This window comes from Pseudopipra pipra, chromosome 7 (genome assembly GCF_036250125.1).
Source record: "Pseudopipra pipra isolate bDixPip1 chromosome 7, bDixPip1.hap1, whole genome shotgun sequence".
Taxonomy (NCBI): domain Eukaryota; kingdom Metazoa; phylum Chordata; class Aves; order Passeriformes; family Pipridae; genus Pseudopipra; species Pseudopipra pipra.
Window position 1 is genome coordinate 3,415,051 of NC_087555.1, and position 135,575 is coordinate 3,550,625.

The 135,575-nt window shown below is 51.9% G+C and overlaps 4 protein-coding genes and 1 long non-coding RNA gene across 7 annotated transcripts in view; 2 read left to right on the forward strand and 3 right to left on the reverse strand.

Moving 5' to 3' along the window:
- Positions 1 to 30,807: 30,807 nt before the first annotated feature.
- On the reverse strand, positions 30,808 to 37,736 carry LOC135416919 (uncharacterized). Its single transcript, XR_010431812.1, has 2 exons — positions 34,194 to 37,736; positions 30,808 to 31,977 (listed from the first exon to the last, which is right to left on the reverse strand). It is a non-coding gene; the product is annotated as an uncharacterized LOC135416919 (long non-coding RNA).
- Positions 37,737 to 42,784: 5,048 nt separating this feature from the next.
- NDUFA10 (NADH:ubiquinone oxidoreductase subunit A10) lies at positions 42,785 to 71,477 on the reverse strand. Its single transcript, XM_064660255.1, has 10 exons — positions 71,361 to 71,477; positions 70,322 to 70,490; positions 69,629 to 69,844; positions 68,931 to 69,017; positions 66,371 to 66,492; positions 65,131 to 65,210; positions 61,948 to 62,002; positions 57,736 to 57,821; positions 52,635 to 52,743; positions 42,785 to 43,197 (listed from the first exon to the last, which is right to left on the reverse strand). The coding sequence occupies exons 1-10, from the start codon at positions 71,433 to 71,435 to the stop codon at positions 43,129 to 43,131; spliced, it is 1,068 nt and encodes a 355-aa protein (XP_064516325.1). The 5' UTR covers positions 71,436 to 71,477; the 3' UTR covers positions 42,785 to 43,128.
- A 2,779-nt stretch (positions 71,478 to 74,256) lies between these two features.
- LOC135416921 (uncharacterized) lies at positions 74,257 to 97,492 on the forward strand. The gene is made up of 10 exons (XM_064660256.1): positions 74,257 to 74,416; positions 77,407 to 77,594; positions 86,710 to 86,828; positions 90,002 to 90,091; positions 91,664 to 91,763; positions 91,875 to 92,017; positions 92,169 to 92,359; positions 92,727 to 92,836; positions 93,136 to 93,277; positions 93,833 to 97,492. The coding sequence occupies exons 1-10, from the start codon at positions 74,376 to 74,378 to the stop codon at positions 95,643 to 95,645; spliced, it is 2,937 nt and encodes a 978-aa protein (XP_064516326.1). The 5' UTR covers positions 74,257 to 74,375; the 3' UTR covers positions 95,646 to 97,492.
- A 1,292-nt stretch (positions 97,493 to 98,784) lies between these two features.
- On the forward strand, positions 98,785 to 121,155 carry LOC135416928 (aryl hydrocarbon receptor-like). 3 transcript variants are annotated; one of them, XM_064660274.1, is made up of 11 exons: positions 98,785 to 99,073; positions 99,161 to 99,348; positions 111,281 to 111,387; positions 114,440 to 114,529; positions 115,371 to 115,500; positions 115,768 to 115,898; positions 116,536 to 116,738; positions 116,837 to 116,946; positions 117,760 to 117,901; positions 118,301 to 119,888; positions 120,892 to 121,155. In XM_064660274.1, exons 1-11 carry the CDS (start codon positions 99,033 to 99,035, stop codon positions 121,045 to 121,047), a joined length of 2,886 nt encoding a protein of 961 aa, XP_064516344.1. In that variant the 5' UTR covers positions 98,785 to 99,032; the 3' UTR covers positions 121,048 to 121,155. The 3 variants fall into 3 exon arrangements, with proteins under 3 accessions (XP_064516344.1, XP_064516342.1, XP_064516343.1); XM_064660272.1 differs by having other exon boundaries at positions 98,979 to 99,073; positions 115,371 to 115,494; XM_064660273.1 differs by having other exon boundaries at positions 98,979 to 99,073; positions 115,371 to 115,476.
- An 11,167-nt stretch (positions 121,156 to 132,322) lies between these two features.
- LOC135416929 (uncharacterized) overlaps positions 132,323 to 135,575 on the reverse strand; it is a 7,119-nt gene continuing 3,866 nt past the window's right edge. Inside the window, exons 7-15 of the mRNA XM_064660275.1 lie at positions 135,483 to 135,575; positions 135,089 to 135,203; positions 134,781 to 134,918; positions 134,278 to 134,454; positions 133,991 to 134,146; positions 133,731 to 133,832; positions 133,238 to 133,340; positions 132,915 to 132,971; positions 132,323 to 132,616 (exon numbers count right to left, since the gene is read on the reverse strand). The exon at positions 135,483 to 135,575 is cut by the window's right edge and continues 45 nt beyond it. Of these exons, the coding sequence (XP_064516345.1) occupies positions 132,411 to 132,616; positions 132,915 to 132,971; positions 133,238 to 133,340; positions 133,731 to 133,832; positions 133,991 to 134,146; positions 134,278 to 134,454; positions 134,781 to 134,918; positions 135,089 to 135,203; positions 135,483 to 135,575 (1,147 nt within the window). The 3' untranslated portion in view covers positions 132,323 to 132,410. The remainder of the gene's footprint in view (positions 132,617 to 132,914; positions 132,972 to 133,237; positions 133,341 to 133,730; positions 133,833 to 133,990; positions 134,147 to 134,277; positions 134,455 to 134,780; positions 134,919 to 135,088; positions 135,204 to 135,482) is intronic.

Here is a 135,575-nt window from a genome sequence, read left to right on the forward strand (position 1 = left end):
GAGGGCAGGGTTAGATGGGATATTGGGAAGGAATTGTTGGCTGTGAGGGTGGGGAGGCCCTGGCACAGGTTGTCCAGACAAGCTATGGCTGCTCCTGGATTCCTGGAAGCGTCCAAGGCCAGGTTGGATGGGGCTTGGAGCACCCTGGGCTAGTGGAAAGTGTCCCTGCCCATGGGAGTGGCACCAGGTGATCCTGAACGTCCCTTCCAACCCAAACCATTCTATCATTTCACGGTTCCATTATTCTGTTCTATGAAACCAAAAACCCCCATGTTGTGCATTTTTGGGATTATCTGCAGTGTTTTGCAGCAGTGCCAGCACTTCCCTGACCACAGTGTGTGCTCTGTCTCAGTCTCCTGCTACTCTTGTTTCATAGGTTCTTCCCACTGGGATATTTGGAGTTTTCTCAGTATGTCTCAAAGCAGGATGAACTGGGCACATTTAGGTACCTGCACAGAAAAGGGGGCTTGGGGTACAATAGACAAATTCGCCTGTCCAAGGACCAGAGGACTCATATGTTCAGAAACCAGTAAATAACTGACTGCAGGTTGAAAAGGCATTGAAGACAATGTCACTTGGCCTAAAACTTGAGTAAAACAATCCCTTCTCTCTGCACACCTGAGCACCAGACCTTGCTAAATGCATGAACCCACCTGCAGTGGGGCCAAGGGGGTGAATTCCAGCAAGCAGTGGGGGTCATTGTATATCCCACTGTGGGAGAGGGACACTCACAGGGGACACAGGGACACTGCCTGTCCCTTGGCTCATGGCAAGGGAACACCTCTCCCCTCCATCTGCTGTGTCTCTGGGTTTTCTAAATACACTGGTACGGCACAAGTGATGCCACAACCCACCCTGTGACCCAAAGCTGGACAAGATGGAAAGACTTAGTGGGTCACTAAGCTGGGAAGTGCCCAGAGCGTGTTGCTGTGCAGTAAACATCACTCTTGCCACACAGACTCACCCAGCTGGGGTTGCAGGCACATCCAGCTTGACGGGAACCTGGCTGGAGGGAGCTGGAGCTGGGAAGAGCAGGAGAGCATCGGCACGGGCTTGGCAGGGGGGGAAGGGATCTCGCTCAAGGACTTCAGGTTTTGTTTGCTTCATCCCTCTTCATCCTGACCCAGTTCCTGGCCAATCCCAACTTGCCATGAGCTCATTGCAGAGAGGATATAAACACTGGATGTTTCTCTGACTCCCTCCACCACCTGTGATGTCCTGCTACAATTCCTGCTCAGCATCTTTCCGCAGCCTCCCCGCGTCTCTGGAAGCAGAGCACACTTGTCCTCCTCTATCTCATCTCAGGTCTGGCCCACTTTTCACATGCCCTGCATCTGCAGGGCTTTTCCCCTGCAGTGCCCAGAATTCCGAGGAATGGTGTTTCTGCAGCTGTATCAGCAGCACAGCAGCACCTCCTTGTCACTGACAAGGGCAGTAAATCCGCGGCACTTAAAGCGCACAAATAAATCCAGACCTTTGCAATGTGTGAAGGGAGAGGCTTTGATGGGGAATATTCTCCCAGACTAGTCAAATGGAAAAAGGCATGGATGAGATTTAACCTAAATGCCCTGGTGTGATGGCAGGGGGCCCCGCTCCTCCGGCTGAGCTGGACTGAGAGGATGAAGGAGGGGATGCTGCTGGGGCTGGTGCTTTTAGAGCAGGGCAGGGAGTTAAGTGCACAGAGCCTGTTACTGCTAATGGTGTTTGTGTTTAGAGCTCCCCAGGCATTGCTTTCGAAGCTGCTGTGCCCAGGCTGTTAACCCAGGCTCACCTGCTGTTTGGCTTTTGGGACTCGGAAGCAGAACCTCCCCGTGTGTGGATGTGCAGGGCACGGTGGGAAGCACTTGCTGCAAGTGCTGCCATTTGTCTCCCCTGCTCCTGCCTGTCAGCTGCTCCAGAGGAGGCTGTGCAACAGCATCTCAGGATGGCTGAGCAAGCAGGAATGGTCCAAGCTGCTCTCCTCACCCAAATCTCACTGATGCCATGGGAAAGCCCTTTTTACAAGGGCCTACAGTGACAGGACAAGGGGGAATGGCTTCCCACTGCCAGAGGGGTTAGGTGGGATATTGGGAAGGAATTCTTTAGTGGGAGGGTGGGGAGGCCCTGGCACAGGTTGCCCAGAGAAGCTGTGGCTGCCCCTGGATCCCTGGAAGTGTCCAAGGCCAGGTTGGACGGGGCTTGGAGCAACCTGGGCTAGTGGAAGGTGTCCCTGCCCATGGCAGGGGGTGGAATGAGGTGATCTTTGTGGTCCCTTCCAACCCAAACCAGTCTGTGATTCTGTGATTCTATGATTATGTGAAAGGGAATGTGTGGTGGTGCTGAAAGGCCTGATGGGTGAAAATGAGAGCCCTGAGAGGGACTTCAGCTCAATCTCCAACCCTTCATCCCTGCTGCAGTGACCCCCTCCATCAGCCCACCCAAACAGCAGCTCACAGCCAGGTCCCTGTGGGAACTGGGGACACTCAGCACCCCCCAGGGCAGCAGCAGAAGTATCATGGACAAAGCTTCAGGTCCTTCAGTGTCCCACCTTATCAGTGGCCAGTGCACCAGTGAGCCACGCCTTCATGCTGGAAGTAGGTGGAATTCCTTATCCTGACTTCTGTGAAAGAGAAAAGCCCTGTTCCTCTGCTGCTGGGCACTCCAGCATCCTCCCCTGGGACCTCCTTCTCCTGGTGCCTGTCTCAAAAGGGAGGAATTGAAGATGATAGCTTCCATGAGGGCATCCTTCCCTGCCCAGGAGGGTTTCCATCACGCAGTAAGGCCAGACCACATGCAGATGGAACAGCAACCTGCCTGCACACACTCACCCACAGGGTGCTCACGGTCGGACGGGGGCTTTCTCAAGGAAAGAGGGCTCCTGACAGCATTGTCCCAGCCTCAACCTCCTGACAGCAACCACAGGAATGCAACAACAGCCCTGCACGAGCCCACACACACTGATAAAGCACTTGGCTGACACGTGGACTGTGTGGCAGTCATGCTCTGGAAGTCAAACATGAGAGAGATCATGAAAAGTACTCAAGATTTACAGGGTTGAGCAGAATAAACACAGTAAGCTGCTTAATTTTGATGTGCATCTGGACAGATTCACCCCAAAGGCTTAGCTGGGACCCCTGGAAGAAACTCTGCTGGCAGCAAACTCCCAGCCCCCAAAAATACGAGACACAGCCCAGAATAGCAAGGGCACCAGCACATCCAGGCCATGCCTCCAAACAGGAGGTGAGACAGCTTATCCCAGAAACCTGCATCCCAGGGTGTCCCCCCATCACAAATTCTCACCCTGCTCCCGATTTCATGCCACCAAGCTGGCTCAGGTTTGTGCCCAGTCCTTGCAGACACCCCTGATCTCACATGCCCACCTCTGGCAGGATAAAACTGAGAAAAATCCCAGCAGGACACGTGTTCCATTAGGAATCTATGGAAAACCCATGTTACAAGCCAAAGGATAACTTGGGTACATCCAACCTGCTGGAACTTGTGTGACTTGTGACTCCACTGCTGTCGCAAATCATAGAACCACAGAATGGTTTGGGTTGGAAGGCTTCTCAAAGCCCATCCAGTGCCACCCTCTGCCATGGGCAGGGACACCTTCCACTAGCCCAGGTTGCTCCAAGCCCCTTCCAACCTGGCCTTGGACACTTCCAGGGATCCAGGGGCAGCCACAGCTTCTCTGGGCAACCTGTGCCAGGGCCTCCCCACCCTCACAGCGATTTTTCCAGCCTGTTCTTGAACAAAACCTGATATAACCAGCCCAAATTTTGCCTCAGGATTTATTTCTTTGCTCCAAGTTCAGCTGGGTCTATATCCAGGAGCCAGGAATTAAGTAGCATAGCTATTCCAAAGTAAATTGCTCTACAATTGCTTTTCCATAGCAAGATCATTGTTTTCTTAGGGCAAACCACTTTTATCCTTGAGGAAAGTGTCAGCAGGACGAATAGCCAGGGAAAACCTGGCTGTGCTGCTATTCTGGAGTTATTATCAGGTAAAAGAGGCCAGTGAGCTTCCCCTCTACAGTGTTTGTGGCCAAGCTGGCAAAAAGGAACGATCCACTCTTTAACTTTCCCTCAGCTCAGCTGAGGATGTCAGAGCTGGGCTTCCCTATAAACACCCTCAGTTTGGGACAGGGGTGTGGGGACAACACTGTCTCCAAACCAAAAGGGCACAAGAAAACATGGAGCTGCTCCAGCCAGGGAGAAATGTCTGTAATTAATGTAGTGGGAAAATTACACGTTTCTACAGCCCCCCCAAACACAGCACCAGACATCCATTTCCTGCAGGGCTGTGGACGTTTGCCAGCCCACAAAATAAATCACAAAACCACAAAGCCAACAAGGAGGAAAAGAAAGGGGAATTATCACATAGGATGCAGCAGCTTTTTGTACCAGGAAAATCACCACTGTCTCCACCAGACGTCTATTGTTTATCAGTAATATTCCCTAATGCTCCCACCACTGGGGTCTCAAACAGAACAATGGAGGTCTCCTTGGATTTTGCAAGCTCCAAGAGCACAACCAAGGGGTATCTTGGGAGATGTACTGACCTGCCCCGGGGGCATTCGTGGGACCAACCCAAAAAAACCCACAGCAAACCTGATATTTAATAGACTTTGGCATGGGTAAAAAAATGGAATAAACCCAAAGTTCCCTACTTTCCTCCAGGAAGAGGGTGTCTGGAGTGCAGGGATGGAGCACTCAATGGTCTGGCAGCACCTCTGGAGGGACCGTGTCCAGTGATGCTGGAGATTAAAAATAAGAGAACAAACAGTTTCAGTGAGGACTCGCAGTCCTGCTCCCACACATTTTCCCTCCCCTCACCTTTCCCTGTTTAATGGCACGAGCTCCCACTTCACAGCCCATGGAGTCAATGAGAGCCTCTCCGCTGACTTCCAGCTGCCAGCACCGGGATTGTGACACCGCTTTTATGACTTCCCCCGTGGCTCATGAAGCTGGGCTTTATCAGCAACAGGAGACTGGAGGAGAAGGTCCATTAGTGGGTTTCAGAAGGGCAGTTCCTGTTTTCTTCTTTGCCCAGGGCTGTGTTAAATGAATTAGGGGTGTGCTCCATACTTCCCAGAATATCCTTTGGCTGCAGCAACCCCGGCAAATGCATGAGCACTCCCAAGGGGTTTTTTCCTTTTCCATGTGCCATGGGGTGAGAGCTGCTGGACAGATTCCTGGTGGAAACCACGCTGGGGCACCTTGGCACTCTGGCTAGAGGGGTCTCTGTGCCAGGACCTGGTACCTGATCTGAGGGGTCCTTCAGAGCACAGAGCGAGCCACGGGCTGACCAGTGTCCTCAGAGCTGGACCTGCTTTTGTGCAAGATCCACAGGAGGATCCCCAAAATGCTTCACTGAAGCAAACTGAGTTGAAGTGCTTAAAGGGACACCCAAACTCATCCTCTGCTGCTCACACAGAAGCTTCTCCACACCACAGGTACACTGAAGTGTGATCTCTTGGGTTGGAAGGAACCCTAAAGCTCATCCAGTGCCACCCCTTCCACTAGACCAGGTTGCTCCAAGGCCCGTCCGACCTGGAGGCTTTGACTGAGGTTGGTTTATCTCACAGAACACCCTTATTTTGCTGCCTTTCCACCAAACCTCCATCAGAACCAGAGGTCCCATGACCTGGAATAGCCATGTTTAAATTCGTTCCCTATCCCAGGACTGCTGACCCCAAATCCTCACACCTCTTGCTCTTACCCTGCAGCGGGCAAACACAGCTGGCACTTAGAAACGTAAGGAAAAGAGCAAAATGCTTCCCCACACCTCAGGCACTTCAGCTTTTCCTTTGTTTCCTTGGCCTGATTAAAAAAAAAAAAAGAGAGAAATTGTATTTATTGACACACGCTCAACAGTGTTCACTTGTTTAGGAGAAAAACATGTTTCTCTCTCTCACTGATTATTGGCTGTTATTCCAGAGGCAGAGAGAACAGCAGCCCTTAAATGCCTGCCCGTTCCTCAGCGATTTGTGCTTTTGTGTTTTGAACGACGTTCCCAATTCTGATAAAGGTATTAGTGTATTTCTCAGGCTGAATAACAAATTATTAAATGCAAAGCCCTCTATTTATGCACTTCTGTCCTGAGAACTTCAGTGCAAAACACTCAAGACATCCAAATTCTCAAGGTCCCCACAGCAGCTCCCTCTGCTCTGCACAGACCAAGTCCCCAGATGACTTGGCTGCGTTTATGGGGGACACATTTCAGGGATCAGGGCAGGGATAGATGTCTCCTGGACGTTTGCACAGCACTTTGCTCAAAGCAGTGGCTCCAGGCAATATCCTCTGAGCTGGGTCCATGGCAAGCTCCCTCTTGAGCTCATTATGACTAAGTGGCACACAGGAACCGATAAGCACACTCAGGATAAACACATCTGGAAGCTACAAAGAAATGCTTATTAGCATGCTTTTTTTAGGGTAAAAATGGAGCAAAGCTGAAATACAGAGAGCACGGTTTAGAGTTTTCACCTGGGGAGGGGGAGGGAGGGAAAGCTGTCCCCAAACCAGAGCCGCTTTGACTTTTTTCAAACAGCACATTAATCCCTTTTTATCTGTGTTTCCATTTGCTTTTAACCAAAGGAATCACAGAACCATTAAGGTTGGAAAAGACCTCCGAGACCATCAAGTCCAACTGTTGGCCCAACACCGCTGTGTTCACCACCAAACCGAGTCCCCAGCGTCACACCCGCACACCTTTAGAACACTTCCAGGCACGGGGACTCCACCACAGCCATGGGCAGGCCATTCCAGGGCCTGACCACCCTTTCAGTGGAGAAATTTTCCCAATATTCCATCTAAACCTTCTCTGGTGCAACTGGAGGCCATTCCCTCTCCTCCTGTCTCTTGTTCCCTGGGAGCAGAGCCCGACCTCTCCCCCGGCTCCCCCCTCCTGTCAGGGGGTTGCAGAGCCAGAAGGTTCCCCCCTGAGCCTCCTTTTCTCCAGGCTGAGCCCCCCCAGCTCCCTCAGCCCCTCCTTGTACTCCAAACCCTTCCCCGGACACACATCCCAGGTGGGCCACGGGCAGAGGAGCTGCACTGCCTCAGGGTAGTGCTTTTCCCCTTCACTTCTACAAACAGGCAGAAAAAAAAACCTACAAAAAATTGATTTAGTCTAATCCTAAAAGGAAAGTTCCTATTCCTGAGCTGGATTTCAAAAACAAAGTCTTGGTTTGACCCAAAATGTTTAATTTGATCTAAAAGCTTTTGCTTTGCGTTTCTTGGATACCTCAAGGAAATTTAATAATAAAACAATAGTTTCACTTCTGTATTATTGTTTAGGTTTTTTGTGGGGTTTTTTGTTTGTTTCTTCATTTGTTTGTTTCTTCATTTGTTTGTTTTACAACCTCCTGTAGTTTGTTTCCTTTTTTTTTGTTTGTTTGGGTTTTTTTTAAGTATCAGGCAGGTCACAAGCCCTGGGCACAGCTAACATAAGCCACAGGGCATTGTCTCATGTGTCTCTAATTTAGGGAATTATTAATTAATAATATCTAATAAAATAATTATTATAATAAATAATAGTAATAACGAGATGAGCTTTAAGGTCTCTTCCAACCCAAACCCTTCCTGGGATTCTGCGACTCTAAACACAAAGGTTGTTTGTAATGGTTTGGACTTAACAAAGTCATTTGCTGGTGTCCTTTCGGGATGGGTGAAGGAAGGGTTGGCAGAAGCCACTTAGAAATCAGGGGACTGAACAGCTCATTAAAAAATAAAAACCAAAGCACTCTCATGTCTGGGTTTCAGGCAGGTGACAACAATAAGCAGCAACAAATGAACATCAGTCTGTGCTCAAAGAAAATGCCTCATCTTGGCCATGTGCCCACAAGGATGCATTAGTTCATGCTGTCAAGACTGCTGTATTTAAAAATAAAATATAAAAATTAAATATTCTCTCAGACAAATGGAAAGAGAGGGTGATGCCTGGGAGCCAAGTGTCCCAGCCTGAACCACTTGATGAGTGAGGGTCATATCCCACGTCTAGCTCTTCCCCTGCACCATGAGATGCCTGGGCTGGGGTTCCTACCAGGCCCCTGGCACCTCCCATTTGACAGCACCAGCAATTCTAACACAGCAGGAACTCTCTGGGAGACCCGGACTGTGCAGCCACAACACTCCCAAAACAGAGGGTAGAGACAAGACTGTTTTTTGGGGAGAAGTCTGTGCATTAGTGGCTGTATTTCACCTCCCTGCATTTTGCTTTCAAGCCCTTCCAGCATCCCAGACATCAGCTCATCACTTTCCCACCATTACCTGTCCATCTTTATTACTAAGAAATAGCTGTGTGACTACATCTGCCTGTAGCTCCAGCTGACAGGAGGGCTTTATTGTGCTTGAGTTTAAAAACACTTTACAAGGGCTCACAGCCTGTCATTCATCCATTTCCTACAGTCACAGAATCACTGAAGTTGGAAAAGACCTCCAAGATCATCGAGTCCAACCTTCGACTGAAAAGGTGTTTAATTCCTTGTATGCTGCTGAGAACTGAAATTTCCCTTCATTTGAGACTTCTCTAATCATCCTAATAAAACAAAAAATACACATCTATCCTCCTTAGCAGCCTGGTCACGTATTTTTCCAGGCCTCCTGGTTCCTGCCTCTACTCAGTGACAGTGACTCAACACGAAAGCTTCAGCACGTTCCAAGAGCAGCCTTTGGTCACTGGAATTTTTAGCCTCCGTCTGACACATGCCTTTTGGGGGCAGAGGATTTAGCTTGTTGTGTCTGAGACCATTGCCCTAAATACTTCCTACTCCTCTCCATTTTCCCAGACATTATATGATCCCGGAGGGCATTTCACATTCCCTCCAACTTCACTGCAGCAGAGCCTAAAATTTGCGTTGCCTCTTCCAGAGCCTAATGAAGCCTCATGAGAACAACAGCTTTTTGTGTGCTGTTACTCTCTCTATCTGAAGGATACTCCTGAACTTTAGCCTGGCTTTTGCTTCTGGCTCCTCTCCTAGGACTTTGATCCAAGAAACCCTCTCGACATGTTCCACTTGCTCAGCTGGGGAATTCAGCACTGCGGTATCTTGCATTGCAGATTATTTTTAGGGATGATCAAATCGAGACAAGATAAAAATAAGGAAGGAGCTGGATCTTTGCTGGAGCTGACTGCAAAATGCTGTGACTTACCAGCACTTGGCCTCATAGCCAGAGTGGAATTCCCGATCCAAGAGCACACCTTCCTGTAGCAGCAGGTGAACTGGTCAAGGACCACCAACAGACCCCAGGGGCTCAGTTGTGCTGCTTAGGGGCAACACAGTTAGAGGACAAAAAGGAGAGATCACCAGAGATAAACACAGACATCTGCATGCCAAAGTACCCAAATCAAACCCAAACTGCATTTCAAAGTCAAGGGAACATCATCCGTGGCTGTGAAGGACACCCTGAGCAACAAGGGCCAGCAAGGCTGGGGATGTGGTGCCGAATTCCACTGAAGCCCTTTAATAAACGCCTATCAGATCTTTCATAAACTCAGCTGGGCTGTGTAACCACAGCCCTCATCATGTGGCTCTTTATTGGAAAGAAAAGAAGAGCAGAAACCAGTGAGACACCTCTCTGTGTCATATGCCAAGACTCCAGAAAACTGTCTGGGGGGAAATTCCAGAGCACGGTGAGGTAGAAATGTGAAGGACAAAAACTGAGATTTTTTTCGCTCATGTGAAGAAACAGACTTTGCTGGTCAGTCTTGCCTGGGGAAAGAAAGTAAAAAAAACCACCTCTGAGGGATGACTAGTCTAAACTAGTCACTTGAAGGTATTTATTTTTAAGCAGGGAATTTTTCCTCTTTTTTTTTTTTTTTTTTATTTGGTCAGGTTGACTATTGCCAACAGTATTTTAGCATCTGCTGTGCCTGCTGACCTACCACATTTACCCTACTTACACTAATTCGACTTTAATTAAGTTTACTAGGTGTTCATCCAACATCAAAAGTAAGTCAAAGGCTTTGCAGAGCATTGGTGAAGGTCTCAGCATGACTGGGCAGTTTTGCTTTAAGTAATTTTATTTATACATTTATAAAAAAGAGGGTTTTTTTTTAAGGGGAGGTCACTTCTGACCTACTCCTTGTGACCCTTCCTAGCACCTGGTCTGCAGTTCCCTTTAGAACCAGCAATAGAAGAACAGGCACTTCCTTTAGGAAAATTGTTCAGCCTTTGATCCTGGGAAAGCCACTGATTTTAGAGCAATTGCTCTAAAACTGCTTGAGCAAAACTCCTTTTTTTTCTTTTTTTTTTTTTTCCTGTTTTTTTTTTTTGGTTTTGTTTTTTAAACCGAGCACAAACTCTAAAAAGAAGGCTTTTGGAAAAGAATATTTTGGCAACAAAGCTTTCAGTTTAGTGCTTGGCAAGCTTTGAAGGTTTTGCTTTGAAAACTCAAAATTTGTTCAGAGCTTTGGGGTTTTGATATTTTTTTGGCCTTTTTAAATGAAAGTGCATGTTGGCACTGGGAATAGGGGGGTTCTGACACACAGAGAATAGCTCAGCACTGGTAATTTGTAAGTTAAAAGACACATAAATCTGAGTCCAAGCCCAAATTCCTGGGAGGACCACGCATAGATGCATGGACTGATTTCCCTCTAAATGACGTCCCAAGTAGCTTTGGAGGGTGTTGGAATCATGGAATGGTTTGGATTGGGAAGGACCTTAAAGTCCATCTCATTCCACCCCCTGCCATGGGCAGGGACACCTTCCACTAGCCCAAGTTGCTCCAAGCCCTGTCCAACCTGACCTTGGACACTCCCAGGGATCCAGGGGCAGCCACAGCTTCTCTGGGCAGCCTGTTAAGGGTGTTGGAGACCTCCAAAAGCAACACCTCCTTGGTTTCCTCTTCCCTGAAAGGCCCCTTGCCTGGCAACTGATCCTTGGTGTCCTCTTTCCCCTTCCCCAAGCCACACTGCTGGTCCCAGCACACACTTCTCCCAAAACAACTCCCTGGGACGCCACTGCCTTTGCAGCAGGGATGAATGATCAGGGCCTCTTTTGGCTGCTGGATGATTCGACAGAGAGAGGCTCCAACCTTACCGTAAAAACACTGCTTTGTAAACAAAGCAGAGATGAGATTAATCACAGAACAGGAACACGGAAGTCATTGTTCCAAACACTAATCACCTGTTTATCGTATTTTATTTTCGGGCTACCAGAAGAAAAATGCTCATGGTGAGTCTTCTGTGCACAAACACGGGTTCCTCATGAGACATTCCGTGTGTCAGTTAAGGCAAGCAATGGAAACCCTCTCTGCAGGAATGAAATGGGTGCATAAGCCATAAAGGCCTGGGAAAACAGATGCCCCTTGCACACATCTTGGAGTTAATCCTCCCGTTATTCCTTGGCCTGCAATGCATAGAACAGGATAACAGTCTCCTCGGGCCTTTAAAAACAAATCCAGATAGCCGGGATTTGTCACGGAGACGAGATAAATTTGCTGTCAGAACCGAGAACCTCAGATTTCATCACACGGAAACATCCAGCCCAGAAGCATCAGCTCCTCACACGCATCCCAGCAGGGTAGGACCCGAGTCACAGAGGTCTGGTTTTAGCCCTGGATGAGCCCCAGGCAGGAGGAACAACCAAGCAGAGCAAACCAGAGCTGTACCAAGTTCATCAGCAAGTGTGGCAGATGCACCCCGGTGTGTTTCCTTCCCCGGGGACCCAGCAGGGTGTCCAAGCCACACATCCTTACGGAGCAGGGGGAGAAATTTGGTCTCCTCCTTACACGAGGTAAGTGCTCCCCCTTGATGTTCTGCTCGCACTGACACCGATTCGCAGCCTTTCGTGGAATTTGGGCTATAAATACATTTGCCAGATTCCAAAATAGCCTCGCGGGGTTACACTCCAAACAGAGCTGCTCCCTGATGTTTCCTGCATCTATTTTAGCGGCTCTGCAAAACCTGCAGCAACCCTCGTTTTCTGGGATCCTCTCTTCCAGTGACTAACGGGGAGTGGAATGGCTTTGGTTCCAAACCCACTTGCTCCGTGGCACGGGGAAAAAGCCGAGAGGTAACAAGAGAAACAGAGCATTTGGCAAATGTGTGTTGAACTTCACACAACAAACCCATTAGTTCAGGCGGCCCCATCTCTATGGCAACCAAACAGCACAAAAACAAGGCATTAACACCTAAATTTATTAGTGTGCAAGTGCTCAGCTTGTATCATTCCAGGGGTATATTCCCCTCCCCAGCTCGTTTGGGTTCACAACAAGACAATTCGATTCTAGTTCAAATGCCAACATAAACATCAGCACACAATTTACAGACAGCAGAGCTGAACCTTTCGCATTTTTAATCACAGTTTGCAAAACAAATAACAAAACCAAACAAAAAAAGAGGCTGCGTGTAGGGAGTTAGCCAATTTCCATTTTATTTTGTGAAATTGTTCAGGATTTGCAAGTCACGGGTTGGGGGGGGAGAGATGCTATCCACCCTACCCTAACAGCTCTATGAAGATCTTCACCAGGAGGAGGAGTTGGGAATATATACTGCTTCTCCCCAGATAATTTCCAAGTGTCTTGCCTTTATTTTAAATGGATATTACAAGCCCTAGGAAAATGTGTAACATAATCTGCTGCAGGTCATGTCCCAGGCACTGGGGGAAGCATGGTGATAGTTGGGTATGATGTTCACTCCAGAAATAAGCAAGGGAGTGGGGATAAAGATGCCGGGAAACCTATTTATCTGGGAAGATGCTTTAAGTGGGAAGCACCTTCCCAGGCAGTGAGCAAATTCCAGTGGCCTCAAGAGCACAGACAGTACTGGGACAGCTTGCAGAAGACAACAGTGTCAGATCTCTCTTTACAAGTCAAAGTGAGGCAGGGAAACAAAGGATGTGTCTCAGCCCAAGGCACACCTGAAGCTGTGCTGGGGCTGACAACACATCTAACTAAGTGTTCACTGAACTTCTCTTTTCATCTTTGCTTCAGAATTTAGAATTACTTTCACTAGGAATAAGGATCTGGCTTTCTTGGAGTGGATAATCTTAAAGAACCTAATCCTGGTCACAGTCAGAGAGAGGAAATCTTTGCCCAGAGAAGCTGTGGCTGCCTCATCCCTGGAAGTGTCCAAGGTCAGGTTGGACGGGGCTTAGAGCAACCTGGGAAGGTGTCCCTGCCCATGGCCAGGGGTTGGAATGAGATGGACTTTAAGGTCCTTTCCAACCCATTCCCCCTTACATCATGGACAGTTGTTTCCAGCTGAAAGGGACCTTGTCTTGGGGCTAATAATCACCACAGATTCAGATCTAATCATTAAGCATTCTGTGTCTTTGCACAATGACAGCAAAGAAAATCCAGGCTGAACACTCAGGAAAAATCTTTAGTGGGAAAAGCAATATTGCCCTGGGAGATGAGGCCTTAAAAAAAAGCATCGATCTCCTCCAGCACCCCTCAGGTGGAGGCAGTAGAGCAGTTCTGAGCTGGCACCAGGGACACCAAGCACTGTGCAGAAGGTCTAATGGCAAATTGCCTGTCATCCAATTCCAGCGATGTGATCAGAAGCCGTTTAAGAGAAGGGCTGTGATATATTCACCACACCCCCATTAGCAGCAGCACAATCCATTACCAGCATCCCTCCGTCCCCAGGCAGCGCCTCCTCCTCAAAGCACACTGCCAAGATTTAAGCTGACCAGGGCCCTGCTTTCCAAGCCCTTCAGGCAGGTTACAAGAAAGCAAATTAACAGGTTGAAACCCTGACAATTTGCTTCTGAAACAAGGTCGCTGAGGATCCCACAAGTCCCTGACTGGCTGGTTTGCTATGGGCTGAAAGGCATTTCAAGAACATTAGCACCGGTGCCAAAAATAGCTGGGCTTTGTCCCTGCGGCAAAACAGCGGCAGGAGAGGGGGGAGGAGATCTAATGTCGGTGTGTGAACGGGCAGGGTGATGGGGGGAGTGGAGACGTTTGAGGTCGTGGGTTTTGGGGTGCCTCCATGGCTGGGAAGAGCAAACGACAGAGCTTAAAACCTCCGGTCAGCCAGAACTGACTCTGACACGCCCTCAGCTGAAGGTTAATGGTTGGACTCATGATCTTAGAGGTCTTTTCCAACCTTAGTGATTCCATGATTACCTCTGACAATGGATCTGAGCACACAGCAGCAAAGCCAGCTCGAAACAAACCTTCAGCATGTCCAGTCCCCTGTGGAAGACACAACTCCACCAAAACAAAACGCTGGGTGACATCATGCCCACTTACAAATGTTTTTCCTCTACTGGAAATTTTTTTTTCCAATTTCCAGTCTCTCCTTAGAGTTTTTTTCAAAAGGAAAAACTTTTGGTTTTCACAGCAGTGAAATAACTGCTGTTAAACAAAATTTATCAATTATAACAAAGCTTTATGACACACTCAGCTTCCGAGTGACCTGGAATAAGGTATCTCAGAACCTTCTTTCACCGCTTTCGGCATTTTATTTTTATTTCCTTTCTAAATTAGACATCTGGAAACCTCCATGCTGAGTTCTAGGGCTTTTCCACCTCAGAGTCCTCTGGGCTGACAAATTCCTGGAGTGAGATGAGGTCCTGGTCCATGAGAACACAGAGCAGCTCTGACTGCTCCTTTCAAACACAGCAACACATCTGGGGACAAAGGCAAATGGCTTTAAGCTGAAGCAGGCAAGGTTTAGATTAGATAAGAGAAAGAAATCCTTCCCTGGGAGGGTGGGGAGGCCCTGGCACAGGTTGCCCAGAGCAGCTGTGGCTGCCCCATCCCTGGAAGTGTCCAAGGCCAGGTTGGACAGGGCTTGGAGCAACCTGGGCTAGTGGAAGGTGTCCCTGCCCATGGCAGGGGGTGGAAGGAGATGAGCTTTAAGGTCCCTTCCAACCCAATCCACTTGGGATTCTGAATCCTAAAATTCACTTCACCATATCACTGCCCTAATGGGGAAACACATACTGGGACAGAGGCACATCCTGGGTACCAGCTCCCCTCATTAATCCCCTCACCCCACACAGGCATGCACAGGGATGCAGATTGTGCAACAGCTTTGAAAACCCCTCCAGGCCCTCTGGAGACGGTGCCATGATGAATCCATTAGCTGTGTTAGGAACAAATGAGTGAACAAAAGCCAAGTTTGTGTCTGTGGGGAAGGCAGAGCAGCGAGACACGTAAGAGCAGAGAGGTGGAGCAGAGTCACCGGCGGGTGCCCCGTGATGCTCATCAGTCCCGGAGGAGCTACACCCCACCAAGAGCTGCCCAAATCCAGACCTGGAGGCTGCCTGAGAGTGTTTATCTCAGTCCTGCTCCCATGCATGCGTGTTCCCAGCAGGAGAGGATGTAAACTGGCTCAGCCATCCCTGCCCAGCCCTCCATCCTCCGCCACGTGCCAAAACTCTTCTGCTCACGCTAGGTCACATTTCTTGGCGGAGAGCTCCTCTCCTTCTCTCCTCTCCCTTCCCCCATGCTCCTGGTGAAATATGAAAACAGCCTGCCACCTGCCATTTGCCTGGCCTGCTTCTCCCTGTCTGCCAAAAATTAGCAACATGCCCCAAAATATAATTGGAAACACTGCACCGCACTGCAGGGGTCCCGTTGCTGTTGCATAGAAGAGGCTTGACAAAAAGCCAATTTAATTTCTAGATTCCCCGGGCTGTGTGGAGCTGCTAAGTGAGGAGGAAAAAAAAAAAAGTCCCTTTTATCAGGCCAATTCCTATTAGTAGATTCAGATCTTTTAACGAGCCGTGCCATAGGAATCAGTGAGCTGTCACTGCCAGCAGATTTAGGGCAGCGTTTCTTGGAATTAGAGTTGTGTGGGAGGTCAAGAGTTAGGAGCTGGCATTCCCAAACTTCAGAGCTGGAAGCTGGGGTGTGCAGAGCGGAGCTGGAGGTGGCAGAGGGTTTAGGGGGGCTGACATCAAGCGCAGGAAGCAAACTGCCCAATTCCCCCTCCTGCCCGGCAGATCTCGCACAAGTCCCCTTGTGCGAGAGGAGGATCCTTGCAGGAGGGATTTGGAGATGCCTCCCACATGTCCCGTGCCCAGGACTGCTCTGACAGCAGAGCAGATTGACCACCGAGGCTCCACAGACCCTGGGCCAGCCCTGCAGAGCCAGCAGTTATCTCCTTTTTGCAGAAAAAGGGCAGAACTGGCAATCAAGAGAATATAGGGCACCTCATTCCCACCACTCTCTGGCAGAGATCTTGGCCAGCAGATTTCTGAAACTGAAAAGCAACATTTCACCCCAAAAGAGCTGTTTATGTTGTCAGGGTTGACTTGCCAGGCTTAGGAAAGAGCTGTACCAGATTGGTTTATTATTGTCTTCCTTCCCCCTAGTACTCAGGGTCTGCTCCTTTGTTACAGGGTGTCTGCATCCAGGGATGGGCTAAAAAACAGTTCCCTTGGGGAGCCCTGTGCACACAGGCACAGGGAACTGGCCAATCTCCCAGCCCTGATGGATATTAGGAGGAAATCCTTCCCTGTGAGGATGAGGAGGCTCTGGTACAGGTTGCCCAGAGAAGCTGTGGCTGCCCCTGGATCCCTGGAAGTGTCCAAGGCCAGGTTGGACGGGGCTCGGAGCACTCTGGGCTAGTGGGAGGTGTCCCTGCCTGTAGCAGGGGGTGGAAGGAGATGAGCTTTAAGGTTCCTTCCAATCCAAACCATTCTGGGATTCTATGAAATAAATTGCCAGGCTGGAGTTGGAGCCCTACTTATTTCATGTTTTCCCTGGAATTCTGCTCTCCCCTTGCCCTTACATCCAAGTTGTACAGCACACTTAGGGTGTTATGGTCCAAAGAGGGAGAAGAGTGTTCAAACCTGAATCACAGCACTGCTACGTAACTCCCCAAATCCTCCCTGGCCAGGTTCCTCGGAGAAGATGGATAGGGATGCTCAGGTCAGGCATCCTGGGGACGCTCAAGTGTAACTAAAGGCCTAAACAGGACACTGGGAAAATGGCATGTCTCTGGAGACAGGCCAGGAGAGTCTCATTTCATAGAACTGTAGAATATGCTGAGTTGGAAGGACCCCCAAGGATCCACAAGTCCAACTCCTGGCCCTGCACAGGACACCTCAACAATCCCAGCACCAGACTTAGAGCTGGGACTCAGCTACCTAAATCCCATTATGGATCTGATGTGTGGAACAGCCTTAATTTCAGTCTCAGAAGGGAAGGGCAAGAGGGAGCCCTGAGGAAACTCCAGATTCCTTCTCATCAGACTGATTACTGAATAGACTTTAACAGATCAGGGAATTAAGCATTTGGTCGTCTAACTAAACTACTTTGAAATTCTTCAAAATTAGATTTTTTTTTCTATAGTGAGCATGCTATGAAATAATAGGAAGATGACCCCACATTTCCAAAAAATAAAACAAAAAAAGCCATTCCAAAATCCACAGCTGCTCCCCATTTTCAATAAGCTGTTTAAAACAAAATAAACCAATACGTTTTGCTCCAAGAAATGTGCATTAGGCACTGGCAGCTTTCTTCCCTCGTTCCTCCATCCCCAAGTATTTAATCTGGAAGGAGGGGGAAACCTTGAAGTGATACATGTGTGAAAAGCCCTGAGAACAATAGCTGCTCTCCAGTTGACTCCAGGGCTGTTATTAAACTCGAGATTCCAGAGCACAGCTTGAGCAGCTCTGTATTCACCAGCACCAGGCTCTGATAACGCCACCAAGTCAGATTTCCACCTACAAATCCCTGGAAGTTCCCAGCCTAAAGAGCAACGTGCCACAGGTTGGCATGAGCAGGCTCAGCGGGGTGGCATTGTGGAAACCTCCCCTGCCAGAGCGACATCCCAAGGGGCTAATCCTCAGTCTAGAAGGGGCAGGATCTTACCTGAAGCCAAACGTCACCGCTGTGTTTTAAAGTGAGCTTTTCCCAGCACAAGGTGCAGTGGGAATGTCACACAACCCCTGCTCAAGCCCTCGACTTGTGGGGATGGAAAAGGCTGGGGCAAAAAAGCAGGAATCCACAGGCCCTTCATAAATCAACCCCCCAAACCCATTTGCACCGTGGAAGTGGAGAGGCAGCACCCATCTCTGCTCCCTGTCAGCAAGGACAGGACCCCAGGTAAGGGCTGGAGCTGTGTCAGGAGAGGATCTCAGGAAAAGGTTCTTCCCCCAGAGGGTGGTTGGCACTGACCAGGCTCCCCAGGGCAGTGGGCACAGCTCCAAGGCTGCCAGAGCTCCAGGAGGGTTTGGACAACGCTCTCAGGGACAGGGTGGGATTGTTGGGGTGTCCTGGGCAGGGCCAGGAGCTGGACTCAATCCTTGTGGATCATCCCTTCCAACTCAGGAGATTCTGTGATTCCATGAAAAGCAGCAGCTCATCACTGTCAATACATCTGCACGGTTTATGTTTATTTTCAATATCCCAAACCACCTCCCACTTCCTCCAGGCCTGTCATGACTATTCACTGCCCATCTTTACTTGGGAGGTGCTGCCTCAGTGGACAGGGATGGAAAACCAGTCAATTATGGAGCAAACCACACAGGAGGCTGAGGAACTGGGGTGGGAAGGAGGGGCTGGAGCAGAGAAATGCTGCAGAAACCAGACCGTGGTGCTCTGGAATTAGCAGCACTATCCCTGGATGTGTCAAACAGGGCAGAGGAAGTTGAATGTTGCTGTTTGCAACCAGCTCACAGCTCTGAAAATGGGGAGAAGAACTCAAGGGTATGTCCTGCACTGAGGGTCCCTTTTTCTAGGCTTTGGAAAATGAAGCTTCTCTTGACAGCCAGGACTGCAAGTGTGCAGCTGTTTCCTCTAGTCCCCTGGACACCAAGCTGGGAAATAAGGCCATGACAATTTTCTCTGTGTTTAAAGAGAAGCCTCTGAAGCACTGTCTTCAAATCAAGCCTTCATCAGGAGACACAGTCAGGAAGAAGGAGCAGCCCAGTCCGCTTTCCAACAGAGCCTAACCCCGGGCAAAACCCAGAGATGATGAAAGAACTGAGGTAGGACTAAACTACTCTGTTCAAAATCAGATCTTCAGGCGTGAAGGACTCAGAAAAGCAGGTGAAGGAAGGTTTTAAAGGCTGCAGGTAGCTGGAGACACTTCTACCCCCAGCACGTTGCACCTCTGTGGCAAAATTAATCTCCTTTCCACAGAGGACACATAAAGGAGTCGCTTCACTGGCATTCCCAGGAGACTTTAACTGAGTTATGCATCAAACACCTTTCAACTGCCATTGGATCTGAGTCCCTGATTCCCACAGACCTTTTACAAACTCCCAGCCTTGTATTAATGACAGGGAGCTCAGCAGTAGGATCTCTCCATCCACCTGAACTCCAAGATTTCCCTGAGGGCAGCAACGAAGCAAAATTGCTCTGAGTCACCTCTTCTTGAATGTGATGCTCCCAAAATGTTTTGGGTTGGGAAGAACCTTAAGGCTCATCTCATTCCACCCTCTGCCATGGGCAGGGGCAACTTCCATGAGCCCAGGTTGCTCCAGGCCCCGTCCATTCTGGTCTTGGACACTTCCAGGGATGGGGCAGCACTTCCAGGGATGGGACAAGGGCTAGGAGAGCACAGGAGATTTCCCAGAAAGTTTCAGATGTGAGGAAGCATCCAGGTGTACCACTGGGCACAGTGATGCCAAGGCAGCTACCCAGGGAAGTTTTCACCCTCACTGTTCTGCATTTTCAGTGTTAATCTCGTGGTCCTGGTGCTGCCTTCCCTGTCAAATCCAGAGACTCAGGCTTGGCAGCTGCAGCTCATCTGCTGTTTGTCACAGGCAAGTGGAAGCATTTTAAATTTATAGTGAGAACAAAAGGACCCATCAGCATTCCTGCACAATGACAGAGGGGAGGTCTCCCCTCCTCCCTCCCCACGGGCTCTCCCAGAGCTGTTTGCAAACAGCCTGTTGACAACACTTTGGAGCAAGAGAGAGGGTACTGTGAGTCAATTAAAAATGTATTAAGAGAGAGTGAGCAGGAGGGACTGACCTTCTGAATCCAGCTGTTTCACCCTTCCTGGGGGACAAGTCAACTGAGACCAGAAACAAACAATCCAAACAAACGTGAGGTGCTTCAAAAAACTCCCTGTCCTTGCTGTGCTCCAGCCCCCAAGCCCATCACGGACTCACACATGATACACTGCACTGCTAAACACACCCAGGAAAACAAGACCAGCTCAGAAAAGCTCGTTGCAGCCTGTGTTCATAGTAAAAGGCTCACCAGAGAGCTGAACTGACTGAAGCCAAGGTGTGAATAATCAAAATCAGCTACCAGGACCAGGTTGTAATTCACCTCAGAGCTCTGATGGAGCCCAAACATGAAAATCTTTCGATATTTGCTGCTCAGGTTTGGATCAAAAAAATCTAAAGCGGCAAATGCAACACCTGTAGAGCTTCAGGAGAAGTCCTGGGTGCTACAAGGAGTTCAGTGCTCTCAGGCACATGGTGGGTATCTTGGGGGTGTCCTGTGCAGGGCCAGGAGTTGGACTCAATGACCCTTGTGGGTCCCTTCCAGCTCGGGGTATTCTGTTCTTTGATTTTATTCTCTATTTCTCTGAGCACACAGTTAAACAGCAGAACGCATTGCCACAGGACTTCCTGGGAGTCAGGAATCTGAGAGGGCTCAAAAAGAATCAGGCCTCATTGAAGACAAGAGATTTAACAATGCCTACTAAACACTGGGATCTGATGGAAACTTCCAGGTCTGGACATCCCCTGAAATCCTGATGCTGTAAGAAGCTGAGCTGGAAGCTCAGGGGTGCAGCAGTCTGAGGGATGTCTCTGCTCCTACTGTATAGGCCACCTTTCCTAGGGTATCACAGAGCCATGGAACCATGGAATCTCCTGCACTGGAGGGGATGAGCCACAAGGATCATCGAGTCCAACTCCTGTCCCTGCACAGGACCACACCCAGCAATCCCCCCCTGTGCCTGAGAGCGTTGTGCAAATGCTCCTTGAGCTCTGGCAGCCTTGGGGCTGTGACCAATACATTTATATTTATATTATTTACTAACAGTGGTATATTTATCAACAACCTGGAAAGGTAATGTCAGTCTCCCTGCTGAGAGAGAGGGAGACTGAGCAGGGATGGAGTTTGGTCTCAGCTGAAAAGGCCAAAGTTGATTCTTTGCTGCTTTACAGAAGCAGCAGCTCAAAGCTGTGGAATTCCTGTCCAGACTCCACCAGAGCTGGGAAGAGCTGCAGGGGGCAGGGGCAGCAGGATAGAGAGAGAGGCTGTGCCTGCCCCATCCCTGCAAGTGTCCCAGGCCAGGTTAGATGGGGCTTGGAGCAACCTGGCCTAGTGGAAGGTGTCCCTGCCCGTGGCAGGGGGTGGAACTGGATGGGCTTCAAGATCCCTTCCAACCCAAACCATTCTGCAATTCTCTGATTTAGGTTGGTTTTGGTTCAGTCTGGGCAAGATTTGCATGCAATCCTACTCCTGTTCCCACTGCTCTCCCTACTCCAGCTGAGCTCTAACCTCTGGAGAGGACTCTGTGCCTTCCCTGATGTGCAGCACCTGGAACAGCAAAGTCCTAAGCAGTAGAACCTTCAGCTGGAAGTCAGTCACACCTATTCAAGAGACCCTAGAGCAGGTTGATGCCTCTACTGGTGGAGCAGATGATGTGAAGAGGCTCAGAGATGACTTTAGGTCCCACAAGGAGCTCCAAGTGCCTGTGCCCCATCACCCTAACCCTGCTCAATGGCAAAAATCCCAGGAGCTCTCCCTGCAACGGGAGCAACGATCTTTTCATCCGGCATCCGGGAAAGCTTGCTTCGCAGGAGGCCCTGCCAGGCTTTCTGCAGCATTTCCTCCAGCCAGGCCTGTCCTCTTGCCTTCCCCACCAAGGAACACTTTGTTCCAAGACAGCTGATGACCCACTTGCCCATAAAACGGCATCAGGTTATTTGTCCTCTTCTCTTCCACCGCTCAGCTGCTCCCAGCCCGCCGAGCTTGTCGGGGCCAATTTCGTTGGCTTTCCCATGGAGGCAGTTTTCCCTCTCTGCATGTGTTTTCTGTTCTGAGCACAGCACAGCTTCAACAGGTTTTTGATGCTGTTGTTGTTGTTGTTTCTGACCAGAGCTGCTGTTATGAAATGCATCCTCACGGCCCTGCCAAGGCCCCGGCAACGGAGAACCAGCTCCGTTTGACGCAGGAGCAAATTGAGACCATTTGGTACTTGGGGGCACTGGACATCTTATTCAATCTGCAAGGGAGCTGGGAAAAGAAATGAGTTTCTCTCCCCCCCTCCTTTCAATACACTCATTTATTCCTGCAGAAACAGACTGTTTCTCTCCCAGTCTTCCCTTTTCCCTAATTTTATCCATATGCCGTCCAAGATGGACATGGAAAAATCACTTGCCCGTTGCTCTCAGCAGATGCCTGCCACAGTTGGGTCAATAAATGAGCCTTAGGGACACAAGCTGTCCCTTGCGCCCTTTTGCCAGGGGCGAAGCTCCTCGGATGGCAGCGGACCCAGAGCAGCCCAGGGCCAACCCTGCGGGCCAGCACAGGGCAGAGACCGGCAGCTGGTGACGGAGCCAAACTGCACGGGGGAGCACCCCCTCTTCCAACACACCAGGGGGGTTGAGGCCTAGGGGAGGAAGGAGGCTGCAGATCCCCTACCAAGCAAGACCTTCTCCCCCACGGAGAAGGGGCCCACGTCCAGGTCCCAGCTGTCGTGTGAGGTCTGGGCGGGCGTTTCTCTCCCCACTCCGCTCCCCGACGGAGCAGCTCATTTCTCAGGGAATGGTGCCAGCGGGGCGAGGTGGTGGGAGAGCTGGACACAGCTGTGCTGCCAGCACCCCTCAGACGGTGCAGGCAGGGCACACCACGGGCCAGCCCAACAGCAGCTTGGCTGGACTGTGGCTGCACAGGACCAGCCACTCCTGCATCCAGCACGTGCCCAGGCAGATCCCTCACTCGGGGCCACATTTCCATCCTGAAAGAGATTAAAGGGATGTTCTGGGTGGAGAACAGTGCCAGTTAAATCACAATGGGAGAGAGACAACCACACGAGCCACCCCACAAGGTGGCTGCAGAAGGTGGCAGGTCAAGCAACACATCTTCCTTCTTATCCCTAGCACCAGAGAGGAGAGCAAAGCCTCCTCTCCATGCCCTGCCATTTAGGACATTCCAGGGAGTTGGCTGCCCCAAGAGAGATGCTGTTCCCTGTTGGATTCCCTCACAGCCTCGACTACAATGGCTTTGTCCAGCCTTCAGCATTACGCTGCTCTGAGCTGCTCCTCGAGACTTGGACACCAGGGACTGGCCCTGAGGAGCCTTTGCACCCCACCAAGAGTTTTATTAATGGGGACACCCTGTTTTACCACACACAGTCCTGCCAATCCCAAGAAAAGAAAATCCATCCATTCTGGGGACTTTGGTGGCAGCACTTTTGCACCACTTGGCCTTGCCTAGAGAAGACCCCAGTGTAAAGGCTGGGCTGTAAATCATTTTCACACATGTTAATGTGTCTGGTTTGGCCAGGGAAGAAGGGCAAAGAGGGAATTACATGAATATTGTCTTTAAACATTGCATAATGGCTTCCCATTGCCAGAGGGCAGGGTTAGATAGGATACTGGGAAGAAATTCTTCCCTGGGAGGGTGAGGAGGCCCTGGCACAGGTTGCCCAGAGAAGCTGTGGCTGCCCCTGGATCCCTGGAAGTGTTCAAGGCCATATTGGAGCAACCTGGGCTAGTGGAAGGTGTCCCTGCCCACGGCAGGGTGGGAGGAATGAGACAGTCTTAAAGGTCCCCTTCAACCCAAAGAATCCTGTGGTTCTATCTTTCTATGATAACTCCAGGAAACCTCCCTATGAGCTCCAGGAAACCTCCCTTTTCAGGCAGGGTCTGGATCTGCCTGTTCTTGCCACCTGCCACAGATGAAAGCAGCTCTCCCTGAAATAACTTCTTAAAGGACGTCTACCAGTGCAGCTGCCCTGCTGTCCCACAGCCAGGAACCCAGTTTCAGTGGAGAGCTCATTTAGGAGGAGGCAGAGTTAAGTGACAAAGACATCAGGCTTATCAAGGTCCAGCTTGGGATAGTGGGAGGAAACGCAGCAGCCAGAGCACATGCCAATATTGTTAATGCCTTTTTGGTCTGTATCTTAGACAGGGTTTATTTTGGCAGCTGCAAAGTGTGTTAAAAAAACACGTCCTTGTTGTATAGATTGCATGGACTGTTGGAGAGAGCCAGAGCTACTGGAGCAGGGATGCTCTGACAGCAGAACCCAGTCCTCACCTGGCAGAAATCCACCTGGCTCCAGCAAATCCAAGGGCACCACATCGATTTACACCAACTGAGCAACTGCATCCACTTGTTTGTTTGGTTTTCTGACATCTCCTTTGGGCTCCTCCTGCTGAGTTACGGGAATGGTGGGGTTTAGATGCCACAGTGCTACGTGATTGTCACCCAACCATGTCCTGCAGCAGTTCAGCAACATGTGACGGGCTCTCCCAGGGCCAAACCTCCCTGCTAGCACCAGTATGGCTTTCTCAGCTCTGATACCCCCAAAATTCTGAAGGGATCAGGCAGTTCAAACAGTTCCAGGAGCAAAAACTTGGAAGTGAGAGGTCTGTTTGCCAACAACCATCCAAGCAATTTTTCCCCTCTCTCCTGGCACTTCTTCCGTAAAAAACATTGTTTTACAGGGCTAAAACTAGAACCAAGTGGGTCTGTTTTCTGATTCATGGCCAAAGGATGTCAGGGACTTCTTGATTAATCAAAGAGAATGGGAGAGATGAGTTGATAATGCAATCTCAAGCACGCATCCATCTCTTGCATGTCAGAGAGGGATTGCTCCAGTCCATGAGCCATCCGTGGTGGTGTCCTAGAGACATTCTCCTCAGCAGGGTTGTGCTTTCTGGAGAGGTCAAGGTGCTGGCCACCATGTGGATGGAAAGCACGTGCTCTGGCCCTCACTGATCTGCTGGAAATCTCTGTTCTTAGCTACTTTGATCCAGGAGGTAACCAGCTTATTTCCTGCTGAGCCAACCGAAGGGATGAGTGTCGTGGTAGCCCAGATAAGGTTTGGGTTGGAAGGGACCTTAAAGATCATCTTGCTTTGACCCCTGCCAATGGGCAGGGATACCTTCCACTAGGCCAGGTTGCTACAGCCTGGCTTTGGACACTTCCAGGGACAGACAGGCACCTTTGTGGGCCCATGGGAAAGTGATTCCAGGAGGCTTTGCTCCATGTGAGCTGGGGATACCACAGCTTGCGTGACTGGGGGGGGGGGGGGGAGCTGCCATTGCCATGCTGTGGTTCCTCAGTCCTAGTGCAGCTGGGAATCTCTGGTTGAAAAAGCCCTCTAAGACCATCGAGTCCACCATTCCCTCAGCACTGCCAAGCCCGTCACTAAAACCTGCTCCCAAGTGCCGCATCCTCACATCATTTGAATGCCTCCAGGGATGGGGACTCCACCACTGCCCTGGGCAGCCCCTGCCCTTTTGGTGAAGAATTTTTCCCTAATATCCAATTTAAACCCCCCTGGCACAGCTGGAGGCCGTTCCCTCTCCTCCTGTCACTTGTTCCCTGGGAGCAGAGCCCGACCCCCCCCCCGCCTCTCCCCCTCCTGTCAGGGGGTTGCAGAGCCAGAAGGTCCCCCCTGAGCCTCCTTTTCTCCAGGCTGAGCCCCCCCAGCTCCCTCAGCCGCTCCTCGTCAGTCCTGTGCATCTCGGGCTTTCTTATTCCAGCAGCACAAAAGCCGAAATCGCACCCATCGTGTCGCTATTGGTCGCTCGATCTTCGCTCCCCCCACTCTTCCTCCTGCCGCCCCCATTTCGTTCCACATTTTTCGCATTTCTGGGGATTGTTTTTCCCCTCCCGGTGCTTCCTGGAGCTCGCCCAACAGAAATAAACGCAGCCTGACCATCGCTGGTGGGGCGAGGGGCAGGAGGTCACACTCTCGGTAAATTTAGCCTCTCACTGACAGATTTATCCTCCTTAATCAGAACCAAGTGGAGTTTGCGAGGTTTGTTTTTGTGGACTGAACTTCCACAAAGTCAGCGCGCACACACCTCCCCCGCCCTCCCCAATTACATAAATGCCTTTAGTTAAGAGCTAATTTCCTGGAGTGTGTGCCAGAGCTCTCTCCAAGCGAACAAAGCAAAGACCGACAGCGTGAAAAAAAAAAAAACAAAAAACAAAAAACAAAACCAAACCACAAAACAAAACCAGTGAAAGGAAGATTATCCTAATAAAAGGTGAGGAACGAGGTGGCAAGGGAGCTTTTCCCCATTTCTCCTCCTTCATTTGCACTTGTAAGATAAATGAAGGGATGGGGAGCACCTTTCCAGCCTGAAAGGCCGAGGTCTGTAACAGCATCGGGAGCTCGCTGTGAGGGGAGTGTTGGTAAACTGGCTCTGTCTGAACTCGTCTGGATTCCACCAGACCTTGTCGCCATCCAGCATGATCCAGAAAGGCCCTTTCAGAATCCCAGAATCCTTAAGGTTGGAAAAGACCTCTAAGATCATCAAGTCCAACCATCAGCCCAGCACCACCACCACAGTGCCCAGGTGCCACATCCACACACCTTTGGAATGCTTCCAGGGATGGCGACCCCACCACTGCCCTGGGCAGCCTGTGCCAGTGCCTGACAGACCTTTCTGTGGCAAGCACAGCCTCAGGATCTCACCACAGCTGGCCAGGAGTTGTCTAACACAGGTACTGAGCCTTCTTGGGCGCTGTGATTTGTCTTTCCTCCTTTCCTCCTGTCACAGAGAAATAAGGTTTTGGTCAGAAACTAAAAGGCAGGAGAGCCTGGCAGGTTCATCAGCTTCTCTGCTCCTGTCCTTTCCTCATCCAACACTGGCACTGCCAAGGCATTCTATCCTGCCACAGCTTGGATCAGCACAGGGGGCTGATCCAGGTTTGGCTTCACAGTCCTCTCCTGGGAACAATTTGGAGGCTGTGTGGTAGGAGAGACTTTGTGGACATCTCCCTTCGTGGGGCTCCTCCTCTACATCTGCCCACAGTCTTGCTTTAACATTTCCCTTTCGTTTTCCTTCCCACCACGCTATTAATTAAGAACATTCCTAACATGTGCCAGCCTGGAATGTGTCGTAATGACCATTTTTTTCTTCTGTTTCAGTTTTAACAATTGTTTTTATTGAGCTCCTAAAATGCAACCAAGCCCATAAAGAACAGATTGTAAGAGGAAAAGTTGAGTTCAGACTCTGGTTAGGTTTGATAAACTTCCATTAGGTCTCAGGGCAGGGGGACCTCCAAACTGGCTTTAGATGGGACCCAAATACCTATGAAGGAGCTGGAGGCCTCTGCATCATAGCCGGGGCAGGAGGAGCCCCTCCACAGCTTGTCCTGGGAAAGCTTGAGGCTGAGGACACTCGGGGTATCCCCACAACTCCCCCCCCAGCCCATCTGAGGATCTCTGCTTAACAGAAATACCTAGGAAACAACCCTTGGAAAACACAAACCTGGCACGAGTGGATCTGGGACGGGAACTCTGCCTGGATTTTTGAACACCCTGATGGTGTCAGCAGGCAGAGATGAGCCCTGGGCAGCACTCACAGCCCCAGCTGTCTGCTCCTCCAGCCCAGGAGAACCTCCCAGTGCACTGGGGCCACGCACAAATTTAGGTGGGGTTGGCTTTCCATCATAATACCATCAACATTTTTTCCCCGTTGCTGCAATAAGGATGAATCTTTCTGTGTCCTTGTAGTTAGGCCAGCCCAGAGGCATTGCCTAAGCACCAGAGAGCTCAGCTGGGCAGAAAGGAGAGAAATTCCCTCTGCTAAGAGAAACTGCAGGAGAGGGAGGCAGCAACGCAGAGGGGAGAGGTGCACTGACATATTTGGTGGATTAGCACGGGTTGAGATGGAGTCCCAGCCCTGTGACATCATTAATCCAGATTAGGCATCTCCCTGTGTGAAACTCCCAAGGAGCCACCCCAGTTTTCAGCTCTGTAGCAGGGTTTTTTCCCCCCTTGCCCTGTTTGGGTGAGAAATAACTGCCTGTATTCAGGACAGAGCAGCTTCTGCTGCATTTCAAAGCTCAGCCTACAGCTGCCTGGATGCCCTCGGGTGCTGGGGATGGGAGCTTCTCTCTTTGCCCCTCAAACAGAAGTGGTTACCTGGGGGTGATGCAGCTGCCAGGCTCTGCCAGACCCAACTCCAGCTGGGAGGGGGAACTGCTCCTTCCACAGCAGTGGAGCTGCAGCGCTGCAAACATCAGCCCAGATGTGCTGCCAGAGCTCACTTCAGCCCTCGTTCCCCACTTCCCCCATCGCCCAGGGGCCGTACTGGACCAAGCGCTTCTCCCCTGCCTGGAGACAGGTCCCACTTCCCAGAGGATGAGCTGGGAAGGGAAATTTCGGTGTGGTTTTCTTCGCTTCAGATGAAACTTCCCCTCGTTTCGCCTGGAAAGCGAGCACACGTGGGGCTATTTTTACCCAGGTTTATTTTTAGCCCGTCTTTCCTCCGTCGCCTCTCACGTGGCTGCGCGGGAGGGGCGGCCGCGGCTGGAAGGGCACGTCCTGCCCCTGCAGCTGGGCAGGGCTGGGGCAAACACACTGCTGGGAATGACAGCACAGCACCCTTCCATCATTCCCTGCTCCCAGCACTGCTCCCAGCCCACAGCTGTTGTTCCCAACCCACCCTGCTGCCCACGGCACCCCCCCTGCCAGAGACACCCCCACCCAAACACGCTCCCATCCCACCCTGAGGGACCCTCAGTGCTGTCCCTCCCCGTGCTGGACCCACGGTTTGGCCACAGGAAGGCAAAAGGCCCCTCTGGGGCAGAGCCTTCTCTGCCTGGCCCTGCCTTCAAGCCAAGCAGCTGGGAGAGGGGATTGGGACGATCAGGAGCTGCTTTGGCCGGGGCTGTGAACACCCCTGGGCAGGGAGGACGCTGCCCAGCGGATGCTGTGGCCCCGGGGATGTTTTTGGTTGGGCTGAGCTATGGGCAAAGGTCTGGGCTTCACTCCTTAGGGGAAATGCAAACATAGCCTTGAGCCTTGGTGTGTTTTCCCAAAGGGGAATCGCTGCTTCCCACCAGCATGACTAACCTCCTCCATGGCTGTGTGGTCCAGCCAGCAGCAGCTGCTCTGGAAGCGGCGCTGGGACTGTGGGTGAGGAGGGGGAAGGGGAGGCAGAGGAGGTTGGACCTCGCTCAAGACACTCTCATGTCCCAGAGCTGCCTCTCACCCTGCCATCAGCTCCCAGAGCATCTTCCCAAGGCTGCTGCTGATTTCCATAAGGGAAAATGCAGCCTCTCCATCCCAGTCCATCCTGGATAATAGCGTGTCACGGTGCCCACGGTGCCACTCTGCCCCCCGTGCCAGCCTGCAGCATGCACTGGCAGGTCCCCCATTACCATGGCAATGCTGTCAAGGTTCAGATACTTTCCTCCATCCCAGTTTATCCTGCTGTTTTATTTCCCCCACCACTCCATACTTCAGGGAGGGCTGGGATGCAGCTCGGCTGTCAGGGCCCCGCTCACATTGCATGAAGTCCTTGCTGGGGAATAACAGCATTAGATCTCTTGTCACCACAGAGGCAAAGCTGGAATCAGTGAGCAGATACTGAAAAAGCCTCTGCTGTCTCTTCTCATTAGACTTAATCACAGGGAAAAACCCAAAAGGCCTGAAATATTTTTGTTAAGTGACAGGGATTTTTTTTGTTGGCCATTATTTTAAAAGAAAAGCTCCCCATGCAGAGGGCACAGCTGTGGGTACATCTCCTTGTCACGGCGGGGCTCCCCTTATAACCCAACTCCCCAGGGGGCACCAGGGCAGACCCAGCATCACCCTTCCATGGGTGGCCCTGCCCTGGGAGTCCAGCCCACACCAAAATCCAGCACCAGGCACCTGGGCAAGCAGGAAGCCCCCCAGGAACATCTCCCTGGTTCCTTTTCAGCCAGGTGCTATTTCATGGAATCACAGAATCACTAAGGTTGGAAAAGCTCTCTCAGCTCATTGAGCCCAACTCCTAACCCAGCACTGCCAAGGCCACCACAACCCACGTCCCCAGGTGCCACATCCACGTGGCTTTTGGGCACTTCAGGGATGGTGACTCCACCACTGCCCTGAGCAGACTGATCCAACCCCTGACTGTCCTTTTGGTGAAGAAATTTTCCCCAATATCCAATCTAACCCCCCCCCCCGGTGCAACTTGAGGCTGTTCCTTCCCTCTGGTCCTGTCCCTTGTTCCCTGGGAGCAGAGCCCGACCCCCTCTGGCTTCCCCCTCCTGTCAGGGAGTTGTAGACAGTGAGAAGGTCCCCCCTGAACCTCCTTTTTCCTGGTGGCCTCCATCCAGCTTCTCCATAGCAACATCTAGACATTCAATATAGATGTGTCCCAAAACCGCCTTTGCTAAATGCCGCCTCTCTCTACCACAGAGAAGCATTTTCAGGGAAAATCCCAGCTTGATCCCAGGCTGGGTAGTTCGTGTTCATGCAATGACAGCAGCTCACCTTTAGCTGGTATTCCCAGGCTCTTTCCTACACTGCCATTGCCCCAATCCTTCTGCACCCAAGTCCTTTTAGCCTGTGGTGGGATAGGACGGGGATGAGAGACCTAAAGGGGCTCCAAGAGAGCTGGAGAAGGACTTTGGACATGGGCATGGAGTGCCAGGACAAGAGGGAATGGCTTCCCACTGCCAGAGGGCAGAGTTAGATAAGACATTGGGAAGAAATTAATCCCTGTATTAAACAGAGCTTTCAGTCACTTGGAATCCCTTACCCGAGTTCTGAACGCCATGGAATCGGGGAGCTGGGTGGGTGGGTCGCTGTCCTGCCCCCGGGCAAGCCCTGCTTGGGGTTTTTCTCCTTGCCATCCTTGATTTACAAGAGTGGTGCTTTGGCTGAGGATGCTGATGAGCTGATGTTGGGACACGGTTCCAGGAAAGGCAAATCCATTAATCAAAGTGCTCCCAGTTCGAGGCAGGTGAAGCACCAATAAATATCGAACAGAGCGAGTGAATCAGACTCCAAAGTAGTTTAATAAATAAATGGCTATTAAAAAAATATATATCTGCAGATGCTCATGCCAACCCTTCTGGAGTCCCAGTCCAGGTCTGAATCACAGCTAAGAGTGCCCAGCTCCGTCCTCCCAGGCTGACATCCCGGAGGATAAAGGTCCAAGGCACACTGCAGGCTGCACAGACGTGGGTCAATGGGAAGGGAAGTGCTGTCTGGCAAAGAAACGAGCTGCTAATTTATTGAAATGCTTTGGAAAATAATTGCATTTGGAAGCCTTCAGCTGTCCTGGGTTTGTGCCTTTGTGCAGGACTGGAACTTCAAGAGATGGGACATAAAAGGGAGTGGAAAAGCAAAGAGATCTTTGAAGCTGGGGCAGGAGAGCACGCAATCAAACGGAGCCAAACTCCCAGCTCCCACCCCACGCAGGCAAAGCTTTGCAGCTCCCATGGACGAGCAAATTGGGAACAAATCAGCCTGTTTGTTTTCATGGGGGTGAGAAATACCTCCTAACCTGGCAGCAATTCCTGTTCCTTCAGACAGCTCGCTCACAGCAAGCAGGATGCGGGGATAGGACCCTGGGAGGGAAGAGTGACCACTCCACCCGCTGTCTTGGCATGTGGGGTGGGTCACACACAAGGTCCTGCCCCACGGATCTCTCTGATTTCAGGGCTTCCCAGTTGTCACCAACATCCTCCCCAGTGGGTGCCTGCTGTCCTCCATCTACAGTGGGAATAGGGGGCTGGTCGGGGAGGGCTGTGGAGGTGCTGCAGTGAACTCCAACAGAGATCTGGTCTCTGAAGTGCTTTGGTCAGACCTGTTTTGGCAGGATCCTTGTGGATCTGGAGGATCCTTGTGGCACAAGCTATGGAGGAACAGGTTGCTTTTAGCTTTCCTCTGCAGCAGTGATAAGGAAGATATGATAACTGCTGTGATTCCAACACAAAAGTGTTAGGGAGCTGTAAGATCAGGCAAACAAAACAAAGCCCCAAAGATCAAAAGAGTTGCAGTTTTACCTGGCTGTTTCCAAGTCATTTGCTTCTGATGCTGATGAGTGAGTTTTGCCAGGTTTGGGTCCTGGAGTGCCGAGGAGAGGAGAGCAGAGGCAGTGAAGGTGTCCACAGCATCATCCTCTCCCACCTGAGTCTCCCTGCCAACATCTGCTCCTGCCTGCAGAAGGTGCAACCTGGTCTAGTGGAAGGTGTCCCTGCCCACGGCAGGGATTGGAATGACATGGATTTTAAGGTCCCTCCCAACCCAAACCATTCTGGGATTCTCTGAAGGTGCAGGAGGCTGTGAGCATGGTCCCAGCCTCCTGGAGAGGAGTAGGCTCCAGAGCCCAGCCAGTGTGACATGGACCTCTAGTGACTCAGGGGACACTCCCCATTCCCTACATCTGGGGGTGACACACATGGAGATGGAAAATGTCCTTGTGTCCTTGCTGTCCTTGTGCAGCAATTCCCAGGTGAGTTGTGGGGTTGCTGGTGGTGAGCTGGGTGGCACTGCCAGGCTCTGGATGGGGACGGAGGTCCTCATCCCATGCCATGGCTTGTCCCCCAGCCAACATAGAAGGGTTTGGGTTGGAAGGGACCTTAAAGCTCATCCAGTCCCACCCCCTGCCATGGGCAGAGACACCATCCACTATCCCAGGTTGCTCCAAGCCCTGTCCAACCTGGCCTTGGACACTCCCAGGGCTGGGGAACAGATAGAGCAGGATGAAAAGCAAAGGGGAGAGAGCAGTCCCGGAAAGGGCCGAGGAGGGAATGAACACAATTCCAGCCTCAGCATCCCCAGCCCCCGCTCTGCCAGGGGTTCCCAGGCGCTCCCACAGCGCTTGCACTGAGGAGAGGGCAGAGGACAGATGGGGTCACTGCTCCAGCAGCACAAAGAGGGGTTCAGAGCTCTTCCCACTAAAGCTGCCTGGATTCCCTCCCCCCTCCCAGTGGGTCCACTCAGTGCCACCATCCCCATCTTCCTCTTGGGCCATCCTCTGGATGAAGGTCGTTGCACAAAGCCACAGTAATTGCCCTGCCTTGGAGGGCTCTTCTGAAAATCAGCACATTCAGGAAAAGCATCTTTGAGGTGCCCAGTGGATGGGGCCATCCCGGTCCCGGGGACAGAGCTCGTATTCAGGCTCTGCAAACAACGGGGCATTCAGCAGGAATGAAGGGACAGTAAATTCAGAAGTGAGGAGGGGGGAAAAAAAAGCATCTTTTCACACAATTTGCCTCGAGGAACTCAATGTCATATGATGGGGCCAAGGGACTTGTGGGATCAAACAACTGCTGAGCCGACCTTGGATATTGGATTATCCAGAGCAAAAAATAAACTCCATTAGAAACGGGAAAGCTCAATGGGTGAGCCACATGCGAGCCCCAGAATCCACTCGGGCTGTTTTGTCCATCGAGGACCACGTTGGAGAAGACTTCCCGAGGAGAGACCACCTTTTCTGGGAACAGGTTCTAGGAAGCAGCCTGGATGAGGGCTCCAGGACTTCCTGCAGCTTTCCCTGAGAATCCTGGCACCAGCTGAGGAGTCAGTAAGAATCCTTTGCTAGCCACAGTGGCAACTAGCACTCTCACCGCAAGGATGGCTATCAGGATTCTCTCCTTCCAGCCACTCCTGGAAGATTTTCCTTGTACCCATTCATGTTGTTACTGGGAAGATCTTGGCTCCTCATTTCTGCACCTGCCCTGCAAGGAGCTGCAGCCATCATTCAAACCATGGAATCATGAAAGGGTTTGGGTTGGAAGGGACCTTAAATCCCATCCAATTCCACCCCCTGCCATGGGCAGGGACACCTCCCACTATCCCAGGTTTCTCCAAGCCCCGTCCAACTTGGCCTTGAACCCTTCCAGGGTTGGAGTCTACAATCTCTCTGTGCAACCAGATGCTGGGATCAGGTGTGAGGGCACCTGCAGCTCAGCCCACAACCCAACCTCTTTGGATGGCACGAGCAGGAGTGGCTCGAGGCCCAGGCCTGGCTCAGTCCTTCCCTGATGCAATAAATGGACCTACAGCAGTAGTGGGCTTGATTATCAAAACCAGGAGGAGGTGGGAAAACATGAAGATAGGAATACACAGTCAGTCAGGATGAAACTAGGGCTCTCCTTCCCAGTCTTGTTTTATATCAAAGGCTTGATCTTTTGCTTGAGGGGCAATGTCGAGATTTTTTTAATAGAAGTACAGTTGGCAAGAGGGATGGAGACTTGTGCTGAGAACTTGGAATAAAACATGTTTCCCTTTTAAACTGCAGAGGGAGAAGGCAGGGAAAGGTTTAGAGCAGAGGAAGAGCTGGTGCAGTAAAATATTACCTCCAAAACCAAATATGCCAATAAAAGCCACCAAACACCTTCAATTACTGAAGTTTCCTTATTAGTACTCACAGTATGTTAATTCTTCCCTTGGGTACCAGCGATGCCGACTTGAGAGCACAGCCTGGAGAGGATTGGGGATGCTGGTGGAGCTTTCCTTGCTGGATTGAGCCATTCCAGCACATTCCCAGGCTGAGGCTTTTCAAGCTGCACCACCGTGCGCTGCAGAGCTGGGGAAGAGAGGGGAGGTCAGACAACCCCAGCTCTGCACCTCTGCAAGTTGGGCTTCTCCTTTTAAGCTGGTGAGACAAATGTTTTGAGAAGACACATTAAAGCCATGGCTGCTTTCTCCAGGGAACTATCAGGCTGATTGTATTTGGCCAGAGCACGGTCCCAGGGTCAGGCTGTCAGCTTCCATTAAGGTTTAGATGTGCATCACTGAATGGAAAGCACTTGGATCCACTGCTGCTCCTTGGATTGCTTTGTGATGAATCCCATCATTAACTCACTCCACTTGGCCTAGTGAAGGTGATAAGGCTGGGGCTGCAGCACTCCCAGCGGGATCCAAACCACATGGCTTTCCTGGGAAGGGCAGCTCCATCAGGGCACTGCCCAGTCTCTCTGTTCCCTTGTCCCACTGGGATGCACCTGCCCCAGATTTTGACCCAGGTGGATGGGTTTGGGTAATTAAGGGTAATTAAAGCTAAGCCACGTGTCACTGCTTCACATCTCCTGCCCGAGGCACCAGGCTGTGCTCCAGCACTGCTCCACCAGCACGGCAGGAAACAGAGGTGGAAGCTTCCCTCTCTTTTTTTAAGTCTCTTGCCCATGGATCAGGCTTCTTGTGACCCCTCCTATGCCACGCCCAGGAGTGGGGTTGGAACCCCACTGCAGCTGGTGGAACAGGGCTGCTGGGGCCCAGGCTGGGACTGAGCCATCACAGGCAGGAGCAGGGTGGCACGGTGGAATCCGGGCTGCTGGCTTTCTCCCTGGGAATTTGGGTAGAAGGTCTGCTTGCCTCTCTAACACATCCAGATCAGGGATTTTCATCCCCCAACATCATCCACAGAAACAGAGCAGCTCTTCAAACTCCTCTGACCATCCCCTTGGTAGGCACATGAAGAGGGGCAGAGAGGTCCAGACCAGCCACAGTTCCCTCCTCCTCTCCCAAGCACATCCAAGGGGACAGCCAGCCCTTCCCCAGGACATGGGAGAATGCTGAGACCTCTCCTCGGAGACCAGGAAGAATCAGTTCCCCCAGAGATGGGCAAGGGACCCACATGGCAAACATGTGGGACCTGTGCCACAGCTCCCCAGCCCCCAGTTGCCCTGGAGGTCTCCAAAGGGAAGAGCACATCCCTGGATAACACTGCAGAGCTGGGAAGATTGCTCTCCACCTCTTCAGAGCACATGTTGTCTCTGCAGTTCCTCTGGATGCTGAGCTTAATCCGCTCAGACCAGTTCCAAGTGTGCCTGCCTTGCATCCCATCGGCAACGAGGGCTGAGCAGGAACACTTCCCATCTTCCTTTGGTTTTATGATCTCATGAATTTATCAAGGGTAATTAAGCTGCCCCTGGTTGAGGCATCCCAGACAAGCTGCTGCAGTCCTGCTCTTCCAGAGCAGCTTCTCCAGGATGAGGAGGGCTTGGCACCACCAGCCCAGGCAGCCCCTGTGCCTGGAAATCCCGCAGCGCCATCGGGCGTGTGGCAGGAGCCTGGGCCACATTCCCAGGCCTGGGCTGCATGGGACCAGCTCCACGGCTCATGCTGGAGAGAGAAGATGCAAAGTAAATGCAAACAAGTGCTAAGTGTATTCTCCAAGTATTTAGGGAGCTGAAGCAGGAGGGGTCCTGCTGGGAAACGCAGAGCTGTGTTTTGCGCCACTCAAGGGCGTCAGTGGCTCCCGAAAATGATGGGATCCCCAGGTCTTTGCTGAACCAGCTGGCTTCTAACATGCAGCTCAGCTGAATTTTCTCTCCAACAAGCTGGATGAAGTTTCAGGCCCTGCATTAAGTTGCACACAGCATTTTGGAAGCCCTGGGAATGGTCACATGTACCCAAAGCCTTTGAGGCCCCACATGGGGCACACCCGCCTCTGGCTGCAGCAATCCCGGGGGTGCCCCAGGATATCTCCCAGCAGAAAAGACAAGCAGGGTGGAGCTGAAGGCTCTCCTGAGACACTGTGGTAGTTTCCCACCTCTGGGGCTCTCCCTTGCAGGGGTTAATTCCAGCCCCAACACACAACCTCTGCCTTTGTTTGGGCACACCCGGCCTGGGGCTGGTTTGGGCCACACCATTGCATCCCAAACCACACACGGAGCTGCAGCCACAGACAGCAGGAGCAGCCCCCCCGCTCCCTCCCAGACACCAGGGCTGGTAACGCAGTTCAAAGTTCTCCTCGGTACAAAAACGGGCTTTGAGGGTAATTTGTTGCAGCTTGAAAGCAGCTGAAGTTAATTACAGAGCAATGAAATATCACACTTTAATATTACTTCATTCCCCTCGGCTGGGCTGCCATTAACGCTGCTCTGTTCCGAAGTCTGGACCCGAGTGCTTTCCAGTCTCCAGATAACATCCCAGTTACACATGGGAGAGGCAGGTCATGGGATGCACGACCCACTGGAGCCCAGGAGAAGGGGGGACGGAGCACAGGGCTGCCCGTGGGGGCACCCAGCACGCACAGTGGGGACTGGGAGGAGTGTCCAGTGCTCCCCTAATCCCTGCCGGGGGACCCACGGAGCCTCCAGCCCTGTGCTTTCACCTCAACTCCTGTTTGAAATTCAGGCATCTCCTCTCCACCAGCGCACAGGGCACTCCCACAGGTGATGCTGAGGTCCATGAGCAATCCTGCTGTCTGGCCCAGTGGTCATCCTGGAAAGTCCCCTGGCTGAAGGCCAGCACTCGGCCAGGTGAGCTCTTTACTCACACATTTCTTGAGCAAGAGCTTGAGGCCAAGGGCATTGCAGGTGTCTCCTCTGTAGGCCTGGGAAAGTCTGCTGAGAGGATGGAGAGCAGGAGCCTGAGATGGTCTGTAAGGCAGGGAGAGGAACAGGAGCTGCCCAGAGAAGATGCTCAGTGCCCCTCTTGCCCCGATGCCACCTGGGTGCTTTCTCTGCCTTGGAAACAACACGGAATAAGGCAAACAGGGAACACCAGCGTGGACACAGAGGCCAAAGCACTTGCAAAGAGAACCTGCGTGGCCCAGGGATGGCCACAGCCACCATGTGCTACAGGGCACCTCAGAGCCCTCAGAGCCAGGGGCATGGGAATCCCAGGGTCCGAAATAGAGTTAAAAGCACAGATTTGAGAGCCTTTTCCACATACCCAGGAGCCTTGGCCACCGAAGCCTTCTTTCCCCACGGGGCCTGAAGCCGTTTCTGGCTGCCGTCATCCCGCGGGGCTGCTCCGAGGCACAGGCTGCATTGCCACCTAATGGGATGTGCCGGGAAAGCCCCGAGCGTCCTGCTGGAACCCAGCACGCCGGAGGCTCTGCGGGAGGTGCAGATGCTTTCGCGCAGCTCCCCTGCACCGGCAGAGATGATCTGGTCGGGATGACCCCGGCGCTGTAACACAAACCAGCACCAATCCAAGCGGGAGCTGTGCCAGGGAACAGCAGCGCCAGGGAACAGCAGCGCCAGGGAACAGCAGCGCCAGGGAACAGCAGCGCCAGGGAACAGCAGCGCCAGGGAACAGCAGCGCCAGGGAACAGCAGCGCCAGGGAACAGCAGCGCCAGGGAACAGCAGCGCCAGGGAACAGCAGCGCCAGGGAACAGCAGCGCCAGGGAACAGCAGCGCCAGGGAACAGCAGCGCCAGGGAACAGCAGCGCCAGGGAACAGCAGCGCCAGGGAACAGCAGCGCCAGGGAACAGCAGCGCCAGGCAGCCGCTCGTGCCCCGGCGCTGTCCCAGCCCGCTCCTGCCTGGGCACACGGGGAACGAGGTTTATTGGCTCTCAGGGGCGTTTTCCCTCCACTGCCCCCGCGGCTCGTAAAGGATCCTGCCAGCAGAGCAGGGGGAGCACTGAGCTCTCCAGGAAGCGGATGTGTGGTCCAGTTAAACACACCTCCTGGCCAAAAGGCTGCATGCAGACAGACACCCAGGGAAAACCAGATCCACGGGGACTCCAGAAACGGATGTGGTTGGGAGGAAGGGGGACGGTTGTGCCACGAAAGCACAGGACCAGCTGGCCAGAGACGGATGCACTGTGCCACAGCCACAGAACTGGACACAGCCTTCCACCCCCCTGCTCTCCATCACCACCTGGAGAGCGACACGGCACCCACCTTCCATGGTCCATCCTGGGGAACTGCTGGAAGCAGCAAGGGTCCCATCTCTTGAATAAATGTGCTGGACAAAGTCACAAATGCCCTGCCAGAAAGGCCTGCTCGTACCCCTGGTCCTGCCTGGATCACCAGCTTACAACCCAGCACAACCCAGACTGTGACCAGGAGCAGCAAGAGTAGCAGCTTTGATGTCTCACTCTAGTTGAGCCCCTCACCTCTCTGCAGGGTTCTCTTTGCTCAGAACAAACACCCCCATGGAGAAGCCAAGAGGGGATCTGAGACCTCTCAGATTCCACACTGGCTTTGGTTTCCCTTCCTTACTGAAGGTACAGCCCCTGCCCACGTCAGCCTGGCTTCCAGGACTGCCTCAGCTGGCCACTGAGGACAACAGGAGCCTGATTTTTACCCATATCCAAAGACAAAAGCAGAAGATTTCATCAGGTTCCTTCCTGCTTCAGCATTGGGTCTCTCCTGTAAGCAGAGAAACCAGAACTCAAAAAGAAGCAAATGGAGCCTCTGTCCCATTGCCAAGTCCCACCCCAATTTGTGACACCCTCACCTCTTTACGGGATGACATCAACCAACCTTGTCTCCCAAAACACCCAGAGAAGATGGGTTCCCACCTTCTGCCAGAGCCATGTGAGCAGCGAGAGGACAACGCCTGCTGAAGGGAAGGACCAGGAACCCAGAAAACCGAAACCATTGCTCTGCCACAACTCTTAGCCCCCAGCAGGGAGACACGCTCTCCTGTTTGGAACGCCAGCAAGTCCTCACCCAGCCAGATCCACCAGCAACCCTTCCCTGGCCACACACTCACGTTTCTCCACCTCACACCTCAGTGCGGAGACACGGGTGAGGGCTGGGAACACCCATCTGGAGGCACAGCAGCCCATGGGCCTTTATCCCCGTGCAGCACCACTGTCTGGGATTGTGTCTGCAGGCCATGCTCCCCGATCCGGGAGCAGGTGGAGGAATGAGGTGTGGTGTCTGCCTCTCCCGGAGAGAACCGCAGCGGCCGCTGCGTGTTCCAATCGCGGCTGTCTTTGAAGAGACTCAGCACGGAGCTAATTGAGACAAGGCTTTCTCAGGATTTAAGTACCGTTTGTAGCTGTAGTTTTTGTTTGGAAGGGTGGAGAACACAGCAGGAGCAGTCCCATCAGATAGCAGGAGCAAGGCTGGGCTCCAGCACCTGCCGAGGAATTACCCGGCACCGGGAGGCACCGCGCTCGTTTTGATCTCGCTGTGAACAAGTATTTGGCAAAAAAAAAAAAAAAAGAAAAAAAAAAGACTTAAAGCTGGGAACAGGAGCAGAACCTGCAAGTTCCATGGCATCCTGCCACCTGTGATGCTCAGGAATTACAGCTAAGCAGGGCAATGGGAAGCAATGCTGTCAGATGGGCTCAGTGTTGACCAGCGTGGATGGGAGCTCCCAGGGCCACACACTCCCATGGAGCTTTGCCCAGGATAATGGAATCATGGGGTGGTTTGAGTTGGGAGGGACCTTTAAAGTTCATCTAGTCCAACCCGCCCTGCCACGGGCAGGGATATCTTCCGCTATCCCAGGTTGCTCCAAGCCCTGTCCAGCCTGGCCTTGGACACTCCCAGCCACAGCTTCTCTGGGCAACCTGTGCCAGGGCCTCCCCACCCTCATGATGCCATCTCCTGTCATTTCCACAAATGCAAGTCAACAGAAAGCCATACCACGGAGGAGAGTCCATCCTTTTCCTTGATCTTTGGACCTTCTTTTCCCCCAAGACATCCCTGAATGCAGATGGCTTTTGAGGTTCTCCATAAATGCTCAGCTCACACTAAACCTGCACAGGCACATTTTTTGGGGAGCAGCCCATCAGGTGCCATCCCAGCTACTCTCTGCTCGAGTTGCTTCCACTCACTACTGCACAAATGATTCATTTTGCCCAGTCTTTTGCAAACAGCACTGGAAGCCAGCTGGAATTTGTTGTGCACCTAAATTGAGCTTGTTCAGCAAGCTCTTCCACAGAAGGGATTCATTCCAACCTCTGCCTGTGGTGGGGGCACAGCACAACTGAAGCAGCACAGATAATATCCTAACCTCACTGCCATTATGGTGCTGCCCCATCCCTGGAAGTGTCCAAGGCCAGGCTGGACGGGGCTTGGAGCAACCTGAGCTGGTGGAAGGTGTCCCTGCCCATGGCAAGGGGTGGAACAAGATGGGCTTTAAAGTCCCTCCCAACCCAACCCATTCTGGGATTCCATGATTAAAACATCAAAGTTTCACCTTGAAGGAGGAAAGGGAAGAAGAAATGGGATCTCGTAACTGCAGCCCTGGGCCAGATGTCACTGCTGAGGAGCACAGGGTGGGCAGGGACAGGCCAGGGGCCACCTACAGGTATGTTCAGTGGAGAGGCTGCCACTGGCACACCCTGGATGGTCCCAGCTGTGCCCTGGCTGAGGAGGAAGCTGTTAATGGCCATATTGGGAGAGCACAGACATGCTCCAGTCAACCACAGCAAAGGCCAGACAGGGTGGTGGTGATGAGACCAAAGCTGAAAGGCCATAAGCTGAGTTGTTTGAGCGGGACAGGTACTGGCACGAAATCATGGGTTCCTGAGGCTGAGGGGCTTCACCTCCTCATCTGAGGTTGCAGCACAGCAAGCCTTTGTTTTGGTGGCAGCACCATCCTCACCCACCTCCTGTTTCCTTCCTCCCCTCCTGTGCCACCAAAAAGTGAGCCCAAGGGGCAGTTTGTTGCTGAACTATTGGACCGACCAACTGCAGCCACTGGGAAAGCTGCTGATTCTGCCCATAAATGTGCCCTTTCCCAAGGAATCTGCCTTGGCAAAGCAGGCAGAACCGAGCATGGGACATGGCAGGCAAACTTCCCCACACATTAACACTGGCAGTGGGAATTTGGGATAAGAGGACAGACTGCAGATGGTATCACACGTGCACCTACGCGGACACACGGAGAGGACTTGAGCCGTGCTATCTTTTCCAATCTAAGTAAGAACTGGAAAGGGATTCATCCAACTGGCACAGCACAGCCTCCAAAACCCAAAATCTTTACAGCTGTTTTGCTAAGAGATGTTTTTTTGACTTGTTGGAGTGGGAAGGAGGGAAGAGAAAAACACAGCTAGCACTCCTTCCTACAGCAAGGGGAGAGAAAGTTATTTCCTTCACAGATTCAGGGCGTAAACAGTTTTACTTTTAAAGCAGAGTTAAAACCTGAATAAAATACAAAAAAAAAAAAAGCATGCTCAAGAAGCATTCTGTCATACCACACTGCTTGCCATACAAGCCAACACTGCTTTTCCTGACTGGAATTAAAAGTCTTTTACATCCAAAGCTCAACTCAGCTCTCAGGGTGCTGCTGGAACAGGCAGGGAAGGCTCTGGAATCTGCTCTGCACCCCACTGGGGTGAACACAACAGCTTCCCCTCACAGCACCAAACACCTTTCCAGGAGATCTGACATCAGACTGAACACACAATGCCAAGTGGATTCCAACACCTGGAGAAAGCAGTAATGCCGAGAAGGAGGACACCTGGACAAACAGAGCTGGATGACTCCAGAGGGATCCTAAAACCACAGCAGGTGTTCCTTTCATCTCCACACTCCTCAGTGCTGGGAGATGGAGCTCTGGGCTCGTGATCACACCGTGAAGGAGAAGAGAACAGCAGTACAGGCTGGCAGTCCTCAGGGATTAGGGTACCCCTTCCTGGAGGAGGACATGGGATAAGCCATAAAACATGGAAACAAACAGCTACAGGATCAGCAAAAAGAGCCACATTTCTATCCCTCTGCTCATTCATCTCAGTATCTAAAACCAGGCCCCCAAGGCTCTTGTTAAAGGACTCTCTTCATACTGGTTTTGATATGGGAAGGGGCATGAGCATGACTTGGCTGCTTAATTCCAAGGCACTGCCCTAAATTCTGGGATGCCTGGAATTTATTCCTGGGTGACTGAAGCAGTTAGCCCCTTGCTGGAAAGCAGTTAGCCCCTTGCAAAATTAACTGCAGCCTAAATGTGGAGAGCGTTGCTTGAACCAGTGCCAAGGTGCCTCATTTCTGTGACTAACTAACACCAAATGAATCATTTCTCTGAAGAAAACCCCTCCAACTTGGACTTTCAGGGACTTGCAAAAATAATAATTACATTTGTCTTTTATACCCAACAAACATTTTGCTCTACAATGGAATCAAAGGGGAGAAGCTGAATACAACCACTGGCAATTATTTTGAATTTTTTTTTTTATACTTTTAAGCACAGACATTTTGCTGTGTAAATTGAGCTCACTTCTCTCCATCTCTCAGTGAGCTTTGCTGGGGTCCAGCAAGTGCCTTTCAGCAGATGTTGTTCCTAATGAACCCAATAAAACACATGCATGACAGAGCAAGAAATTAACTTTACAAGAGCCAGGAGGATACAGGTTTAATTTCTCTTGATTCAGCAGAACAACAATAATCCTGTATAATAATGTGCCACAGTCCTGAGGAAGAGAAAGCTCAGCTCTGATCTTAAGCCTGCCCCAGATCACTTTGCTATCCAACATCCGAAGTCCTGAGTTCATCAGGGAGAAAAACAAACCAGGATAAAGTGGTTTTCCTTCTCGGAGACGATTCCCTTCAGCTGGACGGGGATTTAAGCGGCGTTGTCTTCGTGCTGGTGTGGAGCAGGTGCCCTGAGCTCGGCTCCTCTTCACTCGAGTCCCGTGGCCCCTCGTGGCCGGGGCTCCCCAGGGGTCTCACTTCAGCCAGATCCACTTGTCCCCCACGTCGGCGTTGTAGCCCTGCCTGTACTTGCGCCCGGGGAGCTGCGGGAGGCACAAAGCTCAGTCAGACACACAAAGTGCTGAAGTGCCTCCAGGCACCTGCACAACACCAGAGGTGTTTTCACATCATAACGTTTATAGGAAACTCAACCCCGAGCTATGCAGCTGAAGGGGGGACCCACGAAACCCACTATGCCATAATATATATATATAAATAAATTAGGCCAGTAATCTCTACAGCATATCCCACCTGGTTTCATCCAACTCCTCCCCAGCTGGAGAGATGACTCCTCTCACTGTATCATGTAGCAGAGGAATTGAATCAGTCAGTAGAACCTCACTCCAAAATAGGCACACACATTATTAAATACATGAAATACTTCATGCATGAGATACCGAGTTAATTACGATGTTAAATTAAACCATTCTAATGGAATTGCAGATTTAGGCTTCAAGAGCTGAACTTAACTTCATTAAAGCAAAAGCAGTATCTGCCTGTCTTCATAAGCCAAGCCAGAAACCATTATTTGGTGGAAAAACCCCAAAGTTTCTTGAACCCTCTACCCAAATTTCAGTGGTACCCTGAGACCTAAGCAACAACCAGGTGTGGAAGCAGCTTCCTTTGGTAAGTACTGACCACAACCTGGAACGCCAGAGATGGTTAGATCTCAGCTCCAAAAGCAGAATCCATCTCCAGAATCTGCATTCCTACCTCCAGGAATGAAGAAGAGACAGAACACAATGCTCATCTTTGACCTCCAATACTGGACTCAAGAAGCAAACCACCATAAAAAAAAGCAAATTAGTTTTGTGGGAAAGTCTGTAGCAAGCAAAGATGCTGTAATAAAACTCTTCCTTTAAAAATAAGCTATCTGCTGGCAGCCTTTGCAAAAATTAAGCACAGATCATCTGGTCTGTCTCCACACAAACACTGGTTTCACTCAGGACCCCTGAGCTATCCCAATGGTTTTTCCTTTCCAAAAAAACCTGTAAGAGTATCCAGTTGCAGAGAGCTGCCCCTGCAGAGAGAAGCAAGACCCAGTCTCGATAAAAATCTATACTCAGGCCACAAAAAACAGCTATTTAATCAAAGATGAAGCCTGTTGTTTTGAGGAAGTGGAGGGCTGTGGGTTTTTTTACTTGAAGGTCAAAAAATAAGACACTTCTTTGCCTAAAAATCAAGCTAACAGGAGACTTGACCTCCTTCCCGAGACATTCCCCACCCTGCCTTGTTGCAAGCATTTGTGATCAGCTTTTCTGAGGTTTTTCAATTAAATGTCTTGTCTAAATATCAGCAGAAACCACACAGTCCTGTTGACAGTTCCCCCTGCAGAGCAGAGAGGAGATGGGAGATGAAAATACCTGATTACTGTCTCTGCCCCACGGATCTCCAGCGGTGAGCCAGGGAGGACACCAGACCTGCTGTGGCCAGCCTGTGACACAAACACAGCTCTCCCTGCTCCTCTCCAGGCAGCACATAATTGGCCCTTTGATACTTGAAGAGATTCCCAGATAACTAGATTATTAAAGCAACAGGAGATCTCTGGGAAAAGACAGGAGTTTACAGTTTTGTTTCTGGGTAAATCTGCCCTCTGTAAAAAAGCTACAACATCAATCCCAACAGAACTCAAATTCATTGTCCAAAACAAATTCCCCGTGTGCCTTTGCTTAAACACATGCCAGACATCAAAGCAAATGTTATAATAAGTATTCATCCATAACTCCATCCTTCCCAGTGGGCCTTGGCAAAGGCAGGGGAGTTTGGAGACACGTTACAGCCAACCTGTCAAGATAGCCAAAAAAAGGGAAGAAGGCAGAGTAAACAAATCCCACATTACCTAGGAAGCAGGATGATGTGAGCTGATGTTCTGTGCACAAGTGACACAGATGACTTCCCAAAAATGGGCTCTTCGAATCCCACGTTTCACAGCTGGGATTGCAGTAAAGAAAGCTGCAGACCCAGGAACAAGGCAGGTTTTTGCAGACCACTGCAAAGAGGAGGGGTAAGAGCACCAGGGAAGATCTGGGGATGCCAGGCAAGTGGTAGGATGTGCCTCTTCTGGTGAAGCTGGTGCTCCAAACTGCACCCAGTTGAAATTCCCAGGCTTGGCCAGCACGAGGGCAGGGATGGAACAGGCAGCCAGCCCTGAGGCTGCTGGGTTTGCAGCCAGACTGCCCAGCCCAGAGGAGAGATGATGGAAAAGAGAGAGGAAAAAGCTCTATGGAACTTGCCAGGAGCTGAGAGAACAGAAAGGGATTGAATATTCACCTTCTCTTCCAGTACAAATCCCCTGGAAGCATCCCAGGCCAGGTTGGATGGGGCCTGGGGCAACCTGGGCTAGTGGAAGGTGTCCCTGCCCATGGCAGGGGGGGAACGAGATGAGCTTTAAGGTCCCTCCCAACCCCACCCATTCCATGATTCTGTGATAACAGAGACCCCCCCAGACAATCCCAAGAGCTCCCCCACATCCCTGCAGCAGGAGATAAGGCTGAGCTCCCACCAGGTCACTGCCAAGGAACAGATTTTCCTACTCCATGGGAATTAGTAAGACAGAGACTGAAGCCTTGGCCTGCTGCATTACACTGAGCAGAACCCAAGAGCTGGCAGCAAGGATTGTCTGAAGAAGGATGTGATAAAATCCACCACCCAGAGCATGAAACCCATGACATGAGCTGGACCCAAAGGCAGGGCCAAGCTCGAAGGCATTGAGCTGCTCAGCTTTAAAGAGCATTAGGAAAAGAGATGAAAACAAGACCCTCTCATCAGTTAAATTAAGAACCTGCCACAGAAGTGTCTGTCAAAACTATAAACATGATGAAAAGCCCTGTAAAGTGGTAGAGGCTGTGGAGTAGCAACAAACAGCTTCAGCCAGCTGTTTGTTATCTGGCTCCTCCGGATAATTCCACCCCAGACATGTGCAGGTAGAGCTCTGGAGAGTTTTAACAACCTGAAAAGGTTGTTTAGAGCCTGTCTTGTTTTCCAGTGTTTCAGGACCAAAAAGAATTACGGATTTTGCCTTCTATTCCTGTGTTGCTTTGTGCTAATGGCTGGTCTGCAGCTCCAAGAGATCTATAAATAGCCTGTTTTGAGCAGCACTGATCAAAGAGCACTTAAAAGCAGAGTCATTACTCTGCAAGCTCAGGCTCATTCATCAATATCCAAACCTCATCCTTCAATGGCTGTTTATAACAACCACAATAATAGCCCCTTCCATCACTGCTGTTAGCAGATGACTGCTTTTTCCAGTAGAAATCCTGACTTCCAGAGGTTTGTCAGTGTTGTTGGCACACAGCTAAAATCTGAGAGAACCCAGGAAATGGAGCTTCATATATTGGCTGGATTCTGGAAGGGTTTCGCTCCCCATTGCTTTCCACAAGTACCCAAAAGGAAGTTGTAGCCAGGTGGAGTCTCTTCTCCCCAGTGACAAGAGGAAATGGGCTCAAGTTGTGCCAGGAGAGGTTTAGGTTGGATATTAGGAAGAATTTCTTCACTGAAAGGGTTGTCCAGCCCTGGCACAGCTGCCCAGGGCAGTGGTGGAGTCCCCAGCCCTGGAGGGATTTAGAAGTCCTGTAGCTGTGGCACTTGAGGACAGGGGTCAGTGGTGGCCTTGGCAGTGCTGGGTTTACAGCTGGACTCGATCTTCAGGGTCTTCTCCAGCCTCAATGATTCCGTGTCTCAGAGCAACAGCTAAAGGAGGGGAGGGGGTGTAAAACCCCCCAAACACACATTCAAGGTGTGCAGCAGTTGGTTTCCAAAGGCCTGGCACACAGAGACGTGTGTTCCAGCCTCACTCCTGCCATTCTTTACTCAAACAAAACCCCTGATGCTGTTAACATTCCCTGCAGCCCAAGAAACAAGGGTACTCAAAAGCTTTACTGAATTGAGGTTAAAACAATTCCAGCGTGCTGAACTTGTTCCATGAATGTTGTCCCGCCCTTCATTCACTCATTAAAAAAGACAGACAATGGAAATCCTTTGGAAAGAGAAGTGTCCATAAGGAGCACCAGTTATCCACTACAGAGTGCAAATCTACTGCAGGAAAAAGCCAAGTAACAGTATCCAAGTCACACCAGCACAGTTAAACATCTCAAACTGACATTATTTCACAGTTTAAGATCCATGGAGATGTTACCCCTCTACTAAATTATATTTCAATTAATTTTAATTTAATAGAGGTCTACCCCTGGGATCACATTCATCCATGGGTATGGGATTAAGAGGGGTCTGGGAAAGGGAGGATGTGCTCCCACATAAAGTGTTTCCATTCACAGGGCTCAGGGACAGACTATGAAGTTGAAATGGATTATTTTAATGCCAGTGAGATTTGATTGTCCTTTTGATTTACACAAGTACCTAGTGCCTGGGACAGCAGAGCCCACCTCCTAAAATAAAACAGACACAACCACCCAGACCAAGATTTGAGACAGTCCCAAGGTCTCTCAGGTTCCTTGCCTCCCGTATCTGGGATAGATATCCCTGCCAACTGCCCAGGATATTTTTCATGGGAAGCAGGGTGGAGAGCTACAAGTTTCTAAAGCAGAAGAGGGGCTGCTCTCACACTCTTTCCATATGTACAGGACTGGTGACAGCAGAGGAGAAGTGGGAAGGTGGGAAGAGAAATAGATCCCATGCCTATTCCCACCTTTTTCCAGGTACCCTTCATGAACAACTCTGTCATTCCCAGGTCTTAGTTACTCCTCAGGTTCTTCTGACCTTACTGATACCTAGCCAGGCAACATCTTGCTACTTTAGAAAGGGCTAAACATATTTTTGCAGAAATAAAACAGGAAAAAAAACCCCTTAAATTAAGCCTTTCCTAATTTATTGTGTGTCTGTTCTCATTCCTTCCTGGATTCAAGAGCAGACAGGGCTGGGAATTACAGCTGTCAAACACCTCCTTTAAAAGAAGAATTAGGAAAGGAGATCTTGATCCTAAAAAAAACAAAAAATTCATCAAGTCAAGCAAAAAAATGGCAGGAGAAAACAGAAGGTTGTATCAAAGACAGCAGCTATGGCAACAATCACAAACATGGAGAACAAAGATATCCTAAGCTCCCTGCTCCTGCAAAGGCAAGAGTTGTTCCTGTTGTTGATCCAGACTCCAGCTTCCAGAAGGCTCAAGTATTTCTTCTGTGGCTCTTTTGGGAGATTTGTATAAGCAGGAGACTCTGCACTCTCCGAGGAGATGGGAGAGCTGAAGGACTTCCTAACACCCCCTTCTGCCAGCTGCCACCTTCAGCCCCTGCAACCACAGCTGCCAAAAACAGTCAGAGCTGCACTTCACAGGCCACTTGGGCCACCTCAAACCTGGAGAAAATCTTCCCTTAATGTTTGGGCTACTTATGACCCTCACATTGCAAACACATACTCTTATACCCTTATTTTTGGGTTGTGAGACAGAGCTGACTCATGTTGCAGGCTCACCTTCCCATCACTCAAAAGCTAAATAACTAGAGGCATGGCAGGCATTGCACACAAGGGTTTCCCCTCCTAAGGCTGCATTCCTTAGGAAAAAAGAGGAATTTTTTATTCCTTGGGAAAGAGGGTGGGACTCTCCTCCCCTCTGACCTGTTGCCTCTTCTCCACCTGCTGCTGTGCAAGGCTGCGGGGGACTGCCAGCCTCACACTGCCAGGCCCTGGGGCAGAAGGGAAGAGGATGAGGAGCAGGATATAAAGCTGAAGCTTGACAAGGCAGCTGAGCTGGTGCAGCTGCCATGGAAGGAGCCCGAATGCACCTCAGAGCAGCAGCCAGGTCTGTGAGCAGCTCGAGCTTTCCTTGCCTCGTGGTCAGCACCTCTGTATTCCAAAAGCAGCCTGCCACTAGGGAAAAAGGTGTGGGGAAAACAAAATGAGAGCCTTCTCTTACCTTTCTGTGGCATAGGACAAGGGAAAATGGCTTCACAGTGACAGAGGGCACGGATAGATGGGATACTGGGGAGAAATCCCTCCCTGTGAGGGTGGGGAGGCCCTGGCACAGGTTGCCCAGAGAAGCTGTGGCTGCCCCATCCCTGGAAGTGTCCAAGGCCAGGTTGGACAGGGCTTGGAGCAATCTGGGATGGTGGGAGGTGCCCCTCTCCATGGCAGGGGGTGGAAAGAGATGGGCTTCGAGGTCCCTTCCAACCCAAATCATCCTGGGATTCTGTGACTCCACGAATTATTCCAGCAAACAGCTGCGCTTTTATGTGCACAGAAAAGCACATGCACGTCAAAGAAACAGTCTCTCCCCACCCCAGGAGATGCAGCAGGGCTTGCCAACAGCATTCAGAGTGTGAAGTACATCAGCACATTATTTAAGTACACTGATTCCATTAAACACAACCATTTGTTTTCATCTTCCCTGCAAACACATCTGCCTAAGTGCTCCAGCTTCGCAGGGCGCACACGGAGTTTGGAGCATTATCCGTGGGGATTGTGTGCAGTTGGAAGAAAGAAGAGAGATACAGCAGTTGTTAAGGGGAAAAAAAAAAAGGGCAGTCAAGTCTTTACTAGTCTGACAGTTCCTAAAATAATGTTCCTTCACCGAAGAATGAACATGCTTATCTCTGATCTACAGATCCTGACTAAAAGGTTACTTTTTCCTTGCCAGAAAAGCATCCTTAGAAGTTTGTGAATGCCTGAAGAGAATGGCTGGACCCTGCCAGGTGACTTTATGGTACGAGAAGGCTGCAGAAAACCACCTCCTCACACATGAAAAGAACCTTAGAGAACAAATTTAGAAGATATACATAAAATAAAAACGAGTTTCTAGTACTCAGAGCTGTATGTGGCCACCTCGTTATTTCGTGGAAAAGCACACATACTAAAATCTTGAACTCTGAAGAGGGTTTCCTCCTCCTCCTCCTCCTCCTCCTTCTTGGTTGCTTCTAATGAATATTTTGAACAAAATCCAGCTTCTGCCTGGGATTTGTAAATCCCTGAAAACCACCATTATTAGGCAGCATGAGTTGTGTGCATGCAACTCTGAAAGGCACAGCAGTTCCCTGCCTATTGGCACCATCGAGGATTTATGAGTAGTTACAGGGGAAAAGAAAAAAATCCCCTACGCAAATCATTGTATTTAGGTGGTAAACATCATTACACCAACTCTGAAAGCACACACTTCCCACAAGGAAAAGTTCGAGTTCTGTAATTATCCCATAATTAAGCCTTTACTTACAAGTCACGTGAGCCTAAAAACCTTTATCTTCAAATGCCAAAGTGGCAGCACAGTTTTACCAGCCCTGCAAGGACATAGGCAAGGCAAGGGCTTACAGTTCCCTCTCTGCAGACCCAAAAAACATCCCAAATTTGGATGTCTAGAAGCTCCTCTGCTCTCTCTGCCTGTGCAGCTGGTCTCTTGCTGTGTCACCTCTGCACAGTGGCCTTGTCTGAGAGAAAAAATTCAGACCTTCATTTGCTAAATGAAGTTAGAAGGAAAAAAAACCAGATCTTCCAAGTTTCAACACAAAGAATTTAATCCTTAGAACATAAAACAGCAGGTGGGGCTGGCTTTGTGTTTCCCCTTCCAGTAGCTTGTGGAAAACAGGAAAACTCAGCATCTTTTGCATTGTGCACCATCCCTACAGACCCCCCCCCATTCCTCAAAGATAACAAGTGTCTAAGCATTCAGAAGAGAGAAAAAGAGTATTACTATTGCCTAAATTTAACAGAACACCTCCTGAAATGTGCAACTCCTCCTTATTCCAAAAGACATTATCACTTTCCACAGCACTTTCCTGAATCAGGGCCTACAATCGTGCCTGCAGAAGGGAGATTATATTTTGGCAATGTTTTTTTTTGCTCAGCTTCAGCTGTCAACTAACTGGCAAGGAGCAGAGCCATGCAAGAGCACAGCTTTCCTTCCCAGGTACCCACATTCCTTCTCCTAAGCATCCCTTTGCTACATCTGCAAGGCAAGTCCCAATTTTCCCTGGCAGCCAGCTATTTGATGAGCCAGGACATTCTCAGTTCCTTGCCAGCACAAAGAGGGATGTGCTGTCGTGCAGCCAGAGGAAAAAAAAGGCTTTCAGAAGTATTACCCCTGGTTCTCAGCACACAGCACCGAGGTCACACCTTGCTGTGTGTCAGGCAGCCTCAGTAATTCCCAGCTCCACTGCAAAGGGACATCTCAGCCCCAAAAAACCCTTCTCATCTTGGGGAAGAAAGGCACAGTCAGTGCAGATGGATATTGTGTGCCACAGTCAAGTCATGCAGCAGATCCTTCTCAAATCTGTGCTGCACGGCCACAGGCATCTCTTGGAGTGAAGGACTCCAAAAATCTTTGGGCTGAGATTGAAGCTTTGGGTTTAAAAATGTGATAGCACAGAGGATGAAATTCTGAGAGCAATTCCTCTGCTGGACCAGGGAGTTTTCAAGCCCATTAGACAACCTCAGCTGCTTTCTGCTGCTTTAACCTTTAGCTTTAGCCCCTTTTACAAGCTGGAAAGGTCACATCTCAAATGAGGCAGAACAGTGTGAGCCCAGAGCCTCTGCACTACGCAGTTAGCTGAGGAGGAACAGATTATGTGGAATATTTTGCCTACTGTGGAAGAAAACACTGATAGTTCAGAGTTTCCAAACAAGTCCGTAAATCTGTACCTTACATTTTCATTTCAGTAAGAGACTGTATATACTAACAAGAAAAGAAAAATAACTGTGTTTTGATTATGCAAATCATGGTTTCTAACAATTTATATTGTATATTCCTCCCTTTGTCTTCAGCAATTGCTTAGAAAATAAAAAGATGCAGTGGCAGAGACTCCAACCCAACTGGAAAATAGATTAGAAGCTTGGCCAATCACTATTAATTACCATCAGTTCCACAACTTCCCTAACGAGCATTTTCAATACCTGGACCTTGGGAAAGCCCCATGTGGTGGGAGAGGACCCCATACCAGGTAAATCACAACCAGCACCAGGGCAAAGTCCTCAGTGGGTTCGAATCCGTTGTCTCCAGAACCAGCAAGGCAAGAGCTAATTAAAGCCTTGTGTGGGAGCCTGCAGGAGGTGTAGGAGAGTGTGGGGCCACAACAGGCTCTGGATCCGTGCCCACATGCAGAAACACACTATTTAAAGCAACAACAGTTTGGAGCAGCGATGCAACATTCGTTCCTCCTCAAGAAAAACACCCCCTCCCTCAGCATTTTATAAGAAGTCACCACAGGTTTCCAATTTTCTTGTTTGACTCAACGGATTATTTCAGATTTCAGAGGTCAGAGACTAATCAGGGCAGGAGAAACAAAAACAAATGAAAACCACTTATCCTTTGCTTCACATCTAAAGACCAAAAAAAAAAAAAAAACCAGAATCAGCTTAGGAAACAAACCATTTGCTTCGTTACTCCCCTCGTAGGGAAGCCAGACTTCAAAGAGGTGGGGATTTGGGCAAAATCCAGAAGTTGCTCTTAGAAACGTGCATCCCTGTGCAGGCTGTGCCCAGGCCAGCGAGGAGCACCCTGAGGGGTGTCCCCTGGCTGTCACACCCCCTCAGCAGCACTCACCGCTCGATACTCGTAATAGATCCTGTCGAACTCGGTGCCTCCAATGGTGACCTCTGGAATGAAGTGAGGGATGGTCACAGTATCCAGCACTAAACTTTTGTCCTGGACACTGAGGGGGGAAAAAACAAGGAAAAGGAACAGCAGCAGTTAGTTCACATCCTGCCCCCAACAAGAGCAGCATCAATTCCCAGTTTGTCCAAATACTGCTGCCCAGAGAAGCCGTGGCTGCCCCATCCTGGAAGTGTCCAAGGTCTGGACAGGCCTTGGAGCAACCTGGGAGAGTTGGAAGGTGTCCCTGGTGGAACCTGGTGAGCTTCAAGGTCCCTCCCACCTCAAACCATTCTGGAATTCTATGATTAAAAGAATTACTTTTCTGTTAAATAGCACTTTCAAAGGTTTTGGCTATTTTCCAGTTATGACAAACATTTATCCTTTTCCTCACACATATATTGTGTCTTTCCCCTCATCCTTGCCTCCAATTTGCTCCTGTTCCAACTTCTCCCTGCTTCTCCATTCCCTCCTCCAAGTTTTTCCTTCATCATTCCTGAGAGCCTTTTCCATGAGGCACTTCTGGCTTTTTTGCTTTATATAAGTAAGGTAAATACAGTGTTTTTATTGAATCCCCCACACATTATCTTGCTAAATTCCCATCCTAAATGGATCAGTACTGAGGCAACGACAGGGTTGGAAGCAGGCAGTGCCTCTAGCATCCTGCCTGGGAAGAACCAGGGAAAATTGGCTGCAGCAGCTGCAATGACAGATATCAGGATCCACCAAAAATCCACACTGCACAGCACCAGCACTTTCAGATATCCGGAATTTAAAATGCCTGAGAAACTGCTAGAAAGGCTCCTGCTGCCTGTGGTGTCACACACAGGCCGACAGTGCCACCTGGATGTGTTTGGGGAAAACACATCCATCTCCAAACAACACTGACCAAATCCTAAATTCAACACGAAAAACTCTGCAAATTGTGTTGTTTCCAACGAGTTGCATGTCTTTACAAATACTGTCATGCACATCAAGCACATCCCCTGAAGCAAAGCAAAGTTCATCATCTTTAAGAAATTAATTTTTTCCCCTGAATCACAAATTTTGGGACCTTACCTCCCAGCACTGAAGAGTTTCAACAAATAAACTAGTTTGCTAACACATCCTGACATTCACGCCGCAAATTATCCTCCTGCAGACAAACTGGTAAGGAAATACAATAATCCAGTAAAAGCTGAGATGGGAGAAGGTGAGGATAAATGACCAGGTTCAACACTTAAGATGCTTCCTGCAAACTGTGACATTATTTATCCTCACCTACATTAAATGTGTATTTCACGTGCTGGAAGCCACAAAACCGAGCCCAGGTACTTATGAAGCAAAACTTCACACACAGAAACCACGTCTAGTAGTCTGCAGTGTGCAGTTCATCCATTCTTTCCTGAATCTCAGCCAAGTGGCAACTTGTGGAGGACAATTCCCAGGCGCAGTTTATTTTAGTTAACGGCCAAGATGGCAAACCTACTGCTCTTCAGACTTTGCTCTCACTGTACAAGAAAAGAATGCAAAGCTAACGATGGCTTCTCCAGGCTCTGCTCTGCACCTCCAGAAAAAGCTTGGAATCCTGACTAAAAGCATGCCCAAAGACACCTGCCACAACAATGTCCAACCACAAAACCACAGGCGCTTGCCAGGACTAATTCCCTGCTCAGCAGTAAGCATTTAAAGGCACCTTTTATGTTTCCTTAGTTTTCTCTCCCTCCCTCAGGAAAAAAATCATCATTATTTACTCTTTTCTGAGTCTTTACCACACTTTCTTGAAGCAGCTCTCATTATGCAGCACCTTTACCTGTAAGACTGTGTCAACGTTTCAAAGGTAACAGAGCATGGAAGTGTGGTCCCAATAATTTAAGAACATTAGATTTTAACTCACATAACCCTGTTATCCAGGGTTCTTCCCACAGGAATCACACCTGAAAGCATTCTACAGCCATGGGTGGCTCATCTCTTCTCCAAAAGCACCTATAACACACCTAATTCACACTCTGTCCAGCAGCAGCAGGTGTTGAGGAATCAGAACTGACACATTCCTGCTTCCCTCACAGACAGCTTCCAGCAGGATACACTAATTTTGCAGGGAGCCTGCAGTGGTGACACACAAGTAACTGAGGTTTCATTTTCCATCAATGTATAAAACACAGTCCCACAGCAAACATTAGAAAGCCTGATGAACCTTGCCAAGGGTGCAAGGTGGGGTAAGGGAAGGAGATTGCTTAGAAAAAAATAAACCAATCAACCCTACAAAAAACCCTGAGTTTGCATAGGCTGGGCTGTGATTTCTCAACACCTGATGCTGGCATAGTCACAAAAACCTCAAGTGACCTCCCTTCCAAGCTAAAAGCACTCACTGGCCTAAGAGGCAGCAACACAGCACCATACCAAGTTCAATTCTGTGTTTATACATGAAAGTTAGTTTTCCTCCATCTGCCAAAGGGGCTCAGTTTCCCTCATTTGTCCAAGCAGAAGAGGAATGCCATGGCCAAGGTGAGCCATGGCCAAGGTGAGCAACACTCACCATCAACACCGAGAGCAAAAGAAAAAAAAAGCTTCCCAAGAAAAGCAGGTCTGCAAGAAAAAGGGGACAAGGTGCAACAACAGCTCTGCAAACCAAGAAAAGCTACTGCAAAGAGGAAATTACAGACAAGTGTTTCAACCGAAGCAAGAAGCCAGGTTGGATGGGGCTTGGAGCAACCTGGTCTAGTGGAAGGTGTCCTTGAATTTCTAGGGAAATGAGAATGAAGGGTCTCTCCCTCACTCCCAAGTTCTCTGCTCTACCTCTCCCAGGTTCTACTTTACCAAATTCTGAAGGAGCTGCAGGGATACAACAGATTTAGCTGTGGACTTGTCTGATGCGACAAGTCACAAGCAGTAAATTCCCTCCACAAGCTGGTAAAGCAACACAGGCTACACCACACAGCCTACAGCTCTTCACCCCAAAACATGAAGTCTTCTGCAGTGTGTGTGGACAGACTGATTGTACTGGGAAGGGCACAGATAAAGTGCCTGAGATGGTGCAGTGACAGCAGAGGAACTTCTTGAGACATTTAAAAAGCCAGAATGGTTCGTGTTGGACTTCGAAAGATGTGAAGAGCATCCTGAGATCCATCCAGCTTCCTGACACAAATATAACCATTTTTACCTTTTCCCAAGAGATCCCACAGTCACGCTGGAGCAAGGGAGAGCACTCAAGGGCAAGGCAGGGAGATAAAAGGGATCATTATGCAACTGATTTCACATGGGTTCGGCTCACCGGTCTGATTAGCTGACTTATTTGCATTAATTAGGCAGAGGCCCTGCTGGGGTTTCCATGCATTAGACCCTCTGTATGAGCAGTGAAAAAGTTCTCCTCACCCCTGCCCATCGATCCCAGCCCCCAGACATGCTGGTACAAGCTGAAGTTGGAAGAGAAAATCACAGCCCAAGTCAGCCCCAAAACCTGGGAGGTCAGCAAAGGAAGCAGTTGCAGATGGAAAAACAAACAGAGCAGAACTTCTATTAGGTATTGGATATTAGGGAAAATTTCTTAACTGAAAGGGTGGTAAGACATTGGCACAGGCAGCCCAGGGCAGGCGTGGAGTCACTGTCCCTGAAATTATTCAAAAGCCATGTGGATGTGGCACTCGGGGACATGGTTCAGTGGCGGCCTTGGCAGTGCTGGGGGAATGGTTGGGCTTAGTGATCCCAGAGGGGTTTTCCAACTTAAATGATCCTAAATACCAGGTGCAGCCTCCCACAAACACCCACGAGAGGGCAGCACGTGCCAGCACCAGAACAGGCACCAGGAACCACCTGAAACCCCACTTTCTGAAGGAAAAATGAACACAGGCATCGGACACCACGAGCTCTTTGCTACCTGGGCACTGGAACAAGTGAGGAAAGCATCAGCCTTAAGGTTCATGGACTAGCATCTGAGATTGGCACTGGATGCCTAGGGAGGCAATTCCAATGAGGAAGACACACAGCAGGCTCCCTGCACTTTCTGGAGGTAACATGAGAAACTTCCAACATAGGATAGTCTGTGATTTAAATAAGCAGTTCGTTGCAGTGCAAGATCTTAAAACAGCCACATGCTGCCAAAAGAAGAAATAATTTTGTATTATCTACAACAACAACAGCCTTGTACAGGAGACCCTCTCACCCTCCTCCAGGGTTCAATGAAAAATTGAGTCCTTAAAGCAATTTATTCCCTTCTACGGCTGCATAGTTGAATTTTCATACAGTACTTGAACACCCTGCTCTAATTGAATGCTTTGCTTTAACTCCCTCCTACACATTGCAATTAATAATCCTTTCTTAATACCTGCACTAGTGTGGAGCTACAGGAAAACAAGCAAATTATTTTCTCTTTCAAAGGAAATCTGATTGAAATAATTTTGCAGGGTCTAAGTCACCAGATATTACCCTCCAATTACTACACAAAGAAACCTTGTCTTAGATAGTTAAAATGCACCCAAATCATGACTTGTTTCTCTCAGACACCACCCAACACTGCTTTTCTGCAGTTTCTCCTCCTCCCTTGATAGAAAAAAGCATAGAAAAGGAACATTATCTCACATTTCAGGAGGCACTTGAAGTAACAGTAAAGTAATAGGGAAAGAATGTCAGAAGCCTAAAAAAAAAATGTTTAACTTACTGCTCCAATGCCTGTCACAATAAAGAGAAAAATTCAGGGACAGATATTCGATTAAAAAAACAAATCCCTGTGTTTCTGTTAACCCATGAGACAACCAGAAATTAATGAAAACAATACAACTCTTACATTTTGTTTCAAAAAATGTAACTACACTGCACTTGCTACCTGCACACTGAGTCTAAAGTTGGATCTCTTCACATCCAACTAGGCAGACAAGGATCTTTTTAATAAAACCCAGCCCTAAGTTTGTCTGGAGTCTCTTGTCTAACAATCAGCAGCAAAATGCCACACCATGTTCCAGTGCCAAGCTCCAATACTGCAAAATGCAACCCCACCTTTAGAGACCCAAGGCTTTGACCATTTTCCCTGAGATCTGATGCTAAGAAATGCTCAGTGACTGGATGACAGCATACTTACTAAAGTCTCAGATGGTGGAAAGAAACATCATCCTGCTCCAGCCATGGCCCCTTGTCAAACTTCAGGTACTCAATGTCTTCAATGACCTGGGATCAGAATGGGAAAGGTCACAGACTAAGAGGTGGTTTGATCAGAACATCCAAAAAAATCAATTAAATCATCCAAATAGATTATTAAACAAATAAAAAAGGCTTCACTGCTAGAGCTGTATTAACAAGGCAAATGTTTAGAGAGAACATTACAATCTGCCACCCTGTTTCAGGAGTTTGTGGTCCTGCCACAAGCACTGGGCAGGCACAGTTCTGAAGATCCTGGTGCTTTCAGCCTTGGATGGCAGGGAATAAACTGGCTGGGAGGTGCCTTATTTCCCCAATTCTTACCTGATCCAAGACATTCTTCCTCATCCTGCTGTTGGGGATGAAAAGTATAGAAGTACAACCCCCCCCCGAAGGAGAAGGAGGAGAAAATGGAAATAAATCTAAATTAAACCCCCTTTTTGTTACAAAAAGAATCGCCATGTTCCATAGGACACTTGTGTGGTGTTGGGTTTATTTCCAAAAAGGCTCAGTGGTACATTCACTGACAGAACTGGCATCTGCCCCTGGGTGCTGTGTGGTTCACATCACAGAAACAAAGGCATGTTTCAGGCTGGGAAGCTCAAACAGACCTGGAATAGCAGCACAGATGAGTCCAAAGGCTCAGGATTTCACCATCCATCAGGACCTACCCAGGCATGGATGATCCCTGAGCAGAAAGGAAAGGTAACACCTATGGCTCAGCACCCAGAACCCTTCAAACAACGAATGCCAGCTCAGCAAATCAGTCCTTAAGCATCCCCAAACTTATCAATCCCAGATTTGAGCTTCATTTACAGCCTGGCTCCACCAGAAAACAGATCTTTGCTGGTCCACCAGGTAATTGCTCATCACACATGGCTGGCTGGACCTGAAGGAAACCTGAACTGGTGTCAGGGGGATGCACTTCAGGTGCATGATGAGGTGGAGATAGTGCCTTGAAGCAACTTGGACTGTTACAGCTCCAACCATCCCTTTTCAGAGGCCTTTTTTTCCAGAGGGAAAAGACAAAGGTGTGAGGTCAGGACCAAAATCCTGATGACATATTGTCAATTCATTGACAAGCAAGCAGATCCCAGTAATGGAAGATAAAATGATAAATGAAAACCCCTTGTATTCCTAACATTAAGAAATAAAGGGAATAATTATAGTGGGTTTAAAGACTAATTTAGCAGAGAAAGTCTTAAAAAAATACAGTTGGCATGACACCACCAAAGCATATTTAGACTCCAAGCAAGTTTAGAGAGATCAGAAAATCATCAAGGTTGGAAAAGACCTCCAAGATCATCAAGTCCAACCCCTCCCCCAGCACTGCCAAGGCCACCACTAAACCCATGTCCCCAAGTGCTACATCCACATGTTTTTTGAAGACTTCCAGGGCTGGTGATTCCACCACTGCCCTGGGCAGCTGTGCCGGTGCTTGTCCACCCTTTCAGTGAAGAAGTTGTGCCTAACATCCAATGTAAGTGTTCTCTAACCACTTTTAATGCCTTACAAGGGGGCAGTTGGCACACCAGATACTGCAGGTGTGAGCACAGAAAACCTGCTTTTCACATGAAGTCAGTGACGAGTAAGTTAGTTCAAAAAGCCATTACTGATTTTAATTATTCAATTTAAGAGCTGAACCTCTACCAGACTTCCCTTTGCCCACACAAAAGCAATTCCTTCTCTACTCCACAGCCAAGCTTTGAAAACTCACTGCTGCCTGATGACAGGACTGATCACAGAGAGCTGCTACAACAGGGCTCAAAATGTGTTCCAGGGGAGAGAGGAATCTGCATCCAAATGAGTTTTTTCTCACTGTTATTATCAGATCAGAGATCTCTCTCCCAGCAGCTCATTAACAATGGTATCAACTTCCCAACCAGATAGAACAATAGCTGCTTAATTTATAAGGAATGCCCTGGCACCCCCTGGGAATCAGCAGCAAATATCCAGGGCTTTCAAAACAACATTTAAACATAGAGCTAACTTTGTATTCCCAGTTTTATCCTCATGTGAAACCAGTCTGAACCACCCTAATGAAGCTCATTTCAGCACTCATTATTAGCCACCACTGCCAATGGTAATTACAATGTGAAACCCCAACTGACCTTTTTAAAAGACACTTAAAGAATCATTTCTAAGCTGTGTGTGTGTCTGCTATGAGCAAATCAAAAGTTATTAAATTCCAAGACCATAAAAAATTAAGCTCCCAAAGCCCAAATAACCTGTAGATTGAAGCGAGCTAATGAATATTGCAGCCTACCAAGAGGGCATCTCTGTGTAAACACACACCTCACAAGCCAAAGCCAAATTCCTCCTGCCAACCCCTATTTCCCAACTTCTACTGTGCCATTCCAAAGGTGAACTGAATCTGAATAGAAAAGGGGGAAAACCAGCTTTATTCTTTGAAGCAGACCAAGTACCAGTATCTGTCACCAACATCCAATGATCACATCATGGAATTGATAATCTTAGGGGTCTTTTCCAACCTTAATGATCTTGTACTTTAACTTCCAAATGCTAATCCTTCCTCCAGTCCAGATTTGTCCAACCAGATTAAGAACTCCATCAGTGCATCTGATGACCCTATTTACAGTGATGGCTCAAGATTGCTGAGCTTGGGAGACTCCCTACTTGAACAATAAGAGCTTTAGACTGACTTTAAACCCTGATTTAAGGGATTAAAATCAAATCTCTAGCAATGGGGTTTACTACAAAAAATCCAGGGAGGAAACAAGCTGCTTTATTCTGACCATTTTAAGACGTGTCCAGAGAGATGGGAGAAAACAGGTAAATAACCCCCATCCCAACTTTCCTTCTACCAAACACCCCGGATACCCTCCTGAAACACCATGGTTCTCACATCTTATCCTCGCTGTTATGCTGTTATCCAGAAAAAATAACTATATATTCTCATCCACATCACAACCTTGTGATGTCATTTGAGTTCTACTTTTTATGGGTTTTTTCTGTTTATCTGCTGTCACACTGAAGCCACCAGCCCTTTTTTGTGGGTATAACCCCACACTGCCTCACAAGTCTACTGCTTAATAATCTAATAACCTTTATTATCCATCCATTGCAGGAGAATCCACAAATCCATCCACAACAACACAGGACCCAAAATGTGGCACACACCCACAAAGGGAACCAAAGGCCTAGAGACCCACAGCACTGCAGCTAAGGTGGGGGGGGGAAGAAAGGGGGGACAATTTTTAGGACCAGGAAAAAGTCCTTATCAATATTTTCTGCTTCACAAAGTCGTATGACCAGAACTTTGAAGGACACCATGGCCAAAAAAAGTAACTTTTGCCTGATGAAGGGTCATTTAAATATTCAAATGAAGACCTGCATATGCTAATAAGATTAATGAAGTAGATGCAACAATTCCAGTAAGATCATGTGATAGAAACCTAGGAGGAGAAGACTGGGCTTGTATAAGGAGGTAGAAATTTCATCTAGTCAGGATGAAGACCCACGGCTACTCTCCTCTCCCTCCTCCCAGGCAGGGATGGCTCCTCGGCAAGCTTCCATGTAGGATTATCATCATCAACATACTATTATTGTTATTATTAGAGCTCTATCCCTAAAACTGAAATGGGCCAACTACAAACCTGTCCAGAACCACAAAAAACTTGTTGCTCTTTCCATCAGGGAACAGCAGCTACAGAGGAAAATTAATGATGGAGAAGAAAAAGGCTTCTGTTATCCCACCCAGTAACTCTCCATGAGCAGGAATGTTCAGTGAAATAAGGCAAATAATACTAAATTTGTTCCAAAAAAAGTAACATATTGAGTAGGAGGAAGCAGTGATCTTGTGTCAATCCTGTCTCAGAAGAGAGATTATTTTTAGCAATGAGAAGGCAGTTTTTTGGCTTGGTCCAGGGTTAACATGTCTTGCAAAACCAATGGAGAAAAAAAATTGCCAGCTCATACAGATGAATAATGCAGGCTTACAAAGCCTGGAACAGCTCTGGGAACACAGCTCTTTGCTACAACCAAACCATGACTAGTTTTTGGAAAACAACAGCTGTTTTATCACACAGAAAGCTGGGCACCAACTTCCACTGTCCTGACAAAGTGACACTGATGGAAATATTCGCGTTCAGACCCTGTATAGAACACAGAGAATCCATCCATGCAGCAAACTCACCTTCTCCACATCCTCGGCCTCAGCTGCCGTGTACTGCAGAACTTCACTGCTCTCGCTGCAAAGAGGGAAGACACTGAATTCCCCTGATCCAGCTGCTCTACCCACCCTCTGCCCTGCTTCAGAATGAACAGAAACAGAGTTAAAAGGCACAGACCCCAAACCAGAATTGTTACAACTTTTTAGAATGCTCACAGTAATTCCTGTTACATCTGTCACCTGCTTCTTTCCTGGTGCAAAATTGCTTTCAAAGGGCAAATGGCCTAGGGAACCTACATCATTTCAGTTCAAAAAAATAAAAATCACACCCAAGGATTTGTTTTCATTTCAATTTGTGGCTCCTTGCCCCAATTACAACTGCCCAATCTACTTGAAGCTAAGTAAAATTTTCAACCAGTCTAACCCAAAACTTCAGTGGACTTTCCATTTTACAAGTACATTACTACCTGTGAGTAATTTTTAGGAGAATACATGCATTCCTCACTATTTACTGAGATAACTGAACCAATACAAACGCAGGCAGCAGGATCTGCAAGTGTAAAAACATTTAAAAAAGGTAATGTTTCCTGGTTACAAGACTATTTTGTTAATCACCCAGCAGCCTCCAGGGAAAAGGCACTTGCAGAGCATAGCCACAAGAGGAGTTCCTGTATGAACATGCTTCATACTACACATGTTCAGCTGACCTCAGTAACAGCTGCTCCCAAACCTGCTCCAGCTGGAAGACCTTTCCTTTAGCTAACAAATTAAGAGAAAATAAAATAGAAGCCCAGCATGCACATTGTATCAAACAACACACAGCAAAGCTGAAGGGCAAGGAGGAAAATTTCATAGAATCCCAGATGGTTTGAGTTGGAAGAGACCTTAAAGCCCATCCAGTCCCACCCCCTGCCATGGACAGGGACACCTTCCACTAGCCCAGGTTGCTTCAACCTGGCCTTGGACACTCCCAGGGATGGGGCAGCCACAGCTTCTCTTCAGTATCAACCCAAGGGAGAGGTCAGACTTGAGCAGAGCCTTATAGCAGCAATTGCATTAACAATGCAGATCAAACCACTTGATCCCATCCCTTGATTTGACTCTGCAGATTATCAGGGCTTCATTAAGAGAAAACAGCTGCTCAGTGACTCTGCAGATTATCAGAGCTTTCCTTAAGAGAAAACAGCTGCTCAGTGGAAGCAGTATTGGATATGAAAGGGAACATTAGCAATCTTAAGGGTCTGGTCCAGGAAAAGGGGAAAAAAAATAAAAATCAAACAAAACCCAGGCACTGTCTGTTCCAAATCACCAGGCAGCACCTGCCACAGCACCCAGCTCACAAATCACCACCCTTAAAAACATTAAAGACATTCATAAACATGCCAGACTGGAACAGAAACACCCATTTTAAAGCACATACCCACTATAAAACACTTCAAGCAGCATCAGGTTGCTCCAGTTAAATAGAACAAGGTAACAGGAGTTTTGCCCAGAAACAAACTGCATTTCAAGAGAACAACCAAACATAAGCATGAACATGGGAACCGTGCAGGAGTTTGCTCAGCAGCCTGTAATTCCTCTTTTTAGACTGTCTGAACTAGATTTTGGGCTCTTCTCAAGAGCCAGGGAATCAGTGTTTAGACAGAGCAAGGAGTGCCAGCCAGGCACAAACACAGCTCACTGCATCCCTCTGCCAGCAAACAAACAGTTAAAGCCAGTTGTGGCTCCTGTACTGATCCAAGACAGGAGCCATCCAGAAGTCCAGGGATGCACGAAGCTGGTTTCACACATTCCCAGCTGTCCCCCATCAAGGGGACAGAGACAAAGATCAATGTGACAGGTCACCGTGAGCCCATCCGCTGACAGGATGCCAAGCAGAGGGTGTGTGCTTAACAAGTGTACTGACCATGCACAGACAAAGGGCAGGGAGTTGAAATCCCAGCAGGAATTAGGATTTTGCCTCACTAAACACCACGAGATGTATCTGGGGCTCCATCTGATCCAAGGAACAAGCAGCATTTTTCTCCTCGCCAATAAACTCGAGCAGTGTGCCCTTGGGGGGGTGGCAGTCCCAAGGTTTCCCACCCTGCCTCCTTCTCCATCCTTATTCCCTATCATTCCCTGGCTGTAGGGGACACAGTGGGAGGCAGCTGGCCGTGTACATCACACCAGCAGCTCCTGCCTGCATGAGTGACAAGCTCGATATCCAAGTTATTCAGTTCAGTTGCTGACAGAGCCATTACACCGAGGTACCAGGGCAGAGGAGCGAGAGCCAAGGGGAGACAGGGAGGCTACAAAACACCCCAGGATGCACCTGGATTTCAATGGAACTCAATAATCAGCCTCATGCACACCCCAGAACTCACACCATTACAGACAGTTTTGATGGCTCAGGGACCTTTGAGAGTTTCCCTTCCAGAATTTTGTTTGGTTATGAGGGACCCAAGGCTGCTTTTAGGTTTTTAAGACAATGTGATTTTTGATGGAGCTCTTTTATAAGAACTAGGACAGCCGGCAAACTACCTCATCTCAAGTTTATAGGGAACACATTTTTGCTTCCCAGCTTGAGAAAGCCAGGGGAGCCCAAAAAGTGACAAGTGGGAATGGTTTCCCACTGACAGCAGGCAGGGTTAGATGGGATACTGGGAAGAAATCCTTCCCTGGGAGGGTGGGGAGGCCCTGGCACAGGTTGCCCAGAGAAGCTGTGGCTGCCCCTGGATCCCTGGAAGTGCCCAAGGCCAGGTTGGACGGGGCTTGGAGCAACCTGGGTTAGTGGAAGGTGTTCCTGCCCATGGCAGGGGGTGGAACAAGGCAGTCTTTAGGGTCCCTTCCAGTCAAAACCATTCTGGGATTCTATGACAACAGAAAGGAGTTTTTGAGAGATAAAAATTCCAAAACTTTCAAAAAAGTCCTGAAAAAAGCTTCTGTTGCATCACACTCTCCTCAGGTCACACAAACACACATCACTCCTAAATTCATTTTTAATTTCCCACTGTTGGCATCAGGCTTTTCTGGTGCCAGAGGTTATTAAGTACACACATTATTATGCCATGACTGCAACGGCCCATCATTAGGACACAACACTGTACCCCATGGCACAAGGAGGATTCCTCACATGACCTGATCTGCTAATATGGGCAGATATTTTAGGATTTGCACACATTTTTACTCAGAGACTTACAAGACAAAACATTTTGATTTGCTAACCTGATCTCTGGAAGGAAGGTTTTCTTGTAAGCATCCTCAATGTGCTGGAGATAGGAAGGAGACACCTTTTTCTCATATGGCTAAAAACAAACAGAGAACAATGTTGTGGAATTAATTTTCTTTCCTTTCCCACTAGTACAGGCTCCAGCCTAAGCTCCACCACCTGCCAAGAGCTGGAATAAGCAAACATCCAAGTGAACCACATAAACATTAATGGAAGTCTGAAGAATTAAGAATTTTGGAGTGTTCAAAATTCCTTACATGGCATTAAATCCTAGAGTAGGCCTCAAAGAGATCAGCTTTCCAAGGAACGATCCATCCTTGTTACCTGTACATTCAAGGAAGCTTTAGATAATAACCCAGAAAATAGGAGAAGATTGTCTGAGTCTACCTTTTCCATAAGAAAATGCAAATGTGCATCCACACTTCCACAGGTTCAGAAAAATGCATGGGCAACCACCCACTCCAAAAAGAAATTAAAGCTTTCTTTTAATCTGTCAGGTTTCCCACACTGAAACACTTCCCTGGACAGCATTTCCCATTACCTTTGAAAAAGGTAAACATAATTTAATCCCCAGAACACATCAGAGAACAGTTACAAGCACATGTCCAAATATCACAGAAGGAGGAAAAAGAAAAAAACCCCAAACCTAAAACTTTATTTAGATTAGTCATTCCCCAAAAGCACCCTACAGGTTTGCTGACCCAGGACTAGTTCACTAGCTCAGTAATACAGCAGTCATTTTCTGAATTTCAGGAAGTTCACTGAACCTGCTGATCCCAAGTGACTCACACATGAACCTCAGCACGGGTGTGAAGCAGCAGTCAACTGGGAAGCTGGAGACAGGCACTCCAGCTGGGCTTCTGGCACTCAGGAATCATACATATATAATCCTAAAATACACTGCAAGCTGCCTGTTACCTGGGAATGACTCCTGAAGCAGCAGCTACAAAGGCTGGTTTTAAGAGCAGCTGAATTTTACAGAATTTCTCGTTACAGAAATCACAGCATATTGATGTAGTCAAGAAAAAAGAAGTTGGTTTGCAAGCATATGAAAATACCCACGCAGATCTGACACCTCAGAGGACAAGAAGCCCTTCAGAGGCAGAATTCTGCAGCAAAGCCCACAGGACTCACACATCAGGGGTGTGATTATAACAGACATTAACAGGCAGCAAGAGATAAGTAATAATAGAGATAATTAAGAGATAAATAAGCAAAAATAAGAGAGAAAATTACCTTGCCTTTCTCTTGAATCCTCTTCTGCACCTCTGGGACAGGCGCATCTATGTAGATGACCAGGTGAGGCGGCAGGAATTCACAAATGCTGATGTCTTTGATCTCCTTGTAGTGATCAAGGCCTGTATAAAACAAAAATAAATCACATTCCCCACCCTTGTATTTGCAGTCTCCTCTTCTTGGCTCACTGAGCCAGTTCAGGGTAGGCTTCTCCTCAAACAGGATTCAGGAAGTTTACAGAATAAACAACATCCACATGAAAGCAGAATTAAACTATGAAGCTGCATGCACTTAGATCTAAGAATCTAAACCCAGCTTTACCAAAGAGGAGGTTTTATTCCTGACTCAAGTTTAGTGGAATCTGGTTCTTCCTCCGTCATTTAGACACAGTAGAGCAGCAGGACCTCTAATCAAGAGGTTTGCTCACTAAGGATTGCAATGCAATCCATTATTTGTCCCTGGAATTTTATATTAAACTGTGGGTTGCTGGTATTTGCTGCCTCACCAAGGCAGAGCAGTAAGATACAGGTGGTTAAAACCAGCTCTCAAAGACAACCAGCAACTTCCATCAGCTGTTAAAAAACAAATATACCTCCTAAATCTATGCCAAATCAAACAGCAGAAACACGAGGCAGTCAGGAAAACAGTTGCCTTCACCTCAGGAGCAGCCAAAATACCAGATTTACTAAGAACAGGCAGCAACAGCTCAGGAGCTCAGTGCCCATAACTCCAAACCACAGAATCCCTCGGGTTGGAAGGGATTGAACCAGGGGGGTTGAACCCACCTGGTTCAACCCCCCTGCTCAGAGCAGGACTCAGCATTTCCAGGAGAGACATCCCAGGCAATCTGCTCCAGGGTTTGACTCCCTTCACAGTAGGAAAGGGTTTTTTTCCTTTCAAATGAAACTTTTTGTATTTCAATTAGTGCCCTTTGTCTTTTGTCCTCTCCCTGGTGCCACTGAGAACAGACTGGCTCCGTCCAGGAGTGCTCCCCATCCCTGCCCTCCCTGACTTAGACACAGAAACACTACCAGATATTTATAAACACTCTCCTGAGCCTTCTCCTCTCCAGCCCAAACCCCAGCTCTCTGAGCCTCTCCTCACACACTGGATATTGTTTCTCAGTGACCTTTGTTGCCCTTTGCTACACTCACCCCAGTAAGTTCACACTTTTTCTCAACTGGTAGCCCGGAACTGGGCACAATACTTCAGATTTGGAGCATCCTGGTGGCATCCTCTGCTCCAAGGACACAGTGGTGGCTCACGTTCAACTTGGGGTCCATCAGGGCCCCCAGGTCGTGCTCTGTGTAACTTCCTAGACAGTTTTTAGCTCCCAGCATACACAAGTGCCTGCAGATATCCCTTCCCAGGGGAAGGACTTGGCATTCCCTGTTCTAGACCTTCCAACCACTTCTCCATCCTCTCCATGTTCTTCTAAATAGCACCCAAAACATGGTGCATCAACCACTCCCCTCCCAATTTTGCATCACCCACAGGTCTCCTGAGGCTGCACTGTCCCATCATCCATGTTTGAAACCCAGTTTAAACCTGGTCCAGTCCCAGTATCCTCCCCTGGGGTACACCAGTAGTTACTGGCTCCAGCTGGGCTTTGCACTGCTGATCCCAAGTCTGAGCTCACTAGTTGAGCCACTTTTCAAGCCACACTGCCCACAAATGCAAGCCTTACTCCATCCCTGTGCCGGTGAGGAGGCTGTGAGGCAGCAGTGACAGCCTTGCATCACATAACCCTCAAGCACTGCTCCCCTCTCCCCCCCGTGCCAGTCTGCCAGGAGGAGCTGACTAGCAAGAGTCTGAGCAGGATTTCCTTTTCACAAAACCACGATGACTATTATCCATCATTTCCACATCTTCATATGTTTGGACATGGCTTCCCAGAGGATTTGCTCCACCACCTTCCTGCAGTCAAGCAGAGGCTGACTGGCCTGTAGCTCCCTGGATCCTCAGTCTTAGTCCTTCTCAAAGATAAAAGCAACATCTGGGTTCTCTGATATTCCAAAGGCAAGGCAGCCAAGCCCTGTTGGCCCATCACTGACCCCAAACCCAATGCTGCAAGAGCACAGTCAGCTTGAAGGAGCCACAATTCCAGGGAGCTGCAGGAGTCTCTGGCTCACAGGACACAAGTAACAGTGCTGGGGCCCTGGCACAGGTTGCCCAGAGAAGCTGTAGCTGCCCCATTCCTGTAAGTGTCCAAGGCCAGGATGGACAGGGCTTGGAGCAACCTGGGCTAGTGGAAGGTGTCCCTGACCATGGCAGCGGGGGAACAAGATGGGCTTTGAGGTCCTTTCCCAACCCAAACCATTCCATGATTCTATGAAGGCACAGAATACATGTTCTTTAACACATCAGCAGCACCAAAGCCTTGAAGAAGAACTGGAAATCTCATGGCTTGATGAACAGAACAGCAACATGCGAACAACTGATTATCTAAAGGGATCCCAAATTCCAAGCAGACATTTTTTTTTTCTTTTTTAAAAAGTAAACTGCCACACTTTTGACAGATTATGGTAAAATAACCTCCTTTTGCATGCCAGGAACTCACATCTCTTGTGGATATATCCCTCTTTGAACATGGCATCCAGGAAAACGAAGTCGCTGTAGGGAGAGCGCTCCAACACCACACCTTGACCTGCAAGGGAAAACAGGCTCCAGGTTGGAACAAAATTAGCTCTAAGGTCCCTTCCAACCCAAACCACTCCGTGATTCTCTGAGTCTAAGCAACAAGTCAGTCAGTGTTGGGATAAAATCCCCTTTTCTCACTAGAAGGCTCTCAAATTATAACAAAACCACCACAAAACTGTATTTAATGAAACCAAAAAGACTGAAAACAGTCACCACCAGGAAGTAAGTTGGGAGCCTGTACAACTCACAGCTATCATGGCATCCTTAAAATGCCCTTTTGAAAATAACCACCAGGGACTGCCAAACTGAAAATAATTAAACTGGCAACTGATGAGTGAAATAAGAAACAGGAGTGTGCAAGGCAGTTTTCTAAATGGGCTGTTACTCTGTACTAAGGGGAGGAATATATGAAGTTGAACGAAACAAGAGCCTTTCATTTTAAAATGCAGAGAGTAGCAAAGCACTTTGAATCTCCTGGGCTGGAAGGGACCCACAAGGATCACTGAGTCCCACTCCTGGCCCTGCACAGGACACCCCAACGATCCTGAGAGCAGGTTAGCCAGGACTCAAGAGTCAGAAGTTAGTTTGGCCCTGAGCTCTGTGCCCTGTGAGCCCCACCTGTGCTGAGCAGGTGCTCCAGGGCATCAGCGTACTGCAGGATACGATTCCCATAGATCCAGGTCTGCATCCGGTAGGAGTGTCCATCAGGGCACTTGGGGTCCGTGTAGAACCTCTCCATGTTGCAGAAGCCATTGAACTTCTCAGGGAGCAGTGTCCCATCCCCAGAGATCCTGTTCATGTAATGGATGTCGGCCTCCGGAAAGTGTTTCATTCCTGAGAAGAACAACCCAACGACTGAGCACCCAGCGAAGGAATAAGTTGTGTTCACCTACAGCAAAAGCCTTTTAATACACAGTTGTTCTTTAAACAGCTCTGAAACAACTCCCAGCCCTCTGGTCTATCACATCAGAGGGCAACAAACCCCACTTTCAAGCACTGCCCCCTTTCTGCCCCCCCCAATGAGAGCTGAGCACAACCTTGGTGCCACCAAACCCACTGTCCTGACCCTCCCTGTACATCCCCAGGGACAACCCAGCCTCTTCAGGAGACCAGTGACCCCATCAGAACTGGGATTTCACTCACAACAAACCCCACCTACATAGGCATCCTCACCCCAAGCATTACCTATAACCCCCCCCATTCCCCAGTTAATTAAGTTCATCAAGTGCTGCTGCTTTGGTGAGGTTTCCTCACACAGCTGCACTGTTAAATTCCACCAGCTGTCAGAGGAACAGCCCCAACAAGACATACCAAGTTTCTGTGCTATCTGCTCTGCCAGCTTGCCCTTCCCAGAAGACAAGTTTCCCTCCACTGTGAAGATTTTGCTGTAGTCCGTGAACCTCTTGGTAGTTCTATCTCCCAACATGTAAGCCAGCCACCCATACTGCAAATTCTGCTCAGGGCTGCTGTGAATTCTTGCCTGGAAGAAAACACAAGGAAATCAGCACATTTGGGGTTTTTTTAGCTGAAAGTGAAGCTTTTTCAGACCTACTACGAGGAATTTTTATGCAGTAACTGTAGCACTGACATTTCAGCTCAGCAACTGAAGCAGCTGTTAGGCTGGGAAGGTGGTTATGAAACTAAAGGCTGGGAAGACAGAAAGCATGGACCAATTCTCAGCATGTTTTTAGGAGGGGCTGCTCTGCCAGAACCCTGCTCTGACCCAACACAAGGACCCAAAATGCCCAGAGTGGCTGAAGGTCACACACAAAATGTGCCCTGACCTCCCCGGGGAGACCCTGCTTTAGGCCTTTGCTTGTGCTGTTTCATTTGTTGCCGGGTTGTGACAGTGCCAAACCCTCTCCCAACCTCTCAGGAAAGCTACAGCTTCCTTTCAACACGGCTTAGTGGGCAAAAGCTTGAACCTGATGACCCTGGGGGCCTTTTCCAGCCTTAGAGATGCCATGATTTCTGCACAGCACGAAGGTGGCAAGAGGCAGCAGAGCCCCTCTGAGCCCTGCCCAAAGGCCCAAAGGCCCGCAGCCCCCGATGCGCGGTGCAGGGACCCGCCACACCCAGGATTTGTTTGGTTTAATATCCTTCTGGTGGCAGAGCCACAGCTGAAGGTCACTGGGTCACCCTCAGCCATTCACGCGGGTCCCTGCCTCACACCTCGCCTCCTCTCCCGCCTCCCTGCCTCATCCCACAGGGAACGTCCCATCCCCAGGCACAGTCCAGCCGTGCATCCCCCCCAGCGGAGCCCCCCCAGCGGAGCCCCCCCAGCGCTCTCCGCGGCCGGGACCCCGAGCTCGGGGGCAGCCCCAGCGCCCTGCCTGGGCCCCCCGCTCACCGCCGGCAGTGCAGGGCTCCCCCGCGGGCCCCGGGCGGCCGCGGCCCGGCCGAGCCGGGACACCCACAAGGACATGACGGGCGGCGCGCGGGGATGACGCAGCGCGGCGGCGACACGGGAAGGGGCGGGGCGGCGCGCCCGGGCACGCCCCCTGGACGCAGACACGCCCCTTCGCCTGAGACCACGCCCCCATTGGCGCAGGCCACGCCCCCCGAGGGCTGTGGCGGGAACAGGGAGACAGGGAACGGGACTGAGAACGGGACTGGGAGACAGGGAATGGGGCTGGAAACGGGACTGAGAACGGGACTGGGAACGGAACAGGGAGACAGGGAATGGGACTGGGAACGGGACACGGAATAGGACAGGGAACGGGACTGGGAATGGGACACGGAATAGGACAGGGAACGGGACTGGGAACAGGCGGGACAGGGAACACACAGGCAGCCTGCACCATGTCTGGCCACAGCTCCCGGTAGGAAGGAGCCTGGGCCGCTGTCTCTTTCCCATACCCGCACATCCAGTTGTCCCAGTTCCCTCTGTGCCCTTCTTTGAGTGCTTGGCCAACACCTCCAAGCCCAGCTGCCTGCGGGGGAATCCATGAGAACAGGCAGGGACATCCTGCGTTGTTCCCCCAGGCATCCTGTGCTTCCCGGCACCTCCCTGCTGAGCCTCTCTGCTGCCTCCTGCCTGTCCCGCTCCACGTGGGAGGTGGGACAGGAGCCCTGCCGAGGTCTCTCCCCACCTGTGAGTCCATGGACAGCAGGGGATGAGTGATCCCAGGGAGAAAACAAGCATAGCTGCATGATTTGGCCTCTTGTTCAGTACAGGCACCTGCTTTTGGGGACCTGGAGCTCAGGCAGGATATTCACAGCCCCCTTTCTCCTTCATCCCATAGTGCCAGAGACACCCTGGGAGGTGTGTCTAAATCCTGGGATTTAGGCTTGGAACATGTGCAGCACCCCAAGCTCAGCTCTGCCTGGAAGGAGATGCCTTAGGAAACCTCTTTGCTTAAAGCTGCTCTAGGTCTTAATCCATCTATTTCCAGTGGGTGGAAAGAGGTAAATCAGGTGGATTTTCCCAGAGGAAAGCCGGCAGTGGATGTAGGAGAGCGATGTAGAGCAGCCTTGGAAAGGCTCTGAGGTTTGGAGGAGCTGGGGAGGAGAAGTCCGGGAGGAGAGCACTGGGGGCAAAGAGGGGCTGGGGGGCTTTGGCCAAACATGGGACCACACGTGTCTTCATGTGGATGTGGCACTTGGGGAGTGGGTTAGTGGAACATTGGCAGTGCTGTGGGAACGGTTGGACTTAATCTTAGAGGTCCTTCCCAATCTAAGTTATTCTGTGATTCCTAAATGTGGGGGTGTCCCACAGGCTGTGGAAACTGCCTTCCCACAGCCCTGCCTGCAACTGGGACACCTGGGAGCAGCCTGAGCCACCTTCCTCCCACAACTTCCCTTCTCCACTTGATGGAGATACCAGAGTGCAATTCCAGGCCTGAGCTGGATCTTCCCCTACCTTATTGAAAATCGCACCCAAATTCCTGGATCTAGGAAGGTCACAACCAAACGTTTTACTCACTTCCCATCAAACTGACACCATCCCTGCTGACCTGGCACATTTTTGATCCCATTAGCTGCCTCTGCTTTGCCCCCGGCAAGAAGCGATCGAGTTTCATTTCAAGGATTTATCCCTGGAATTTGCAAACGGCTTCAAAAACCCAACCAAACAACCCACACAGGATGTGACTGCGTCTGGGTTTCCTTAACAGCTCTATCTGCAGCTATCCCGGGTTGCTCCAAGCCCCATCCAACCTGGCCTTGGACACTTCCAGGGATCCAGGGGCAGCCACAGCTTCTCTGGGCAACCTGTGCCAGGGCCTCCCCACCCTCGTTCATGAAATGGCAAGGAGGCTGCGTTTGGTAACAGATACTCATCCAGGAGAGGATGTCCAAGGGGTCTTGGAGGATGAAGCAGGAAAACAGCAGGTCCTGTTCAGTGTGGGGAGCTGTAGGAGTGATGTGGGTGGGCACTGCGCTCCCACGCATCCACACAACACGCGGGAGCGGCGTCTTGTCCCTGGAAATGGCAAGGGAGGGGAACAGGCTTGATTTTTAAGTGAAAGGATTTGTGGTAACGAGCAAACCACAGCTGGATGTGACATCTCTGTGCCTGGCCTTTGTGTCCCTGGTTGCCTGTCCCTGTCATCCCTGTTTTCCCCACAGCAGCTGGACGAGGTGTGTGTGGGGGGAAGAGCGAAAGCTTTGGACGGTGTTAACCCAGGGAATTGCAAGGTGAGAGGGAACAGGCTGTTCCTGGAGGGGGACAAGCGAGGAGGTCAGGCTCTGGAACGGTGGCCCATGGACACGGTGTTTCCGAGCATTCAGTGTCCCTGGCGGGGGGGCTGTCCCACGGACACGGTGTTTCCCAGGATTCGGTGTCTCCTGGGAGGGGCGATGTCCCACGGACACGGTGTTTCCGAGGACTCGGTGTCCCACGGACACGGAGTTTCCCAGGATTTAGTGTCCCTGGAGGGAGGGATGTCCCACGGACACGGTGTTTCCCAGAATTCGGTGTCCCTGGTGGGGGGTGTCCCATAGACACGGTGTTTCCGAGCATTCAGTGTCCCTGGCGGGGGGGGCTGATCCAGGGACACGGTGTTTCCCAGGATTCAGTGTCCCCTGGGAGGGGCGATGTCCCACGGACACGGTGTTTCCGAGGACTTGGTGTCCCCTGGAGGGTGTTTCCCAGGATTCAGTGCCCCTGGCGGGAGGTGTCCCACGGACACGGTGTTTCCCAGGATTCGGTGTCCCCTGGGAGGGGCGATGTCCCACGGACACGGTGTTTCCCGGGACTCGGTGTCCCTTGTCCCCAGGACTGAAGGGGGGGCGGGGCCGATACCGAGGGGGCGTGTCCGGGGTGTGTCCGGGGCGTGTCCCCGCCGTGTCCCCCCAGCCCCGCCCCGGGCGCGGTCCCGCTCCGGCTCCCGCTGCCGCCGGTGCCGCTCCCGCCGCCCGCGGGATGTACGCCGGGAGGAAGAGGAAGAAGCCGGTGCCCAAGAGGTGGGTGCAGGGAGGGGGTTCCCCCCCGGGGACCCCGGGGCGGGGCGGCCGAAAACCGGGCAGCGGGAGCCCGGCTGGATCCGGGGAGCTGCCGGGAGCTGCCCTGGTGGGAGCACCGGGGGAGCGGCATGCTTGGGTTACTCGGTTTTAATTAGGGTTAATTGGAGCTAACGCTGTGTCGGCTCTGGCACGCTGGTGGGAAAACAGAAATCCCAAGGATGCTCGTCCTGAATCCCAGTGAGGAGCCTCGCTGGAGAGTTTGGGCTGCTCGGCTGTGATTTTGCAAGCTGGGGTGGGTTTCGGTGCCTGCCTAAATCAAACGTACAACGATTACTAATTACCAAAACATCTCAATTCCTTAATAATTAATTACCACTCTGCTCAATAGCTGTTGCATAACATCCCCCCCGGTGTGTCCCCGGTGTTTCCTGGCTCCCTCATGCCTTCCCCCCACCCCCAGTTCCCGAGTCCTGTCAGCCTGTTTAACCTCAGGCTTGCAGGTGTATAGGAAATCAAGGTGGATATATATTTCTGGGAGGCCGTGGGGGGCATGGATGAGCTGAGCCCAAGCCTGGGATGAAGGTGGGAACATCGACATTATAAACCTGTGGTGAAAAGTTAACTCAGAGCCTCTCTTAGCTGTTTATTTGAGAGTCTTCCTGTGGAAATATGAAGGGTGGTTGTTCTGCCTCAAACCTGTCTCCTGTTCACCTCGGAGCAGCGATTCCACCCCTCTGGTGTACCAGACTGAGGGTTTGGGCTGGATTTGTGTGGCTCAGGGGGTGGGAGAAGGTGTCTTTTTAGAGCAGAAGGGCCCTCATTCCCTGGTTTTGCAGGGTCAGCCTTGGGAATGGGAAGGGATTATTCTTCTCTGTGCCAGGTCAGATCTTGGGGCGGGATCCTGCCAGGAGAGGCTGGGTAGAGCGGGGCTGGGGGCAGTGGGATGTGCAGCCAGCCAGACATCTAGGGGTGAGGAGGATGGGGTGAGGGACTTCTCCGGCCCCTTTGCAGTTTGCCCAGGGCTTTTTACTTAAAAAAAAAAAAAGGAAATTAATAAAGAGCAATATATCAGCTCAGGCAAACTCCACTGCTGGGAATAATATCCCTTGGTACTTGCCAGCTTGCAAAAGGGACAAACTTCCTGCTGGGTTCCCGTTCAAAGGGCAGCTGGGGAAAAACAAACCACAGCATCAGCATGGCCTTTGCCCCGCCGGGAGCAGAGCTTTCCACCCGGCTCCGCTCCGGCCCCTCCACTTGGGGGTCACCGGCTCACCACGGGCCCCATGGCACAGCTTGCAATGTTTGCTTGGTTTGTAACCATTTCACAAGGCTCCAGCAAACAGAACAGGGGCTCAGACCTCTCTGAAACACTTTTCCTTGCCTGATGTGCAGGTGTTGAGCAGGTTTGTTGAACGCCAGGGCTTGGTGTGCTGTGCTGGGGCACCAGCACTGCCTGGGGCACCCTGGAGGGGCTGGAGCTGTGCCCTGCAAAGAGGGGGCACTGGGGATGGAAGTGGTCCAAAGAGAAGGGAATTGAGACAGATTTCAAACATCTAGACCAGTCTTTACTGTTTCCATGAGCCATTTTCCTCACTGTCACCCCCCCTCTGAGGGTGCATGCTGTGTGCTGCAGCTGGGGACATGCAGGCACAGAGATGGTGGGGTGTCCTCTCTCGGCCTTGGGGTGACTCGCCGCTGGCTGTGCCACCCCCTGTGCCTCAGCCAGGGGACTTTCGGTGCCTAGCCAGACTATCCAAGAGATCCCATTGCAACTCTGTGTTTTACCCACTCCTGTGCTCATCTCCAGTCTCGTTTTCTCTTCTTTCTGGCTGTTTGGGGGCTGGATTTGGAGAGCGAGTGAGCTGAGGACTTTGAGGGGTATCTGAGGAAACTCAGACTAATTTGCTTCACCTCTTTTTTGTTCTAATCAGAGTTAAGGGAAAACTGTTTTTAATTTTTTTCCTTCCTGTGGGTGACTGTGATTTCAAAAGTGTTTAATCCACTAGATCCATAAAAGCCCTGGTGCCAGTGTGTTTTGCCCAGCTTGTATGGACGAGTTTGGTGATGAGTTGTTCCAGTGGTCCTGAGTGAGGATCTGGCTCTCCTGATGCTGCTGTTACAAACCAGCAGGATTGAGCTTTCCTGGGGAAATGCTACAATTTTCCATTCATCCTTAGGAGACCCCTTGGTCACTCTCTGAGCTGAAAATTCAACAGGCACCTCACTGCAGTTCATTTAGTGCTCATTTCCCTTCGTGTCACGCTTGCGAGCAGCCCTGCCAGATGAGATTGGAGAGTGGTGGTAAAGGAGAGAGCTTAAATTGCTGCTAAATACTGGCAGATCCTGTTATCCAAAGCTCCTTTATGGAGAGAGGATGCTTGGGGAGGGGGAGTTTGTGGTTAGACAAATTCCATCAAACAAAATGAGGTGCGTGTTAAGGCATGCAACCGAGCCAGATACGGGGGGGGGGGGAGGGTCTTTCTTCAAGCTACGAAATTCAAATTGGCATTAAAAAATGAAGCAGACAAGGTGACATCCAAGACTCATTAAAGTTGTTAACTGAGCTCTTGGTGCTGTGCGGGGCTTTCGGCTGGAGCGTGTGAGATAACTGCAGCTGATAGAGATGGCATCTTGTGTTGGCTTGAGGCAGAGAAGAGCTGCTCTCGTGGACACTGTTCCTTCTGCAGGCTGAGGGTTGGTCCCAGGGCCTGTCTGGCATCAGATGCTGTTTTAGTTTAGAAATACCCATCTGAAAGGAGCAGAAATCAGAATAGTGGAAGTAAACAATTTTTTTTGCATCTACTTTGCTTTTTTTTTTTTTTTTAATTGTCCAAGTCATGGAATCCCGGAATGGGTTGGGTTGGAAAGGACCTTAAAGCTTGTCCCATCCCACCCCCTGCCATGGGCAGGGACACCTTCCACTCCAAGCCCCATCCAGCCTGGCCTGTGGGCAATCCCAGTGTGATTAAACTCTCCTTTGCCTCTCCCAGCCCCAAACCACCACCTGCTGAGGGTGTGAAGTCCAACCCCTCCAAGCGGCACCGCGACCGGCTCAACCAGGAGCTGAACAAGCTGACGGGGCTGCTGCCCTTCCCCGAGGATGTGTGCTCCAGGCTGGATAAGCTCTCCATCCTACGGCTGGCCGTTGGATACCTGAAGGTCAAGAGCTACCTGACAGGTGAGTGTCCATGTTGTGAGGGGGGGAAAAGCCCCTGGGGTCAGTCCCCAGGGGACTGCACAGCTCATGCCCCACCCCAAGCTTTGGGAGGGAAAGCTGTGTTTCCTGAAGATAGGATGGTGGTGAGATGTGGGATCGGGCCCTCGGATGCTGATAATGCAGTGTTGCACCTTTAGCTGAGGTGCTGGACTGAAAATGCCCAGGAAAAATGGGCAGGAAAGTACCTCATCTCCCAAAATGTGGTGGAGTTGGCAGTGGTTCCTCATGGGATCCCTCACAACACACGTTTTATCCGTGTCCCCTCTGGAAGAGATCATTGGAGGGGTGATTCTGGAAGGAAAGCCTGTGTTTTTTTTTCTGGAAGGAAGGAATCCCCTTCATTTTTGGATGTCACACATCCAAGTCTGGTTCTCTTCGGTCAGTTATGGGTGCTTGGTGTCCTGGAAAAGCAACATCCCTGGGACAGGGAGACCACCTAGTTCAGCCTTGGAAACTGAGGGTTGGAGAGCAGGCAGGTGAGTGACTGGGGAGGGGTTGGGGGGTGTTGGGAGCAGAGGATCCCGACCCCATCACTCTTGGAAGGGGTGACTGGCAGAGGAACATCACTATGGATGGAGGGAGCAGTTTGGGTGCCTGCCCAGGAGCTGAAACCTCCTGCAAAGTTCCTCCATCTCCATCAGCAGCCATCCTCCCTGTCCTTTACGTCCAAACACTCTCATTTACTTCCAAAAACCCTCCTGTGTCCCTCTCCCACCAGCCCATGGTGAAGAAGGGAGTGATGTCTTGTTGAGCAGCAACATTTCCCTCATCCAACTGGAATGGCAGTTTAAAATTACATTAAGTAACTATAAATTTATAGTATAATACATATTCCCTGTTATTATGTTCCATATTACGTATTTTCATATTTATTCCATATTTGGTATTCTTATATTTATTCCTCCCTCTCTATCCTTCCCTTCCTATTCTTCTTCAAGCAAATCTTTAATTCTTCTTCAATCCAGTCTCACTCCAATCTTCAATCCAATCTTCTTCAACGTATTATAATTACAGTATATTTAATATGTAAATTACAGTATATATAATATTTATCATATCATATATATATGGTATATAATATGATATATAATTATTAAATTATAAATTGAATTGAAACCCCCCAGGGTCTGTAGGCTGCTGGACCTGGCACTGCTGGGTTGATGGTTGGACTCCATGATCTTGGAGGTCTTTTCCACCCTTTATAATTCTGTGGTTGGGCTCCTTCTCCTGAGGCTGCAGCTCACACATGGAGCTGCAACGGGGGGAATCTCTCCATCAGAGCTGGTTTCCCGGGTGGGACCCAGAGCAGCTCCATCTCCAACTCCCATTCCTGGGCAGTGCTGGAGCATCACAATGGCGATGCCTCTGGAATGGGCTCGAAGGTGGCTGGCAGAGCACCCAGTGTAGCTGAGTGTGGTGGACCCTCCTCCTTGTCTGTGGTCTCGGCTGTTCCCTGAGCACCCCTGATGTGTCTTGGGAGCTGCTGAGGGCTGTGCTGGGCCTATGCTGGCTGACTGGCTGTGAGTGAGAAAGGCTGTGACCCAGGGGGTCCTTCCTGGGAGCAGGACCCCAGAGGATGTGGTGGAGGCATGAAGAGGCACTTGCAGCAGAGGGAAGATGTCTTTGCACAAGAGAGGTGATTGCTGCACACATTGGGTGTGCTTTGGGCTCCTCAAAGCCAAGGATGGACTGAGAGTGAGCTTTGCTGAGTGCTTATTCCTCTCTTACCTGCTTTTTTTGGGAAAACCTGGGGAATGGGGTTCAGTTCCCATGTGTCTGAGATGCGGGATGGGTGGCTGGGAAGGAAGGCAGCCGAATGCCGTGATGGCAGGGTGTGATGTTTTGGGGACACCACAAGTCCCTCTGTCCCAGGCGGTGCTGGCAGAGCATTAACTCCTTCCTGCTCCCTGACCCAGCCATGGGCTGTGGCACCCAGCACGTGTCTGGGCCAAGAGGGGAAATGGGGGTGCAGAGCCTGGCTGGGGGGAGTCGCCACATTCCCACGAGTCACCAGGACGTGGGGACAGGGACATACTTCATCTCCAGTGCCTAGGGCTCGATGGAATGGGTGATGGACACTGGTGGAGGCAGAGCATGTGGAGGACAGGAAGGCAGCAGCAGCTTTCTGTGCTTGAAGGCTCCTGTTGTGTCCTCTCGCCCCCACAGACTGAATAGACTTGGCTCCCTTAGCTTTTGCCTCATGCCCAGCCCTCTGGAGCTCTCCCAGGGCCCTCTCCAGCTGGGATGCTGGTCTCCAGGAAGAGACCCCTGTGCCAAACTCTCCAGATGGGACCTGTGCCTCCAAGCAGGAGCTGGTTGCTGCTGGCTGTGCTCAGCATGTGCTTCCCAGTGTGAGAGCTGCTCTGGAAATGCAATTGGCATTGCAGGGATTTGTGTTCCTCCTTGGAGACCCGTCCTGCCAGGCCAATTACTCCCATTTGGCCACTTGCCTTTGATTTCCAGCTCTTTCCCCTTGCTCTGCCCTTGTTTGCCCTGAAGTTCATCGTGTTTGACTTCAGATCATCCCCCCGATTCATCAAGGTCTGCCTGGTTCCAGCCCTGCCCGATGAAGACCCGTGTCGGCTGCAGGTCAGGGCAGCCTGTTCCTGGCTGTTCTTGTTCCTGGTGTGTCCCCTCAGGCATTCTGGGGGGACGTGGTGAAGCCCCTCGTGCTGTGCTTTCTGCTCCAGTCTTGCTTCATGCAGGCCCCTCTCCTGCAGCAGGAGAGTGTGGCATCACCTGGTGAGCTTCCCTGTCCCTCCCTCCATCCACAGCCCAAGTGTGGCCTTATCTCCAGGCAGGAGACAGTGGATATTTTGATAGACTGATAATTGCCTTATCTCCAGGCAATTGATAGACCAATTGCACGTGGGCTCACAGGGTGATGCCCCGAGGCTTCTTTTCTTCTTGTGCTGCATTTCTTGTGCTCCCTCCATGCCTGGAGTGGAGCTTCCCTGTGTCGTCTGCGTCGAGCCTGGCTGAGGGAGGGGGTTCCAACCTTCTTCAGTTTCTCTGGTATTTCTGATATGTGGGTACTATATGCCTTTGGCTCGGGAACTGACCTGTTTAATGGGGTGTAGGAAGTCAGGCATCAGGGTCTGGGGCAGTGTTTGGGGTGGGACAGAGTGGAAGACAACCCATAGTGGGTTTGAATGCTGGCATCAGTGCCTGCTTACAGGGTGGATATTAGGGAAAGGGTCTTGCATCTGGGTGGGACCCTGGTTTCCATCACAGGGTAGTGACTCACTGCACCATCTTTTAAAGTTGCTTTGCTTTTAAATGTTCTCTCTTCTGTCCATGCTTTAGCGAGAAACCAGAAAATTAGTAGTTTGCTGGAAATGCAAACTACTATGCAAGGCTCAGGTGTAGAGAGGGAAGCCCTCAGAGCTCCCTCCATGCCTCCACAGGCTGATTTTGGGCACACACATCTGCTGTAAGTCCTCTGTCCCCTGCTGCAAGTGCTGCAGGTGTTGCACAGCTCTGGTGTCTCAGCTTCTCTGTGCAAAATAAAAAAAAAAAAAAAATTAAAACAAAAAAAAGGAAATTTGGCTTTTGAGTTGGGTTGGTTTTGGCTGTGACCCCTGGGCTGACTCTTCCCCGTCGTCAGGAGGAGGAATAGACCCAGGAGTCCAGGTTTCCCTCTTCCTTTGCTTTTGGCATGCACTTATCACCAGCTGTGGGTGATGCCCTGTGGGTACCTCGGGGGGGGACCTGCCATAGCTGAGCACTCCTGTGTTTGTTCTTCTCACCGAGCTGAGGCTTCTCCACCCTCCCCAGGCCAGAGCCTGCTTTGGGCATCACTGATCTGTCACAGAACCATAGAATGGTTTGGGTTGGAAGGGACCTTAAAAACCATCCAGTTCCAAATCCATTTTACTGGAGGTTATATGGATAAAACACAGCAAGGTAGGGGCTCAGGGCTTGGTGTCTCCCAAGCTTTGCTCATCAGAGCCAGCCTTTGAGTGCTGGTGGATAGCGATGACAAGCCTGGTACTATCAAAACCTGCCTTAGAGGCACTCTGAAGGTTTTGTCACTCGTATAAAAATTGACTGAACCTCACTGCCAGCCTCATGCTGAGCTCCTGTCTGCAGACTGTTTTGCAGTGGTTGCTACTTGGACCTGTGTGACGGTCTCCCAGACAAATCTGGAGTGACTTTGCTGATCCCTGTCTCTTTGAGAGCAAGTGCCCCAGGAGAAAAGCTTGTCCCTACGTTGGCAGTGCTGCGACTGCCGTGGTGCTCTGGGCTCTGTGTGCTGTGATGGGAGCCCCACTTGCTGCAAGCAGTGAGAGCTCGTGAAAGCTTGGGTGGGTTTTAGTGCTGAGCAGCTTGGAAAAGCTTCAGCTGGCTGGAGAGCTGTGCTGGGCTTTGTTTCCTACAGTTCCTGTGACAAAGGAAGCAGATTCTGGGCTTGCAGATGTGGCTCTGCCAAGGGTGAGCAAGAAAATGGGGCTAAAAGCGCTCTGTGAGGTGGAGAGGGTGTGCTTAGGGAATGTGCTGCCATGCCCTCTTCCTGGGTCACCCAGGTGGAGAGGTCTGCAATGGGGAGGATCACAGAGTCCTAGAACACTTTGGGTTGGAAGGGACCCTAAGGATCATCTCCTTCCACCCTCTGCCATGGGCAGGGACACCTTCCACTAGCCCAGGTTGCTCCAAGCCCCGTCCAACCTGGCCTTGGACACTTCCAGGGATCCAGGGGCAGCCACAGCTTCTCTGGGCAACCTGTGCCAAGGCCTCCCCACCCTCCCAGGGAAGAATTCCTTCCCGATATCCCATCTAACCCTGCCCTCTTTCAGAACCCATGGAAAACCCTCTCCTGCTACAAGAGCCTGGCAAAGCTTGGGATGACTAACAGCTCCTAACAAGCAGAGGGTAGTGGGGTCCCTCCCCGTGCCCCCTGGCCCACACCCAGCCCAGTGCCAGCCTGGGGCAGGAAATGCCATTGGCCACGTGTGGGCCACACATGTGCCCTGGCTGTGTTTACCTTCCTTCCAAACCTCCTCCAGACACATCTGGGCTGCTGCCCAAGCATGAGGGAGGGCAGGGTAGTGTCCTGCACGGGCTGTGACACGTGGCAAGACTGTCTCCTGCACATCTGGCTTCCCACGAGGATGTGCTGGGTGGAATATTCCTGCCACCACTGGCCTTCGAGTCCTGGTGGGTCTCCATCCACCTGCCTGTGGAGGAGTGCAGGATGAATCCTCCTAGACCCCTGCTGGACATTCACCATCCCTGCACTGGTGCAGTTAGGAAGGTTAGATCCAAGATCCCCATCTGTGCCACGGACTGGTCCTGGGAAACCCACTGCAGCTGACCCTGCTGGAGCAGGGGCTTGGCTTAGGAGGTCTCCCCAGGTCCTTTCCCACCACTGCTGCTGGTCACACCAGGTTCCTTCCCAGTGCTCCACTGCAGGGCAGCTGGCACAGGTCTCACTGGGCAATCTCACTGCTGTCAGTGTTAAATTAGCTTTTTTGTTCATCTCCTTGTGTTTTGTTGTTGCCATGGGCCAGAGCTGCAGGGGTCTGGGCCTGAAGCAACTGATGCAGTGAAAGGAGTCAAGTTTAAATCTGTCCCTGGGTGAGATCCTGCAGGACTGTGTGGGATGAACGTTTGCAGCAGCAGGTTGGAGAGGCTGGCATGGGCTTTGGGGATGCCAGAGCTCTCCTGGGCATTTCTGTGCTCCTTGGGAAATACTGGGTGACTTTTCCTAACAGGTTTATAATCTGTGGCTTTGGCACTTGTCTGTTTTACTTGGATGGCATGAGCCTGCTCTGCTTGGCAAAATGCCTTTGTTAAACAGCTGGGGCAAAGGTTGGTGCTAATCTGACAGGGTTTGGGATCAGATCCAAGAGGAAAACAGTTGTGCGTGGCTTGGTGTTGCTGGAGGAGCTGGGAGCTCCTGGTTTTTTGGTGCCAGGCATCTCTGGAGCCAGTTCAAAGGGCAATGCTTGCCGTGGGCGAAGCCTGGCACCTGCCACCGGTGTAACCCAGCCCGTGAGAGCAGAATTGACTCCGGGGTTGTCACCAATAACCCTTTTTTTTTCAGTGCCAAATCCATGCCAGAGGCAAGGGATGTGTGACAAGCAAAAAGTGGAGAGATTGGATTGCTTTGCTCTTTTTCCCTTCTTTCTCCTGCTTGAGGGCTTTCCTCCACTGCAGGGCTTAGAAACCCCCTTGCAGAGGCAAGAAAGCCCCCAAGGGTGGATGAAAATGTTACTGATCCTGTCTGGCATCTTCCCTGGCTGAATGAAAGCCTTTTCAATCTTTGAGGATCACACCAGTGCAGTAAACCTCCTCCAGTGCTCTCATGGTGCTAGGGTTCAGGACAGAGCTGGATTTTCCCCTCCTATCTTAAAAGTTACACACAGAGAGCCCTTATCCAAGCACTTTGAAAATAGAAATTATCACCAAATCGCTTCAGCAAGCGCCTGGAATTTGTCTAGTATTGCAGATGACTTTTCTCGTGGTCTTTTTCGTGGAATTACGGAATCGTTAAGATTGGAAAAGACTTCTGTGATCATCAAGTCCAACCATTAATCCAGCACTGCCAAGCCCACCACTAAATCATGTCCCCAAGCACCACATCGTCGTGTTAATTCCCATTTATTCTCAAGGATGCGCAGCAGGAGGCTGGAAAAACTGGGCGCAAATAGCAAAAGTGCATCGTCCTTTTCTCTGCAGTTGTTTCTATTGCTGTGGGTACATTATAGCTTGGATACATGTTGGACCTGTTTCCTGTTGGATGCTGTAAGCCCACAGCAGCTCTCCCCAGCTCTCCCTGCAGATGCTGCTGGCGGGCACTGGGAGAGAGCTGGAGACCACACGTTCCCAGGATGTGCGTCCTCTCAAATCACTCACTGCCCTTTTGGAGCTTTGTTTTGGAAGAACTCGTTCCTTTTTGAAACCCCCTGCCAGCCTGCCTCGTTTCAGTGCTTCAGAGGAGAGTCAGCACTTCAAAAGAAATCAGATTTAAAAAAAGAGCCGATGTTTCATTTTGAAATTATTCCGCTCCATGAAGTGTAAATTGAAGCCAGATCCACGGTCCAGATGGGCTCAGGGTGTTTGAACTTGGGGATCACATGGCAGTCATGTGAGAAGGCTTTTTGTTTGGTGACTCCTTGCCTTTCCCAGAGGTCTCAGATCCCCTGGCCTGGCTGATCCACCTCTGAGGGCACAGGATGGGAGAGGGCAGAAGATGTGACTGATGGAGAAGGTGGAGGTGCTGCCTGAGCATCAAGTTTTTGGGGAGGCTGAAGCATCCCAGCTCTCTCACCGACAGAGATCGAGGATAATTCTGCTTCGTGGCCTCAGAGCATCCTCCCCCTGCTCTTTGTGTCACCTTGTGCAAGGCCTTCAGCTAATTCCCTTTGCCCTACCTTTGTCCCTGCCCTGCCTGTTGACAGCCTGCGTGGGCAGGCCCTTGTCCCATGTAGAAATACATCCCAGGGATGTTTTGGCCCCAAACTGGGTTTTAATACAAACATGCCAAGCCATCAGGGGGAATGCCTTTGCATACTGATGGTTTGATGCAAAGCAAAATGTCTCATGGCAGCGGTTCCACGTGGAACTTTTTTGGGTTTTGAATTATTTTGGCTTTGAACTTGGTGTTCCCAGGGAGTGGCGGTCTGAAAAATAAAAACTAGACACGATCCCAGTATGGGGAAACTGGAATAGTTTATTGAACACGAGAACACTATTTTAAAGGCATCTGGGGCTGTATGTTAATGAAGGGGACAACCTATGTTAATTGGGGAGTTACACAAATTTTTACTGCAATTTCCAAATAGTTAATTTTTCTTCTAGTAGGATTACATGGGGGACAGAGGGATTACAGGGGTTTAGACATGGTTTGATACAATCATCTCAAAAGTCCTTTCTGATTTCTGCTGGAGCCAAGCTTGATCCATGAGGTAGAACTTTAACAGGTCTTGTGAGAAGGGTCCAGCTCCTTCAGATCACGAGGTTTTTGTCAGCCCTTGTTTTCCTTTGCTGAAAGCTGGGTTTGGGCTCCCACACCAGGGAACAAACCTTTAAAACCTTTCGATGGTGGAGCGAGAGCTTCTGCCATGGAGAAAATTAAACGTACAGTCAGGCTTGGGGTGGTTTGAGGTTCTTCCTCCTTTCCTACCACTCCCCCAAATTCAGAGGAGTTTTTCCCTTTGGATCCACCCAAGGTCACACAGCACCATCTGACCCACCAGGGCAGGCAGTGATCTCTGCTGGGATGTGGATCCCATGGGATAGGTGAGCTCTGTCTGACCTTGGGGCGCTGTGGGAGCTCATGGTGGTGGCAGAGGTGGGTGGTTCCTACATGGGGGCTGCTTTGACCTTTATCTGTGTGGGGTTTTTTTGTTGAGCTGGCACAAAAACATGCCTTGAAATTGTCCTGAGTTTGGACTGAGGTTTTTCAGTGAGAATCAGCAGATGAAGTACCACGTTGGGGATGTCCCTGGGAGCCGCCCTCCTCATTCCTGTTCCCTGAACAACCAGTTCTCTGTGTGTCCTCTGATGCCCAAGGTCCTGCGGCCAGGGCAGGAGGAGGTTTCATGTTGGTTGCACCCAAGAGTGTTGCCTTAAAGGCCTCTGGGAATATGGGTAATTTGGTGGCATCCGGGGTGGTTTGGAAAGGTTTGCCTCCGTCCTTCTTCAGCCCTGAAGGGCAGGAGAGTTGAGAGAGCACCCCACTGGGGTGGCTTGAAGCGAACTCCAGCTCTACCAGCCTCTAACCTGCAGAGTTATTGCTGTATTGGGTGTTGTTTCCCAGCCTGGCCATCCCAGAAGCGCTTAGCTCCCCTCTATCCTTTGCATCTCTGCCTCAGACCTTGGCAGAAGTGAGGTTTCCCAGAAATGGGATCAAGCAGGGAAAATAATCTCTGGGAGGAAGCCTTGGGCGAGTTGGGCATGGCTCTGTCATGGGCTCTGTGCCAGTTCCCACTGGTCTCTCCTCCCTCCAAGCCAAGTCCACGGGCTCTGGATGGTGTGGTGTGGCTGCATGAGCAGCCCTGGGGTGGGCAGGAGGAGGAAGAGGCTCCTGGCTTGCCTCTTCCACACTGATTTCTTGCCTTCTCTCTTGCAGCCACAGCTCCGAAGGCTGGCAGCTGCCTGCTGGATCAGCCCAGAGCCCCAGGGGGGAACAGACACACAGACTTGCAGGTCGACAGGGAGCCATTTCCTGAGGGGGAACTGCTGCTCCAGGTAATTTGGTCATTTGGGGTCTTCCCAAGCAGCTCTGGAGCATGTGGTACCATCTGTGGAGCAAGGAGAGACCCTGCCTTGCCTGGAGCTGCTTCCCTGTGATTTCTGCAGTCACTGAGCACCCAGGGACAGAGACCAGTGACACTGCCTGGCTGGGACAGGTCCAGGTCCCCATCCCACCATTCCCTCTCATCCCCACTACCATTTTCTGCCCCTTTGGTTACACTACAGCTCATGGACTCAAGCTCCATCCCAGCCAAGAGGTTCAGGGATATCATATGGTGGTGTAGGGATTGATCCCTCATTAGTCTCCGGGGTGGTGTGTTCCTTATGTTCTGGCAAATGCCAAGAGGAGAATGGTGATAGCTCAGGATAAAACGTCCCCCAGGAACTCTTTGCCCCACCTGGGGTGTTGCATGAGCTCTGTAGGGATATGTTCCCTGCCTGCCTGCGTTGGGAAAAGCCCAGCTTAAGTTTGTAGGTTGTGGGGGAGAAAGGGAAGATGGATCTTGAAAGGAGTGGTGCAAGAAATCCGTGGCGGTGGGAGCTTTGCTTTGTAGAAAGGCCAGCGAGTGTCTAATGGGAGAGCTGTCAGGGAACTCCAGAGCATGAGGGGCTGGTGAACCAGCTGCCCCAGAATGCTCTTGGTTTGGGCTGCCATTTATAGATGTGAGCTGGAAGGAACTAGGATGGAAAGGTCACATGGAAAGGCTGGTTGCTGAATAAACACCTGGGCATGTCAGCTTAGCAACCCTGCCCTTGGGGGCAGGGCAGGTCTGTACAAGACCCTTAACTGCTCCCTGTTCCTGTCATTGCCTGTGCCTGTGCTTTCACAGAATTCCAGAACAGTTTGGGCTGGAAAGGACCTTAAAGCCCATCTCATTCCACCCTCTGCCACAGTCAGAAACACTTTCCACTAGCCCAGGTTGCTCCAAGCCCTGTCCAACCTGGCCTTGGACACTTCCAGGGATGGGGCAGCCACAGCTTCTCTGGGCAACCTGTGGCAGAGCCTTCCCACCCTCCCAGGGAAGAATTTCTTCCCAACGTCCCATCCAACCCTGCTCTCTGGCAGTGGGAAGCCATTCCCCCTTGTCCTATCCGTACATACCCTTTACAGAGTGCCTCTCCAGCTCTCTTGGAGACTTTTTGGGCCTTCACTCCTCTTCTGCCACCTCTCCAAACACCAGCAGATGGATGCTTGGCTCCTTGAAGTCTGCCTTCAGTCCCTTCAGCCCAGAGCTGTGGGGGCTGGCGGGTGTGAGCAGAGCCCCAGTACGAGGCTCTGTGTGGGATTTTGGTGAGGCAGCGACTCCTGGGAGCTCAGTGTGACTTCTGGCCGTGGACCTCAGACCACACGACGGCTCCCACGTGGGCTCCGGTCCCAGCTGCCTGCAAGTGTGACAGTCACGGAGGAACAGCTGGAATAACACGATGGGGAGCCCGTGGTTGCCCCAGTCCCACGATGGAGCTGCTCCTGAGCCCTCTCCAGAGGTTTGGAGTTGGACCATCTGACGGCAATTTGGTGATCCACCAGAGCCTTGGCAGCCTCGGGTGATTGAAGGCATCTGGAGAGCTTATGAGGTGTGAGTGTGACAGAAATCCCCCACTGAGCTGCCTGGTGGCTTTTTTTTTTTTTCCCAAAGAGCATTTTAATCAGATACTGTAATTTGCAGAAAGCTCTGACTCGAGGCCCCTCGGGGGGCTGCAGCACACAAAGGGAAGGACCAGTCCCTCAGCAAGCTGCATCTGTATGTTAAGTTTCCATTTAAGGTGCTCTTTTCCTAATTTCTCTCCATCTGTTCACTAATAAATATATTACAGACAAGAGCAAGGGGCAAGAGTTACTGTCTAATGCAGTGCTTTGCTTTTGGTGGAAATCAGTCTGAAATGGTCACCAGGTATCTCTGGATCTTCATCTTGCCTCATTTACTGGGTGTTCACTGGATGTGTGAGCTCCCCTCCCTTTACCCCAGCCATGATCCTCTAGAGTTTTGGAACAGTTTCCCTAATTTGTAGTGAGGCCTTGGCACAGGTTGCCCAGGGAAGCTGTGGCTGCCCCATCCCTGCAAGTGTTCAAGGCCAAGTTGGACATGACTTGAAGAAACCTGGGCTAGTAGAAGGTGTCCCCGCCCGTGGCAGGGGTTTCGAACAAGGTGGGCTTTAAGGTCCCTTCCAACCCAGACCACTCTGGGATTCTTTGATGTGTCAGGGCCTTCACAAATCTGGGATCTGATATTCCAGATTTTCCCACCTCTTTTTATTTCAAGGTGGGTGTTGGTTTTAGCTGCATCACCATCTTTGAATGATGTTGGTGACTGGGTTTGGTCCTACTTTGTGTCTGTTGTGACGAGTTGTTCATGTACCCTCGGAGCCGAGAGTGGCAGAGATGCCCTCGGGTGCTAAGGGTTAAAAAGCAGGTTTTGGAGGGGAGGAAGTGACTGGAGACAGTATGGGGAGAAGACATGGAAAAATAAGCTTGTATAACCTCTATTTAGGATGAAGAGCAAGGCTTGAAGTGTCTTTGGATGTCATCCTTAAAATTAACGAGTGGGTTAGGTCAGGTTAGGGAGTGACTGGAGTTTGGTTGCTACCTTTGAAGGCTTTGTTAGCTTGAACTGACTCCAGACTTATCCAGGAGTCTGCAGGCTCCTGAATGGCTCAGAGCAGCCCTTCTTCCCCCTACACACCCATTGCTGCTCGTTATTAAAGTTGTAAGCAGGTTTTGTTAGAGGAAATCACAGAATCATAGAATATCCTGAGTTGGAAGGGACCCACAAGGATCATCCTGTCCAAAGCAGAGCCCCAGAAGAGTGTAGCTGTACCCAGCTGGTGCAGCTGGAGAGGAGGAAACCTAGGAAAACTCTAGATCTTCCATGAAACCTCTCCTTAGCTGGTCCTTCGGTGCAGGAGCTGCCCTGCAGTGAGGCCTTCCATGACGGGTTTGGAGAAAGTGGTCAGTCCATCCCAGATCACTGCTCATGCTGGGGACAAAAAGACCAACAGAATTAAGTCCTGTGTGGTTACCAGATGCTTTCCTTCTTGGTGGGGTTCCTTCCTGATGAAGAAGGTCCCTTCCTGTCCCCCTGATGCTGAAGAAACACCTGAGGAATTCTGTCTTTCAGCAGCTGGGTTGAAGCTGGAGAGGGTAACTCTGGCTCAACTTCTGCTTTCAGGCACTCAATGGCTTTGTCATCGCTGTGACAGGAGATGGCTACATCTTCTACATCTCCCCTACAGTGCAGGACTACCTGGGCTTCCATCAGGTGGGTACTGTGTTTTCCTGGCATGCAGGTGGATGCACTGCTTGTCTGGGAAGGAAGTGCTGATAGCCATGCTGGCATGGCTATTTCTTCTCCCTTCCCAGCTCCCCTGGGTCCCTTGTGATGCACATTCCCAATGAGTCATGTTCTCTGGGGGCTGTGAAAGCCAAGAAGTGTGTTTGTGACTTTAGTGGGAACAGATGCCAGCTGAGCCGTGGCAGCTCTGTGTCCTCTTGCCTTTGTGTATGAGAGGGGTGTGAGATATTTCTTGTATCGTCCTGCTGGGCACACATGCCCTCACTTAGTCGGCTGATGGAATCTCACCAACAAGCAGTGTCAGTGCCCTGAAGGACTGTGAGTTACATGAGATGCCAAGGAAAAGCAGGCCTCTCCCCACATCCACCCTCTTGCCTCTTGATTCCCCCCAAAATCCAGCTCCTTCGGCCAAAGGACTGAGGCAACAGGAGGGTTGTGAGGCTGCTAAACCTGTTTCATTGCGGGGATTCCTGGAGGACCCATGGAGACTCATGGTGTTTGCTTCTTCTTCCTCTCTTTGCACCCTTTCCAAGCTCCCTGGGATCCTCATGGCTGATGCCCTAAGTCAAAACTGCTGTCAGGCAGCAGCTTCTCAAAGTATGCCTGGTTAAGCAGGGGACTCTCATCCAACATGTTCCTGAGGGCAGGGACCTGGCAATCGATGGCCTATGCTGCCTGTGGGCTTGGCAGGACCTCTGGGATACAGATTCCCATGGGTTTCAAGTAAACAAAACCTCCAAAACCCTTTTTTAAAACAGCAAACTCCCCTGCCTAAGTCTGAAAACAAAAAAAATTGTTCGGTTTGGTCAAAATGTACTTGAAATTGTTTTTTACATTGATCCTGTGGAATAAATTTGCGGAGAACCAGGGATGGCAATGCAGGAGACAGCTTTGTGTGCTGTTGCAGACCAGCATCTTTTACTCCACAAGCCAATCCCCTCGGGCACCCCACAGCCTGTCTGGTGCTGTGTCTGAATTTGGTCCTGAGAAGACACTGCAAGTTAACATGGGTTCGCCCCACAGATGGGCAGCACACCTTCCCAAAGAACAGGGGCTCCTGTGGCAGGGGAAGGAGCTGGAGTTTCAGCATTCCCATTAAGGACTGAGAGCCAGAGCCAGGGTGAAACATCCAAGGAAGGGCTGAATAACACTAGGAGAACCTCAGCCTTGACAGTGTGGGGAAGAGGCTGGAAGGCTCTGCTTGGCTATGGCTGGGGAGTGCCAGGGAAGCAAGGAGTGTGTGGTTCTGAGCAGCCAGGGTTACCTGGACATCTCCCTTTCTACTGCTTCTAGAAACCTCTGCTTTCCCCGGGCAGACCCCCTCTCTGCTCCCTTTCCCTCCTTCCTGAGCCGTGCCTAAAAACACAGCCAGTCCTGCTCCTTGCTGCCCAGCACACAAAGCTGGTGGTGTTTGCCTGTTCCTTACACTCCGTCACTCCACTTTTAGCAGCCACGAAGGAAAACCCCGGGCCGAGTCCTCCTCCAGACACCTCTGCCAGGCTGTCCAGGAGCTGATGCTCTTCCCTTGTGTCATTCCAGTCGGATCTCATCTACCAGAGCGTGTACGAGCTGATCCATGCGGACGACAGAGCCGCCTTCCGCCGCCAGCTGCACAGGCCCCCGGCACGCGCAGCCGATGGTGAGCGCCGGCTGATCCCTGCGGGAACACCCTGGCTCCAGTGGGTCTGAGCTGTGAGCTCAAGGTGTGCAGCACAGCTTGGAAAGCTTCCTTTTCCCTTGGGTTTTCCAGCCGTTCCCGCTGAGCAGCCACCGCTGGCTGGATGCAGCGCCACGTCCAGCCCCCAGCACGTCCGTCCTGAGGAGCAATCCCTCATGGAGAGGAGCTTCACCTGCCGCTTCCGCTGCTTGCTGGATAACTCCTCAGGATTTCTGGTAAGGCAGCCCCACATTGGGACATCCCTCTGCTCCCCTTCTGCCCACAGAGTGTTCCCTCAGGGCCACTCGTGTCCCACAGGGGTGGAAGCACAGCTGGTTCCCACCACCCTGTTTGCTTCACTCCCACATGTTCTAATCCCCCCGTTAGGCCTTGAATTTCCGTGGGCGCCTGAAGTTCCTTCTTGGGCAGCAGAAGTCGACATCAGACAAGTCCCCCGTTGCTCTCTTTGCCATTGCAACACTCCTCCAGCCGCTCTCCATCCTGGAACTTCAGACCAAGACGCTGATCTTCCAGACAAAGCACAAGCTGGACTTCACTCCTATGGCCTGTGATTCCCGGTAGGTCATCTCTCACCTTCCCCATGGCAAAATCCCTGGTGCTGGACAGAAAATTAGACCCTGTGGGAACAAGGAATGTCTGAGCCAGCTCCCAGGGCAAGGTGCCTGATGTTTCTGTCACTCCACTGCAGCCCCCCAGTAACACAGGGAGCAGGTTAACTGGGCACCAGTGCTTCCTGTCTGCTGTGGTTTAGCCCAGCAAACCCAGCACAGGGTGGTTTTGTGGAGGAGGGGATGCAACTCAGCCCGGGATAGAGGGTAGTACCAGCCAAAGTGGGAGGCTTTGGCAGGGGATCAGGTCTGGCCGGTAGGGTGCAACTGTGGGGGATCCATCCCTGGTGTCCCAGGGTTTCTGTGCTATTTCCAGGGGGAAGGTTGTCCTGGGATACACGGACAGGGAGCTGTGCCGGAGGGGCTCTGGGTACCAGTTTGTGCACGCGGCTGACATGATGCACTGCGCAGAGAACCACGTCAGGAGTGAGTGCTGGGGGCTGTCGGGCTGGGGGGTTTGTCAGGAGCTCTGCACGTGCAGCTCTGGCCAGGCCATACCATTGCTCCTCAGTGCTGTCTGTGCCGGGGCTGGAGTGCCTGCAATAAAGGCTCCTCCTCCCAGGTGAGACTTGCTCGGGGAGCTGGCAGAGGCAGCATCCTGCACCTCCTGCCCCCAGAGCACGGGCGCGAGGTGCTCCTCGGCCTCGTGGCGTCTTGCACGCGTCACTCGTGTGCCCCCGCAGAGGAACTCTGTGTGTGCCACCTCTCTTGTGTCCCTGCCCTAGTGATGAAGACGGGGGAGAGCGGGCTGACGGTGTTCCGGCTGCTGACCAAGCAGGGCGGCTGGCTGTGGGTGCAGTCCAACGCACGGCTGGTCCACAGGGGGGGCAGGCCCGACTTCATCATCTCCCGCCAGAGAGCCCTCTCGTGAGTATCCCTGGCTGCCTGCCCCTGCTCTCGTGAGTATCCCTTGCTCCCTGCCCCTGCTCTCGTGAGTATCCCTTGCTCCCTTTCCCTGCTCTCGTGAGTATCCCTGGCTGCCTGCCCCTGCTCTCTTGAGAGGCAGCAGGCAGCTGCCTGCCCCTGCTCTTGAGAGTATCCCTGGCTCCCTTTGCCTGCTCTCGTGAGTATCCCTTCTCCAGGCACAGGGAGGCCATGAGAATGGAGGGAAGGGTGGTTGGGTGGCACAGTTGGCACTTTGCAGCACATGCCCTCCTGCAGCATGAGTGAAACGGCTCTGAGGAGGTGGGTGTGGACATGGTCCTGCCTGGAGTGAGCCCTGGACACTCAGCCCTTCCCTGAGCCATGCAGACCTCCCCACAGGCAACCCAGAGCCCCCATCCTCCACTAGTCCAATCCAGCACCTTTCTTCTCTAGAAAAGCCAGGGCAGGGCTGTGAGCTCCTCTCTTGCTGTCAGAAGGGTGGTTTTGCCTGGCTCAGAGGAGAGGCTCATGCTGTTTCCATCTGTTTTTTCCCTAAAGGAATGAGGAAGGGGAGGAACATCTGCGGAAGAGAAACCTGAGGCTGCCTTTTAGCTTTGCCACGGGGGAAGCAGTCTTGTATGAGAATGACCTTCCCGGGTTCCTGGACCCCTTCCAAGCCAAGGAGGAGTTGCAGACACAAGCAAATTCCCACTCAAAGCAGCACTTGGTAGACCCCAACTCTCTCCTTGGGGCCATGATGAAGCAGGATGCATCCATATACAACTCCCACGCTGATAACATGCCTCAGTTCTCCTTGGCAGATTTCATCTCTGAGCCCGAGGGACTGGGCAGGAATGAGGACATCAGTGATGCCAAGGAGGACAGCGACTCCCTCCTGGTGGTGATAGAAACCCTCTTTGAGAAGAGCGAGGTGGAGGGAAATGTCTGCCAGAGCCTCAGCATGGACCACACAGAGCTGCAGCAGTGGGAGGAGGCTCTGCTCAGCTTGGGGGCAGAGGAGGAGTCGCCGGCTCAGGGGGTTGGCCAGAGGCCAAGCACCGAGGTGACATCCTGTGTGGAGCAGATGCTCCTCGGGGAGGATGCTGGGAAGAGCACGGACTTCCCACACTGCAACGAGGAAAACAGCGTTGTGGCTCATTTCCAGCGCTGCTGGGCAGCTAATTCAGTGCCTCAATCCCCAGCACAGCCCCAGGCCCCGGGTGCACAAGGAGCCCGAGGTGCTGTGGTCTCTGCAGGCTCCATTAGCTCTGAGGTGAGCTCAGCTCAGCCAGAGCAGCAGGTCCCGTTTGACCCAGCCGGGCTGGTGGGAGGGACTGTGCTGGGTGTCCCAGTCCCCAGCACCAAATCCCCTGTAGCACTTCAGCGGGCAAGCCAAGTGCTTCAAGCAGAAGTTGCCCCCTCTGCTCCTGTGGATAACGCTGTTCCTGTTGCTCAGAGCCAGCTGGGGTGCCAGCTGCTGGGCTCAAGCTGCCCACCTCCCGTGCACTCAAACACATTAGTGACTCGGTGGCACCATGTCCCGCTCCAAGCAAACCCGGCTTTGGGTCAGAGCGCTCCTCCTGGAGGCTGCACATCAGCAGCTTGGATGGCCAGAGCTCCGAAACAGCTGGAAGCAGCAGGAGCACACGTGGAGTCCCAGACTCTGCTGGCTGGATGCCCCGAGAGCCCCCCGGGGGCCGGGCTGTGGCTGCCACCCCCCTCCCAGCCTGCTCCTTGCCCTGCCCAGGGCTTGCATGAGTCCTTGTTCTCAGGGGATGGGAACCTCCGTGAGGAGGAGGCTGCTCTCCCTGCACAAGTGCCAGCACCCTTAGGAGCCAGGCAGCTGCCAGGGAATGGTGGCTTCCCCAAACAGCCCCTGACACCCCACCTAGAGCCCAGAGTTTCCTGGGAAGGGGAACAGGCAGTGCTCCGAGAGGCCAAGTGGATCTCGCAGCACCAGCTGTGGCTCCCCCAGGCTGGGGCAGGTCCAGTGCAACACAGCGGGCTCCTGCTGGCGTCCAGCATGGCTCCCAGCACCCACCGGATGGACCGTGTTGTGCCGCCAGAGTGCCAGTATGGAAATAGCCTTCTTAGGCAGGAGACCAATTTCCTCAGGGACGCCTCCAAAGTATCCCTTCCCCAGCAGCTGGGTGCCTTGCCTTGCCCCAGCGAGAACCACCCCGGAGCATCCCATCCCTCGGCAGGCTCGGTTCCGAGGTGCTCAGCAGCTGCCCCTGGGAAGGGGGGTGCAGGAGCACCCCCGTGCTCAGAGCGGGGCCCCAGCTGCCCAGCGGGGCCCTCGGTGGGTGGGCAGCGGCTCTGTGCCTGTGACATCCAGCCCAAGGTGAGGTGTGAGGGCTGCAGGACGTGAGGGGTGCCCCACCTCGTGGGGAGGCAGCGAGGGGAGCTGCCAGGGGCTGCGGGCACACCGGCCTTTGTGGGCAGCCTACTTTGAAACATCACTGTGAACTGGAAGCCGCGTTTTGGAAAGCCACCAGCAGCTGGGGGCTCTTCTCATACCTGCAAGCGGTGCCCTGTGCTTCCTGGTCACTCAGCATTTTGTCTTCCAGCGCTGTCAGGCAGTCAAAGATGCAGTGGTTTGGACTTTTTTTTCCCATGAGAAGTCTTTCAGGGAGATGCAGCCATGCCAGTGTGGAGGTTTGTGGGCTCAGGGGGTCCAAGGAAGGACACTGTGCTCACCTGGCCCATGTGGTTGGGGCAGCCTCTTGCAGGTGGACCTGCTCCCTCGCATGTAGCGCTGCAGGTAGCACTGAATGGCTGAATGTTTCTTGACTCAGTGTGGTCTCCTCATCACCTGTGTGTGTGGACCACCCTTGTCACATTGCTGTTCAGTCCCCTGCATCATCTCCACCTGCCTGAGTCCCTCTCCTCCCTCCCTCCTATGCTCTCCATCTCCTCCAGAGCCCCTGCTGACCCAGTTCATTTAGAAATGGGATGTTACCAAGCACTTTGAGAAGCTCAGCAGCACTGAAGGGTCTCAGTGGGAGGTGGAGGTGGTGAGAGCAGAGGCATCCTGGCGGTTTGGGCTCTTCAGCAGCCTTCCTGGGGAATTTGGGAGAGGTCGGTACTAGGCTGTTGTGACCTTTCTGGGATGCAGAAGCTGCTCTTGGTTTTGTCAGTGGCTTGTCCTCTCCTTCCTCTCCTGCGCCTTGCGGTGCCATCGGATGGAGGAACGATGGGGTTCCTCCTGTGGCTTTGCCAAAGCAGTGAGAAAGAAGGGCAGGGAGGGATGCAGTGACCACTGGCTGCTCTCCAGCCCCACTTCGTGCCCCTCAAAGCGCTGTCCTGGAGCCAACAACAATCACTTTGTTGAATTCCCTTTATTTTCTATATTTTTAACCTAAGATGTGAATTCATTATTTTTTTTCCCCCACCGTGGGGCACATTCTCCCAGATCCATCAGGGAAACCCACAGAAGCAGCAGTGATGGGGGCGGGTGTGTTCAATTTGAGACCACACTGGAGTGCAACGTTGTGTCAGAGAGAGGACAGTGATTGGAGATCTTCGTACCTTCCCCCCGTGCACCCATCACCCTCAGCATCACATCTGCCTCTCACACCACTCTTAAGCATTTACCAAGCAAATTAAATCAGGTCATTAGTGCAGGGCCAGCAGCCAGGCAGTGTGTCCTGGTGTGGAGTGGCGTTGTCTTCCTGGATCTCTTCCTTTGTATCCTGCTTTGCCTCGCTGTACCAGGGCTGATGGGGCTTGGGAAAGGTTAAGCTCCTGTCTGCAGGCTGGGGGCAGAGAGATGCTGAAATGTGCCAGACCCCTCCAAAGTGGCCTGGAGGAGCACTTTGGACAGGGCAAGGAGGCGGCTCGCCATGATCCGGACCCAAAAAGCAGCAGGATGGACTCTGCTCACCAGCCTCTGCTGTCCTGGCACTAGTGAGACGACATGAAACACGAGGTGCCAAGGGCGCAGGCTCCAAAGGCCACCTCGGGGTGGGGGCACCCACCAGGCTCTGCTGCCTGGGGCCCTGACAGACCCCCCTGGTGCTCTGTGACTGGTGTCTCATCTCTTCATACCTTGTGGCTGTGCACATAAAGTCTGTTTTGGTGGCAGTGTCTCATTTTACGCTCTGTGATTTCTTTGTGCTGCTCTTGGCAGCCGGATGATGCCGAGGAGAAAGAGACGTTCTAAGACTCACCCCCCTCCCCGTGTTTGGTTGTGTATTAAAAGGCGATTGCTTTGTACGGTGGTGATGTTTGTTTTGACCTGAATCAGTGTCTGTCAATGTCCTCCCCGATTGAGCAGGTGTTGGGAAAAGCCCGGCCCTGGTGCAGGCTGTGTGACACACTCCAGAGGTCTCCAGCCCCTGTGGGCACAGGCAGCAGAGTGGTGTGACAGTGTCCCCCTGTTGCACCCCCAAACTGCCCTGTCAGGTGCTGGGGCTCACAGGTGGTTACACTCGATGCTCACACACACACACACACACACAGGTTCCCGGTGTCACTGCCATGCAGGGACACACACAGGCACTCCCCCAGTCACACTGACAGCCCCCTCTGCCTGCCACCGGGACTGCAGTGACACCAGTGCTCCCACCCCTCACCCGTGTGGGTGGGGGGCTTGCCATCCCAACCCCGCCACTCTCCCTCAGCCTCCATCCACCTCTCATCACCCCTACACCCCTCCTCACCTCTCAACCCCCGTTCAGCCCCCCACCTCCTTGCTCATCCCATCCATCCTCACCCTCACCCTCACATCCCCCCATCCTACCTCACCTCCTAATCCCTCTTCAGACCCCAAATCCCCCCATTCCCCCCCTCCACACACCATCAACCCACCTCCCAATCACTCCCACCCCCATGATCTCCTCATTCCCTCCTCATCTCCCCCCCACACCCCCTCACCTCCTAATCCCCCTTGACACCCCAAATCCCCCTTCAAGCCCCTCCTCCCACCATCGATCCCCGTACATCACCCCCACCCATCATCCCCCCACATCCTTCATCACCCCCTATTCCCCCCACCTCCTACTCCCCCTTCAGGCCCCAAATACCACTTCAACCACATCCACCACCATCTACCCCGCTCTACATCCCCCTTCACCCATCAGCCCCTTACTCCCCCACTTTCCAATCCTCCTTCCGAACCCAAATCCCCCTTCAACCCCCTCCATCCCCATCAATCCCCCTACATCCCCCTCATTCCCCCACATCGCCCTCACCCATCATCCCCTCATATCCCCCCTCACCCCTGCAGTTCCCACTCCGCCTTCAGACCCCAAATCCCCCTTCAACCCTCCTCCACCACCATCAGTCCCTCTACATCCCCCCTCACCCATCAGCCCCCCACCTTCCAATCCCCCTTCAACCCTGTCCGCACCCATCAACCCCCCTACGCCCCTCATCCCCCCACACTCCGCTCATTCATCACCCCCCTGCTCCCTCCCCCCCCACTCCCCTTCAGACCCCAAATCCCCCTCACCCATCACCACCCCATATCCCCCCCTCACCCCCGCAGTTCCCACTCCCCCTTCAGACCCCAAATCCTCCCTTCAGACCCCAAATCCCCTTCACCCATCGCCGCCCCATATCCCCCCTCACCCCCGCAGTTCCCACTCCCCCTTCAGACCCCAAATCCCGCTTCTCCACAGCCAAGGTCCCCCCTCCGCATCCCGCCCCGATCCCCCCGGCCCCTCCCCTCCCTGAGGGCGGGCCGTTCCCGTTCCCATTCCCATTCCCGCCGGCTCTCCCCGAGGGAGCGGCGCCGGGCGCTGCCGGCCGGGCCATGTACGCGGGGCGCAGGCGGAGGAAGCCGCTGCCGCGGCCGTGAGTGTGGGCGAGGGGCCGGGGCTGAGGGGGTCGGGGTTGAGGGGGTGTCCCCGCTCCCGGTAACGCGGCTGTGCCCCCCGGCAGGACGCGGCCGGGCGCGGCCGAAGGCGGCAGCTCCAACCCGTCCAAGCGGCACCGGGAGCGGCTGAACCGGGAGCTGGAGCGGCTGGCGGGGCTCCTGCCCTTCCCGCCCGACGTGGTGGCCGGGCTGGACAAGCTCTCGGTGCTTCGCCTCAGCGCCGGCTTCCTGCGCGCCAGGAGCTTCTTCGGCGGTAAGGGACGGACGGCTTCCCCCGGGAACCGCGATTCCCCCTCGGGATCCCCTCTGAAATGGTGCGGTGTGTCCCCCCGCTGCCGCATCCCCTCTGGAACTGAGCGGTGTGTCCCCCGCTGCTCCATCCCCTCTGGAACTGAGCGGTGTGTCCCCCCGCTGCTCCATCCCCTCTGGAACTGAGCGGTGTGTCCCCCGCTGCTCCATCCCCTCTGGAACTGAGCGGTGTGTCCCCCCGCTGCTCCATCCCCTCTGGAACTGAACGGTGTGTCCCCCGCTGCTCCATCCCCTCTGGAACTGAGCGGTGTGTCCCCCGCTGCTCCATCCCCTCTGGAACTGAGCGGTGTGTCCCCCCGCTGCTCCATCCCCTCTGGAACTGAGCGGTGTGTCCCCCCGCTGCTGCGTCTCCCCCCTGGAATTGCTCCCCCGCCCCGCAATATTGTTGCGCCCCTCTTGGAATTCCCTCTCTGCCCGCCCCGCAGTTTGTTTTCCTCCCCAGAATATTTTGGGTGTTTTTTCCCCCTAGAATTTTGTGGGGTTTTTCTTTCCTCCATAATTCTGTGGGATTCCCCCGTCCCACCCCTCCGAGATTTTTGGGTTTTTTTACCTCCTAGAATTTTGTGTGGTTTTACCCTTGAATTTTGAGGGGGTTCTTTTTCCTCCCTCAAATTTTGTTTTCCTTTTCCCCCACACCTCTTATGGGTTTTTCCCTCTCAAATTTTTGTGTCTCTACCCTCCTCGAATTTTTGTTGGTTTGTTTTTTTCTTCCCTCCTCGAAATTTGTGGATTTCCCCCACCTGCCTCGATTTTTTGTGAATTCCCCCACTTGAATTTTGGGTTTGATTTTTTTTTCCCCTCCCCTTCAAATTTTCTTTTTTATTTTCCCCCTTGAATTTTGGGGTTACCCCCCCGAATTTATTCCCCCCTCCCTCTCAAATTTTGGTGGTCTTTTTCCCCCTTCCAATTTTGTGTCTTCCCTCCCCTCTCAGGAATTTTGTGTCTTTCATATCTTCACCCCTTAGAATTTTGTTCCCCTCTCCCGAATATTTTATGCTTTCCCCCGCTAGAATTTCATCTTTTTCCCTCCAGAATTTTGGTTTCTTTCCCCTGGAATTGCTTTTCCCCCCTTTCTGACCCCTCATTTCCTCGCTGTGCCCTCTCCAGCTGCCCAGCCCTGGTTGCATTGTGCCAGGCACTCATTTGGGATCGGAGAGATCTGGAGAGATGAAGCTGATTTTGTTTGTGGGTTCTGCTGAAGTAGAAAATTCTGGTTTAGGCTGGAGAGTTCCCGTGGCCCTGGACTGTGGCTGAGCCTGGTGCTACCCAGTTGGGAAGTTTCCCCATGCAAGTGACTTTTCCCCCTCTGTTAGGATAGACTTGGTGTGCTGACAGTGAGTAATAATTCCCTGTGATGTGGTTACAGTTTATTTGGGAACCTTTGATTTTTGGGAGCCATTCCACTGCACTGTAATTGTAATTAATAGGAGCCCACAGGATGGCATTGAGGCATCCCTGGGTTTTCCTGATGAAGTAGCAGTGCCTTGAGAATGCTGCATGTGGCCACAGAAACACCACAATTTCCCAGTTTAACTCCAAATCACTGAATATATTCAATACCTCCTTTCCCCCCCCTTTTTCCATTCTTTAAACTGTGCTTGAAGGATTGACCAGCAGGTGAGCTGGAAAAGGAATGGCCAGGGAGAGTTGTTTGCCTTGGAGCATTAGGTCAGTCTGTTGGGCTGTATTGGCTGTGCTTTCCGTGCTGGTTTTGCTCTGGAAAGGATTTGGAATGCTGTCTGTGAGGATGCTCTGAGGCAGAGGACAGTCGGTCCTGCTGTTTTGAAGGCTCCCGCCCCGTGGGCTGGGACTTCATGACTTTGGAAGTGCCACACCAGGAGCTGTTTTGGGGTTTATCATCCCTTCCAGGCAGATTGTACTGGGATGCTGCCCCAGCTCAGCCAGGGAAGGGTGAGCATCCCTGGGAACATGGTCTTGCTGCTCCACAAACATCCTGCTAGGGCTGTGCGTCCTGGGGCTTGACATTCCCACATCCCTGACACCGTGGGTGACTGGTTGAAATTTACTGCTCTGAGATTCTCTCTCATTTTTTCTTCCCCCCCCTCCTCATTCCATCTGGCTTGATCTCATGGCTCCAACTTCCCGACTGCCTGAGGCTGTGGGATGGATGGTGCCCGCTCCTTTCTGCTTTGAGGCAGGTCACTGTAATTCAGGGGAGGGAGGGAAGGAGGAAAGCCTCATCCTTTTAGAGGCAAATAGTGATTGCAGACCTAGTTGAGTCTCTCCTGGTGCTTTAAAACAAAATAGTAACTAAAAAAAATATCCTGCAGAGGAGCCCTGGGCAAGCTCATCGACAAAACTGAATGATTTTAAGTGACTTTATTCCTTTTGGAGTGAATGCTGGAGTGGTGTGGCTGTGCTGGAGCTGAGATAAAGTTCACCTTAGGAAGGCTCCTGTTCAAAATACTCTTTTTATTCCTTCCTCTCCTTTTTCCTTCTTGGCTATCTACATGTTTAGGTTATTTTTTCCCTTGGTCTGTCAATGAGCAGGGTTAGGAGGGGCACCTGGAGGCCGGGAAGGCTCGTGTGCTCCAAGTCCTGCTCAGCATCCTTGGAAGTGTAAAATGGGATCCCGAGGAGACAGTTGTAGCTGCACAAGTCCTGGGTGAGATCAGATCAGAAACACCAGTGGTTTGGGGGCTTTCTGTGTTTATTGGGAGCAGCCAGCATGGCAGGAGGCAGCTCAGAAACAGGCTGTGTAAACCCTGGAATGGAGCAGGGAGCGAGGAGGAGGAGCCCTCATGTCCCCCACTCCAGTGTGTCTTGAGCGCTCCCTGAAAGCAGACCATGGGAAAGCAAGGATGGAAACTGGGGTGTGCTGCCATGGATTGTGAGGAGAAACATCTGAAGCAGGTCTCAGGTGTTGCCCATGACCTCTGACAGCAATTCACCCAGCAGGGTAATGCCAGCCGCCGTTTCTCCAGCTGGAATAAATAAATAATTATTGATTTATTAATTATTAATTGATCGGTTTTAATTTTATTTCAGCATCTTGGGGAAGTTTGTATAGGCTTAAGTGATTAAAAGCAGGTGGGCTGTAGATCTTGGTCACTGGTAAAATCTTTGGGAGCTCCTCTTGGGTTTTTTTTCAGTCTCTTGATCACCTTCTGGTCATGTGATAAATTCCTCAAAAGGCAGAGCTCCACAGCTCTCCTTAGACACATACCTGCATTTTTAATCCTAGAATATTTTAGTTTTAAAGCTCACCTCATTCCAACCCCCTGCCATGGGCAGGGACACCTTCCACTAGCCCAGGCTGCTCCAAGCCCTGTCCAGCCTGGCCTTGGACACTTCCAAGGATGGGGCAGCCACAGCTTCTCTGGGCAGCCTGTGCCAGGGCCCACCACCCTTCCAGGGAAGAATTTCTTCCCAATATCCCATCTAACCCTGCCCTCTGGCAGTGGGAATCCATTCCCCCTTGTCCTGTCCCTCCATCCCTTGTCCCAAGTCTCTCTCCAGCTCTCCTGGAGCCCCTTTAGGCATTGGAAGGGGCTCTCAGGTCTCCCTGGAATCTTCTCTTTTCCAGGCTGAACACCCCCAGCTCCTCCAGCCTGGATCCAGAGCAGAGGGGCTCCAGCCATCAGAGCATTTTGGTGGCTCACTCTAGGCTCGCTCCAACAGCTCCATGTCCTTCTTATTTTGCTTTTCTGGAAGTGAACCTGCTGTTCAGCCATCAGAGGTGGCTGAGATACTGTGTGCAGGAAGCACCTCCATGTGCTTTTATCTGAACAGTGGAGTTTTGAACATTGTTTCAGTGAGATTTTGCCGGGAGGTCTTTGATTTGTTAGAAAGACACATTTTGCCTTTGGGCATGAGGACTTTTATACTTCATATGGCCTTAAGTGATGCTGCCCCTGTTGCCTCTCTGCCTGTCTGGGGGCAAAACTAAATGCCTGAAGTTCTATGGCAGGAATCAGAGGATTTAAGGCTGCTCAATGTTCTGTTGTTTAATCTTTGGAGTGGTTTAGAGATCATGAAACACTGTCTTTGTTAAGCAGGATTATTTATCAAAACAGTCCTTTCCTCAGGCTGAGTACTGGGCTGGTGTGTCTGCTGTGTCCCTACTGCCACCCTGATGCCAAGTGGTGGCTTTCTGCAGGTCTTTGGAAGTGCAAAGGACAAGAGCATCCATGTGTGTGTTTGTCTACTAATTCTGTTCAACTTTTGTGCATAATCTTTCCAGTGTAACAGAGCAGGGAGCAGTTCAGTGCCGGGTGTTTGCCATGTGTGTTCAGCATCTCTGGGAAAGGAGGGAACTTGGCTGTGGTCTCCTCCTGGAGCCTCCTGACCCACGTCAGGATGGGATAGGCTTCTCTTGTGATGGAGCAGCACTGCTGCTCTCCGTGAAATTCCCAGGTGCCTTTCCCAGGCCCCATTGCCTGAGTTTGCAATCCCAAGTATATACAAATACTTTCTGCCCACGGGAATGCTGCTTCGTGGCTGAGGTGAACTTAGGTGTGGGAGCAGGGCCATGGGAGGGATGGAGACACTGAGAAACGTGTCCTGCCAGAGAGGTGAACCACTCCTGGCCAGTGCTCCAGCTCATCCCACGTCCCATCCTGCTGCTAAGGCAGCACTGTCCATAACCCAGCACCATTAGCCTGGACCGGGGGGAGCTGAGGTTGGCTTCCATCAGTGCTGGTTGACTTCAGGGCTTTGTACCTTCTCCTTTCCTATCCAGGTCTCTTCCTCTACAACAGTCCCCCCAGGTGTCTTATTTCCTTCCCCCCTTGGTGAACAAACATTTTTAATTGTCACTTGTCCCCTTACCCTTCCTCCCTTCTCTGCAGGAGGCTTTTTTACCATGTGGAGTTTGGTGGAGGTTGGGGCTGTGCCGCAGGGCTGCGGCTGCCCAGAGCTGAGGGATCTGAGTCTGCCTCGAGCCCGGGGGCCCCCTCCTCTGTCCCCCATAATGCTGAGGACTGTCCTTGGGGAGGTGCAGCAAAGCCAAGCCACCAAACAGCCCCACTCCTGCCATCCTCCCCTCTCTCTCCCCTACCCCGAGTCCCGCTGTTGGTGGCCCGTGCCCCCACTCCGGGGTCTGCACGGCACGTCATTCCAGCCGTGTGCCAGCATCTTATCCCAGCGGTGCCTGGCGGCTGCTCCCCTCTAATCCCTCCCCGTTCCTCCCCTTGGTGCCAGGGCCCAGCAAGCACTGGTGGCTGATGGAGGAGCGGTCCCTGTCTCTTCTGCCTCCCTCACCTTCGGGAAAGGGGGAGAGAAGAAGGAGAGATGCTGCAGGGGAAGGTTTGCTGTCTCTCCCCGCGTGGGGATTTGTTAGCCAAAAAGGAAGATGCCTCCGAGGCACCTTGTCATGTGGCTGTCGGGTACCATCTGTGTTGCTTGGGCCACTTAAACTCCTGGTGGGAGGTCAACTGGCAGATGTCAAAACCGGCAAGGGCTCAGTTTGGAGAAGTGTCTCTCGCAGTTTGTTCCTGCAGCGTGCTGGGAAGGGTGTCCAAGCTGTGCCTCCCATCCTACAGCAAGCCTGGCCCTTCTGGTGTGTGAGAGCACTCACTTGCCCCTGGGTGTCCAGCTGGGTGTCCCCCGGGGGCCCTGTACCTGTCACAAGTCGTGTGGCACCGACGTTCAGCAATTGACCTGCAGCCTTCATTTCATGGGATTTCTCTGGATGCTCTCAGACAGCTCTGGGGTTTATAAACTGTAGGAAGAGCAGTAGGAAAAGGTCAATCCATGGTGCCAGGAGGTACATGTTTGAACCCCACTGTGAGCCTTGCTGCCAGCCAGCACTGGGCTAATTCTGCCTGGAAATCCTCAGAGATGCAGATGCACCTCTGCCCATGTGCAGCATCCTGCCTGGATTGCTCGGCTTGCCAGCGGCCTCTGGGCAGCTCAGATGCATTACTGGCTGGGAGGAGAGGAGGAAAACACCCTGGCATGTGCTGAGACCTTGGAAATTTTTGGCTCCAGGTGGACTACCAGCTGCACAGCCTGTGATCGTGGATCAGATGTAGCCATCGTCCTGGGCCGCGTGTGGTTTTGAGCTCGGCGTGAGTACGTTTTATATGGAAGGTTAAGGTCGTGTATCCAAAACTCAGGCAGTTTGCCTCACACATGTATTTTTAAAAGATGACGCTCCTGTGGATATTGAGGGCTTGGGGATTTTCCCTGAGTCCTCTTAAAATCTTAGGTGGCTGCCGAAGCATCGATGTGCAGCCTCAGGGCTGAGCTTCACCCTCAAAAAACTGATATGAATCCAGACTGTCATTGCTGGAGCTGTGACAGACCAAAAAGTGCCTGAGCTGCAGTTGAGTCAGACTGGAAAAGTGCTTTTAATTATATCATTATTACAGACTGTATAACTGTGCCCCTGGAACCTCTGCTTAGGGGTGAGGCCCTGAGATGGGATGTGTGGGACTAACTAACCTTGCTCACTTTGTCTGCTCTCCTTCCTTCTGAGCTGTTCAGCCAAGCACTGCAGAGCTGTAGCAGTGAAGCCTAAGGGATGGTTTAAGAAAATAAAGCCTGGTCCTGTGATCACCCTGCTCTCTTAATTGCCTAGGTAATGAGCTGGCCTTGGAGGAGCAATTTAAGCTGGAAAAGTCTTGTGACTTCCCTTAGGTAAGCAGTTTTCCTGCTGTGCGCTTTCCTTGCCAAGTATTTTTCCCTGGCTCTCATAAGAGTCGCTGGTAGGGAGCTCTTGGGGGTCCCTGGGGTTCACTGCCATCTCAGTGACTGCTGGGGTGTCTCAAGGCTCCCTCAAAGGAAAGCACGGGAGCAGAGCTGGGAAGAAACTCCTGGTTAGGGTGTTGGGCTGGGCTGATCCTTCCCGGTCTAGTGGAAGGTGTCTCTGTCCATGGTGTGGGGGGCTGGAACCAGATGGTGTTTAAGGTCCTTTCCAACCCAAACCGTTCTGTGGTGGACACCTAAAGCTCCTGAGGGATGAGCAGTGGGAGCGGGAGAGTTCAAACTGCTGCTGATGCTGCAGGAGGAAGGGAAAGCCTGGCAGGTCCTTGTCATCTTTGTCCTTGTTTAAACTTCTGCACGTGCCTCTCCCTTTGAGACCCAAGTGCCTTTGGTGACACAACAAAAAGCCACACGTGGTTAAGGCCTCCTTGCTTCTAAAAGTGCAATTAGATCTGATAAGAGGCCATCCATTATTCACTGTGCGTGTTCGCAGAAGGTGGTGTATCCACACCGTTCAGGCAGGGATAAATAATTCATCTGTTTAATGAAATTTGTGTCAACAGGGAGCTGTGGCAGGTATTAAGTTAAGTAAAACCGTAGTATCCATTAGGAATAAGCAAATGGAAAGTCAAGAAGTAGTTTCCAGTTGCTAGAAAATGGGCTTTGTACACCTCTGATGAGAAACCAACTGAGGCGGGGAGGAGACTGGGTTGAGCGTGGCAACCGAGAAGGCATTTAGGCCAAATTTTGATCCCTTTGCGTCACAGAATCATAGAATAGTTTGGGTTGGAAGGGACCTTAAAAGCTTATTTTGTTCCACCCCACTGCCATGGGCAGGGACACCTTCCACTAGACCAGGTTGCTCCAAGCCCTGTCCGTTTTAAAGGAAAATGTTGCTCTGACTGGGGCAACACCACGTTTTCCTTTAAGTGATTCTTAAACATGAAACAAGCTCAGTTTATTCAAAAGAAACCCAAAACGTTGAGTGGTTGGTTGTTGGGGTTTTTTTTCTGAATTTTCAATATTTTCTTTCTTCTTTGCAATAAAGTGCAGGAAAACAATTTTGAGGGGCTGTACTGAGCAGCAGAGCTGCAGGTCCCTCTGCCTGTGAGCATCTCAAAGCTGGAGGGGTGGGTGGGAATCTGGAGGTCCCTCATGGTAAGGTCTATACTCCCATGAGTGGAAGACCAGCTTTTCAGGGAATTGCCACAAAAAGGCAATTAATGTAATAAATCAATCTCTCCTTCCCCTGAGAGTGACTGATACACACTGGGGCTTGCAGGGAGCACCATTACCAAAATCCTTCTCTCTCCCCTCCCCAAGGCCTGCTCCCACTAACAATGGCCATGAAGATGGCCCAGCCCTTGCCTGCAGCCCTTGAAGAGCCATGAATTAGTTTGGTTTCCTGCTCCTGCTACTCCTGCATTGACACCTGGGGCAGGTTTGGGATCGAGTTGTGTTGTTTTCCTCCTCCACAGTCAGCAGACGATGTGAAACTGCCCCCACCGGGAGCTTTTGCCCTGTGGAGGGAAGGGGGGCTGGGAGATATCCTCTCAAAAATGTTAATTCCTGCTTGGTGGTGCAGAGATTTCTCAGGTCTGCAAAGCCCTGGCAGGTTCAGGAGTTCACTGGCAAACCTGGTAGGCAGTGAGGTGTCCCTTCAGCACCACGTGAAACAGCTTCCCAGGCTGAGTGCCGAGGGAAGCACCTGGAGGTGGACGGAGGAAAGCCACCTCCTTGGCCCCCCCAGCCCTCCAGTTCCTGGGGGTGACAGCAGCGGGCCAGGCGGCAGAGTCCTGGTGAGCACCGTGGGCACCTGTGTGTGAGGATGACCAGGGGCAGGGAGCATCCTCCTCCCGTGGGGAGGCACATCGGGCAGAGAGTTTGTTCCTCGGAGATGGGACCGGGCAGGGAGAGGTTTTCTTCCTCTCAGCTAAAAGGCTTTTTGTGGCAAAATAGCCTGCAGGGCCTGGCAGAAGCTGTATTTTCTTTTTCTTGGAAGAAATAGCAAGAAAATTGTGCAAGCCTTGCCGCTTTCAGGTGACCGACTTGTCTCTCCTCACCTTTCTCCTTCCAGCAGCAAAGGCGATGCCGGTGGCCAGAGGGAGGGAGCCCAGCAAAGGCCACTTCTCTCCTTTTTTTTTTTTTTCCTCCCTGAAAATTGCGCAGCGAGGGCAGAGGTTGCCCCTCGTCTCGCTGCCCTGCGTGAAGTGCTGTGCCGGGAGGGCACCTTTCCCGGTCCCTGCTCTCCGGGTGGGGGGAGGATGCGGCGGCGGTTCCCCGGCTCGTCTCCGCCCCGTCAGCCTGATGTGCTGTGACAGTTCTGCTGAATTGCTGACCCGAGGGGCTGCGAGGGGCTATTTATGGGCAGACAAAGCCGGGGCACACCGGGCAGGAGGCCAGCCGGGGGTGGCCACACCCAGGAGCAGGTCGTTTTTGGGGTTCCTTGGGTGACTCGGTGGAAAAGGCTGTTTGGTGAAGTCGGCAGGGAAATCCCCATGGGAACTGTGGTTTATACGAGAGCAGCCCTCACGCCCCAGTGGTTCGATCCTGTTTGCAGGAGCAGGTTGGGTTTGATGGCAGGAATCTGCACTGAGAACAGCAGGCCCTCCTCTGCTTTTACCCCAGAGCCCAGGTGCTGATAGCAAAGTCTTATTTTTAGCTGTCGGAGTTAAGATTTCCTTTTGCAGAGGTAATATCAAACCATTAAACCAGACCCCTGAGCAGAGGGCAGCACCCTTTAGCTGCTCTCCTGTCAGCCAGGTTTATTTTTATCTCACACCTCTGGCACAGCAGGCTGGGAGCTCGCAGAGGAGGACTGGAGACCTTTAATAATTCATAACTCCTACATTTTGCTCCCAGCGATCGGAAAAGCCGGAAGGGCGCTGGCACAAACCTGCTCCATCCACACCACAGGACCATTGTGGCCCTCTGCTCTTGCGTTGCTCTGCCCCATGGCCTGTCCCTGCCTGGGATTTGTGTTGGGTTCCAGCCTGGGCAGGGGACCCCGGATGGTCCCTCATGGTGGGATGGCATTTGGGGTGAGACAGAGCAAGGCCACGCTCAGGACCGACCCGTGGGTGGACAAACACCTCAACCCTGGTGTCGGCCCATCTGTGTCCACACAGCTCCTGACATCATCCGGGCGGGCTGAGCTCGAGGGGAATTTCCAGAAGCAGGGGATTTGCTGCCCTATCAGTTGTTTTTCTCGTAATATTAGAGCTAGGACATGCTTTGCCTTTGGTTATGGAGCTGAGTCGATCTTTGGGATGGTCCTGTGCCTGGTGGAAGAACATTTTGTCCCCAAAGCCTGAGGTGTGTACTGGTGAGGCTCTGCAGAGCACAGCATCCCTCCTTATTCCCACCCCCCTGTGAGCCAGTGCCTGCTGAGGGTGTGGAGGGCTTTGGGATGCAAGGGGAGCCCTGGCAGTGGAAGAGGGGGCCATGTGCCTTTGCCATGTCCTTGCCTTCCCAGCAGAGAAATGCTGTTGCAGGGGGGGCTCCACAGTGGAGATCGAACCACCCTTTCTCTCACAGGTGCCCCTGGGTTCAGCTTTAGACCTGGTGGTCCTGGAAGGCTGAGATGCAGCTGCCTTTTGCAGCACCTGAGTCCTTCGGGACCTGCTCCAAGCGGATGGAGGAGCTGATTTGCGGCAGCTGCTTTGGCAAAGCACAGGGTGAGCCGAGTTTTACAGAGCCTGGTTTTGTTTATGTGCTGGTGGCTGTTGCCTTCTGAGTTGCTGCTCAGTCTCTGCTCACAGCTTTGCTCCCCGTGACAGCTTTTTGGGCCATTAAATTGCTTCCAGGGTCCACTTGTTCCTGTTGCATCTGAGCCTGTCAGCTCTGTGGCACGTGTAGCACAGGAGCTGGGAAAGGCAAATCCAAAAGAGCTCTTGCCCTCTCTGAGCACTGGCAGGCTGCAGTGGTGCTGCAGCTGGTGCCTCACACCTTTCCTTCCACATCCCAGGGGGAGCAGCTGGTTTAGCAGCAGGCAAATGCTGTCCTCTGTCCTCATGGTGCTGGCAAGAAGCTTCCCAGCTTTCCTGCAGCTTCCTCTGTCTCCTGGACAGGCCTGTCATGCGCAGGCTTTTAATATTATCCACCCTAAAATATCCTCAGGATTTGTTCTCTTGGGGAGCACAGAGCAAAATTTGCAGACACATCTTTTAGTTAAACTGAGTGACAGATTTCCTCATCTGTATGGATTGTGCATCGACCACTATTAGATCTCGGATGTCTGTGTTTGTATCCATGTGTTTTCCGTGTTGTTTTTCTCCCACTGTGAGCTGTGACTTGCCTTAATTTGGTTGAATAAACTCACTGTGTTGCTGAACTGTAACAAGACATCATTGACTGAGCTAAATCCTTCAAAATGGCACATTCCTCATCCTGGAAGAGTGGAGGGCAGACTTTTGCTGCTGTTGGTCCTGCAGAGCTCCGGGCTTGGGGCAGAGCGACTGGAAAACTGGAAAAGGAGCTGGGGTGCTGGTGACAGTGGCTGGACATGAGCCCAGTGGCTGAGGGAGTTGGGGGGGCTCAGCCTGGAGAAAAGGAGGCTCAGGGGGGGAACTTCTGGCTCTGCAACTCCCTGACAAGAGAGGGGAGCCGGGGGGGGGGGTCAGGCTCTGCTCCCAGGGAACAAGGGACAGGAGGAGAGGGAACGGCCTCAAGTTGTGCCAGGGGAGGTTTAGATTGAATGTTAGGGAAAATTTCTTAACTGAAAGGGTGGTCAGGCATTGGCACAGGCTGCCCAGGAAATATCCCTAGAAATGTTCAAAAGACTTGTGGATTGGCACCTGGGGACATGGGTTAGTGGCGGACTTGGCAGTGCTGGGGGAACGGTTGGACTGGATGATCTTGGCTGTCTTTTCCAACTTCAACAATTCCGTGATTTTATGACTCTGATGCCTACCTGCTTTAAGGATCCCCGGCTTTAACTGCTTATTACTTGTAGGTCATTAAAGTTCCAGGAGGAAAAAAGAATGGAAAAAAAAAAAACAACAAACCAAAACAGTTCAGGGTACTGGGGAAAATGTCCTGTTAAAATCGGCTCTTTGAGGGGTGAAGCAAAGGGCTGTGACTCCATGGTGGCTTCTCCTGGCACAGCATTGTCCAGCTTTGCAGCCAGGTCCACTTTTGGGCTGTTCAAGGCGGTGAGTTGTGTGTGCTCCTGCAGCACTGATGTCCCTTCCCTTTCCTTCGTGCAGTGGCTCTGAAGAATGGTGGTGCCAAAGAGGCGGAGAGGGATGGAGACTGCGGCAACGGACCCGCTCCAGCCTCGGCAGCCGTGCCGGAGGGAGAGCTGCTCCTACAGGTTAGTGCTCCTCACTGGCCACCTCTCTCTCGCAAATACCTTCAAGGGATTTTCCTCTTGGCCCTTTTCCAGCTCGTTTGAGTTTTGCCCTAAAAGCAGGCTGTTCTGTTGCTGGTGGCAGGTGTTTTGGTGAAGCCGTGGTTCTGTGTGGTGTAGCTCTCTGTGCTTGTGACTGAGCAGAGGTGTAAGACCTCCTCAGGTCCCTGGGGAAGAAACTGTGTTGCTGCTCTCCTGCTTTTCCCATCGTTCCTGGAGAAAAATTGCATCTGTAAATTGTCCATGTGTAGGAAACATCTTGGTAGAAGCACTGCTGGATTTCTGAGCACAGAGATTCATCTCTGTTTCTTCACTCTCTTGTGTAAATGTGCCATAGGTGTTATGTGGGAGCCAGGGTGTTTGAGTGCTGTTTTCAGCATGGGCACACTGGTCCTAACTCAAGCATGTTGTGCAAACACTGGTGAAAACAGGGAAGAAAATCTCATGGGAGTCTTTCCTGATTTTGCGGCAGTGATGCCACTCAGTACGTAGACAGGTGCTGAGTGTGTGCTCAGCCCACAGTCCCAGGGTGTATCCCAGGAGCTCTGCCAGAGCTCCCTTGGTGATGCTGGAGACAAGGCTGGGGATGCTGCAGCATGGTTGGCTGAGCCTGCTGCTTCCATGGTTTATTCAGAGATGCAGGAGATGACCTTCTGTCTCCAAACTGTGCACAGTGAATAGGAGGAGGTCAGGCTCTGGCAGTGCAAGGTCCTGCAAGGACACAGGTCTCTCCTCCCTGCCTGGCACCCGGGCACAGGCTGCAGCTCTGACCCCTGCCTGGCTGGCCTCCAGCATGGGACAAGCATGCTGGGCAGCCCCAGCTCCCCTCCAAACGCTCACTCAGCAGGAATTGTAATTACTGTCCTGCTGGAGAGCTGAGGAGCAAGGATCTCCATGTCTAGGGAGAGAAGTGCTAAAGCCAGGCTAGTCAACAAGCAAAAAACTGAGGGGTTTCCCTCAGGATGTAACAAAACTGCTCAGCAGGGCTTGCTGGGGGTTGATTCCTGCTCATTAACTCCTCCCAGAGCTGGATGCTATCCTTTTAGAGGTACCAAGCTGGGCATTAAAAGCTCTGGGTGTAGGTTTGGCTCTCCCAGGGGTCTGTCAGTGGGATTCTGGATGTGGCAGGGGCTCTGAATCTGCCTTCTTGCCCCAAGGAGATGCTCCTACATGTTTATAAACCTACTTCCATCCAATCCATCACCTCTGATGTCCAAAGTTCCTTTGTCTCTTGGTCCACTCTGACTCTTCCCTTCTCCTCCTCTGAAATTGCTCAAAGGGTTAAAGTGCATTTGGCAGCACTAATTAACCTCTGCAGCAGATTCCCACACACTGAGATCAACCCCAGTAAATAGAGAGAGCATTTGTGCCCGGAATAAAGGGAAGGAGAGGGGGGAGAAACACCGACCTTGACAATGAAACAGGAGTTGGCAGCAACAATAGCTGGACTTGGCTGAGCCTGCACACCAGACCCTAATTAATCCTGATGTCTGTGCATTATGGAATGGAGGAAGCAGCCAGGGCTGGCTACTGTGGCTTCCCTGCCAGGTTAGTGGTACAGGATGGTTTTGGCTCTGGGGCTTCTGGGGTCCACATGCAAGACCCTGCCTTGCAGAGGGCTCCTGCTTCCTGCTGGCAGTGTGTCCCCACGGGGACCTGTTTCCCTTAGGGAGGGGTGGCCACGGGGTGCTGTCAGGGCAGTGAAAGCTCTTTGGCTTCTGGGGAGGTAAACCAGTGATTTTCATGGGTTTTCATGACCTTTGCTCTTAGGCAGCACTGTGGGCTTGAAGGTTTAAACTGGCTGTCTGTCAGGATCGTTTCAGAGTTGGGGAAACTGAGTCACAGTGATTTCTATCACTTGGGCTCAGGGAGGACTCCTGTGGGCCTGCTCTCTGCCCTGGCAGGGGGATGACGAGGTCTTCAAAGCGCTGGGCTCTGTGCCACAGAGGCTTGCAAAGGTTGGTGCTGTGCCTGCAGCACTTAAGGATGCTTCCCTGGATCCTGCCAGTGCCTGTGTCAGCAGTGGTCTTCTGCCTGTCAGCTCCTGCCTGGTGCCAGAGAGCAGGGATGAAAAGCCATGCCCCCTGGGACAGCAGCTGCACTCCCAAACTGGTAGGGAAGCTCCTCTGCCCCTTGTAGTCTTTTCCAGGTGCAAAGACTCGGCCTGTCCTCCCTCCTGCTTAAAAAGAAATTGGCATTTCAGAAGTCAGATGGTTTTGCTGCAGTTTCAAAAAACAAACCCTTTTACCTTTTCCATTTCCACTGGTTGAGGCTCTCTCAACACTGGGTTGGCCACTTCGGGGAGGGAGAGGGCAGGGGAGACAACACCTTCCTTGGCCTTGCTCTTTGCACTCCATGGTCCTCCTCTGGCACCTGGGGAGGACAGGAGGGATGCAGACAAGGCCAGGACTGGGTAGGTTTCTCCCAAACCAGTATCCCCATCCACAAGTAGCAGCAGGGAATGCCCAGCCAATGCTGGCACCACTATGGTGGGTTTGCTCTCCCCTGAACATCCCCTGGCTTTTCCAGCCTCATGCAGCCACACACGGCTGCCAGGACCCTCCTGGGCCATGAGAAAGGTAGGACCTATGAGAGCAGAGCCACCTGGCTAGACACAGCACTAATGCAGCCAACATGAAATGCTGGTTTGATTCCGGGTTGTTGGAAGGGCTCATTTCCACCAGAATGGACCAGTTCCTGATGGTGTTCACTCCTGTTCTGCAAGCAGGTCAGAGATTTTTATTTGCTCTTCACATAGGATGAGTGTAAATATCCTCCAAAGCTGAGTCTGAGTGAATGCTCCCAGGATGGAAGCAAAGTTTTCCATCAGTTTGGATTGGGATACGCTCGGGCAGCTGTATGGAAGAGCTGCATGACCTCAGGGAAACCCAGCAGAAGGTGCTGTCTGTGGTGGCTCAGCTCCCTGCCAGCTGGGGCCAGCCAGGACTGGGGTGACCAGTGTCCTGCTGGGCAAGAGTGATGTGAGTGTGACAGGTATGTCTCCTCTCTCCCACAGGCACTGAATGGCTTCGTGCTGGTGGTGACATCAGAAGGGCTGATATTTTACTCCTCGCATACGATTCAGGACTATCTGGGATTTCATCAGGTCAGTGGGACTCCTCTGGCTCGCTGTGGTAGGTTTGCAGAGTTGAGTTTTTCCTTGGTGGTGGAGAAGAGCCCCAAGTTCCCTGCTAGGAAGAGGCTCTGCAGGGGTCACGGGGTCTCAGGGGGTTGTTTGAGGCTTTTCCTTGGTCTTGTGAATTTGGACCCCGTATTGCCAGACGTGGTCACTGATAGGTGACAAAGGACTTCTTTGGCCCACAGATGGACTTCTTTGGTCTACCAGCCATGTTGATGGGCCATGAGGTTTCATGGCCATGGTGAGACGTCTGGGGTTCCCTGCCCAGTTTGCCTTGGGCACCGACTCCTTTGGTGGCTCTGGTAAATCCCATGAGGCTCCGATGCTTTTTGGTTATCTTGGGCACCCCGGTAAGCTGGAAGGCACTAGATCAGGTTTACAGGGAAGCGGGACTTACCTGCAGTCCCTCAGTTGCTGTGGTTTGGTGTTGCTCCCACACAGCTGGCTATCCCCAGCATCTACGATAGATGAGGACTGTCCACCTGAGCAAAGGGAGCAGGTACCAGAGCCTTATTCTTTCAGGAATAGTGTAGGGATAAGGTGGCTTTGCTGCTGTTTTGTTCCCAAACCATGTTACAGGGGTGAGAGTGTAACAGGGAAGCTGTATTGGCTCTTTAGGACTGGGAGGGAGGTCAGGCCCAATGTGGGCAAGGGGTCCTTAGAGCCAGGTGTGCTGTCTGTTCCCACTGGCATCAGTGTTGGTGGAAGGCCTCATTTGGCCAGCTGGGGCCCTGACGGGCTGTTTTCAGATGGGACATGAAAACTGGCAGCCAGGCTGCAGAGCTCACAGGTTGCATTTTCCCTCCAGACAGATGTCATGCACCAGAGTGTCTTCGAGCTCATCCACACCGAGGACCAGCCGGAATTCAGGCGCAACCTCCACTGGGCCCTCAACCCACCACACGCTCCCGAGGGTGAGCCTTCCCCAGGAGGTAAATGTAGGTTGGCATCCTAGTGGGCATGAGATGTGTGGCTCCCCAGGTACACAGTGGGAGCAGAGCTTGCTGCCACTACTTGCCTATGTCTGCGTGGCTCAAGCCATGGCTTCATCCAAACATTGTGGCTTTTCCCGAGTTTCTGTTGCTGTGATCACTGCAAACTGATGCAGTGCCCAATGCTGGGGACCTCCAGCCCTTTCTAGGGATCTCCAGCCATCACTGGGGTGAATCCTTGCTTGATCTTCTCTCAGTCCATCTCTTCCACAGGGGGGAAAAGCCTTGGCTCTTCTGCTGTGATCTACAAGCCGGATCAGCTGCCCCCAGAAAACTCCTCCTTCCTGGAAAGGAGCTTTGTGTGCCGTTTTCGCTGCCTCCTGGACAATTCCTCTGGCTTCCTGGTGAGTGCAGACCCTCCACAGCAGGAGGGTGGGACAGGCTCATGCCAGGGGTTCATATCACTGCTGAAGCAAGTTACTCTTGGAAGACCTTTCTACCATGTGCAGTATCTGCCTGTCTCAGCAAGGAGACTTCCCGTTTTCCACAGGCTTGGTCTGTACCTGCAGCCTCTCCATGTGTGTCTTGTTCCTCTCCTCTCAGACATACTGAATCCTGAACAAAAGTGCTTTTCCACCATGTGTTTAACTTGGTTTTTCTGTTAAAGACGTGTCTTTAAACCGAGTAGGTGATGTTCATCCCTCCTCCTCTCTGCTGCAGAGCACTGGATTTGGAAGGACAGGTCACAAGGGTGGTGAGGCCCTGGCACAGCTTGCCCAGAGAAGCTGTGGCTGCCGCATCCCTGCTGAAAGTGTTCAAGGCCAGGTTGGATGGGGCTAGTGGAAGGTGTCCCAGCCCATGGCAGGGGCTTGGAATGAGATGATTCTTAAGGTGCTTCCAAAACCAAACCATTCTACGATTCAGTGATTCTATTTACACCAACTCTGCAGACAGACATCTTGCTTTCAGTGCAGCTCTGCTCCCTCTCTTCTCTCTTCATCCGCTTTTCTGCACGATACTGAGCTTTTCTTCTCTTCCCAGGCTTTAAACCTGCAAGGCAGGCTGAAATTCCTTCATGGGCAGAACAAAAGGTCCGAAGACGGGTCTGCACTGCCCCCCCAGCTCGCTCTCTTCGCCATCTCCACCCCGCTGCAGCCCCCGTCCATCCTGCAGATCCGCACCAAGAACATGATCTTCAGGACCAAGCACAAGCTGGACTTCACCCCCTTGGCGTGTGATGCCAAGTAAGCAGCAGAGCTGGTTTGAGGGGTGGTGCTGTGGGCTTCCAGCGCTGCATCCCCCGGCACAGCCGTGAGCTGGGTGCGTTCCCCGTCCCCTGCAGGGGGAAGATCGTCCTGGGCTACACGGAGGCGGAGCTGCGGATGTGCGGCACCGGCTACCAGTTCGTGCACGCCGCCGACACGCTGTACTGCGCCGAGAACCACGTCAGGAGTAAGAGGCCCTGCCCTGGCCACTTGTGCCCACCCCTAGTGCTGAGGAGTGGGCTGGGACCACGGGCAGCTCCCTTGGCTGCCGTGTCAAGCCCAGGGGCTCTTTCCCTGTAGGATGCTTTACTGTATGCTTTGCTGTGGGGCTCCTGTCACTGCAGGGAGCTTGGGGTGGAGATATCAAGCTCTTAGAGACTGTCCAAAGGAGGCAACAAAGATGGTGAAGGGCCTGGAGGGGAAGCCATGGGAGGACACTGAGGGCACTTGGTGTGTTCAGTTGAAGAAGAGGAGACTGAGGGGAGACCTCACTGCAGTTCCACCTTCCTGGGGAGGGGCAGAGGAGGGGCAGGGACTGAGCTCTGCTCTGGGGGGACCAGGGACAGGACCCAGGGAATGGCCTGAAGTTGTGTCAGGGCAGGGTCAGGTTGGATCTCAGGCAAAGGTTCTTCCCCCAGAGGGTGGTTGGCACTGCCCAGGCTCCCCAGGGCAGTGGGCACAGCCCCAAGGCTGCCAGAGCTCCAGGAGGGTTTGGATGATCCTCTGGGGCACAGGGTGTGACTCTTGGGGATGGGCCTGTGCAGGACAAAGGGTTGGACTTGATGACCCTTGTGGGTCCCTTTCAGCTCAGCATGTTCTGGGATCCTGTGAGTGCAGGCAGGGGTATTTGGCTGGCCACAGGTGTCCCCTGTGTGTGCCAGCCACGCTCCTGCTCTGACCCCAGCTGCTTATCCTGGCTGGAAAGGGCAGTGTCACCAGAGGCAGCCATGCCTCTGGTGAGGTGGTGGCAGCCCTCAGCACATGTGCTTCCTCCTGGCAGTGATGAAGACGGGGGAGAGCGGGCTGACGGTGTTCCGGCTGCTGACGAAGGAGAACCGCTGGAAGTGGGTGCAGGCCAATGCTCGGCTCGTCTACAAGAACGGCAAACCCGAGTACATCGTGGTCACCCAGAGACCCCTCGTGTACGTGCCAGTGGGGGCAGCCCAGGCTGGGAGGGGGACAGGCAGGCTGTTTCCATCGCTGTGGGCTCTGGGATGCCCCGAGCAGGGCAGGATGTTGGATCTGTTGTTGCTTCTTGTGCCTTTTAAAGGAGCAGCCATAGGATACCATGCTGTCATGCTGTTCAGCCATGTCCCCCTCTGCAAGGCCACCCTTCAAGGACGGGGTGATGCTTGGTTATGCTGGAGATGTGGGGTTTTATGTGTATGTGTATAAAAATGTGTGTGTATTTGTATGTAAATGCATGCTGGTTGTAGCAAAGGGGCTTTGGCTTGCAGGGACCAGAATTATCCATTGCAGAAGCACTTTGTGTGGTGTATTTGTGCACGTGTAAGCCATAGTCTGCTCTTCCTGCCCTGCAGAGATGAAGAAGGAGGAGAGCACCTTCAGAAACGGTCCATGCATCTTCCATTCACCTTTGCCACAGGAGAGGCACTCCTATACCAAAGTGCATACCCTCTCCTGGGCTTCCCTGATCCTTTCCAGAGCAAAGGGAAAACCAGCAAGTCCAAGAAGACCTCCTGCAGCCCTGGAGGGCGCTCCCAGAAGAATGGTGTTGACCCCAGTTCTCTGCTGGGCGCTGTGATGCGACAGGACAAGGTGGTGTACGCCTCCCACCCAGCTCCCACTCCTAACCCCTCCTGCAGCAGCAGTTTCCACCTCGAGGATGTGTCCGTGCCAGATGCAGGAAGGGATACCTGGAGTATGAGTGCTGCTCCAGTTTCTTCAAGGGGGAACAGCCTCAAAGAGGAGCTGCTGGATTCGCAACAGGACCCTCTCTTGGCCACCCTGGACTCACTGTCAATTAAGAGCGACGAGAGCTGTTCCAACAACGAGCTCTTCAGTGCACTGGAGGGGCTGGGGTTGAACGCAGAGGACCTGGAGCTCCTGCTGCTGGATGAGAAGATGGTGATGGTCAATGTGGACCCAGAGCACTCCCCATCCCTGAAAGACAGCCTGACCAGCAACCAGATTCTCTCCTACATCCACAGCCCTCCAGTGGACAAGCACGAGGGAGGGCAACAGGCATGTCCCCTGCCAGGCCTGTCCCCAAGCCCACGGGGAGCCCCTGCTCCGTCCCACACTCTGTCTCACGCAGAGAGTGAGGACCTGCCACAGGGCGTGGTGCAGCCCAGCCCTGCCCTGGGCCAGCTCCCTGTCCAGCTGTGGGAACAGCCCCTCCACGCTGTGCCAGGGCTGCTGCCAGAGGGGGAAGGGCCGTCGGATGGCTCTGGCTCACAGTGGAGACCAGCTGGGGAGGAGGCTCTGCTCCGCTTCCTCCAGCCAGCGCAGGGCATCCCATGGGACAAGGCCCCCAGCTCACCCCCAGGAGCCCCCTGCAGGCAGGAGCCACCCAGGGCTCGGTGGCTTGAGGGTGACTATCCAGCCGTGCAGCCCATCCAGGAGGATGCTCACGGGTCCTTCTCCCTGCCCAGCCAGTGCCAGGACCGTGTGGGACGCCCCGGCTGGCCGAAACACCGTCACTCACTGCTGAACGGGCTGTGTGGCCACAGCCCCGACTCCCCTCCACACCTCCTTCCCAGCAGCAGCAGCAGCCCCAGCCCGTGGCAGGACTATGTTTCCCCACTCCTGGGGTCTCCAGCTCAGCCTGGTTTTTATGGCATCACCCAAGACTTCACCTCCCAGCACCAGGGCTGCTTGGGTCCAGGGCCCGGCCTGCTGCCACAGCACTTCAACCTGAACGGATCATGCAGCGTGGAAACCACAGGCAGCGGGGACTCCCGGGAGGAGATGGCTCTGTACCCCAGTTTTTTTCCCCCTTCCTACCAGCTTATTCCCGAAAAGCAGCTGAGCCCTGTTCCCTCCATGCCGCAGCACCCTTTCCCGAGCTCAGCTGCAGGGCACTTCAGGAACATCGGCAGCCATCTGGAGACCCTGAATTCCTGCGGGCCGTACACCTCTGCTCTGAGCCAGGAGGGCAGGCACAGGGTAAGGGTACACCTCTGCTCTGAGCCAGGAGGGCAGGCACAGGGTAAGGGTACACCTCTGCTCTGAGCCAGGAGGGCAGGCACAGGGTAAGGGCCTGTCTGCACTCTGGGGTCCAGTGTTTTCTGTGCTGGTATTGCCCGGGAGCCTTGGCACTGGGAGGCACACACTGACTGGTAAGTACATGGAAATGGCCTTGCTCTAGCTACTGCATGGCCAGAAAGGGAGGTTTTAGTGGCTTTTCTTTGCTCCAAGAGTTGAAGAGCAAAAGACCAGCCTGTGAGTTCGTTTGGAGGTGGCCATTCCTCACTCTGATTTCCATATTTTTTGTTTAATTGCTGTTTCTGTATAAGGAGTGGTTCCAGCCAGGCACTGGTGAGCTGTGATGGTGGTACAAAGCACGTGTGAGATGATATTCTGTAGCATCAGGTCTTTCCTTTGTGAAAGCATCCCCTGGCCTGTGCACAACCCCTGTGGAGAGCCCACCTGGCTGCTGCTGAGCCCTCCAGCATCCCAAGGCCAGGACCACAGCACTGGGTCTGAGTGTCACCTGCACCTCAGCTCCTCCCATTCCACACCTCCTCCCATTCCACACCACCTCCAACTCGTATGCCAGGCACCTTCTCACTCTGTTGAAGAGCTTCACTCTGGCCCTGCCTGGGAGTGTGTAGAACCAGCCCTGACACATCTCTAGAGTTTGGTGGCCACATCATGCTTTCAACTTGCCAGGAGTGCAGGTGCAGGACCGGGCACTGCTTCAGGTGCAGCCGAGGTGCTCGTGGTTTCCCATGATCCACAGGGCTGGGATACCTGCCCAGGCAGGTCTGTAGGTGAGAACCAGTGCCAGCAACGGGTCAGCATTTGCAGGAGAGGCCCTGGGGGAAGGCTGGGATGTGCATGGGGTGGCTGCCCTGCTCCCCCTCCTGCCAGCCCCCTCTGGGATCAGCCTGACCAGTGCTAATAACCCCCTGCAAAGGGCCTCACCCCTGCTTTCTCTCTCTTCTAGACCCACAGCAGCCATGGTTTGCCCAGCTCTCCCATGGGACTCCCTGAAGAACACCCGGTGCTGGGAGGAAGCCTGGCACCCCCCTGCCAGCCTCAGCCCCAGGCAGAAGTGCTGCCAGATCACCCTCATGCCTCCAGTGGGGACTTCTGTCTCTAGGAGAGACTGGAATGGACAAAGCAGGACTATTCCCTGGGGAAGGAGCTGCCTTCAAGTTGCCCACACCAAACCTCCCCAGCTGCCGGTGCTCTTGATGTTGGTTGCTTTGGCTCAGCTGGGGCTTCTTTGCTCTTTTATCAACTTGCCACCATCCTGCTCCATGTGCCATTCTTGTGGAGGGGTCCCTGGCCTGGGAAGGGGCATTAGCAGGCAGCAGGGCTGGAGGACAGATTTCCCAGGGCATTGGGAGCATGCTGGGCTGTGATGCAGGTATCATTGTTCAGGAGTTGAATGGCTCTTGGTCAGCTGGAGGATCTCATTTATCGCTTGCTGTGTCTCATCATACCCATCCAACCTCCTGAATGTGTTTTTTTCGTGTGTTTTGCCAGACTTCTGGAAAGCCAGGTTGCTTTCCTGGCTGTGGCTTGTCTCCCATGGTCTGTTAGGCCCTGGCAGTGCCTGTGCCAGGCAGCCCTGGCCCTGAAGGACAGGCGGGTTTTGGATGGCTGGTGTCCTCCAGCTTTACCAAAGCTTTGCATTTCCATGCATGATCCAACACAGATGCAATACCTGTGTGTCCAAAAAACAAGAGATAGAAAAGGTTTTCACCTCTGGTATTAAATTCCCTGCCATCCCAGCCAGGCACCTGTGGCTGTGGCCACATTGTACAGATACTGCCTGTTTTATAAGGAAAAGGAGCCCTGTTTTGTGTCCTTGTGTCCCATGGTTAGGATCCAGATTAGAGCTCTTGTAGCCAGCACCCTGGGGTTTGTTGTCCTGTACGTGATGTGCCCAGGTTGGCTGCTCAGCTGGTTTTCTCCTGGATGATGGGCTCTGAGGTACCTTCAGAATTCAAGTCTCAAAGTTTTTGGTCAAAAAAAAAGAAAATTTCAGTAAGATAAAGAAAATAAGGGTAATGATTCTTAATTTTCCATACTGAGAAAGTGGTATTTCCCCACAGAACATAACTACAACCCATATATGTGTATATAATATGAGCTGACAGGTTTATTTTTATGCCCCTCCAGTGGAGGAAGAAACAGCTTCTTACCATCCCAAAGTTGCATCCTTTGGAAGGGGATGAAGAGACTGTTTAAAAGATCAGAAACACAGTGACCCTTTAAGAAACCTGACAAAGCTCATCCTTCCTCCTGTGTGTCCAGCTTTGGTTTCATGTGAATTTCTATCCTTTCAATAAATGGCTTTAGAGCTCATCCCCCTTGCTTGGTTGTGTCTTTTCCTGATCTAAAGTGTGTCAGGGTTTTGCTTGGCTGCAGCATTGGAGCCGAGGTCTTGCCACTGGTGGCAGGGGACAAAATGGTTTGTGTTGGAGGGGACCCTAAGGATCATCTTGGAATGATCAGTCACCCCACCCCAGCAGCACTCGGAGCCTTTGGGATGCTGAGTGCACTGCCAGGTCCTGCCGTGGATGTTTGAAAGGAGCTGAGAAATTGACAGAGAAGGGTGAGTGTGTAAAAAAACCCACTTTAAAATATTTATATGCAACTATTTACATACACATATAATACATATATAATATTTATATATAGGTATCCATAGATACATTGAAATATAAAGTGTATGTATTTATAAAGTGTCTATATAATGGGAAACTTCCCTTAAGACAAACCAGCTGATACTTTTCTCCTGCATTGTTGTTTTTCAGTATGGAAATCAGAAAAAACACAGTTTGGGTTTTTTTTTTCTGAATATTAAATTTTCAGACATTCCCACCCCCACCCAGCACTTACTTTTCCTTAACAAAACTAGGCAGTTTTGTAACATATCTGAGGTTTGATGGAAATGTGCTGGGAACATTTGATCTTTTGTGTTTTCTGTGCCCTGCTCTGCTTCTTTTTCCCTTTTCCTTTGGAGGAGTTGGCTCTGGGCAGCACCACACACACCGCTGGGGATGGAGGGACAGCCTCTCCCAGAACTCCAGCACCGGTACCAGAGCATCCTTGTGGCTGCAGGTTGGTGGCTTCCAGTGCTCCATTGAATCCCAGGTGCTGAGAACAAGCTGACCACTGGCAAACTTTCTCCCTGAGCCAGGTCCTCGGTGTCTGGGCAATCGTACTATCACCACATGTCCTGCTTGGTTTCTCCTCTTCCTTGCACCAAGAGCTTCCCAGCAGCCAAGGTGACCTAGAGAGGACTGCAGCCCTCCTGGCTTTGTCACCAGGGCACTGTGTTCTAGTTGACCACTGCATCTGTTTGTCCAGTGTTGTGTTTCTGTGAGGTCTGTGGAGCAGCAGCCCTCATTTCTGTGGAGAGAGGTGCCCTCAGCTCCCCAAGGAGGCCTGCACATCCATAATTCGTGCCCATCCTCACACATCCTGAGTTGGAAGGGACCCACAAGGATCATGGAAGTCCAGCACAAAACCTCCAGCAAAGAGCAAAAGAGAAAAAAACTAGGAAAAAATCCAGACTAGCCGAACTATATTAAAATATATATGTATTTACGTATAGTACAGTTATACACAGTTGAAACACAATATACAATCCCAAAAGGGAAAGGGAAGGGGGAAAAAAGGGACAAGAAAAGGAAAAAACCAAAACATATGCACAATCAAAAACTCAAGATCTAGCAAACTAAAGAATTAGCAAAGTAATATCTCACTACTTTCCTTGGGACAGCAGAAATTGCACTGACCGACCGCTGGCACGCTCCTGGATCCCGGGATCGGTGGGAACAACAGGCCCCGCAGGCCCAGCCAGGCCTTGGCTCCCCCACAGGAGTGAGACCAACCTGCAGGAGTCTGCTATCTGCAAACCTCAACTGAAGGGAAGAGAGGGAGAGGCTTCTCCCTCCGTCTATTTATATGTTTGGTTACGTAAAGGAATAGGATGGAATACTTCCTTCCCTCCTTCCTGGTCACCAGGAAAGGAGGCTGGTCACCAGGATTTCTGGTCACCAGGAAGGAAGTCCTAGACCCAAAACCATTACACCAGAGCACGTTTATATTTCTTGCCTTCTGCTGACATACCTGTAACCAAAGATGGCAGGAGGGTGAAGCCAGCCCCTCCTTTGGCAGTAGATGTTATTTTAGCCAAGCAGGAGCATCCATCCTTCCCTGGCACTGATCCACGGATGATCCACCCACTGTCAGTTGGGTGTTCTTGGTTACTGTTCCACTGGATGGGGTGGCTCCTCAGGAGTGCAAGGGTCCCCCTTTTTCCTGGGGAGGTGAGGGCGGCTGCATTACCGATTTGTACCCTCACAGCATCACTGATGTTGTGTCTCTCATCCCTTCTCCTGAGACTTTGCTGTTTCAGGACAAAGGAGAAGCAGCTTTGTGCTAAACTCTGGCTGGCACCTGCCGGCATTGGAATCACCCGTGGCTCGGCACTGGGATGCTGTTTGTTGGCTCCAGCCATGGATCCCTGACCTCTCCCCTTCTCTTTCTCCTCAGCAGGGGAGGGGAAGGAATAAAGTTCCTGCAACGAAGGAGGCTTTGCAGAAAGGTGGAAGGAAAACCAGGCAAGACTGTGGCAAGCTGGGAGAGGAACAGTCCAAGCATTATCCATGCTGGCTGAGCTCCTGTGGAGGTAATCTCATAGTTATTTTAGACTCCAGCTGGGATGCAGCTCTGATCCCAGCTTTTGCAATATCCTGCCAAGCCCATGCTCCAAATTTGCCCTTGCTGGCCCTGAGCAAGGCGGGGCCACGTGGTGAGAACCTGCCAGCATCAGTCGAGGGGAAAAACCTTTGCTCTGCTCCTGTGCTGTGTGTGCATTTTCCTCCCTTGCTGCCCATGTCGGGGTTCCTCAGAAGGGGCTCTGGGACCTTGGTCTTGGTCTTGTTTTGTTTTGTTTTGTTTTTTTTGTCTCCATGATACACAGATTTAAAGACAAAACTGGAGCAGTTTGATCTGTGCCTCCCGATGCTGAGGAGTTCCTTGCTCCCTAAAGCTATCCTGTACAAATATGGGAGCTCTGTTGGGTGGGAGATGCTTGGTTTTGTGTCCTGGAAATACATGAGAAGGCTGTGAAGAAGCTCAGATCTGAGCTCCTCCCTGTTATCAGCACAGATGGCTTTCTCCTTCGGCAGGATTTCTGTACCAGCCTTGGGTTTGGAGTAAGTTACAAGCTTGTGGTGGGATTTCACAGTTGTGAATCACATCTCCTGGGCACACTGGCTGCTTGCTCGAAGTGTGCTTTGAAGGGCTTCAGCCTCAGTGATGCTCCTCAGGCAGCAAGGCTGGGTTGAATCAACTGTGACTGCTGCTGGTCCTCAGATCCCACAGTGATTTGAGTCCTTGCCCAGTTTCAACTGTATGGTGCTTCGATTTCATGGGTTCTTGGAGATGGATCAGCAAACACTTTTTTGAAGTTTGGTTTGCTTCTTTGTTTTCAGGATAGAAAAGGAAAACCCAGCTGGACTGGGGGGAAAGGGAGGATGAAAAGGTTTAAAGCAAGCTTTGCTTTCCTAGCCAGGTTGTTTAAGCAAGAGAAGTCTCTACATCCCTTGAAATAGATTAAGTGTGGCTCCAGGGGCCATTGTGGGGAGCCAGCACTGTAAAAATGCAGATTTCAGGGAAAGCCTTATGCACTGTGACAATTTAAAGTACCCCTGGAGGGCGTTTGCTCAGGCAGAAACACACTTTATTTGGAGCATATTATGAATGAGACAGGAGAACAATTTGTTTGCTGGAGATGGGCAGAGGATCAATTAAGCAGAGCAGAGGGCACAGAGCAAGTCAATTTGCAAAAGGGCAAAACAGAGAGGTGGTGGCTACGTCCTGTCTGGCTTCCAGCATGTCCTCTTCACTGAGATGGAGTTGAGGAGCTGGGCTTCAGGGTCCCGAGTGCCTGTGGCATCCCTGGATGAGGAGACTTGCCTGCCCTGAGGAAGAGGCTCGCTGTTGGGCGTTGAGGCCACTGAGCTGCAGGCACCCTCCTATGGGCATGGGGGCATGCCCTTGGCTTGGCTCTTCCTCCTGCTTATTCCTGATCAGTGGGACTGGAGGCATTTCCCAGGGTGCTTGGACAGTTGCTGTGCTGCGAGCGGCTGTTCGACCCAGAACCTCTTCAGGTGGTAACAGCTCACTTAGCTGCATGGAAGTACTGGGAAACCAAAGCCTAAACATCTCTGGAGATGAAAAAATGAATGGTGAAAGTCCATCTGTGGGTTTTAGATTGAAGGAGAAGGGTGACTGCCTTGGAATTTAATTTATCTTCTTTTTGAGGGGAAGGGACTTTGCTTAAGGTAAAGTGCTCAGAACTACAAAATTTTCCTAGATACCAAAATTGAATTTTTTAAGTAGGAGAAGGAAATATATCAAAAAATGAATGATTTTTCTCTTCCCAGAGCCTATCTGAAAGTGGCTGGGAAAAAAAAGCAGGATAGTGGACTTAAAACTTAGTGAGTGTGCATGGTTTTGTGCTGACTCTGTGTGGAAGACATGGGGTCTGCACAAGTTAATGCCATGACCTCAAGGACCAAATCCATCCTTCTGAACTTCGAAGTTCATGACCTCAAAGTATGTCCTCAACGACCAAAAACATCCTTCTGAATTTTGAGAAGCCATGAATCCAGTGGAGTGCTCCTAAGTAATGGCAATGTGAGAAGAGCTGGAAAATCATTTCACTGTCCAGTGGGTGAGGTGCAATTTAGAGTGGCCATGGGGCTCTTTGTGTATGGGCAACACGGCCACCACTGCTCAGTCAGGGACAGCTGAAAATCCACCTGGAGGAACCAGCCCACAATGGATCTGCCTGGGCAACACAGGGTTGCTCTTCATTTCATCCAGATATTAAATTGCCCCTCTCCTTAAGGGCAGGATTTTCTTTGGTGCTGATGTTTCTTGTAGGACAGACCCAGAGCAAGAACTTATTGCTCTCTACAATTCCCTGACAGGAGGGTGGACCCAAATGGGGGTCTGGCACTGCTGCCAGGTAACAAGGGATAGGATGAAAGAAAACAGCCTCAAGTTATGGCAGGGGAGATTTAGATTGGATGTTAGGGAAGATTTCTTTATTGAAAGTGTGGTCAGGCATCAAAACTGTCTGCCTAGGCCAGTGGTGAAGTCACCATCCCTGGAAGTGTTCAAAAAAATGTGTGGATGTGGCACTTGGGGACATGGTTTAGTGGTGGGCTTGGCAGTGCTGGGTTAATGTTGAACTCTGTGATCTTAGAGGGCTTTTTCAATTGTAATGATTCCATGATCCTGTAATTCTACTGCCATCCTGTGTCACTTGGTGCAGTCCCTGTAATAAGCACAGCCATTCTGCTGCTCCTTATCTTTAAGGACCCATTCAGGGGAAACTGGGGGTTTCGTTCAACACAAAGGGCCCTCAGTTCCCAATGTGGCACCAACCTCTAGCAAGAAACTCCTGATAGTTTTGGGCAAGACAGTGGGACTCTCTTAAAAGGACAGCAGTTCCCACTCCATGGGAGGGCAGGTCCCTTGTAGATCCTTCCATGGATGATAACATAACCATTATGTTATGCTTTGTTCTACACCTGCTTTGGCTGTGCTGAGATTTCAGTCCCTAAAACTCCTGCTGTCACCCCCAGTGGCTGAGCCAGCCCAGCCCCAGTAACTGTCCCACAAGCTTCCCCTCTATACTGGTCCCTGTGCTGTTGGAAGCAGCGACCTACAGGCTTCATCTGGAAAGCCTTCCCTCTGGGACTCCACTGGCTGTCACTTCCCACCTAAGCAACTGTGACATGGGCAAGTCTCCCTCCTCTGGACTAAACCCTGGGAAAGCTGCTGCCAGAGGCAATTCCAGACTCTGGGTTTTGTGAACAACCTTGTCAGCAGGCTGGTTGTTCTGCTTGTTTGGGTTTGGTGCAGTCTGTCCTGACACGCAGTGACGTTGACGGCACCAGCACCAGACATTGCCCTTCAGGGGCGGACACGGGGGATGTGGATTTACCTCACCACCCTCACAGCAAAGAGTCTCCTCCTAATATCTCATCTAAGCCTGCCCTCTGTCAGTTTGGAGATCTGCTTGGATTTCACGGGAATTAAGAATTTTGGTGCTTTTAAACCATAGTCCAGGGGAAAGCTTGTTCTGGGAGTGGCAGAGATATTCTTTCTCGCCCTTCGCCTTATCTCAGATCTCTAAGGTCTATTCCTAACCATTCCATGATTCTGAGGTCTGTTTAGCAGGGAAAATTCTGATTTGCAGCCAACACTTTGCTCTCTGTGTTTGGAAGATGTGTATATTATACACAGGACTGGCAGGAGCAGCCAACATTGTCCTTTAAAAAAAAAAATCAGAGAGGAAACTGGGTTTCAAATGCAATAAATGTTCATTTGAGTGTTTCTTCTTTCCAGGAAAAAATCTGGAATTTTTGTTAAAATAGCCATTTAAAACATGCTTTGTATGTCAAAGGAAGCTGTTTTGGCTTTCTATCATGGATTAGATATTTATTTATGATGTCTCTTAGATCCAATGTTCTAAACATGGTATTTTCACAAGCTGCAGTTGAAGCCCTCCATGGGTTTTAATCCTTTGTTTCTGGCAGAAGTGTTTTTTTCTCCCACCTCACACAGGATCCCAGAGCTCTTTCCGTGATTCCCTTGTATTGTTTCCCAGAGTTCTTTTTTAATAGAGGTGTTTGAAATCCCCAGTAATGTATCATTCCATCTTAGCAATTAGACCTGAGCCCAAGGGATTTATAGCAAACACTGGCAGAGCTCTCTGCCTTTCTGGAGCTGGGATGTCGGTGGGTTGGTCCCTGCAGGAAGGTCCCTTCCCCGTTTTGCAGTGGAGGCAGGAGGCATGGGGTGCCCACGCTGTACCCACGTAACCTCTGGTGGTCTATGGGATTTGTGCAAGGCTCTAAGAGAGTGGCATGAGCGGTGGGTTGCTTTTGCCCTGAGGCAAAGTTCTCTCAGTCCAGAGACCAGCCATTTCCCCGGGAATGTAGTCAAATCTCCAGGGTTAGATGCCAGACATATGGCTTTGCCTGAAAATCTCACCAAAGGCATCACCTTTGCTGTGTGGGGTTGTTAACTGATTCGGTAGCACCTACCCCTCTGGGGCCTTCTGTTTGGAAATAGCCAAATTCTCCCTAACGCTGCTCTGGAAGAGCCTTGCATCCTTTGTGGCAGACTCATGGATAAAACGTGGTGCTCTGTGAAGCACAGGAGCTATTCTTCCAGGGGCTTGTATGGGGAAATCGGGTGCAAATGGCCTTGCTGGATCTTTAAGATCACACTCTAAGAATTGCCAGCATGAACACTTGGGCTCGTTTCAGCTTGGAGTAGAGTTAATTGTCTTTTCAGTGGCTGGTACAGGGCTATGTTTTGGATTTGTGCTGAACACAGGGTTGATAATATAGAGATTTTTTTGTTATTGCTGAGCAAAGCTTCACACAGAGCCAAGGCATCTTCTGCTTTCCCTACTGCCACACTGGCAAGGGAGTTGGGAGTGCATGGGAGGTTGGGAGGAGACACAGCTGGGACAGGTGATCCAGACTGACCCAAGGGATAGTCCAGACCATATGACATCATGCTCAGTATATCAAGCTGGGGGAAAGAAGGAAGGGAAGGTTTGGAGTGATGGTGTTTGTCTTCCCATTCCATGGGATGGGGCCCTGCTCTCCTGGAGATGGCTGAACACCTGCTGCCCGTGGGAAGCAGTGAATGAATTCCTTGTTTTGCTTTGCTTGGTTTCTTTTGCTTTCCCTGTTGAACTGTCTTTATCCCAACCCACAGGTTTTCTGGCTTGTGCCCTTCCCATCCTGTCCCTGGTCCTGATGGTGGGGGAGTGAGCAAGTAGCTGTGAGGGGCTTGGGGGCTGGATGGGGTTAAACCACAACAACCCTGGAGCCAGTGCTGGTTCTGGATATGGGACTTGGGAGAAATAAAACTAGATGGATTGATGTGGCATTGCAGGTCGGACATAGCAACTGCTCCAGAACACTCCAGTGTAATGAGGGCCCCCCATGCAGGAGAGGCTGTAGCCAAAATACAGGCAGAGCTGAACTCCAGATCTAGCCGGGAGAGAGAGACAGGGATGAGGAGAGGACAAAGGCTCTTGTTGTGCTTCCCAGAGCAACATCAGAGGAGAAACAGGGAGGGTGAGGGAAGGCCTCAGTATTGAGATAACTCACCCCAGCCATGTTCCCTTGGCTGAGCTATAGGTCGGCACTCCCACCACATCACTCAGAGACTGGAGATCCGGGGCTTCCAGTGGGAGTGAGTGTGAGTGGAGTCCCAGCGGAGGGGCTGGTCAGGGCCATCAAGGTCTATTAGTGCCCTTAGGGTCCTGACAGGAGTGAGGAGAGGCTCCTCACCAGCAGTTTGGGGATTAGCTGCCCCCTGACTGGTAGCTTTAGGTGAGGAGGGAGGATGGCGAGGTATGAAATATGGACTGATCTTTTTCTCAGGGAACAAGGGGGAGCCTGCAAGTTTTAGGTGTTTGACCCAAGTTGCTTCACTGGAGAAGCTGCTTCTGCTTTTCCAAAACTGGGCCCTTTAAAAACTTTCCAAGTTGGGCAGCCAAGACCAAAGCCACCCAGAACCACCAGTTGGTTTGGAAGGTTGGCACCACAGTGGAAAACACTGCTCTTACCTGGCAAGAACAGCACCATGAGTCCCACAGGACAGTAAAAGCAGTAAAAGATGCTCCCTGGAGCTGCTGTTAATGCATGATCCTATGTGCTCAGGTGGGCTTCCTCAGTTATTCTTGCATTGCCCTTATGACTGTTGCTATTAATTACTGGAAAAAGGAAGGGCCTGATTACATCAGGGCAGAGAGGTGAAGGAGAGCTCCGAGATGCACACAGCCACTCTCCCCTCTGTTTAAGGCTGACTGTAAAGAGAAGGTGGCTTTTCTCCAACTCCAGTGTCCTCCTTACAGCCGTGACTGAGGAGAACCTCAAAAAGTGATCATAAGAGAAGACAGCATATTGTCCTCTTGGAAAGAGGGGAACTATGTGAGCAGTTCATGGCATCTTCCTCTGATTTGATGTGGCAGCAGAGCACCCTAAGCAGTGTCTCAGGAAGCCAAGTACAGGCAAAATGTCTGCTTCCATCTCCCCCTACCCGTCCCCTCCAGCTACATCTGAGATACGACTGCAATTCACCAACTGCATTATGTCTGGGAGAAGGGTCTGTTCTCAAAAGTGTCTAAGACAGCTGGAAATAAACTTTGGCGACAGCTCAAAAAATAAGTGAAAACTCAGCTCTTCTGCCTGATCGTTTCAGGCTGGGCAGTCAATAGAGGCCTTGTGGCCACTTTTCCTGAAGCCTTTGGCCAAAGCCGGTGCAATCGTGCCCACAGCATGCCTGCTTTTGGCATGCTGGCCGGTGTGGGTGCCTGGCTGAGGAGGCCCAGGCGTTGTGGCTGCTGCTGCTCCTGTGCACAGCCTGCTGCTCTTGTCTGTGGCTTGGGCAGCAGTGACTGCACGGCCCGCCCGAGGAGCCCCGCGCCCTCCCCGTGCTGGCAGCAGCTCTGCGGGCCGAGAGCTCCAGCTCAGCAGGCTCTGGGACACAGCCCTGTGGGCTGGGCAGCCGCAGGGGCCCGGGCTGGCCCACGGCCCTGCCTGTGCCCCTGCCCCTGGCCGGCAGCACCCAGGGGACGTGCCCCGGCAGGGCCCCCTTGCCCTCCTTGTCCCCAGCCAGGCCAGCCTGGCCCCCTTGGTTGTGTGCCCACCCTCCTGCCCAGGCCTCCAGGCCTTCTGCCACAGGCATGGGAGATGCCCCGGGCCAGAGCAGCCGGCTGGCAGGGAACCGGGAGGCTGCCTGGGGGCTGCTTATGGCCTCTGCCCCCCAGTTGCTCAGCCCTACCCACAGCCTGTCCCCTCAGGGCCTCCTCTGCCCAGCCTGTCCCCTCGCAGCCTCCTGCCACCCACCCCCTCACACATTCCCCTCGCTGCTTCCCACTCCCTTGTCCCGGCAGGGCCTCCGCAGCACCTCAACCCTTCGGGGCCTCCCAGCGCCCCGTCCCCTCAGGCTCTCCCCCAGCCCTGAAGGAGCTCCACGGGAGCTGGCTCAGGAGGCACCTGCCAGCCCTCAGCAAGCCAGACAGCAACACACGGGCAGGCCACAGATGCTGCTTCCTGGCTGGCACAGGGCTTGTGGCCACCTCCCAGGACCAGCTTCTCAGGGAGCCCCACAGCTCCAGGCTCTGCCCATCCGCTCTGCTGCAAGTGTTGAGGCTCCAGCAGAACCCCCCAAGGCCAAGGGCCTTTGGGGCACTTTCCCCTTCCCCACTGCACCTTTGGGCAAGTGTTGCTGAGCACAAGGGCCCTTTTTCCCCTCTTCCCAGATGGCCCGACGACACCGGGCACCAAAAAAACTCCTGAGCCTCTGTGTATGCTAAGAGGGATTTCATAGTCTCAAGGTGGAGGAACAGGAACTGGTTGCACAGAGGGGTCTGTCCCACAGGTTCAGGTGGTTCCATCAGACAGAGTTCCCAGGATCAGTTCTCCGCTGACCTCCAGCAGCTGCCCCACGGAGGAGACTCCCTATTCTGTGCATTCTGGAGCTGATCTTCAAACCGCTGAAACCTGGATAAGACTGAGGTCTCTGGACAGCTCTTAGGATTTCCTGGGTTTGAAGTGCCAGGCTTTTGACAGCAGTGCTGTCGGGAGTCATGCCTTCAATAACTGGAAGAGAAAAGAATGGAGCCAAGGTCAGAGAGCAGATCTCTGGTGAGCCAAGAAGCCCTTCCTGCCAGGACCATCCCACCCAGCTCTTGCCATGGCCAGGAGGGAGCAGGGCCCAAGGGGATCAGCCAGGAGGTGCTGGCCCCCAATACCCCCCGTGCCCCTGAAATCTCTCTCTGCTCTGCCCAAGCCGTCCCTCATCCGTGCAGGGAGCAGAGCCCTGCACAGCCAGGGCAGGATTGCAGCTCCCTGCCCCGGGCTCTGTGCTCCCCTCACCAGCCCCACTGCCCTCACTCACCATCGATGATGAGCTGCAGCTCTTGGTACTGTCCCTTCAGGTACCTGCCGGCGATCCCTGGGAACACAGATCCTGTCAGAGCCCCAGCGGCACAGCTCCCCCCCGGCGGCGCTGCCGGCCCGGCCACGCACCCTCCTGCCCTGGCAGGGCTGAGCCCGGGGCCTTCCCGCCTCGGGACTCCCCAGGGCTGGGCTGGCACAGGGCGGCAGCCACCAGGGCACTCGGGGCTCCCCAGCACATCCCTGGGCCGCATCCTGCTGCCGCTGCAGCAGCCGGGGCTGGGGCCGAGCTGCAGCGGGGCGGGGAGGGACCTTGTGGCTCACCAATGAACCTGAGGGCCGCCTCTCGCACGGACTCCTGTGGGCTCTCCAGGTACGGCAGGGCCTGGCCCACATAGTCGACCGCTCTTCTCTTGTCCTTTTCCAGCTGCAGAGAGCGGCAGGGCACAGAGGGAAGGGTTGGCTGGGGCTCTGCCCCTTGGCCGGGCGCTGCCTGCGCCCAGCACTGGCCTCCCCTGCCCGCACAGCCCTGAGGCGCGGGCAGCAGCCGCTGGGGCCGGCTTTGGAGGGAGCAGAGGGCTGGCTGCTCCCCGGCAGCCGCGGGGCCGCCCTGCCCCACAGCCCAGCTGGGCCGGGGCTCCAGCGGCACCCTGGCTCGGGGGCAGAGCAGCCTGCAGAGGAGCCCGCACGCCCCAGCAAGGCAGCAGCGGGTGGGGCGCAGGCTGCTGTCCCGCGGGCGGCTGCAGCAGTGGGCAGGGGCACAGTGCCGGCCCCGCACTCTGGGCATCGGGGACTGCGGCTTTGGGGTCGTCCTTACCAGGCACTCACTGAATCTCCAAGGCTGCTCTGCCTTCAGCAGCTTCACGAGATCCCTCCTCTTCAGCAACCACGCTGCACGAAGCAGCGCTTCCCGAGAGGCCTGCAGAGCAACAGAGACCAGGACATGGCACTGCAGCCCAGGGCACGGGACCCGTGTCCCTGGACCAAGGCCAGGAGGAGATTGGAGCCTTTGAGGTGCCAGGGCAGGAGACAGCCCAGCCCCCTGCCGCGGGGACACCAGACCCTGCAAGTTCTCACTTCTGCCACATCCTGGTTCTCATTATGCCAGTGGAAAAAAAGTGGGAGCAGGCTGAAGATGATGTGTGTCTTCAGGGGTTGTTTACTCTCCTCCACTCCCAACTCCATCACCTTTCGGAAGAGGTAAATGGAGAGCACCTGCACGTGGATGTTGTCCTGATGGAAAGGAAGAGGAAAAGACCTCAGCACCGGCTGCTCCAGGCCCACCGGGGTACAAGCCTGCAAATCCACAGGCCACAGTTTCCTGGCAGCACCCAGCGCCTGGGGTGGGGGGCACAGAGCCTTACATAGCCAAAGAGTGTCTGGAGCACCTCAGCCAGCCGCAGGGCAGTGGGGGTGGAGATTCGGATGTCTCTGTCCTGGACTTCATTGATGAATACAGAGAGGGCCATCCTGACCAGCTCTCTGTCTGTATCCCACAGTACTTCCACGAGGCTTCGTGTCAGGCTCCGCATGCCGTCAGCCTGTGTGGAACACAATGCTGTGGAATCCTAGAATATCCCGAGTTGGAAGTGACCCACAAGGATCACTGAGTCCAACTCCTGGCCTTGCACAGGACCATGCCCAACAATCCCATCGTGTCCCTGAGAGTGTTGTCCTTGAGCTCTGGCAGCCTTGGGGCTGTGACCTCTTCCCAGTGGGGCCTGTTCCAGTGCCAGACCACCCTCTGAGTGAAGAACCTTTCCCTACTCCCCAAGCTAAACCTCCCCTTGGCCCAGCCAAGCCCAAGCGATTGCGCTCCCCAGCCCCAGGCTGCCAGCACAGCTTCAGCCAATTGCCCCCTCCTCACCATCACAGGAGCCTTGCTCAACACCACAAGGCCTCTCAACACCAGGCGACGCATCTCTGTGCACTGGCTCCACAGGCGCCTGGAAAGGATCTCCAGGACGCTGTCACTCCATTCAGTCATGTTTGGGCAGTCCAGGACCTGAAAGGCACAGAGCAGTGACGGGATGCCCGGCCGGCAGGAGCCCAGACCCGCACCGGGCTGGGCCCAGGCAGCAGCACAGGGCGCGGCACCGTCCCGGGCAGCTGCGGCTGCGAGAGGGCAGAGAGGTGGAGGCAGGTCAGCAAGGCAGCGCTCGCCATCAGGCTCACCTCCACAAGGAACGCCATGGCAGGAAGCTCCCAGCAGGTCTTCTCCCTGCTGAGCAGCCTCAGCAGGCAGCGGGCAATCGGGTAATACAAGGGGCTCGAGGCACGGCGCATCTCCCTGCCCCGGGGGAAACAGGCACCATCAACCCTGAGCCAGGTGGGCCAACCTCTCCCGGGACTCACTGACAGAGTCCTGGTCTTTCCCCACCAGTCTGGGAGGGGACGAGGGCTCTCTGGGAGGCGGCTCCTCCTGTGCACCCGCCTCTCCCAGCCTTTGCCACTCTGCTCGGCCATCCCTGGGTGACAAGGCCCTCTGGCCCACGACCACGGGCACTGTGTGGGGTGCCCTGTGCAGAGGGCAGAAATGACAGGGGCAGTGGGGACAAGGGGGTCTCACCTGGCCAGCAGACCCACTGCATAGTGGTGGGTATCAGCACTGAGGAGCGTGTCCCAGCCACGCTTCCGTTCCACTGAAAGCACGACATCTTCA

Bases quoted from the DNA above. Each gene is read 5' to 3' on its own strand.
- LOC135416928 (XM_064660274.1), top strand. From the start codon at position 99,033: ATGTACGCGGGGCGCAGGCGGAGGAAGCCGCTGCCGCGGCC. The intron at 99,349-111,280 runs GTAAGGGACGGA...TCCTTCGTGCAG, and splicing joins CGCCAGGAGCTTCTTCGGCG to TGGCTCTGAAGAATGGTGGT. The intron at 114,530-115,370 runs GTCAGTGGGACT...TTTTCCCTCCAG, and splicing joins ACTATCTGGGATTTCATCAG to ACAGATGTCATGCACCAGAG.
- NDUFA10 (XM_064660255.1), bottom strand. From the start codon at position 71,435: ATGTCCTTGTGGGTGTCCCGGCTCGGCCGGGCCGCGGCCGCCCGGGGC. The intron at 69,018-69,628 runs GTGGGGCTCACA...TTTCCCTTGCAG, and splicing joins GGAGCACCTGCTCAGCACAG to GTCAAGGTGTGGTGTTGGAG. The intron at 66,493-68,930 runs GTGAGTTCCTGG...TGTTTTATACAG, and splicing joins GGGATATATCCACAAGAGAT to GCCTTGATCACTACAAGGAG.
- LOC135416921 (XM_064660256.1), top strand. From the start codon at position 74,376: ATGTACGCCGGGAGGAAGAGGAAGAAGCCGGTGCCCAAGAG. The intron at 74,417-77,406 runs GTGGGTGCAGGG...TGCCTCTCCCAG, and splicing joins AAGAAGCCGGTGCCCAAGAG to CCCCAAACCACCACCTGCTG. The intron at 93,278-93,832 runs GTGAGTATCCCT...TTTTCCCTAAAG, and splicing joins TCCCGCCAGAGAGCCCTCTC to GAATGAGGAAGGGGAGGAAC.